Source organism: Elgaria multicarinata, chromosome 7 (genome assembly GCF_023053635.1).
Source record: "Elgaria multicarinata webbii isolate HBS135686 ecotype San Diego chromosome 7, rElgMul1.1.pri, whole genome shotgun sequence".
NCBI classification, from domain to species: domain Eukaryota; kingdom Metazoa; phylum Chordata; class Lepidosauria; order Squamata; family Anguidae; genus Elgaria; species Elgaria multicarinata.
Genome location: NC_086177.1, coordinates 116,367,886 through 116,487,827, shown reverse-complemented (window position 1 = coordinate 116,487,827; position 119,942 = coordinate 116,367,886). Strand labels below are relative to the sequence as shown.

At 61.1% G+C, this 119,942-nt stretch overlaps 1 protein-coding gene across 12 annotated transcripts; it reads right to left on the bottom strand.

Moving 5' to 3' along the window:
* Positions 1-13,443: 13,443 nt before the first annotated feature.
* Positions 13,444-108,356, bottom strand: PLEC (plectin). 12 transcript variants are annotated; one of them, XM_063131265.1, is made up of 35 exons: positions 108,152-108,356; positions 53,339-53,400; positions 51,376-51,465; positions 50,382-50,417; positions 49,466-49,543; positions 49,260-49,352; positions 47,088-47,254; positions 43,770-43,885; positions 43,567-43,673; positions 43,317-43,436; positions 42,258-42,353; positions 41,622-41,749; positions 41,002-41,095; positions 40,677-40,831; positions 39,901-40,210; positions 39,543-39,620; positions 38,808-38,969; positions 38,576-38,680; positions 38,135-38,230; positions 37,837-37,962; positions 37,566-37,718; positions 37,294-37,448; positions 36,925-37,051; positions 35,767-35,950; positions 34,875-35,032; positions 34,203-34,381; positions 32,743-32,881; positions 32,283-32,639; positions 31,365-31,448; positions 31,047-31,151; positions 30,360-30,458; positions 25,260-28,640; positions 15,862-22,928; positions 15,078-15,218; positions 13,444-14,537 (listed from the first exon to the last, which is right to left on the bottom strand). In XM_063131265.1, exons 1-33 carry the CDS (start codon positions 108,348-108,350, stop codon positions 16,593-16,595), a joined length of 13,875 nt encoding a protein of 4,624 aa, XP_062987335.1. In that variant the 5' UTR covers positions 108,351-108,356; the 3' UTR covers positions 13,444-14,537; positions 15,078-15,218; positions 15,862-16,592. The 12 variants fall into 12 exon arrangements, with proteins under 12 accessions (XP_062987335.1, XP_062987343.1, XP_062987333.1 ...); XM_063131273.1 differs by lacking the exon at positions 108,152-108,356 and adding an exon at positions 94,314-94,447; XM_063131263.1 differs by lacking the exon at positions 108,152-108,356 and adding an exon at positions 76,797-77,338.
* Positions 108,357-119,942: the final 11,586 nt, after the last annotated feature.

Here is a 119,942-nt window from a genome sequence, read left to right as displayed (position 1 = left end):
CGGGGGAGCCGCGCGCGCGCGCAACCCTCCCGGGCAGCTCCGTCGATGCAGGCCCAGCAGCAGCAGCAGCAGCGGCGGCGGCGGCGGCGGCGGCGGGTTGTGGCCCGGGGGGAAAGGGAGGCGGCGAGGGCCGCAGAGACCCTCCCTCGCGGCCCCGCTGACCCCCTCAGCGCACTCGGGCTAATACAATAAGCCCGGCTCACATTAACTCTTTGCTCGCTGGGGCACAATCGCCGTTACTGGGGAAACACCACGGAGCGCCCAAGCATCCCGGGAGAGGCCGGGGGAGGGGAGGCGCCTGGGCCACCAAGGCTCCATCCGGACGCCGCGGGCGCCTTCCCAGAGGCGCAGGCCCGGCCCCCTCGGGCGCCGCGCCCTGACCCAGGCCGCCCTGGCTGGGCACCTGCGCCCGCCGCGGCTCTCGGGGCTTCCCTGCGTGGCGGGGAGAGAAGGCTGGCAGGCGGCAGGCAGGCCGGCAGGCAGGAGGAAGCCGCCTGAGGAGCCTGCAGACGGCTCCGCCGCGGAAGCCGTCCCTGGCCGGGGCGCTTGTCTGGCGGCCGCCAAGCCATCGGAAGAGCAGCAGCAGGAGGAAGGAGCGCTGCTTCGGGGCGCCTTGGAGGCCCCTTCCAATTCTGCTATTCTATGATCTATGATTCTATGACTTGGCCCGCGTGGCGTTGGGCAAATGCACCCGGGTGCTGGTCAAAGCCCCTGCAGTGCTGCCCATTGGCGGGACGGGGGGGGGGCCTTCGGAGGGCGTTGCCCTCAGCCCCCTCAGCCTGGGAGCAGGCCCTGTCAGGTGCCCAGACCCAGGGGCTTCTGGGGGTGTTCTGCAAGGCCTCCTGGGACATGGGCCCATGGTGTTGCCCACATCTGCTCACACCCATGAAGAGTGGAAGCACAGGCGCTGGGAATGAAGCGGATCCGTGTGCAAACACCCTGCAAAGCAGGAGCAAGGTTGGCAGGCCTTTGTGCAGGTGCTCCACCCGTGTGTGTGCATGTATGTGTGCGTGCGCATGCACACAAGTTGCCCAAATGCTCAGGTGTGTAAAGGCAGAATCCGTGTTAGAGGAACTTCATTCAACATCACTGGAAATGACCTGGGTGTTGTCGTCGTCCGTCCCCCCTCATTCCTTTCCCAGCTCAAATGACCTGACTTTTTTTCAAGGCGTATCTTGCGGACATGCATAGGAGCTCAGTCCTCCTGGGGGAGCTGCAAAGCTCTGTTAGCTTATTGCAACCAGCAGCATAACCTCACCCAAGAGACAAGCCTCATGCTGCTAGTCCTTCAGGTGAAACTGTACAGTCTCCTAACAGAAAATGGCACGCTGGTGCTCCTGCTGAGAGAACAGAGTGTGCCGAGCCCTGGGCGGTGCCTGCAGGAGGGGCGGGCAGGATCTCTTTGTGTGGGTGTGCATGTGCAGGCCCTGGTGTGGCTGCCACCCTGGCCGTGCAGAGCTGGTGGGGCTACGCCTGCCGCAGAGGGCAAGGAATCCTCCTGGGGCCACCAGCCTGGCAGTGCTGGGGGGCTGGAGAGTCCTGCTCCACTACGCAAGTTGGGCCAGCCCTGGGGCAAGGGGAACACAGAGCGCATGGAGCTGCCGCAACCGGAAATTCAAACGCCGAGCACTGAGGCTGGACAGTGCGGTGCCCGTGGGACGTGTCGACCCTGCAGAAGAGCCCCACACACCTTGGAAAGGGGCATCCGGATGGCTCGGTGGAGGCTGGGATGCTAGGCGTGGGCCGGCCCCATTTAAAGTGGGCCCAGGGGCCGCCCCACCGCTAGCTCTGCACTGGCACTGCTCCCTCCTGTCCGCCCGCCCGCCTGTCAGGCCGGCCCAGCCGCGCATCCTGGGAGCCGGGCGGGTTCTCTCTGAGCCTGCCCTTTGTTCAGCATGAATGGGCCTTTCAGTTTGTGCCGTCAGGGGTGCAGAGGGAGCCCATGTGCCGAGCAGGCCCAGAACAAAAGGCAGTTGGGGAGGGAATCCTTTCAGCAGCCTGGCAGGGGCTCAAGGCTGGCGGGGCGGGGGGGGGGGGCTCCTCACGGCGGAGGAGAGGGGCCCTTGGAGAGGCCAGCACTTTGTGGGATGGACGGGGTGGGGGTGGGGGGAGAAGACACCCAGATTAACCCCTTTGATGCTGCGCTGCAGCAAGGTCCATCCGCCCACGTATGGATACAGGGGGCGGGACAAGAGGAGTCCGTGAACCCCCCCCCCGTGCACAAGGCAGGCTGCCGAGGGGAAGGCGCCGATGCTCCAAGGGAACTTGTCCCTGCTTTAGAGACGATGGTTCCGTGCTCCACATGGAATCCCGGGCCAGGTCACGCCAACCGCCACGACCCGGCAATGACCGCGATGCCAGGAGGCAGAAACGTAGCGGGGGCCATCTTGTGCGGTCTCTTCAATTCACGCGTTCTGCAGGAGCTGCTGTCCTGATGGCTGGGAAAGCAGCTATTGTGATGCCTTGGCTGGAGGGGTTCTTCTCTCTCCCCTCCCCCTCCGCAATTCCCCCTCTCTCCAGAAACTCGACAGGGCCAGAGCTCAGCCCCTGCGTGATCCCTCTGGCAGGGGAAGGCGCAAGGCAGCTGCTGTCCAGCCCATTCCGGGTGAAATGGACCTAAGCAGGTGCTGCTGCTTCTGGCCAAGGGCGGGGTGCAAGGGGGGCACACCTGTGGGTCGAGAGAGGTCATGCAAGAGGTTCACCAGGAAGCAGGGATGCCATTGAATGGAAGACCCCCGAGGGAGACGGGGTAGAGCCAAAGAGCCTCAGGTGTTCTCCGGCAATGGTGGACTTGTGAACCTTCTCCCTGGAGTGCCCTCAGGAAGGGGTATCGAGGGCCACCTCGTCCAGCTGAGCAGTGCTCGGGCAGCAGGGCCTTTCTACTCATGGCTCCCCGGTGCTCCATTGGTAACACCTCCAGGGCTCTGGTTCTGCCTGACGCTTCTGCTCTCCTGGGAGTCCAGGAGCAGCCAGGTGTGCAGGCCAGCCATGGGGCAGTGGGCCAGGGCAGCTGCCTTGTGCCTCTCGCCATGTCTTCAGGAGAGCGTAGAAGCGGCCATTGCAGGTTCACGTGGCTGTTGCACCCTGAGCCTCTCCAGCCGTGCCACTTCTCTCGAGTCCATTGCCACACAGCTGGGGTGCAAGTGCTGCTCCTGCTCTGCTGTGGGGTGGGAGCCTCCGGACGGTCTCGTGTCCCCTGAGGTGCCATTCCATTCCTATGTCTTCCCATGCCTCTGGAAGGGCTTGGGGTGGGGTGAGTGAGCACTGCGGTGGCCTCACAATTACGGAGTCCAGCCAGGCGGTTAGAGGAGTTGTCGAGGCCAAGGGGGTAGCGTGGGGGCAGTTGGGCAGATGAACACGCGCGTGGCAAGGTGAGGAATGCTTGAACCTTGTGCTGCTGCTGAGCTGGGGGTGCCAAGTGCTCCCTCGTTCCAGGCGAGCGCACTCTTTCGCTCAGGGGACAGGAAAGCCAGGCCCATTTGCAAAGGGCTTCGCCATGCTCTAGCAAGCTCAGCTCTCGGGAAGCTTCATGGATCCCAGTGAGGGGCTCCCAAGAAAGAGGGGACTCCGCAACCGGGCAGATGAGTCCCAGAACCAGGCTGCCCCTGCTCAAAACAGGAGAACAGGCAGGGCCCGGCCATGTGCCCCCAGCCACCCCCTTACCGTTGTGGTGGCAGCGTCTTGCTCGCACAGGCCGCCGGGGAGCCTCTTCTCCAGGGTGTCCAGCCAGTGGCGCAGGGAGAGCAGCCGCTCGCGCACCTCCGGGCTGCGCCCCTTCCCCCTGAGAGCAAAAGCAGCGTCAGGGCCCAAGGTGCGTCTCCTGCCTTGCCCAGAATGGCCACTGGGGGGCGGAAGCCTTCCCCAGCCCAGCCCTCCCCAGGGGGACGCTCCCAGCCTGCGCCTGTCAGCAGTGGTGCCCCAGGGCCTCTGCCTTTCCTCTGTGAAGGAGGAGAGCTGGCCGCCCCACCCTCCCTCCCTCCTGCAGTGGGTGGGTGCTCGGCTTGGCCTGCACCCTAACCCCCACAACTGCCCAGGAAGTGCATCAGGGCTCCTAGGAGTTCGGAAGGCAACTAGCGGCCCGGGATCCAAGCCCTTAGGAAGACCAGAGGCAGATGCTGCAATGTGCTGGCTTGGGGTGCAAGCTGACGCGCATGCTTGGAACTCAGATGTGTAGCGGTCCTGTGTGGACCCCAGCTCCCCCCGCCCCTCCCTGCCCTACCCTGTCTGCCTCGGAGGATGCTGCCTGGAGCCCAGGTCCTCCAGCCCTCCACCATGCCCCTGGGCTCCCTAGAATCATAGAACAGTAGATTTGGAAGGCCATCGAGTCCAACCCCTGGCTGGGCCAGGGCTGGTCGCCTTCTTCTGCTGGGTGCCCTGGCAAGAACAGTTTTGGGTTGGATCTCCTGCCCTGCAGAGGCAAGCCAGGCAGCAAGTCCAAATCAGAGGCAGCTTCTGCAGGCCCTGGCTTTGACTGCAGAACTGCCAAGGCAGCAGGAGGGGTGTGTGGGTGTGTGTGTGCAGCTTTGGTGGCCTCGAACCCCTTTCAATGGAGCAATTGGACAAATTGTTCAATTGTTCTGTTCCAAAAGCCACTTTCCCCTTCCTGCCATTAACCTGAGCAGAGACTCTTTAACGCCTGACCTATTGCACCCGTCCCTTCCCTGGCCTTTGGCCTCTGGCCTTTTGTGTATGAAAGACCAGAGGACAGGCCATGTGTAGCGATGCAGGTGTGCTGAATGTAAGTGAACAGGAGCAGGGGTGGGTGGGTGTCTGTGTGTGTGTTAGAACTGTGAGTAACGGTGGACTGTGGGCTTGGAAATGGAGCCAGGTGGTCAAGTACTGGAAGCAGAAAGCTGCTTCGCTTAGCAGATCTGCCTTCCTCTCAGTGCTACTGGTGGCAAAGCTGGCTGCATTGAGAGAAATAGGGAGGACTGTCTAACTCTGACACTTCCGTCAACCCCAGAGTTATCAAAGCAAGCGATTGATCTGCTTGCCGGAGAGTTCCTGGGAGAAGGAGACGCCCTACCCAGCAGGCTTCCCTGAGCTCTGTCCATCCTGCTCGCTGTCCCAGGCCCTCCCCTGCTAACGCTGCAGTGATGCTTTCAGATCTCCTGCAAATGACCCAGAACTCTACCACAGGACCTGAGCTGCTTTCCGCTCACTCCTGCTCCAGGGTACATCCAAATGTACCCCCACCCACCCCCGGGATGCTGGAATAAAAATCCAAATAAAAAAGGGCAGTAAATAACGAACCTGAGTGCTTTTCTCAGGGACTTTGCTACAGCAGGGAGACGTGGTTCTCCCTCTCCTCTCTGTGCACAAGGAGGCCCACCCCCCGAATCAGAGTCCTTGTGACGTTGAGCCAGAAATGCTCAAAAGACAGCTGTCCAGTGAACACTACAGAGCAGGGTCCCCACGCTGGCGACGTTCCACAGGTTTATGCACCCGAGGGCCTGAAACGTCCACGCAGGCTGCTGGGCTCTGATAACGTCGCAGCTGAGGGAGCAGGAGAGCGGCTCCGACACTACCAGGGCAGGGAGAAGGCGGGGGGGGGGGCTTTGTGTGTTAATTTGCCCAGCTGCTCCCCTCCTGGAGCGGGCGGGTCTGGCTTGCTCCCATTCCCTCCCCAACCCCCGTCTTTCCCAAGAAGCCTTTGGCACAACAAGACGAGCTTAAGTACGTGCGTCTGGAACAGCCGCGCCTTGTTCCCGTTTCCTCCTGCCTGTCCCCACCTGCCTCCCCTTCCGCTGTTGCTCCCCTGCGTCTCCTTTTAGACTGTAATCTCCTGGGGGCGGAGACCTGTCCTCTTGGACTCCGCGAAGTCCCATGCACACCCAAGGGCCGTTCTTTCTGAGCTCCGCCCAGCCTGCCTACAACGAGATCTCAAGCGGCCTGGGCTCTGCTAGCTCGATCTGGCCCCGTCTCTAAGCCGGTCTCAGGCAGGGCCTTGTGGATCCCTTCGTACCTCGGCGATCCCTGTTCTGTGTCTGGAGTTGAGGTATCCAAGCTCTTTCCTGGGTGATCAGCAGGATCCACGATGAAAAGCTTCTGCAGGGGAAAGCAAACACCACAGGGAGAGGGACGTTGATAGTTGCAGGTGAATGAACCTGGAGCCAAGAAGGATCTGAAGCAGAGATCAAGCCAGCCAGACACCCGGGGTGGGGTGTGCGGGTGGGCCTGAGCCCCGGAGAAGGATCCAGCTGGGCTTGAGTCTGAGATCTCGGGGGTCGCTGGTATTTCCCCCTGTCTTGCTGCGCTGGCACATTTCGTACCCTGGACAACACCTTTAGACCTCCCCCACAGTTAACTGTTTTAACTGCTTTTACTGCTTTTAAATTATATATTGTTTTAACTTGGATCATGGTTTAATTTGTTTTTAACTGTGCATATTTCTTGTTCCATACTGTATGTTTTTATCTGTACGCCGCTCTGATATCTTAATGATATAGGGTGGGATACAAATGTTTTAAATAAATAAATAAATAAATAAATAACATAAGGGTGGCTCATAGAATCATAGAATCATAGAATAGCAGAGTTGGAAGGGGCCTACAAGGCCATCGAGTCCAACCCCCTGCTCAATGCAGGAATCCACCCTACAGCATCCCTGACAGAGGGTTGTCCAGCTGCCTCTTGAAGGTCTCCAGTGTGGGAGAGCCCACAACCTCCCTAGGTAACTGATTCCACCGTCGCACTGCTCTAACAGTCAGGAAGTTTTTCCTGATGTCCAGCTGGAATCTGGCTTCCTTTAACTTGAGTCCATTAGTTAACTTCCTTTAACTTGAATCCATCATGAACCACAGTGCCTTGTTAACCCCCCACCCCCGCCCACCCCGCACATGCCAGTGTCATGCTGGCCCGAGCTACGCAATCGCCCTCGCTGGGCACAGCGCCTCATATCCTCTGAACCCAGGGAAGGTGGCTTGCTGGCCTGCTGTAGGGTTGCGAAGTAGTTTGTTAACCTCCCCAACAAGCCATCCTCACCCAGTTCGGACAATGCAAGAAGCCGTGGTGTGGCCCGTGAGGAGCTGCGCTGGTCATGCAAACTAGGTCAGAGAATGTTTCTCAAGTCATGAAAGAATGGACAAGGGAAGACCATTAGGAAGCAACTGGAACATGCCAGTCATCACAATATTAAAACCCTTTTATATTCTATCCAGGGCTGGTGCCAGACAATTTTGCGCCCTAGGCAAGGTGAGCTACTTTCACACACACACACACACACACACACACACACACCAAAAATGCCAACTTTTATTTTTAAGAACATATGTTTCCTGGAAAAAAATAAGCACAAAACTTGAAACTCCTAAATTTATTTTAAAGTGCAAGAAATACGTCATGCCAACTATAGCAAACAAATTGGAAAGGAACGTCTATGGGTCTAAAATGCATTACTTAATAGGAATATCACCTCCAAACCATCCCCCAACTAACACACGCATGCACACACACACACTCAGCATCACTCACTCCAAACAAACACACACATGAACACATGCATTCACTCAAAGACCCCATTCACCCATACATTCTCTCTCTCTTCCAGGCGCATTCTGGAAGTCCAAACATGGAGCCGTCCCACCCCCACCCCAGCGTCCCTGGCTTTGCTCTGGCTGGGCAGGCGCTGGGCGCCAACTTGCCCGCCCAAGTCCAGGTGAATCCTCCAGCCGGGCCGGCTCACAGCCAATGCGCTTGAGTGCTGCACTGTGCCCGGCGCCCCTCTTAGTTTGGCGCTCAAGGCGGCCGCCTGAGTGGCCTCTATGGTAGCACCAGCCCTGATTCTATCTTTTCTTTTTTTAAAAATCTTATAGAATCATAGAATAGCAGAGTTGGAAGGGGCCCACAAGGCCATCGAGTCCAACCCCCTGCTCAGTGCAGGAATCCACCCTAAAGCATCCCTGACAGAGGGTTGTCCAGCTGCCTCTTGAAGGCCTCTAAGGTGGGAGAGCCCACAATCTCAACTGGTTCCATTGTTGTACTGCTCTAACAGTAAGTTTTCCTGATGTCCAGACGGAATCTGGCTTTTTTCTTCTTCTTCTTATACATTCACATTCATAAAGATTCCCAATGAATTTCGGGTCTTGTGAATAAACAACTTTAGAAAATTCTGAACACTGAACTTACACAAATCCATCAGTATTTTTGGGAGGATTGAAGATAGAGCAAGTATTGAATGAAGACACGGCATGCTATGGCTGGTGTATCCCAAGCATTTTCTATACACACAAACACACACACACACACACACACACACACACGGGTTGAGGTACAGTGGAGGACAGTCCAGACGCCCCAGTAGAGGCACAGCCAGGGAGGCCCCGATGTTCGTGCTTTCACGCTCCGGAAGTGCTGAGGTTGTCTATCAGGCCCTGCGCTCAGCCCCAGCATCTCAATTCTCTCTTGCTGTAGCACTAACAAGCGTTTGGATTATTTTGTCCTCTAGGAAAGAACATCCAGAGGTGAGTTCTCCTTCCTCCGGCCTTTCGGCTGGGTCTTCAGTCAGCTGGATGAAGCTATTGGCCTATCGGATCCCTTGGTGATCCGCTCTCTCACCTAGCAAGCTCAAACCCAGCTTCCCTTCCTAAAGTACAGAGTATGCACACGTGTATTTAGATATAAACTGACCTGCATCAGAAGATAACAGGGTGGTGAACAATAAATATAACAAAAATAGCCATAACATGCAATCACAGCAATAGGCAGTGCTCCCAGACACAACAGGATGCCCTTTTCGCCGGTGCGCAGTGAGCCGCCCTATTTGAGATCAGCCTCACATCCAGACGGCCTTGGGGAACCTCAGCCAAATGTCCCCCAATGCTCCTTCACTCACTTGTTCCCTGCAGCTTCTTAACTCTATTCCTGCAACGTTATTATCTTCTGATCCTCACAGTCTCTTCGCACTTGACAATGGGATGGGAAAATTCTCCCCTTCAGCCCGTTTATCAAAGTCTCAGGCAACCATCTGTCAGGGATGCTTTAGGGTGGATTCCTGCCTTGAGCAGGGGGTTGGACTCGATGGCCTTGGAGGCCCTTTCCAATTCTGCTATTCTATGATCTATGATTCTATGACTTGGCCCGCGTGGCGTTGGGCAAATGCACCCGGGTGTGAACCGGGGGGGGGCACTAAATCCCCCCTGCTCTCCCTTCCAGCTGACGCAGGGGCATGGCCACGGCCACGGCCTCACAGCATTGCCACTTTGCTTATGAGTAGGCTTTGAAGGGATCACTCCTCCTTGAGCACCACCATATTAAGGCGTAAGCAGCCCCGGCTAGGTGATCTCCAGCATGGCTAGCTTGATGGGGTTGAGGCTAGTGAGGGTAGAGCCTCCCCCAGCCCTTCCTGGAGAGGGTGGCACTTTGGGTGCAGGAAATGTCAGGTCAGAAGAGCCATGGGACTTGGGGGCAGGGAACAGGGCCATTCCCAAGCTCCCCTCGCTCTGCTCACTCGCCTGCCAGCAAAATGTGAGCGTCCCTTTTGCAGCACCCCACTGAACAGCCACAGTTGATGGGCTGCATTGCCCCAGACTGCGGCAAGGGATCCTGAGGCGCCCCCCCTCTCGTTCCATCTCAGGGGGCTGCCTGGCTGCCTACTCAGGCCGTCCGGCCACACCGGCTTCTGCCCTTGTGCTTCCAAGCACAACAGAGTGTCAGTGCCAGAGCACTCCCCACCCCCCGGCCTGCTCTCACCGGGCCTGGTGAAGCACAGAGGCCACAGTGACCCTGCTGGGTTAGTGGAACGTGGTGACACAACCATCTGACCGCCCTTCCTGCCCCCAGGCCAAATGAGCCAGGATGCAGCCCTGGGAATAGTCTGGTGCACTCTGTGTGTGTGTGTGTGTTTGGTCCCAGAGTATCTTGAATTGCCAGGGTAGTGCAGTGGCTAGAGCATTGGACTGGGAGTCAGGAGATCCGGGTTCTAGTCCCTACTCAGCCATGGAAGCCCACTGGGTGACTTTGAGCCAATCAAAGACTCTCAGCCCAACCTACCTCACAGGGTTGTTGTTGTGAGGATAAAATGGAGAGGAGGAGGATTATGTGCGCCGCCTTGAGTTCCTTGGAGGAAAAAAGGTGGGGTATAAATGCAATAAAACAAATAAAGCTCATTGGCAGAGGCCACCTTCTTTCAGGCCTCCGAGAAAGCTCCTTAGCTACAAGGAAAGATGGAAGGAAGGGGGCAGCGGGTGGGTGTGCGGAGGAGGGGGCAGGCTTGAGGCGATGGAGGCGGGAGAAAAAGGCAACGGCGGCCCCAGGGGCTTAAACATGTGAGGAGTAGGGGGAAATGGCAGGTGTTGTGTCCGGGAAGCATGGCTTTGAGGAACAGCAGTTTGGCTGAGGGTGCGAGGGTGCGAGGAGCGGAGCCATTTGAATAGCTCGACCCTGAAGGCTTCACAGTGGGGAGGAAATTAAGGAGAGTTATAGCCACTGGGGGCTCAAAAGAAGGCTTACAGGGCGGGGGTGACAGGAAGACAGCGCCCTTGAGGGCATGCAGAGGGCCTTCCCGTCAGCACTGCATCTACCACATAGAAGTTGGAAGGGACCTATAAGGCCATCAAGTCCAACCCCCTGCTCAATGCAGGAATCCACCCTAAAGCATCCCTGACAGATGGTTGTCCAGCTGCCTCTTGAAGGCCTCCAGTGTGGGAGAGCCCACAACCTCACCAGGCAACTGGTTCCGCTGTCGTACTGCTCTAACAGTCAGGAAGTTTTTCCTGACATCCAGCTGGAATCTGGCTTCCTTTCAACGGCCCATTATTCCGTGTCCTGCACTCTGGGAGGATCGAGAAGAGATCCTGGCCCTCCTCTGTGTGACAACCTTTTAAGTATTTGAAGAGGGCTATCATGTCTCCCCGTTGTCCTGGTACTATGAGGGAGAAAAATGTCCATCCGTTCCCCAACCCACTTTCTCCACACCTCCATCATGTCTCCACTCACTTGTTTCTTTCTAAGTTAAAAAGCCCCCAATCGAAGCCTTTCCTTGCTCATTTTGCCCCCTTGATCACTTTGGTCCCATGATAGGGTGGCCCTTCGGGAACCGTGTGGAAGGGAAACGACCCATGGGGTGGGGGCCCCCAGAGAGGGACAATGGTAAAGCTGGCTGTACATCAGACCCCTTAAAAAATGAAAAAGGGGAAAGGAGGGGTAGATTAAGTTTGGGAAGAGGAGCACCCCTATATTCCGTGCAAGTGTGAATCTCTGGAATCAGAGGCTGCCTTTCAATTTGGGGACCCCTGAGAAATTGGAGGAAGAGCTGGGGTGCGCCGACCAGCCGTGGGTCTCCTGCGGAGAATCCCTCTCTCTGCTCCCTCCGCAGCAGAGGGCAAGAGGGGCGTCTCCACTCTCTGCCTTGGCACCATTTAGGGAGGATGACGCTCCGTGGGCAGAGCCCCCAGGAGGGCCTGCCCCGTGCCCCACGTTGCTTCGCCCCCTCCTGCCGCCCAGCCACTAGCAGGGGTCCGGTGGGAGCCCCACACTCTCTGCCTGAAGGGCAGTGCAGGGATGCCATTGGCTTTCGTTCCATGCATAACCCATGCGAAGCCATTTCTCAAACGGTGAACGGAAACGAAGTCACCTTTCCCCAAAAGGCTGCATTTCTTGGCCATGGCGGAGGAAGCAGAAAATGGAACAGTGGGGTGAGGAAATCACAGAATCCTAGAATAGTAGAGTTGGAAGGGGCCTATAAGGCCATCGAGTCCAACCCCCTGCTCAGTGCAGGAATCCACCCTAATCGATGGCACTTTTAGGGTTGGCTGGAAGGTGGTGCACATCCTGGGCTCTAGCGCTGCTCACTGCAAGGGACGTGGAGCATAGGGCGGAGGCCACGGGCTCGTGAATCCTGGGCAGCCAGCCTACTTTTCTGAGAGTGTATTAGCGGGGCCAGGATGTGCCCTTCAGCCTTTGCTGACTTGGGACACACACACACACACACCGCCACACGGGCCCCTTTCAAACTAAGCACCGGAGGCCAACACCCTCCTTTCTCCCACCTTTCTCTTAAAAGTGGCTGTGGCACCCATGATAGAAAAAAAAAAACCCTGAAGAACCGCAATGGCCTCCTCGAACAGAAACGTTTGCACGAGCCGTGAGCAGGCCACCCGCCTGGCAAAGCAGGCAACCTTCCAGCACACACACACACACACACACACACACCCTGGTCCAGGGCTTGCTGCCAGCCCAAGTGCCCAAGGCTCGCTGCCAGCGGCACTGAGAGCCCCCCTTCCCGGAGGCCAGGACTCCTCTTCCTGTTGAATAGGCGAGGCAGAGCTTCAAAGTGGCGGCAGCCGTGTCCTTGGCTTGTGGGAAGGGAGAAGGCGGCTTCCTCTGTGGCCAGGGGTCGTGCCATCAGCATGTGCTTGGGCTGCTGCCACCTGCCCAGGTCCCAGCTCAAGAGAGGATCTCGCTTCTTCACAGGGACGGAGCGCAAGGCAAGGAGAGACGCAGGGTGCAGGCCAGCTGGCCGGCGGGGTGCCAGGACGTGCAGCTACAGAAAAGCCCCCGGAATTCTTGCAAGAAAACCCCAACACTATCCTGGGCTCTCAAAATGTCACTGAGACCAAACAGCTGCTACCAGCTGGGGTGGGGGGGAACCCACTTCTGAATTGGACAGTGTGTGTTGCAGAACTTCAGCCTTTTTAATGCAGGGGGGGGGTATTCATTGTTCATGAGCTTATCCTCATTCCAGGTGTGTGCGTGCGGAATCCAGCTCTCCCGGCAGGCGTTAACTAGAGGTGCTGGCCAGTTCCAGCCTTGTGCGCTCCAGGCACGGCGCAGGCCTCCGGCAAACGCATTGGGGCCTTCGTGGCCAAGGTCCATTTTCTTCATCTGTGCTACACCAACCCTGGCAGTACTTTGACAAGGAAAGGGCTTTACTCCAACATAACTCATGGGCTTTATCAGAGCATCCTCCACTCACCACGCTCAGCCTGCCTAGAGGTGCAGTCATGCCAGGAATTGCTGCGGGAATTGTTGCAGAATGATTGCCCTGGCTTCAGTTCCATTCAGATGTCCTGTGGTCAATTACTCACTAGAAGTCTCAAACCAGGAGCCTTTTCAGCCCGGGGCCACCTTTCTTCGTGGGAAGCCGCCCAGGAGACACACGCAGAGGGTGGGCATGGCCAGGGCCAGCCCCGGCCCTCTCTCTCTGCCCCCCTCCTCCATTGATCCATGCAATCCCCTCCCTCCCTCCCCGTCCCCAGGGGTCACGGGTTCTCCAGCCCTGCTTAAAGTCCTCACGCCGCTTCAAAACGCTCCCTCCGTGAGAACACACCCACCAGCCGAGGTGGTGACACAGGGAAGCCGTCTTTCTACCACTTTGGCTGCTGCCACATTCAGTGCCATTGGCACAAAACACGGGATGATGGGGACGAGGGGCAGGTGGAAAGGGAGAGCCGGCCGGCCGGATGCTCCAGAAAAGTTTGTTTGGAACAAATCACACGAAAGCCATTTCATAGAATCTCCTTTACTGCCCCCTCCTGGCGGAGAGGCCACGGTTCCATACGGCACGTTTTTACAAACACTTCGTGGTATTTACAAATCATGGTTTAGTGTTTTGCCTCCCAAAAAACAAGAGATGAGTCTGGACAGTTTAGTCGGAACACAATCCAAGCAGCCTCTACTGCTCTGAGCGGAAGCAGGCGGAAGGAAGGGAGCCACGTGAGCTCCGGGCACCTGAGAGACGGGGAAGGACGCCCAGCAGCGGGCTGTGCCAGTTCACACAGAACGGGGATACGGGGCTTGCTTGTGTTAATACGTCATGCAAAAGCAAAACAACAACTGAATAATGAGAGAATAAGATAACGACAAATGCCGGGGAGGGATGAGATGGCTGGATTCGAATGGAGCAAAGAAGAGGGCGACATAGAAGGGGCTGGAGGAGAAAGGCCCTGCGAAGCCTTGGGGGCGGGGAGAAGGCTTGTGCTGCGGGGGCGTCTTCTTTGCTTACGCAGGGTGGGAGAGGGAGGGGGAGACGGGAAGGGCCCACTGAGCATGCAGAGCACAAGGCCCCCGTGGAGGCTGCCCTGAGGCCCGGCCCAGCGCCCCCTCGAGGCTGGTGGGGGCCTTCTGCGGTGCTCCAGTGCTGCCTTCAGGCCTCTTATTGCTATTGCTTCGAAACGGAGAGGGAGGCACCTGCACCCCTGAGGCAGGGCCCAGGCAGCGGAGGGCTGGTGCCTACTGAGGGAGGAGAGGTGGGACGCAGGAGCCACGCCTGAGCTGGGGCAGCCAGGCTGCACAGGGGCCCTGCTCCCCCCTCTGGAACATCCGAACGGCTATGCCTGGAGCTGCCTTGGGAATTCGGCCTCCAAGGGACAGAGGACGTGCTAATCGGGTCTGAGCAGGAGACCCCCCCGGCGGCTCCCGCCCCGGCATCATTGGCCCAGCCCAGGCCGCCTGCCACGGCCACTGCTAACTGCTCCAGGGTGGCTGCAAAGGGAGGGGGAGGGTCTGCCTGGGTCCTCAGTGCTGTCCCACTGGCCCCAACAGTGGGGTTCGAACTCCACGACAACTGGGAAGGAAGTTGAAATGGACATCCAGCAACGCTAAAATAAAGTGAAGAAAAAAAAAACACAGGATGGGATGAGACAGAAGAATTGACACATGAAAGGATGCCACCAATTCAAGCCAATGATGCCACAGCCATCCTCAGCCCAGCGGGCTCCTCTGATGCCTGCCTGCCTGCCTGCCTGCCCCTGCCCCTGCCCCACCCAACAGACCCAGGCCCTTGGGACACCTCCTAGCCAGGAGGAAAGGGGACGGAAACTGCAAGCCAAAGGCCAGTGGAGGAGGCCACAACAGGCAGCCACTGAGACCGGTAAAGGTCGGGGAGGGGCCCTTTGCCGTTGGAAAGCGGCTTGCCCTTACCCCCGCCGAAGAGTGTGGCCCTGTCCTTGTTCTGAGCTCCGTGGCAGCAGCGTGGCCACGACCCTCCCCACACTCCCACCAGCCATGTCCCCAGCCCCTCTTTGCAGCACCTGGAGAATCCCACCCCCACGTTACATCCCAGCACCCCCTCCGCAATCAGAAGCAAACGCAAGAAGCTAAAAGCCCAAAGAGGAGCTTGAAAGCCCTGGAGTTGTTACCTTTGTGGGCGACTGCAGGTGAGGGGACGCTGCCTCTCGGCCTCCTCTCGAATCGATCCAAGTCTTGCTCACTTCAGAAAACCAGCTAAGGAGTTCTCCCAGCGACAAGGGGGCGTCTTTGGTGGGACTAGGGGAAAACGTCTGAGAGAAAAAGCACACGTCATTACAAAGGAACACAACCCAGAGGGAAAGTAAAGGCGTAAGAGAGGCCAGGCTCAGGTCGCAGTTGCTTTCCATGAGACGGCATTAGTCTGCAAGCTGCCCTCAGAGGTGGCACCTGATAGAAACACCGTCTGTGAGCCTCCCCTTCCCAAGGAGAGAGGTCCGTGTCCCCTAGACCTCTGGCGCTCTTAGGCCAGGTGCCTGTGAACAGAACACTCCTTGCTGCGACACCAAGAGACGAAGGCCGGTTCTGACATTTGCCTCCATCGCGACACCCGGCAATGCCAGCCTGGCACAGGGCACTTCCCAGATACACATAAAGGGATAGGCAGGCAGAGCTGCGCCACGCACTGCCAGCTAACAGGAGCCCACAGCAGCGCAAAGCTCCCCAGCGAGCTGAGCAAGAAAAGCTGAGCACCATGGGAAGTGCCGGAAGGCATGTGCAAGTCGGAGGAACCGGCCGAGCCAAACACCGTGGGAGTGACAGGCAGGTGGGGGAGCCGTGGCACAAAGTCATGAAGAGAGCAGGCAGGCAGGCAGGTAGGCAGGCAGGCAGGCCCATTCACAAGGCCGCGGCGTCCACGCCAGCAGGGAGGCGGCAGCGCCCCCACGGTGCACTTACGGTCTGAGCACAGCAGCTCCACGCAGCTATGGGGAGGCCGGCCAAGGAGCAGCAGTGGTGGAGCAGAGAGCAGTTTTCCTGGGTCGTCCTGCTGAGAACCAGTGAGAAAAAAGTGGTCCAGGCAACGGCGTGGGGAGCTCGATGGCAGCAGCGAAGGGGGCCCGGGGCGTCCGAGAGCACAGATCCGTCCGAGCATCTTCCTCCCTCGCTGGAGGTGGCGGAGGGCACAGCTGGCATAGGCAGGAGGTCTCGAGGCTTGGCACGGGGGTGTGTGTGTGGAGCTGACAGAGCTCACGGAGAAGAGTCACTAGAGCCGGGCAGGAGGAGGAACGGCTAAAAGGGGGCAGGCAGGGCTCCGCCTGAGCGGTGGCATCGCCCCGTGGCTGCTGGGCTTATTCTACTCTGCAGATGGTGCAAACAAAACAGGCTCCTGGGATGGCTACACCGAGGGGGGGGGGAGTGGATGCGTGCGCTCTCTCGCTCTCTTGCTCTCTCAATATACAAATACTGTCAGAAGAATCATATATATTAATATATTAGTCTAGTTTTTTTGGTTAAACTTTAGGCACTGCTTTGGAAGGAAACTGTGTTTTAAACTTTATAAAATAATAATAATAACAACAACGATAATGATAATGATGATGATAGGGTTAGCCAGCAGCTTTACCACATGCAGAGCAGGATAAATGCAAAGGTTATCTCAGGCGCATGGGGGCGGGGGGCGGGGCGCTTTAGGCCACGGACAGCGGTTCCCCACGCAGTTCAAGGGGCTTCCGGCTCTCCGCCTGTGCAAAAGCCCCACTCGGAGAGGTCAAGGTGCAACCGAGGCTGCCCGCATCCGCGCTGCTGCTTGGACCAGACGTGTATCTGCGGCCATAATTTGAAGAACTGTAGGAGGAGGAAGAGAAGGACATGGAGAAGCCAGATCCTGTTGCATCGAAACTCCCTCGTCTCGAGCTTGGTCTCGAGCCTGTTCGTGAGCCGGACCGAGAGCCGGAGGTGGAGCCAGAGCCGCTGACATTATACGGGCTGTAATAGCCCTTGCTGGATTGCGAGGATGCTTCCAGGAGACGCAGGCCGGTCCCTTCCTCCGTCATACTCCTGTCCATCGCATCCTTGTAGGAGATCTTGAGCTTGGTTTTGGGGCAGGTCAAGTACTTGGAATAGGTGCTGACATCCCGGAGCTTCTGTGCCGTGCGGGCGTCAATCGATCCCTTCTGCAGGGCGTCATCCAGCAAGACCCGGCCTGTCACATCCGGCTCTATCAGCCCGCCGGTCAGGTACTGCACTTCCAGGAAACGCTGACCGGCCTCGTAGTACAGCCAGCCCTTCTTTAAGGCTTGTGCAGCAGACATCTTGGTCTTGGTTCGGGGATCCTCAAAGCCATTGAAAGCCTTCTGTGCCAGGTTGATCCTATCCACCATGATCTTGTCAACCAGGCCCTTGTTCACGGCATCAGCAACCGAGAACTTCTCCCCAGTGCTCGGGTCAATGATGCCACCGGTGCAGGCCTGGGCCTCCAGCAGTCTCTGGCCTGTGATGTTATCTACTAGGTTGCGATGCATGGCCTCCGTAATGGATACCTTTTCTAGGGTGTCTGTGTCCAGGATGCCGGCGACTGGACCAGTCTCTTCGGTGGGATCGCTCCAAGACGTCAGCTGAGCTCGTACGTGGGCTGGACTTACAGGATAGGAAGAGGAGGATCCAACAGAGGAAGACCTGGATCGGAACCCACTCACATTGCCAGACAACATGTCGGCAAACTCTGTAATGGACAAGGTGCCTGAGCGGTACTGGTCCAGGGCAGACTGGTCTATCAGCCCCTTGGCAATAGCATCGTCAATGTCATACTGCCTCCCGGACCTCCGGTCAATGATCATGGACTTGACTACCCCATCTGAGGAGGAGATGGTAATCTCTTCCCATTCACACTCCTGCTCAGAGAGCTCTAAGTAGGTCTGGTGGTCAATGAGGCCTTTGCGGTAAGCTTCATACACAGACATCTCCTTCCCGGTCTCTGGGTCGACGATCACTACCCTGCGCTTGCGGACAGAGGACTTGGAAGAGGTCTTCCTCTCCCGCTTCTTCTCTTTCAACGGCAGGAGACAAAGCCCTGTCTCTGGGTCCGTGATGCACCTCTCCATCAGCTGCAGGTAGGTCAGGTTCTCCTCTGTGTTTGGGTCAAAGAACCCCTTGGTGTCATCGCTGGGATCCAGGAGTATCTCATTCATTTCCTCATCAAACAGGCCTCTCTTGTACGCCGTTTCGACGGGCAGGCGATGGCTCTCCTCTGGGTCGATGATGCCTCCTGTGGCAATCTGAGCTTCCAGCAAGCGAATCCCGTGATCTTTCAAGATCAGGCCTTTCTTCATGGCTTGGAAGAGGGAGATCAGCTTGCCTGAGTAGGGGTCCTTGTAGCCTGTCACTGCCCTCTCCGCTGAAAGCAGCTTGTCCTTGAACTCGGGGCCCACGATGCCCATGCGCACGGCCTCCTCCACAGTCAACTTGAGGCCCTTGATGGGGTCAACGACATACCCCGTGGCCGCCTGGGCTTCCAGCAGCTCAAAGGCCGTGCCAGGGCGAATGATGCCTTTCTTCATGGCCTGGTACACGGACAGCCTCTCCTTGCTGGAGTCCACGTACACCCCGGCGATGCAGCTGGTGCCCTCCAAGAACTTCTGCAAGTGTTTGGTGACTTCCTCAACCGAGGTTAAGCCCTCCTGGAGGCGCTGGGCAGTGGCTTCGTCCATGACCTTGGACCGGACCAATTCCTCCACAGAGATCTGCTTCCTCAGTCCCCTGAAGGTCAGCTTCCGAGTGTCCAAGAGGGGCAGCAGGAGGCAGGCCGTGTTCTCGTCCTTCTTGCATCGCTTGAGGATCTGTGCATAGCTGAGCTTCTCATCCGTCGATGGATCAATGTAGCTGCGGACTTCGCTGGGCTCAGACAGCCGGTCGTACGTCTCCCTGTTGAAGTAGCCACGCTGACAGGCAATATCTAAGGGAAGGTGGAAGCCCAGGTGTGGGTCTATGATGCCTCCAGTGGCCAGCTGGGCATCCAGCAGTCGGAGGGCTTCTTCCGGAGGGATGAGATCCTTCTTCATGGCCTGGAAGAGAGAGATTTTCTGTTCGCTGTAAGGATCACGGTAGCCAGTCACCGCTCTCTCGGCAGACAGGAGTCGGTCATGCATTTCCGGGCCCACAACCCCTTTCCTGACGGCTTCGTCCACCGTCAGCATTTCATTCTTGGTCGGGTCAACAAGGAAGCCAGTGGCAGCCTGGGCTTCCAGCAAGGGCCGGGCCACTTCAGGACTGATCAGCCCCTTTTTCAGGGCCTGGTAGACGCTGAGCTTCTGTTTGCTGGATGGGAGGCAGATGCCAGCAACGCAGCCAGAGCCATAGAGGCACTTCCAAACGGCCTCCACCTCTAGAAGCTCGCGGATGGTCTTGGTGCCCTGTTTCAGCGCATTGTATATCTCCAGGGAGATGATCCTGGCCTCATAGAGGTCGTCAGCAGTGATGCGCCGCCGGACATAATCGTAGGAGGTGAGGTCTTGCTGCCGGATGATCTCGGTTTTCTCTATGATCTCAATGATGATGATGATCATGCGCTCCTTGGTCACGTTGCCCGAGCGGAACTCGTCCATCAGTCTCTTGCGCTGCTCCTCGGGGATGAGGTCGGACTGCATGATCTCCCACAGGGTCATGGAGGAGCCGGCCAAGTCTCCTGCTGGAATGTCAATCTGGGTCTCCTCAAACACCTTCTTGGTCTCTGCCTCTGTGTACACCTGGGTTGTCTCCACCACGGTGGGTCTCTCAGCCTGCTTCAAGGGCAGGAGATAGAGGCCGGTCTCAGGGTCCTCAATACACCTCTCCTTCAGCTGCAGGTAGGTGAGATTCTCCTTGGTATTGGGGTCAAAGAAGCCCTTGGTGTCATCGGTGGGGTCCGAGAGGGTTCGGTTCATCTCTTTGTCAAAGTAGCCACGCTTGTAGGCCACCTCCACGGGCACGCGGTGGCTGTGCACAGGATCAATCAGGCCTCCCGTGGCGATCTGGGCCTCCAGCAGGCGGGTGGCATGCTCCCTGAGGACGAGGCCCTTCTTCATCGCCTCAAAGAGGGAGATGGTGTCCCCAGAGTAAGGGTCTTTGTACCCAGTGACGGCCTTCTCGGCAGAGAGCAGTTTCTCGTGCAGCTCTGGTCCCACAAGGCCGGCCTTCACGGCTTCGTTGACGTACAGCTTCTGGTTCCTCACCGGGTCCACCAGGAACCCGGTGGCCGCCTGAGCCTCCAGGAGGACGGTGGCTGTGCTGGACAGGAGCAGGCCACGCTTCATGGCCTCGTAGAGGTTCAGCTTCTCCTTGGTCTCTTCGACGTACACCCCAGCGATGCAGTCGCTCCCTTGCAGGTACCTCTTCACGGCTCCCACCTCGGAGAGGTCTTTCACGGACTTCTTGCCCTCCGTGAGCTGTTCGTACTGCGCCTTGCTAAGGATCTTGGACGCCAGCAGCTCGCTGGCAGGCACAGGGGCTCGCAGGCCGCTGAAGGCCAGCTTCTCTTGCTTCTTGGTCTCCGTCTCTTCAATGATGGTGATGATGATTTTGATGACCCTCTCGATGGTGACCTTGCCGGATTTGTACTGCCGGATCAGCTCTCGCCTCTGCTCTTCGGTCAAATATTCCGAGTGAATCAGCTCCCACACCGTGACCGTCCTGCCCTTTAAGCTGCCAGCGGTGACTTCTAGGGTCGCTTTGTCAAAGGATTCCTTGGCCTGGCTATCCGAGTAGATCTCCTCCTGCTGAAGCTGGATGGCCTGGTCGGAGAGGGGGAGCAAGTGGAGGCCCGTCTGCTGGTCTACTTGGCATCTCCTCTGCAGCTGAGCATAGGTGAGCCTTTCTTGGGCGTTGGGGTCGTAGTACAGCTTGACATCGTCTGCCGGAAGAGACAAGGCCTTGTTCATCTCCTCGCTGAAGTAGCCCCGCTTGCAGGCCACGTCAAGGGGCAGGCGGTGGCTGTGCACAGGGTCAATGATGCCCCCAGTGGCAAGCTGAGCGTCCAGCAAGCGGATGCCGGCGTCCTTCGGGATGAGGCCCTTTTGCAGGGCTTGGAAGAGGGACACCACCTGCCCTGTGTAGGGATCCCGGTAGCCAGTCACCGCCTTCTCTGCAGACAGCAGCTTCTCGTGCAGCTCCGGCCCCACAATTCCAGCTCTGACGGCTTCATCCACAGGGAGCGTCTCGTTCCTCAATGGGTCCACGATGTAGCCTGACCCGGCCTGGGCCTCCAGCAGGGCCAGGGCAATCTCTGGCTTCAGGAGGTTCTTCTTCAAGGCCTCATCGAGCAACACTTTCTGGCCAGTGGACTCTACCACGACGCCTGCAATGGCGCTGGTGCCTTTCAAGTACCTCTTAATGGGATCCATGCGGGCGACGTCCTTCACTGCCTTCTTCCCCTGGTGCAGCTGGTTGAAGAGGTCCTGGTCCAGGACTTTGCTCTCCAGCAGCTCAGCGGCTGCAACGGGAGCCCGGAGCCCATCAAAGCAGAGCTGGTTCTTCTTCTCGCTCTCCTCCACCACGGTGATGATGACCCGGATGATCTTCTCCACCGTTATCTTCCCTGTCTTGTACTGGCGCAGAAGGTCCCGCCTCTGCTCCTCAGTGAAGTACTCAGAGTTGATTATTTCCCAGATGGTCACGGTCTTGCCCTTAAATTTGCCGAAGGGGGAGGACACGGTGGCTTTCTTGAAGACGTCCCTGGCCTCCTGGTCGGTGTAGACCAGCTCCCTCCCTTTCGCTGCTTTGTCCGCCAGCGGCAGGAGGAAGAGACCAGTCTCGGGGTCCGTCACACACCTCTCCATCAGCTGCAGGTACGTCAGGTTCTCGTGTGTGTTGGGGTCAAAGAAGCCCTTGGTGTCATCGGTGGGGTCAGAGAGGACCTCTTGCATCGCTTCGTCGAAGTAGCCGCGCTTGAAGGCCACCTCCACAGGCAGGCGGTGGCTGTTGACAGGATCGATGACGCCCCCGGTGGCGATCTGGGCCTCCAGGAGCCGAATGCCGTGGTCTTTCACAATGAGGTCTTTGCTCATGGCTTGGAACAGGGAGATCTTTTCCTCGGTGTAGGGGTCTTTATACCCCGTCACCGCCCGCTCAGCAGACAGCAGCTTGTTGTGCAGCTCAGGTCCCACCACGCCCTCTTTCACGGCCTCACTGACGGAGAGGGCCTTGTTTCTCACGGGGTCGATGACGAAGCCAGAGGCAGCCTGGGCCTCCAGCAGGATGAGTGCCGTGCCCGGGCTGAGCAGCTGCTGCTTCATGGCCTGGTAGATGCTCATTTTCTCGTTGGCCGGCTGAATCAGCAGGCCGGCGATGCTGCTGGTGCCTCGCAGGTACCGCCTGACGTCCGCCCGCTGGGAGAGCTCTTGGACGGTCAGCGTGCCTTTGGTCAGCTTCTCCCAGTGCTCCCGGCTCAAGATGCCGGCCTCGGCCAGCTTCCGGGCGGGCACTTTCTGCCGGATGCCGTCAAACGCCAGCTCCGGCTCGCCGTTCTGAGCAATGCCGTCCACGGCGTCTCGGCCGTTGGGCACAGCTTTCGACAGCGGCGCTCGGGCGGAGGGAACGGCCTCCTCCTGAGGAAGGTCGTCGGTTTGGATCATGATTTCCCTGGTCTGCGCCAGGGCGGCCCTCTGCTCCTCCTGCAGCCGGCCCAGCTTCTCCCGGAGCTTCTGGTTTTCCTCGGCGAGAAGCTTCTCCTGCAGTTGCCGCTGCTGCTCCAGCTGCCCCAGCTCCTCCTGCTTCCGGCGGACGCTCGCCTCGGCTTCGGCCTGCTTCTTCTTGGCCTCTTCCAGGACGGCCTTCAGCCGCTGCTTCTCCTGCTCCATCTGCTCCTGCTGGCGCTCCTGCTCCGCCTTCAGGCCTTGCGCCTTCTCCACCTCGTCCTGGAAGAGCTTCTCCAGCTTGGCCTTCTCTTCCTCCACAAACCGCTCCTTCTGCAGGAGGGTGTCCTTCTCCGACAGGAACGTCTGCTGGAGCACCCGGGTCTCCTGGCGCAGCTGCTCCTTCTGCGCCGTCTGCATCTGGAGGAGGAGAACAAAAGGGGCGCCAGTCAGAGGGGGCCCAACGGAGCGGGGGCGGGGGGGAGGCCCAACGGGAGGAGGGGCGGAGCGATTCGGCACAAGGGGGGGATGCGGCAGGTCGCATTGACAGGTTAAGGGGTCATCCTGGCAGGCCGCCACAAAAGGGAAGGCGTGGCTAGGGCGGTACTACGGATTGCACGTGAATAAAATAAGTAGCGGGGACGGGACGGGGCAGAGGGCTTCTGTTTGGCTCAGTCCAAAGGCACCAGATCCCTTGCTGAGGAGTGAGAGGAGCAGCTGCTGGAGTCAGGGGGGGAGGGGCGCAATCTAGGTGGACCCGGTCAAGGTCGATTTCATAGAACCATAGAATAGCGGAGCTGGAAGGGGCCTACAAGGCCATCAAGTCCAACCCCCTGCTCAAGGCAGGAATCCACCCTAAAGCATCCCTGACAGATGCTTGTCCAGCTGCCTCTTGAAGGCCTCTAGTGTGGGAGAGCCCACCACCTCCCTAGGTCACTGGTTCCATTGTCGTATTGCTCTAATAGTCAGGAAGTTTTTCCTGATGTCCAGCCGGAATCTGGCTTCCTTTAACTTGAGCCCGTTCTTCCGTGTCCTGCACTCTGGGAGGATCGAGAAGAGATCCTGGCCCTCCAAGAGGAGGGGTGAACTGCCTCTTTCCTGAGCCTCCCTCCCTTCTCCACGAGTCCGAGGGAAAGCCATCTCTCCTCACACCACCCCTAGTTTGGCCGACGTCTATCCCCACCCGCAACCCCCAGGTGCACACAGTTATTCATCTCTTCTCTAAACTACGGAGGCTCGACCCTCCGGCCCCAGTCGTGGCCACGTAACTGCCTGGGCCACGTCAGGTGGCAGGTGGAGGAGCCACGTCTTGGAAGACTCCCTGAGAGCCAAAGCAAACGCAAACTAGCCAGCAGGGAGGGAGGAAGGCTCCAGCCCTGCCCACGCCCTGCTGCGCTGGTGGCCTACTGGCAGGGCGCGTTTTCACGGGGAGCATTCAAACACGTGGTCTCACCTGCTGTCCGAAGGGGCGCAGCCCAGCCTGCGTTCCGCTGCAGGCGTAGACCCAGGCTCCTCAAGGGCCTCTCTTCCCCAGGAAATGGCTCCAGCCCCTGGCAGCTCGTAGGCAACTGGCTTGCTCGTGGCTCGTGGGCTTTGGCCAAGAGCTCTGACTGGACTGGGGGGCCGGGGAGGGCGTCACCAGCCCCTGCCCAAGGCAACCTTCTGTGGCATTCCACGGCTTGGGCCCAGAAGGGGCGGGCTGTGAGCCTTGGGAAGCGTGAGCTGGCTCCTTCATGATCCCAGGAAGCCAACGAGGGCCCTAGCCCCGTGGCAAGCCTTGGGAGCTGCCCCTGTGGGCTAGCAACCTCAGTCTCATGCTCAGGGTTGCTCACCTTGCACCATTCCACAGGCACAAAATTGTGTGTGGCATCCCAGCCCCACTGGCTTCCCCCCTCCCTGCTCGCCAGCCGAGAAAAGGAGGCTTGGATGCAAAGACCCCAGGGACGTGGGAGCAGACCCCCTGGAGCTCCGGTGGCTCGTGGTTTCTGGCACTGTCTCCCTCCCCTCCCCTCCCCTCGCCCCCTCCCTTTCTCTTCCCTGGCTCCTCCTGCCCCCCTTGTCCTCTGACACGACGTCATCCGTGGACATTTCCCGCTCTGCAGAAGTCCAAGCGCGGCACCAGGGCCACCCTTACCCCCGAGAGAAGCGGAACCGTGGATTTGGGCAGCAGATTCACGAGGGTCTCTGCCTCTGTGCGGACACAGCTGCGTCTCAGTCGTTTGGACTGTCAGTTATAGCTTCGGGTGTGAACGTGGCCCAGGGCCGCCGCCCCCTTCATGTTTACGCAACATTCCCACACGCTTCCTGGCGTGCCACGCGTTGGGCAAGTGTTGCGTTGGAAGTCCTTGGTTCAAATGCCAAGTAGCCCCAAGTCATAACTCGCCACGGCACGCCGGTCACGACCTCTTGGCAAGCTGGTCGGCTGTATGGGCCTGCCGGGGCCCCAGGAGGATCCTTTTGCCCGCCTGCACCTGACCAGGGATCCAGGGGAGCGGCCAGGCTCCCTTTGTTGGCCGGCAGGGCGATGCCGATGGGCTTCATGCAGGGGACGCACAGGCTGGAGAACGGCCGCTGGCAGCGACCCCCGCGCTTCGCTTGCCCCTGCCCCTCCACCCCCCACATGCCCTCCTGTCTTACACCACCACCGCCCTAAGAGGCTGGGGGGAGGGGCAAGGAGCACACTGGCTGGACGAGCCCCGAAGCCCCGAGGAGGCCACGGGTGGGCTGGGCGCCCCCCCTTCAAGCGGGTACCTCTTCTGCCTTCTGCTGCAGCAGCAAGGCCTCCTGCTTCAGCTTCTCCTTCTCCCGCTCCAGCTCCGCGATCGCTTTCCTCAGGTTCCCGGCATCCTGGTCGCTCTGCTGCCTCTGGATCTCCAGCGTCTGCACCAGCGTGACCTTCTCCTGGGTGGAGAGTTCCGTCTGGTGCAGCTTCCGGCTGATCTCCTCAGCCTGCTTCTTGAACCGCCGGGCCTCCTCTTCGGCCTTGGCCTGGGCCAGGCTCAGCTCGGTCACTTGCAGCTTGAGGCGCTCGGCGTCAGCGCTGATCTCCAGCTGCCGCTTGCGTTCCTGCTCCAGGGTCTTCTGGAAGCCCTCGGCCTCCTCCACCAGCCGCAGCGCCATCTGCTCCTTGTCCTCCTGGAGCCTCTTGGCCTGCTCTTGGGCCAGGTCCTTCTGCTTCTGCAGCATCTCCGCCTCGGCCTTCAGCCTGGTGGCCTCCTGGACGGCTTGCATCTTCTCCTTCAGGATCTTCTCCGCCAGGGCCCGCTGCTGAGCCAGGTCCTCCTCGGCCAGCTTCCGCATGCGGGCGGCCTCCTGGGCCTCCACGCTCAGCCGAGCGGCCTCCTCCGCCACCTGCTTCATCTTCTCGGCCTCCTCGACCAGGAACTTCTGCATGTTGTCCTTGTCCTTCAGGATCAGCATCTTGTTCTCCTCCTCGATGCGGGTCTTCAGCTTGATCAGCTCCTCCATCTGGATCTTCACCTTGAAGAGCTCCTCCTCCACCTGGGCCTTCTGTTTCATGGCTTCGGTCACCTCCTCCTTCAGCCGCTGCTGCTCCTCCTCCAAGATGCTCTTCTGGTGGTCGGTTTGCTCCAGCTGCAGCTTGACTTTGGTCAGCTCCTGCTCCACTTGGGCCTTCTGCCGCAGAGTCTGCTCGGCAAACTTCTTGTGCTTCTCCATCTCGGCATCCGCCAGCTGCTTCTGCTTGAGGGCGGCCTGCTCCGCCTGGGCCCGCTTGGCCGCCTCCAGCTCGGCCTCCTTCCGGAGCTTCTCTGCGTCTTCTTGCGCCTTGGCTTTGGCGTGAGCCTCCTCCTCTGCTCGCTGCTTCATGCGCTCGGCTTCCTCCACCAGCTGCCGGGACAAGGCGGCGTCCTGCTCCGCCTTGGCCCGGGCAAACTCGGCGTCCTCAGCCGCCTTCTTGGCCTTCTCGGCCTCCCCGCGCAGTTTGTCCAGGATGCTCTGCTCCTGCTGCCGGGTCTGCAGCAGCTCCTGCTCCTTCTGCTGCACGGCAGCGAAGTGCGCCTTCTCTTCCGCGGCGAGCCGCTTCTGGGCCGCCTCCTGGGCCAGCTGGATCTGCCTCTCGGACTCGCTCTCGGCCAGCTCCTTCTGCTTCTTGGCCTCCTCCACCTTGGCCTTCAAGCGCTCCACCTCCTCCAGGGCCGCCTTGCGCTGCCGGGCAGCTTCCTGCTCGGCGGCCAGGATCTTCTTGACCTTGGCTTCGGCCTCCTTGCGGCGGCTTTCCTCCTCCAGGGCCACCTGCCGCAGCTTCTCCGCCTCGCGCTCCGCCTGCTCCTTGCTGTGCTGGGTCTCCTCGGCGTCCCGCTTGATCTTGCTGAGCTCCAGCTCCAGGTCCGTCTTGCCGACGGAGGCCGTCTCAAACTTGACCTTGAGGATGCGGATCTCCTCCTCGATGAGGCGCCGCTGCTTCAGCGTGTCGTCCACGATGCCCTTCTGCCTCTCCAGCTCCTTTTCCGACGACGTCCGGAGCAGCGCGATCTTCTCCTCGATGTCCTGCTTGTGCTGAGCGGCCTGCTCCTCCAGCTGCCGCCGCTGGTAGGCCTCGTCCTCGGCCAGCCGCCGCAGCCGCTCGTTCTCGGCCTCCTTCTCCTTCAGGGCGATCTCGGCCTCCGCCTTGAGCCGCGAGGCTTCGTTGATGGCGGCCAGCTTCTCCTTGAGGATGCGCTCCGCCTCCGCCCGCTGCCGGACGGCCTCTTCCTCGGCCAGCTGCCGCTGCCGCTTGGCCTCCTCCGAGAGGGCCCTCAGCCGAGCCGCCTCCTCGGCCAGCTCCCGCAGCTTGCTGGCCTCGGCCTCCAGGATCTGCTTCGACTTCTCGCTGGTGGAGCGGGACTCCTCCTCCGTCCTGGCCTTGCTGCGCAGCAGCAGCTCCATCTCGGCCCGCAGCTTGGCCAACTCCTCCTCCAGCTCCTTCCGCTTCTGGATGGCTTCGCTCACCTCGTTCTTGAGGCGGAAGAGCTCCTCCTCCAGCAGCAGCCGCTGCTGCTCCCCGTTCTCCGTCTCGGCCTTCAGGCGGATCAGCTCCTGCTCGGCCAGGAACTTCTGCTGGGCCGTCCCCTCGGCCAGCTTCCGCTGCTTCTCCAGCTCCTCCTCGGCCAGCTGCTTGTGGCGCAGGGCGGCCTCCTCGGCCTTGCTCCGCTTCCGGGCCTCCCGCTCGGCGTCCTCCTTCTGCTTCTCGGCCTCCTCTTGCGCCAGGCTCTTCTTGTGGGCCACCTCCTCGGCCTGCAGGCGCAGGCGCAAGGCCTCGTTGGCCTTCTGCCGCCACTTCTCCACCTCCTTCTCGGCCTCCTCCCGGGACTGGTCGGCCTCCAGCTGCTGCTTCCTCAGGCGCTCGGCCTCCTCCTGGAGGTGGGTGACGGTGATGTGCTCCTGCTGCAGTGACATCTCCAGCTGGGCCGTCTTCTCGGCGAAGGACAGGCGCCGGCTCTGCAGGTCCGCCGCAGCGCTCTTCTGGGCCACCTCCTGGGCCACTTGCAGCTGCCGCTCTTTCTCCAGCTCGGCCTGCTTCATCCTGCGCTCGGCTTCCTCCGCCTGCAGGCGCAGGTCCTGCAGGTCCTGCAGGGCCTTCTGCTTCTCCCGCGCCGCCTGCTGCTCCGCCTGCACCTTGCGCTGCAGCTCCTCCTCCGCCTGCCGCTTCTTCTGCGTCTCGTCCTTGACCTGCTTGCGCAGGCGCTCCGCCTCCTCCTGGGCCAGCCGCTTCTGGCACTCCGCCTCCTCGGCCCGCGCCCGCAGGGCCTGCAGCTCGTCCTCGGCGCCGGCCTTCTGCTTCTGCGTGGCGTCCAGCTGCAGGCGGATGATGTGAATCTCTTCCTCCACTTTCCTGCGGCTGAACTCGGCCTCTTCGATGAGCTTGAGCTTGGACTGGATCTGCACGTCCGAGTTGAGCTTCATTTGCGTCAGCTCCTGCTGGATGTTCTGCTTCTGCTGCTCGGCGTCCACGGCCACCAGCTGCCGCTTGCTGACCTCCTCCTGCATGCGCTGCTGCAGCTCCAGGGCCTCCTGCTCTGCCTGGGCCTTGGCCCTGGCGTGGGCCTCGGCCAGCTGCCTCTGCTTCTCCAGCTGTGCCTCCACCTCAGCCAGGCGCTTCTGCTCCTCCGCCTTCAGTTTCTCAGCTGCTTTCTACGGGGGTGGGGAGTGGGGGGAGCACAGAAGAGAGAAGAAAGGGAGAGAAAGAAAGATCACAAGAGAGAGATTGGAGCAAGTGGGGCGGGCAGAGGGCCTGGGGGCGTGGCGTGGCGTGGCGGGGCACGGCCGTGGCTCTTCCCAGGAGGCTCCAGGGAGATGTGTGGCAATCTGAGAAGGAACACAGCACGCATGTCTCTCACGGAGTACGACAGGCAAGGAAGCAGGAAGACCCACAAACCGAGAATGGAGGACGGACGGACGGACGGATGGAAGGACAGAGACGGATGGACGGATGGACGCAAGACGGCGACAAGCAGAACCCAAGACAAAAAGGGCCACAGGACGGCAGCAGCCGGCACACCTCCACCGAGCAGAACCATCACCAGATCAACTGCCGGAACAATCACCAGATCAACTGCCGTGGCAGTGGCAGCAGCGGTGGCGGCAGCAGCAGCAGCAGCAAAGACCCGTCCTCTCGGAACAGCGAGGGAAGGGTCCCGCCCGACGGGGATGCGAAGAGAGGGAAAGGAAGTGGCAACAGGGAAGGACAGGTGGAAAGGGTCTCGAGGGCAGCGCCAAGGCCGCAGGCCATGCCCCGGGCTGCCTCCGCTGGCTCACAAACGCTCCGGGTTTCGCCCTCAACGTTCAGCCGCTCAGCTTCCCTTTGGCGGGAGGGCCGAGTCGTAGAGTCATAGAATGGTAGAGTTGGAAGGGGCCTATAAGGCCATCAAGTGCAGCCCCGGAGCGCCCCTCTGAGCAGGGGAGGCAGGGCGTGAGAGAGGGAGGTGCCGTGGGGAGAGGAGGCATGCAGGGAGCACACCGCACACCGACGGAAGACAGGAAGCTGGCCTGGGAAAGCGGCACGGGGCCGGGGGTTCCAGACCAGGCGACACGGGCGGCAGAAACGGTGGATGCTCGTGACCGGGAAGGCTGGACTCCCACCACCACCACCACCACCACCACTTCCTGTGGGCTGCCTCCAGCTGGGGGCTCAAATAGGGCCCGCCTCCCTCCAAAGGCCTCCGTTGCATCCAGTTTGTGGCTTCCCCCCTTTAATCTTCTGGGCGTTATAAGCGGCCATTCCCTTGGCCTGGAGGAAAGTGCACAGGGGATGGGGGGGAAGGAAGCAGGCTATGGTGAGGAGAGATGGAAGGGGTGGGTGGAGCATGCGCAGAGTGGAGAGTACCTGGTGCAGAAACGCCCGAGTCCTGGTTTTAACCCTCCATTAGATCCCCACCAACACAAACATTCCCCAAGAGAAAAGCGCTGGCAAAAGCGGCTGGACTTCCAAGGGCAGAGACCAAGAGTTAGAACGGTTAGAACCAGAGCAGAGCATTCAGGAGGACAGGGAAAAACAGAGCAAAGGCAGAGTCAGTGCGCCTGCGCCCACCCCTGCCCCCGGGGGGGGGGGGGAGAGACCCCAGCTGAAGCAGACGCAGCGGGACCAAGCGTGTATCTGGGAAGTGCCTCTTCCTGCCAGCCCGAAGGGAGCCCTCGATGGCCCCAGGGGCCCAAGCCCCAGAGAACACCTCCCGGGGGAGGCTTGCAGGGTCAGGGAGCTTCAGGGGCAGCGTTAGTAGTGGGGGTGGGGGCACAGGCAGTCTGAGGGGGGCAAGGTGCTGAACGGTATTGGGCCAAGGAAGGGGAGAGGGATGCAGCCAGGGCATGCAGGGCCCCCGGGGGGGGCACTCCTCCGAAGGGTCGCCGGCTCACCTCCTCCTCCTCCAGCCGCCGAAGGGTCTCCGTAATGAACTTGATGTATTGGCTGGTCAGGGTGGTCAGCTCACTGTACTGAGTCCGCAGGTCCACATACTGCAAGAGCAAAGCGGGCGCGTGAGTCCCCGGGCCTTCCGGGGGAGGGGAGGGGGGGGAGAGGACGGGCCCAGAGGCACAGCTTTTGGCCCACCAGACACAGCAGCTGACCCAGAGCCCGGGAACCAGCCAGCCCACCCCTCCCCAGAAGTGGGATCAGACCCGAGAGCCCCTCCCCCCTCCCAGCCTTCGGCAGCCTCATCCATCCGCCTTCATGGGTGGGTCCAATCCCCTGAGAAAGACCTCCAGGTTGGGGTCATAGCTACACCGCGTGGGGGTCATGGATTCCATCGCTTAACTAAACTACGCGGTGTGTGAAGAAGGATTCGGCTTTCGTCTGTCCAGAATCCCCTGTGCCCAAGTTCTAAAATTACAAGCAAGCAAAACGTTTTCTGATAATAAATAAATAAATAAATAAATAAAAGTAATTCATCCTTCCTCTCTGGTCATGGTCAGAACTGAGATGCCAGCAAACTGCTTTCTGCCTGGTATGATGAACTCCCTGCCAGAAGCCCGGGACCCCTAGCCTCACCCCCCATGGAACACGCTGCCCCCCCCCCCCCCCGCCCAGGACGCCACCCCCCTCACCTCCTGGATGATGCTGTCGGAGACAGACTGAACCTTCGGCTTCTTGGCAGGAGACGCCACCGGCTCCACCTGGGCCTTGTAGGTCACCAGCTGCAGCTCATAATCCTTGAGAAGAAAAGGGGGTTGGGGGCTGGATTTGGAAGCCCCTCAGCGCAGGAGGCGGCATCCTGCCTGGCCAGCGCTCCCCCACCCGCCTTCAGAAGCAGCTTCAGCCATCCCGCTGCTTAGGAGCACCACCTCCTCTTGCCCCTGCCCCCCTCCTCTTCCTCCTCGCAGCCCCCAAGGCCCCAGCACAGCCCCCACGCCCAGGCACCGCACCTTGATGGCATCGATGTACTGCTTGGCAAAGCGCTGGCACTCCTCCACCTTCTCCCGATTCCGGTCACACTCCTCCAGGAGTTTCTGGGGAAGCAAAACACCCCTCAGAATGACACAGCAGGGCTGGGAAATTGCCCCCACCCCCTGCCCCCGCCCACTACCACTATGATGATCTGTAGGCATTGAGGAAGAGTGAAAAACAGCATCTGGGCTGACTGCCCTTCTTCAGGCCCCAACCCGGCTCCCCCATGTCTATAACAACAGCGAAAACTTCCTGCTCATAGAAACAGAAGAGTTGGAAGGGGCCTACAAGGCCATCGAGTCCAACCCCCTGCTCAATGCAGGAACCCACCCTAAAGCATCCCTAACAGGTGGTTGCCCAGCTGCCTCTTGAAGGCCTCTAGTGTGGGAAAAGAGCCCACCACCTCCCTAAGGTCGCTGGTTCCATTGTCGTACTGCTCTAACAGTCAGGAAGTTTTTTCCTGATGGCCAGCCAGAATCTGGCTTCCTGTAACTTGAGCCCATTAATCCGGGTCTCAAGTTACAGGAAGCCAGATTCCAGCTGGACATCAGGAAAACCTCTCCAATGTTATGGAGCCAGGACCGTTTGAAAGATAGTTGGGTCCGTTTCAATCAAAGACAGATCTGCCTTTTGAAAAGTAACGCAGAGGAGTCCTTGTATGTGTAAACAGGCCCTTGCAACAATGTGCGAAGTGGAAGATTTGTATTCCTATTTGCCAGGTGGAGGGTGGAGTTCACGAGCGAACCTGAGGCCGCCTGAGGAAACCCAGGCTGGCGTAACGCCCACCCGCGGCCGTGGCAGACGAAGCGCCTCCTGCCCGTGCCTGGAGCCGTGCAGGCTGGGCGGCCGCCTGCCCTTGCTCCACTGCGCTGCTCCAGCCCCAGGCCTGGCATTACCTTCTCTTGCAGCAGCTGCTCCCGCACGCCCTTGCTGCTGGTGATGGGCACGGCCTGGAGGCTCTCCTGGCGCCGCCGGGCGTCCCGGATCCACTGGATGAGCCAGTCGTAGCTCTCGCGGTAGTAGCGCAGCTGCCGGCCCAGCTGGTCCAGCTCCCGCTGGCGCAGGTCGATCTGGGCCAGGATGGCCTGCCAGCGCTCCAGGAGGTGCTGCACGCGCTCGCGGTACCGGTCCAAGTCCAGGTCCCTCTCGCTGTGACCCCTCACCATCCGCTCGTTCACCTCGCTGGCCTTGCCCAGGTCCGCCTCCAGGGTCCTGAAGAGGGGCTGGTGCCCTTCCACCTGCCCACGCAGCCTCTGCGGCACACAGGGAGCCGGGTCAGGGGAGGAAGCCCACGCCCTGGCCACATACCCCCTCGGAAGCCGCCACGGGCCGGCTCCTCGCCACCCCCCCAGTCACCTTCAGCTCTGCCTTGGTCGCCTCGAGGGCCTGCAGGTCGGCGGGCACCGCCTGCACGTCCTTCAGCTGCTCCTCGTAGTTCCGGACCAGCTCCTCCGCGCCTTGCGTGCTGCGGATGACCAGGCTGACGGTCTTCAGCCTGCAATGGAAGACACCAGGCGTGGCTTAGCCCCACGGCCGCCCCAGGAGGCCTCTCTCGTCCAGCACCGCTGTTTCCCGGAGTGGCCAGTCAGATGCCCCCACGAGATGCCCACGCGCAGGAGGCACGGGCAACAAGCGCCCCGCCAGCGGCAGCCCCGCTCCCGCGCCACGGCTGCAGAGAGGCGCGGTGCCTCCAATGCTGCTGGAGGCCATCGGTAGCCATCTGGACTAGTGGCCATCGGTAGCCACCTCCTCCCTGAATTAGCAGGTTGGACCACGTTTAATTGATTTATTTAAGATATTTTTAGGTCCACCTAAAACAGAGGTGCTCTAAGCAGCTTATAACGCTGAGCAAAAATTAAAAAACACAATTACAAGGCAAGGCAACAAATAGCACAGAGCATTATATCAAAATGCATCACATAAAATCAGAGAGGAGCAGAAGAAAAACCACAATTTATTTATTGTGTTATGATCTGCCCAGAGGTCTCTGGCTACTTGGTCGTATAGAAATGTAATAAATAGGGAGCAGAGCTAAAACAGTGAAGGAACCAAGACATAATTTAGAGGGTCTGGGAAAGCAAAAAGTGTCGTTAAGCCAGGTGCCAGGTGGGCCTCGTGGAAGAGGGCACTTGCACAACTGGGAGCCACTACAGAGAAGGCCCTTCCCTGCCTTTGTTTCCCCTTAGAATAGCAGAGTTGGAAGGGGCCTCCAAGGCCATCGAGTCCAACCCCCTGCTCAAGGCAGGAATCCACCCTAAAGCACCCCTGAAAGATGGTTGTCCAGCTGCCTCTTGAATGACTCTAGTGTGCCTCTAGTGGCAGCACACTAGAGGCACACACTAGACCCTTCTATGGGTCCCTTGGTGGCGGCACCCATAGAAGGGCTGCAGCTGACAATTCCAGGGTTCAGGCCAAGGCCCACGTGGGCAGAGGAGAGCCCAGAAGAGGAGCAGCAGGTCTCTCCCTAATCCACACCACAATGGTTCTTGCCCTGGCCTGGGTCCCTCTCCTCAAAGGGTGAACCATTATTATTATTATTATTATTATTATTTATTTATATAGCACCATCAATGTACATGGTGCTGTACAGAGTAACCACCCACCAAATTCCTGTTCTTCCCTAAATAGTTTAGAAGCGTGGTGGAACTGGAGCAAGGGCACCGAACCGTCGATGAGGCAGATAGGAAGTTGCAAGGAGGCCCACCGGGGGCAAAGGGAACGGGCCCGGGGAGGCCCCAGGAAGGAGAGGCAAGCAGCCCCCTGGTCCCCAGCTCCGCAGCCCAAGGCCACCCGCTCCTCCCAGGAGGGGGACGTACTTCTCCAGGTAGATGCTGGAGAGGCTGTACACCTGGTCCATCTTCTGCAGCGTGATGTCCAGCTCCGAGTGCAGCGTGGGGGCCGAGCCGGCCTGGTCCGGCTGAGCCAGCACTTGCTCCGTCTTCGTGCTCACTTTGCCCAGGCTCTTCTTGATGCCTTCCAGCTCCAGGTGGATTTGCTAGAGGCAGACAGAGGCGTGAGGGCCAGGAAGGAGTCCAGCTCCCATCTGCTGAGCGCAGGGAGTCCGTGCCAGCGGCAGGGCAGAACCCTTGCGCTGGGAGGTAGGGGAGCAGCCCTGGCTCGGGGCAGAGGCCCTGCTCGGCATGCAGACGCTCCCCGCCTCCAGGCGGGGCTGGGAAAGAATCCGGCCGGAAACCTCAGAGTGCCGTGGCTGCGGCCAGCCAGTGAGGGCAATGCTGGCCTAGATGGACCGACGGCCTGGCTCGGAAGAAGGCTGATGCCAAGTCAGACCCTTGGCCCCTCTGGCTCAGCAGGGCTCTCCAGGCAGGATTGAACCCCGCCTTCAGCCGGCAAAGCAGGGGCTTCTCCCTCCGAGCACCGCCCCCCCCAACCCACCCCCGCCACCTGCCCCCCTCTCTCTCTCCAAGAGCTCCCTGGTGGAAGTGTGCCAGGGCTGCCTTCCTGCCCAGGCTGGGGGCGGGGAGCAGTACCTGCTGGTCACTGATCCGCTGGGCACACTCCCTGGCAGGGTCTTTGTCCAGCGGAGAACGGATCTTGTGGATGGTGCGGGACTCACAGCCCTCCAGCTGCAGGCGGATGTCCTTCAGCTGCGATATGAAGTTCCTGCACAGCGACTCCTCCTGCTCCCCTGGAGCCAAACACACACCAAGCCCAGGATCAGTGCACAGGGCAGGTGACAACATCCCTTGGGGGAACCGGGGGGGGGGGCTGGGGAGTGAGGCCTCCAGCCAGCCTGGGTGAGTACAGGGGGAAGCGGGGGCTGGCTGACGATCCTCAGTGGAGAAGCGGTGGCGGGAGAGCTCGGCCACTGGGGGCAGCAGAGGCCCCAGACTTGGCGCTGAGCAGAGCGGAACACGGTGTCCCAGCGTCGTCTTAGGAAGTCAAGCAGGGAGCAGGTGGGGCCCTAGCAGGGGAGGCCTTGGGCTGGGTTGGTGTCAGGCTCCCGTCTGCCCTGCATGACGGAGGCCTCTTCTGGGGAAGGGGGCTGGGAGCTGGTCAAAGGCAGTCTGAGGACGCCCCTCCTATTCTATCCCCATTTGCCCCTCCTCCCTTACCCCCGGGACTCCAGAGCAAAAGTGGCAGCGGCGGACCCAATGGGACACTCAGACCCGCCATTGGGGCACCCATCCAGCTGCAGAAGGCTGTTGTCACCGTGTGCGTGTTCTACTCAGGAGGAGGGAAAGGGCGCAGCCACTCCTTCTGAGCCACCCCGCTCAGCCTCCACACCAGGGGCAGGTCAAGGGCAGTAGAGCAGCAGCCCAGCCCTGCTCCCCGCGTCTCCTCTTCCTTGGGGGATGCAGGGCACCAAAGCAGGGCGTCTCGCAGGAGGCGTCCCTCCCAGGCTGGCCGGCCGGCCCGTACCTTTCTCCAGGCCACGCAGCAGGAGCTCATACTTCTGGGTGCAGGTGGTGTACTCGCGCTCCACGTGCAGCCGGTCGTCCGGCTGGAAGTTCTGGGAGTCCTGGCTGTTGCGCAGGAACTCCTGGTAGTGGGTCTCCAGGCTGCGCAGGGCCTGCCGGTGGTCCTCCGGAGGCATGGTCCGGAACTGGGGAGAAAGGCCGCCCGGTCAGAGGCTCCCCTCCCAAATCCAAAGCCCAAAGCGAGGAGGGGGGAAGCAGGCGAGCTCAAGCGTAAAACGCGAGGAAGGCGGGGGCGATCCAAAGAGCCGAGCAGGCCCCCAGGGGCCCAGAGGGTCCCCTAAAGAACGCGAGGAAGGCGGGGGTGATCCAAAGAGCCGAGCAAGCCCCCAAGGGTCCAGAGGGCCCGCCCAAAGCCTGCCTCTCCCAACCCAGGACTAGGGCAGGGGCCACCCTCTCTCTCCGCAGCCCCGGCAGGACGACGGCCTCCCGCAACGGATCCGGGACCATCCGGCTCAGCCCCCGTGCTGCCCCAAGAGGGTCCCCTAAAGAAACCGGCCTTCGCAGTTTCCGTGCATCTGCAGAATTTGCAGTTATGCTCACCAGGAATCTCAGCTTTGCTGGATAAATAAAGCAAGTCCCCAGCACTCAAGGCTGGAGTAAAAAGAACCGAAAGCCCTGCTTGGTGGCCCCTCGGAAGCCCAAAGGGGCGAGAGCAGGACTTCCAGGGGGGGGAGGGTTTTCAGAGGGAGGGGGCGCTCCGGGTGCTACCAATCATGAGCCCCCCACTCTGTGCACCTGTCCCGTCTTTTCCTTCTTAACGGATGTTTCAGGGAAAGGAAAAAGACGGAGCCAACGGCGGGAAATCACCGGAAGGTTTCAGGTGTCCTCCGGACCCTCCGTAGGACTCCGTGACTGAGGCGGGGCGACTGAATGGCAAAAGCGCCCCAGGCCTGCTTCCCCTCTGGCTGCTCCAGGCTCACGTCCCGTCCCCAGAGCCCTTCCGGTTCATCCTGGCCTGTGGCTGGCCTCAAAATGCCACGTCCGCCACCCCAGCGCTGGGGAGCACTTCTTTGGAGGGGCTGTTGGCTCACTTGGCGTTGGGGGGGGGGTGGCATTGAAGGAAGGGGGCAAGGGAAGGGAAGGGGGCTCTGAGGCTCACCATGAGGAGAGACCATGCCTGGATCAGCTGGATGTCTCGCTGCAGGTACTGCCAGGAGAGGAGGCTCTTCATGTCGACGTGCAGCTGGTGCCAGGAGGACCTCAGGGTCTGCTGGGTGGCCTCCAGCCTGGGGAGAGGAGCACAGCGTCAGCCTGGGGCCAGGGAGCACGTGCGGGGAGGGGGAGGCCCCGCATTTGCAGCGCCATCCGTGCCCGCGGAGACCCGCCAAAGCCCACACACAACCCTCCGCTTCCAGGTGCTGCTCCCTGGCCTGGCCCGGGAGTCGGGCTCAGCGTGTGGGAGCAGGACCGGGGTGCGTGTGTCTCCATCGCCCACCCCAAGGCAGGCAGACAGGCAGGCGCTGCAGACCTGCTGACGGCTTCCAGGGCGTCCTTGTTGGGTGGGGGCACCAGGAAGCAGATGGACGGCACGACGGACTCGCTGCCCGCAGCATTCAGCACCTTCCACTTGTAGGGTTGGGCGTTGCTGAGGAGGGTGCAAGAATCGCCCTTGTGCACCGTGATCTGGAGGGCGGGTGGGAGGAGGAGGAGAGAAGGGAACAGGCCGGCTTAGATGTTCGCAGCGAGGCCCAGCGCCGCCCCTCCCCACGCCAAGTTCTGGGCCCTCCTCGCGCCCCTCACCTCCACCTGCTTGTAGTCACAGACTGCCTGGACGGGCAGCCGGCCCTTGACCGGGGCGCTCGGGCTCCGTGGCTTCAGCTGGACGATGGCCTTGGCGCGCTTGGCCAGCCCCGCCAGGTGCCCCTGGTACTCAGCAAGGCGCTCCTTCTCCTCCTGAAGGTTGTTGGGGGGGGGGGGAGAGAGAGAAAGGTGAGGAGAGCACGCTCAGAGCAGGGCCTGGTAGGGGGTGAGGCGAGGTGGGGCGGGGAGGCAGGTCCTGCCCCGGACTTACAAGGGAGTCTTTCAGCAAGTCCTCCAGCCGGGTCACCGTGATGGACCGGTCGCAGACAAACTTTTTCCTCATCGTCTCCTGGGTCTTGTGCAGGAACTCCTCGGCTTCCTTCACGTCAGAGAAGAACTGGGGCGGGGCGGGGGGGGGGGGAGAAGAGGCCGGTGAGGCGCTCCGTGGCAGCTCCTGCCATGGCAGATTTGCCCGGGCGGGGAGTTGCCCAGACTGGCCAGCCGAGGCCCCGGGTGAACCAGCCCAGGGGGGCAGCATCCCCAGAGGCCCTCCCCTCCAGAGGTGGTACCTGGAAGTAGGCGGTGTTCTCCTTCAGGTGGGCCTCGATGCAGCAACACAGCTGGAGCATCCAGCTCCACTGGGTCTGCAGGGCAGCCTGGAAGGCCTTCAAAGGGTGAGGGGGGGAGAGAGAGAGAGGGAGGTGGGGAGAGAGGGAGGCTCAGAAGGATGGCCATGGAAACATCCCCCGTCCTGGGCAGAAAGCCCCCCACCCGCCCGGGAGACCTGAAGAGCCCTGGCCCCGCTGAAGAGCGTGGGGGGTGGGGAGCGTCCCTGGGCCCCCTCGCCCTTCTGTAGCGATTAGGCCAGCCAGATGTGGCTTCTGACAAGGCCTCGTGACACACCCGTGACTGCTGGGCCCTGAGCAGCGCCAGAGTCATGAGACCCACTGGCACACCACACCCTGGCCGGGCCCCAATCCCGACGGCAGGGAGCGCTTCTCGGGCCCCACCTCCACCGTCTGCTTGCCCGGGTGCTCCTCTCGCAGCAGCCGGTCACCCGTGTTCTGGATTTCTTTGATCTTCCGCTCCCGCTGCTCCAGCTCCCTCATCAGGCCCTGGAGGAGGAGGAGGAGGAGAAACGGACGGGGGGGGGGGAGAGGGGGGCGCCTGCGCGTCAGTGAGGGGGCGCAGCAGCAGCCCTCTCCTGCCCCGTCCCCGCAGGACGGGCCTCGGGCCCCTTACCGAGTAGCTTTCCTTCTTGGCGGCCATGTTGCTGTTGCGCTCGCTCCAGTCGTAGTTCACCTCCTCCTCCTCCTTCTCGTTCAGCCACATCAGCTCCTTGGTGGCCGCCGCCACAAACGCCTGAAGGCTTTCCAGCTGCCGGAGCCGGCCCTTGGACGAATGCTGCAACGACACAGGTGCCGTGACGGGCCGGCCTCCCTGCCTGCAGACGGCTCATCCGGGCGGAAGGGGTTTGGCTCTAGCTTTAACACCGGGACGTTTCTAGGCCTCATGCTCAGAGAGGAGCCTGGAGGGGAGCTGGGCCGAGGAAGGACGGACGGCCTCCTGGCAAAGCCCTCTTCCCGTCATAGAATCATAGAATAGTAGAGCTGGAAGGGGCCTACAAGGCCATCGAGTCCAACCCCCTGCTCAAGGCAGGAATCCACCCTAAAGCATCCCTGACAGAGGGTTGTCCAGCTGCCTCTGGAAGGCCTCTAGTGTGGGAGAGGCCACAACCTCCCTAGGTCACTGATTCCATTGTCGTACTGCTCTAACAGTCAGGAAGTTTTTCCTGATGTCCAGCTGGAATCTGGTTTCCTTTAACTTGAGCCCATTATGCCGTGTTCCTGCCAGGGCTGCCCGCCTCACCCCCGACCGCCTGCCCATTCCGCTTCCCCTCCTAGCTCCAGGCCAGATCCACACAGGAGAGCCATCCAGCCCCCGGGAAGAGCCCACATCCAGCCCCCGACTGCTCACCAGCAGCTTGGCGTACTGCAAGTCCAGCTTGCCCAGGCAGTCCCGGTAGGCGCTCCGCGGGCCAGGAGAGAGCTGGGCCTGCGGGGGACACACAAAGAGAAGAAGCCGTGAGCCTCCGGGCAAGCAGGGAGCGGATGACACGGCACCCTCGTCCCCACCCCCCGCTCCATTCCGCACCATGTGTGGAAACGAAACGGGGGGCACTTCGGGTGGGGGGAGAGGGGGCCTCCTCCCAAGGGTGCCTCCGCCACCCCTGGCGCTCCATGCCTGGGCAGCGCTGGAGTATCCGGGCTGGGGCGGGGCCCGGCCGCCGCAGAGGCAGCGGAGTGCCAGGCAGGGCCCGGCAGGGCCGGCTCACCTCGTCGGCCCGGGCCCTCTCGATCTTGGCCCGGAACTCCTCGACGGACTGGTGCAGGCCCCGGTGGCTGCCCAGCTGCGACTCGACGGTCGGGAGGTCGACGCCCCACTCAGCCGCACTGATCCGGCGCTGGTTCTCTTCCACCCAGGCGAGTAGGTCCTGCAGGTAGCGCAGCGTGACGTCGTCCAGCTCCTGCCGCGGGCGCTGGGTGACGGGCAGGGAGACCTGGGCGATGTGGGCTGAGCCCGACTTCAGGCGCAGGTTGAACTCCGTGCGGATGGCCACGAGGCGCTCGTGCAGGCGGTACACCCTGCGGGAGGGGAGAGGCCGGGCGGTGAGGGGGGGCGGCATCCACCTGGGCTCGGGAAGGCGGAGGAGCCCTGGCAGAGAGCAGCCAAGGCCACGGAATGTGGGGTGGGGGGGGGTGGGCGAGAACGGCGGGAAAGCCAAGCAGTCACCAGGAGGAGGAGGAGGAGGAGGAGGAGGGGGGAGGGCCCCCCGGGGGGGCCTGTGCTGCCTCCTGGGGGCTGAAGGGGACTGGCTGAAACTAGGGCTGCACAGAGCCCCATCTGGGGTGGGGGAAGGAGCCCCAGGCCCGGCTCGCGCCGGCTGCTTCTTCCCAGGGGAGCGTTTGCCCTGCAGTACTCTCTGCCGCCATCGGGCCAGGGGGGCGCTGCTGGCTCGTGGGAAGAGCAGCCCCGGCCGGCACGTGGGGAGAGCAGCCAAGCCACGTGGAGGAGCAGCAGCAGCAGCAGCAGCAGGGGAGGACGGCTGACCTGCGGTACATCTGCTCGCCTTGCGGGTGGCGCCCGTCCTTGAGGGCCTGGACGTCATTGAAGAGTGCGCGGATCATGCCGTCGGCCTTGTCCAGGTCCCGCTCGATCTCCGCCGACTTCTGAGGGGCCTTGCCCGCGTTGATCAGCCGGATGTCCTGGAGGGAAGCGGGAAAGGAGGCTCAGGGCCCACCCGAGAGCCGGCCAGCACGGCACAGCAGCCACACACACACACACACACACACACACACATACGGGCTCCAGGCCCTGGGGCCAAGAGGGTGCCCAGCACAGGCCAAGGAGGGAGGGAGGGAGGGGGGGAACTCACCGACTGGAGGAGGGTGTCGGCCTGGTTGAGCTGCTCCTCACAGAGCCCCGACTCCATCTGGAGCTTGCTGACAATGCGCTGCAGCCGCTCCAACCTGGGGGTGGGGGTGAGGATGAAGGGTCAGCGCAGGCGCCTCTGCCCTGCTCTGCCGGGGGCCCTCGCCCAGCCCCACTGTCATGCCAGCCTCTGCATCTCTCGCCCCCCCGCAGCCAGCCAGCCAGCCTGTCCTCCTGGCTGGCCCCAGCTAAGACAGCAGTGCCCCGGGCTCAGCAGCTGCTCCAAGGCTGCCTCGGCCTCGTTCTGCGGTCCGGGCTGTGCCGTTTCCTGGTGAGCCCGGGCCAGCGGGGAGCGAGTGGTGGTGAGTCACCAACCGTGTGTTTCCCATTAGAGCTGGGCTGGGCCAGCAGCCGGGAGGGAGCAGGGGGGAGGGAGGGGCCTGCCGGACGCCGGCGCTCCCTCCCCAGAAGAAAGGCCCAGCCGGCACGGCTGCGGAGGACAGAAGCCCGTTCGGCCTCCGCCTAGCCGGGAGAGGCCCATGCTGCCAAGGGCCCCTGGCCCCACGACGGCTCCTGCCGGTGGCCAGCCCCGGCCCCAGGCCCAGCGCCACCCGTTTCACCCACCTCTCGAACTCAGAGCGCAGAAGTTTCTCGCGCTCCAAGATGGCGACGTGCAGCTTGCCCCACTCCTTCTCCACGTCCAGGGGGTGGCAGCCGGGGGGCACCTTCAGCTGCCCCGATTGCACTGCAGCCTGCGCCAGCCAGCCACAGAGAGGGCGAGAACAAGGGAAACCAGCAGCACCATCAGACACGAGGACACGGATGTGCCAAGGCAGCCCGGCGGGCCGGGGGGAGACAGGCGGGGGGGGAGGGTCAGCCTCTGTGGCTCAGATTGCTGCCCAAGGGTAGCCAAAGGCTCCGGGCTAAAAGGCCCAGGCCTTGGGCTCCCGTTTCACGCCTGTTCGGGCGTCTCCAGAGCCAGACCACGGGTCCATCGCGCGTGGAAGCAGCTCCTCTCCCCCAATGAAACGGTCTTTCCCCGGCCGGCCGGCCAGAGACTGCCTGGGGCTCTGCACAGAGTGACGCCCCCCCACCCCACCCCACCCCAAGGCCAATACAACTCAGGCCCCGATGGTGGGGAGGAGGGCGAGGAGGGGCCTCTGGCGCCCCCCCCCACCTGCCTTATAAGAGACAGCCCCTCGGAGGGCGGAAGGGCCGTCACGGCTGCGGTGCCAGCCCACGTGCCCCCGGCATGCTCACCTCGAGGGACTGATAGATGGCCTTGGAGCGGTTCTTGTCGGCCTCCTTGGCAGGCAGCTCCGTCTCCTTGAATTTCAGGAACTGATGCCACAAGATCTGAGGGCGGCACATGGGGGAGGGGGGCACAGGGAGGGCCTGAGACCAGGAGGGGGCAGGGCAGGGCAGGGAGGGAGGGAGGGGCGAGAGCAGGGCTGGACCCTGCCGGCCCCTGACACCGCCCACGGGATGAGGGTGGGGCCGGGCCCACAGGCATTTCGGAGCCAGGGGACCCCAGGCGCAAAGAAGGCCCTGCTGGCGCAAGTCCACCCCCCCCGCCCCCGCCGGCTTCCAAGCGCCCTATTCTCCCTCCCGCAAACAAGCCAGGAGCTGTGCAAAGCACCAGGGCCAGGCGGGCGGCCCGATGCCACCATGAGCCACTTTGCCTGCCCCCCTGGAGGCCTGCCAGAGCAGCTGGAATAATTGCCAGCCTCAGGCCTCTCCCGGGCACCCTGCCTGGGCACGCCGTCTCCAGGCCTGCCAACGATGCCACAGCAGGGCGATCCTGGCCCTGTTTTGGTAGGGAGGGAGGGGCCCTTTCATTCACAGCCAGCAGAGAGGGAGTTCCTCCCCCCACCCCCACCCCCACCCCCACCCCCACCCCCACCCCCACCCTAAGGATGGAACATGCTGGTGTGAACCCAGCGCTCCTGGCTCGGAAGGAGGCAGCGGGTGGAGGGAGCCCCAGTCTGGGCTGCTCCCCACCCTGCCTCCAGAGACACCCTCCCCCCTGGGCCCAGCCCTCCCTCCCTCCCTCCGCTTAAGGAAGATGGGAGAAGGAGGGGGAGGGCTCTCCTGGGCAGGGGAGGGGGTAGGCTGGCCCAATGGGGGTCACCAGCTGCCCGTGACCCCAAGCCCCAGCAAGAGGTGCCCCAAGGTGGCAGAGGCGGCGTGAGGATACCTGCCAGAGCGCATCCCTCAGCCCCCACGTGGGGCAGGCCGTGGGGAGAAAGTGGGGCAAGCTGGATGGGGAGCCCAGAGGGCCACGATCCTGGCCAGGAAGCAGCCCCGGCAGGCTCTCACCTCAATCTCCTCGTAGCTGGCCGGGACCCTCCGCTCCTCAAAAACCATGGTGTGGTGCCGGATCCATTGCAGGAGCAGCGTCACCAGCTCGTAGTACTCCTGCCAGCGCAGCTGCAACTCCTGAGGTGGAGGGGAGGATGGGACATGTGGGTCCAGTGGGGGGCCCCTCGCACCCTGCCTAGCACCACCACCCCTGCAGCTCTACCTGGCAGAGGCCAGGCTCCGCCACGCCACCCGCGCCTGCACTCACGTTGGCCTTGACCCCGTCCTGCACGTCCGGCACCCGCGGCATCGCGTCGTAGAGGGAGGAGACGTAGGTGATGATGGACTTCTCGTCCGGCTGGGGCACGTCCACGTCTGCCGAGGGAGGGAGGGAGGCAAGTGGAGGTCAGCCCCTACCTCCTCTGAGGCAGCAGCCCCCACCCCGGGACCCTCCCCAGGGGACAGAGGTACCTTCGGGGTCCAGCAGCCGCGTCACTCCCAGGTCATGGTCAGCCACGGAGAAGGCCTGCTCCAGGTTCTCCACGTTGGTCTGGCGATAGACCTTGTTCATGTCTATCAGCATGGGCCTAGAGAGGGAGGGCAGAGGCAAAGTGAGGAGGCGAGGGGGCGAGGAGGACGACGCCCAGCGGCAGATGGCCCCCCCCACCCCCCCTGTGCCATCAGAGGAGCGCCTCAGGAAGAGCAGGGCGTGTGCCCACCCCTTGCGCGTGCCCACCCCCCATCGCACGGCCTTGGCCCAGCGGCCCATCAGGGCGTCTCACATGGGATCCCCAGCATCAGCTGCGTGGCACAAGGGTGGACAGGAGTCACCCACCCCCCTGACTTCCTCGACCCCCTCAGCATGTGAGGAAGTCCTCGGATGGGAGGGGAATTTCTGGTGGCAGCAAACGAGGCCGCCCCCGTGGCCCACCTCAGGGCATAATATCCGCCGGCAGCATTCAGCAGCAGCCTGGCAGAAGGCAGAGGAGCCAAGAGACCGGCTGCCCCTGATCCACCAGGTGCAGCTGGCTTTCCCCCCTGCTCAGCAGGCCCTTCCTCCCGAGAAAGCCCCGGTGACAGAGTCTTCGGGCCACCAGGGGGCTTTTCAACGATGGTCTGAGCGCGCCCCCTGGCCTGTTGCTACCAGTGCTCCGGAAAGCCGTGGGACGATGGGGTGTGTGTGTGTGGCAGGAGTCAGCGGCGCTGGCTGGGCTCGGGGTGGGGCTGGAGGAGCTCTTGGGGAGGTCAGGGGCCCCTTCTGGCTGCCCCATGCCTTCTATGGGAGTGGAGTCATAGAATCATAGAATCATAGAACAGCAGAGTTGGAAGGGACCTATAAGGCCATCGAGTCCAACCCCCTGCTCAATGCAGGAATCCACCCTAAAGCATCCCTGACAGATGCTTGTCCAGCTGCCTCCTGAATGCCTCTAGTGTGGGAGAGCCCACAACCTCCCTAGATAACTGATTCCATTGTCGTACTGCTCTAATAGTCAAGAAGTTTTTCCTGATGTCCAGCTGGAATCTGGCTTCCTTTAACTTGAGCCCGTTATTCCGTGTCCTGCACCCTGGGAGGATCGAGAAGAGATCCTGGCCCTCCTCTGTGTGACAACCTTTGAAGTATTTGAAGAGTGCTCTCATGTCTCCCCTCCATCTTCTCTTCTCCAGGCTAAACATGCCCAGTCCTTTCAGTCTCTCTTCATAGGGCTTTGTTTGCAGCGTGGAGTTTGTGGGGGAAACCCGCTCCTCCACCGCCAAAGCGGCTGTGGCCGGCTGTGCCACAGCAGTGTAGCCCCCGCTTCACAGGGAGAAGGGCCCGGGCTGCAACTCAAGGGAGGGCTGGGAAGGGATCCCGCCTGAAACCCCCGAGAGCCGCAGCTGCCAGTCAGTGCCAGCACTACTGGGCAAGGTGGACCAAGGGACGCTTCCTTGGCACCCGCATTCGGAAGCTGCTTGATCCCAAGTCAGGGCCTGGTCTGCCTAGCTGGCAGCCTCAGAGGATGAGGCACTCAGGGGCTCCCTTTTCGGGGACACAGCTGTAGCCCCCTCGCTCAGGAGCAAGGGCTGGAAGGCAGAAGCTGGGAAGAATGGCAGACTGAGCACACACACCCCGGCCCAAGACAGGGTCCTGGCCTCCTCCCTCGGGCCAGGCCACCCCCCGCCCCTGTGATGCCCCCCAGACCACAGGGAGCAAAACGGCTGCAGAGCTCAGCAAGGAGCTCACCGTAAGTTGAGTAAGTGAGCCAAGCCACGGGCAGGGGAAGGGAGACTCCCCACAGGGAGCAACCCGAATACGAGCATCTTACGACCGAGCTGCCAAGTCCCGCATGAAGCGATGCCCCCCCCCCCAGTTCTGATGATCCGAGGGAAGGGCGCGGGGGCCGCAGCCAGAAGACGGACGAGCGTAGACTTGCAACGCCCCCTCCGCCCACGCCTTAAGCAGCACGACACTCACACCCAGACCCTTTCCCTAGCAGGAATCGCAAGAAGCCCCAACCAGCAAAGCGAGAGGAGGGGGTTGCCTACATTTCACGGAGGCGCAGCGTGGAGTGGATCGAGTACAGGGCCCCGCTGACGTCCTGGCCTTCTGCCGGGGCCGCCCAGCCATCCCGCCTGTTGGGCTGCAGCGCCCCGGGGACCCCAGCGCCCGCCACATCCTCACACAGCATCACGACCCGCGCAGAGTCAGACGGCTGCAGGGGTCTGCCCGGCTGCCCCGTGCCGTGCCGCCGTGCCTTCCGCCTGCCCCGCGGACGCCCACTCATGCCCACGCCGGACCGGGCTCACAGCAGGCCACGAGAAGCAGGAAGCGGTCCCCGAGGCTCCAGCTCCGCCGCGCTCCCTGCGCCAAGTGGCGCGCGCCAGGAGGGAACATCAGAGCCCTGCCCTCGCCCTGGCCACGTGTGAGGTGGGGAAGGGTGTGGTGGCGCAGGCTGGCTCCTGCTCCAGCCTGCGTTGAGGATTTACAGTGCCAAGGGGGGACGGGGGAGGGAGGGAGGGAAACGGCACCCCCCTCCTCCTCGCCTGCCCACCCCCAACCCCCCGAACAGGCACAGCACCCTCTTCCTTTCCCACATGGGGTGGGGGGAGCAGAGGTGGGACCCCGCCAATTAAGGAGCCCAAGAGGACGTGGGGGAGGGGGTGCGCGGAGGGGGCTGGGCCCTCCGTGTGGGGTGAGGCAGAGTGGCGCCCACATGATGGACGGGCGCCGGCAGGCCTGACTCGCTCTTGGCTCCCTGCGCAGAGACAGGCCCAGCCATGCACGGCACGAGAGACCCAGGCGGAGGAAGGGGGGGAGCAGGAAGGGGGGGAGCAGGAGCAGGAGCAGGAGGGGGGTTTCCAAAGCAAAGGGGGTGATAGCAGCAGGGCTCCCGCCCACCCTATACCGAGGATCTGAGGCACCCCCCGCCCCCGTCCCCACCGCTCAGGCTGCATGAGACAAGCAAGCTGCTCCAGGCCCCGCCGAAGCCGCAAGTGAGACTAGTGGCGAAAGGAGCCGGAATCAATGGGTCGAGCCTGGCAGGGGGCTGGGCCTGCTGCAAGCACGGCAGGGGGCTCTGCGGCTGCCCTTGAGGGGAGAAGTCCCGGCTGCAGCACTGCCTCCAGTGGAGGAAGGAGCGCCTTCCCGGGCTCTCCAGCAAGAGCCCCCCCCTCAGCCAGGATTGGCCTCGTGCCAGTGCCCCCCCTGCTTGGTGCCTCCCCCTCCCCACAAGGGGGCACCCTTCCCTCTCCTTCTTCCCCTCCGAGCCCCCCACCTGCCACTCCCCCCCACCTCTCCCTGCCCCCCCTTACTTGTGCCGGTGGATGATGGCGTTGAAGAGGCGCCCGTCCCGCCAGCTGGTGGTGAAGTTGTCGCAGCGCAGGCCCTGGTAGCCCTCCACCATGCGCTGGGACCACAGCAGCAACTTCTCCTTGGCCGTCATGTCCTCCGACTGTCCGCTCACCTGGATGTCGGAGATCTTGGGGCGAACAAGAGAAAGGGGGGCGTGTGAGGAGGGCAGCCCAGAGCCAAAGCCAGCCACGCCAGCCGGCTGCACTCAGCGGCGAAGCCCCTCTGATGCCCCCTGCCCCACGGCCCGGTCCTCCGTCACAGGGCTGACGAGGCCGGACTGCAAAGTGCGCAGCCCCTGGCGGGTGGGGCGGGGTGCAGGTGTGATGCCCAAGTGGCCGCCAGGCCCTCATCGGCCCAGAGGACCTTCTCTTCGGCCGCCCCCAGGCGGTGGCTGCCCTGCCGGGAGAGATTCATCTCCGTGTTTAAGGCAGCTATGAGGACGGCTCTCTTCCGGCAGGCCTGCCTGGACGGGTTTCAAGACGTCCTATTATTATATTGTATTGGTTTTATATGTTTTTAATCAGCTTTATGCATTTGATTTACATGGCATTTCTGTATTAAACGTCATTCCCTGCCTCGATCCAGAGGGAGAGGCGGGTAAGGAATACATTTGTTGTTGTTGTCATCATCCCTGCCAGCCTCTGAGCAAGACCCATGATGATCCAGGGGGCAGGCCCCACTGGGCCATAACAGGGCACATGCCCCCCCCTCTCTCGGGCATGAGCCAAAGGAGTGGCAGCAGCGTCTGGCCGTGGAAAACCTCGGTGTCTTGGAGCACGGGGTGAGTCAGCTCCAGGAAGCCACAGAATCATGTTCTGCTCTCAGTACACAGCCCACATGCCTCCCCCCCACCCGTCCACTCCCCCCCCCCCCCCCGGGCCTGCTCTGTGCTGCACGAACCACACCCAGAATCCTCACTAACAGCGCAAGCATTTATGCCTCAGGCTGTGCCTGCCGCCCTCCCCAATGCTCCTCCGCTGGTGGGGGTGGGGTGGGGGGACCTTTAGGTGGGTGTAACAAAGAAGCATGCCGGCTTATTTCTCATGGAATATGGGGGGTCTCTCTCTCCCCCCCCCCCCATAGCAGCCACCTTTGTGCTCTGAGAAGGGCCCTTGCGGGGAGGAAGCAGCAGCTGGACGGGGGAAGACGAAAGGGGGAGGGGTTTCTCTGGCTTCCCCCTCCCCTCAAACTCCCCCAGACATGTGGAAACCCCACCGCCCCTGTAATCTGCGTGCCCCTGAAAGTCAGAGGGGATGAAGGGAGCCCTGTGCACCCCGCCCCCACCATGGAGCCCCGTGGGGAGGGGGGAGATTGGAAACACCCAGAGTCCCCTGAGCAGGAACACCCACCCTGCCCACCACGGCAGGTGGCCCCACCATCCTCAGTGGGCCCTGGAGCCGGGCAGATGGGGCAGCCTTGGCACCCCCACCCCGCCTCTAAGGCCTGGGCTCAGCTCCGGAAGCAGAGGCACCTGACGCCCCAGCAGAAGGACCACAGAAGAGACGTGCCGGATCAGGCCCACAGGGGCCTCGCTAGGCCAGCATCACCCCTTTCCGCACGGGGCCAAGCAGGGGCCCCACGGGGGAGCCCCCGAGCAGGACAGGAGCCCACAGGCCCCCCGCCCCCTCCCATGCTGCCCAGCAACGGGCATCTGCAGCCCTCCCGCCTCTGGCCCTGGCGGGGGCTCACAGCCTTCTGCACCGGGAGCTGCTGATGCCGTTTGGCCACTGAGCCACGGGCCCAGCCCTGATCCACGTGAGTTCTCACAGGGATGCTTTAGGGAGGATTCCTGCACTGAGCAGGGGGTTGGACTCAATGGCCTTGAAGGCCCTTCCAACTCTGCTATTCTATGGTTCTATGAGGGCAGGTGACGCCAGTCGGGCAGGTGCTGCCTCCTGGCCACTAGCCCCCGCCACCCCCAACGTAAGATCAGAAGAGCGACAGAAAGGCCTGCTGCGTCAGACCCAGGGTCCGTCCAGTCCAGCACGCTGATCGCACAGGGGCCGACCAGCTGTCGAGCAGAGACCCACGAGCAGAACACGGGGGCAGCAGCACCCTCCCACCCATGTTCCCCGGCACCTGGTGCCCACAGACTTACTGCCTCTGCTGCTGGAGGCAGCACCGTCTCTCACCTGGAAGTGCAGGATGATGGTCCAAATGAGGCCCAGCGTGAGCTTGGGGTTGCCGTCGGCGATGTCATCGTTCCGGATATTGACCAGCTTCACCTGGCAACGTCAAGCCCCAAGGGGGGTTACTGGGAGGGCAGGGCTCCTCTCCCACACCCCGCGGCCCAGAAGAGACCTTGCCCCTCTTGCCCCCCGCCCTCTGGTCCGCTCACCTGCCGGTGCTTCAGGTAATCCAAGGCAATCTGCACATTCTGCAGTTTGTGGAAGCGCATCCGTCCCTTCTCGCGGGGCTGCAGCAGGGGAGGACAGGGTGGCTCAGCGCCCAGCGCCACATCCGGATGCCTCCCTCCCCACCCCCACCCCCAAGACAAGCCTCCACAGGACAGGATCCAAGCAGAGCAGAAGGAAAAGGCCCCGGCCCAGAAATCCTCCCCACCAGGCATGAGACAGAGAACAATGGCCAGGAAACATCCCCCCCCTCCTGCCCCCACCAAATGTTTCCTCCCTGCGTAGGCAGCTGGGCTCAAGACACCCCCCCCCAGCCTCCGCTGCTTCCGTCCGCTGCTCTCCCTCTGCCATGGGGTGATCAGATGCAGAGCAAGCCGGGAGGGCTCCCTCCCAAGCCCAGCACTTCTGGGACCGCCCCTCGAGGGGCAGAATCAAAGCCCAAACAGCCCCAGGGCAGCACTGCGGGGAAGGGGCAGGTGCCCACGTCCCAAAGAGGAGCCGCTTTCTCGCTGCTCGCAGGCCCGCAACGGCCCACCCAAGTAAGGGCAAGAGCAGCGGACGGAAGCGTGGTGCGTGCGCCCAGCATGTGACAGGTTCCCCCCACAGGATAAGCGGGGCGAGCAAGGAGACCCGCAGGGCGGTGGCCTTCGGAGTCCCGGGGGCCAGGTAGGCGTGGGCAGCCCCGGGGGCAGGGGGCTGCCCGCGGCACGCTTGGTCCTGGGGTTCGCCGGCCCGGCCAGCTGCAGTGGGTCAAGCCGGGGCTTCAGCCAGAGCCCTCGTTGGCAGAGGTGGGCGTGGTGTCACTGCGGCACGAGTGCGCCTCATTGGCTGTCCTCCTCCCGCAGCAAGAGCAGAGGGTGCAGCCAGCCATGCGGGAAGCCAACGGGCAGAACCACTCACCAACCGCAAATTCCGGATCACGTCGCGCTCTCTGGGCTACACGGCAGGCCAGAGCCGAGCAAAGAGGGAAGCAGAGGTCAAAGGGCAGAGGTCAGAAGGCAGAGTCCAGCAAACAGGAGAGACAGACAGAGCGAGCAGCGGGCGGACGGACGGACGGACGGACAGAGTGTGAGAGAGGAAAAGAAAGTCCAGGGTGGCACAGAAGAGTTATTGTGTTAGAGCACACGGTGCCAAGTGAGCCCAAAGGCGGCTGCGGGGAAGGAGCAGAGGGCGGGGGGGGGGGCGGGGGGGGGAGACCCAAGATCAGCGCGGGAGCAGCTGTTCTAGCCTAGACCGTGCAGACCCGGCGTGTTGCGCTGTGGAATTGGGGGGTGGGGGACAGAGCAGGATTAGGCCCCCTGATTTCACAGCCTCTCCCAGAGCCCATTCTCTGGTCCTCAGTGTCGCTGAGCAATGTTGCTGAACCGGACTTTCCCCATGACCCCCCCCCTCCGGCCTCATGGGGGCTCAACTGATCTCGCTCGCCTCCTGGGCACTGGGGCTAGGACGTGGCACAAGCAAGCACAACGCGCCCGTCTGGGGTCGCGGGCAGCAGGTGGCACTGCAGCTGAGGACCGCCCTGCTATTTCTCCGGCAGGGCCACATGGGGTTATGCATGGGGGGGGGAGGACAGGAGCCGGGCCTCTCCTCAGCGATGGCCCCGGGGATCACGGCCGAAGGCAGGCTGGCCACTCCAGGGGAAGGGCAGAAGGGAGCAGGCAGTGAAGGAGGAGGCGTTTTTCTCGAGGCAAAGGGCACGGGGCAAAGGGCAGGAGAGGCCGGGGGTGGAGGAGCAAGCAGGGGCTGGGACGTCCTCCGGGAGGAGGCAGCAGGGCAGCGTCGGAAGGGTGGGGAGCAGAGGGTCAGCGGCTGAAACCTGGCCTGGCCAAGGAGGCCTCATGCGGGCCGTGGAGCTGCCCAGCGGACAGAGCCGGGGCGAGAGGAGCAGACGTACCAGGGTGTCTCCCGAGAGCACCTCCAGGAGAGAGATGAGGTTGTGGCCATCGCGCAGGTCCTCGTAGAGGTCGTTCACGTGGCGCTGAGCCTGCCGGAAGCACGGAGCGCGTCAGGGCTGGGCAAGAGGGGTGAGGGCGCGGGCCCGGCCCAGCCTCCCCCCTCACCATTCCCCTGGCATGTCAGGGGGGGCGGGGAAGTGCCCCAACCAACCATCACCCCCCTCCCAGGACGCACCGAGTCCCACAGCCCCCCTCCCCCACCGGGCTACCCTGCAGAGAGCCCCTCTGGGCCGGCCAGAGACTGCTGCTCCCTGGAGCTCAGCCGGTGGCCGTCCACCCTCTCTGCGTGGCCCCCGCTCGGAGGAATGGCCTCGGTCCGGATCGCCCGTCCACAGCCCCCCTCCCCCCCACCAGCAGTAGCAGCTCAGGGGTGGAGGAGCCCCCGCTCGGCATGCGAAAGGCCCCGGGGCAGGGGGTGCGCACGTGTGGGCAACGGGGGAGGCCTGGGGAGCCGCCCAGCCCCCTGCCAGGCGGATCGTGGTATGTCTGTCTGAAGCCCAGAGCAGAAGGAGCAGTGAGAGAAGAATAGGGAGGCGGGAGCTCTGAACGCCGCGGCACCTACCTCTGCGCGCCAGTGCTGTGGCCGGGCAGGAGAGCAGAGAGGCAGAGAGAGAGACGAAGGAAGGAAGGAAGGAAGGAAGGAAGGAAGGAAGGAAGGAAGGAAGGAAGAGAAGGAGACAGGGAGAGGTTAGGAAGAGAGAACAGGCACCCCCCCCCCCAAAGACTGCCCTGGGCACAGAGGGGCAAAGGGCGTGGCCGGCTCCACTCAGGCCTTTGGGGCACTGTGGCGGCCAGAGCACAGCATTCCTGAGCCCTGGGGCGGGCCCTCTGGGACCAGGGTTCCACCCACTCCAGCGCCACGGGCAAAAGACGGTCCGCTTGAGGAATTTGCAGGAGCGCAGCCCCCCCCCCCCCGCCCCCCTGGTGGGCCTCCAAGCCAGAGGCACCCAAAGCTACCAGACAGACGGATGCCCCATGGGCAGGGTCACCAGCTGAAGGCCAGGCAGGTTCCTGGCTCTCAGGGAGGCCATGGTGGCAGAGGGCAGAGGGGGGTTGGACTCAGTGGGGCCAGCCCCACATCGGGGGTGGGCCAAGGGCTACTGAGAACAAGAGGGGAGCAGGTGCCGCGCCCTGCCCCTCCTGCAACCTGCTGTCACACACACACACCTCAGCGTACAATTCCGCTGGAGTTTACGGCGTGGTTTCCACAAAGCAGCTGAGCGTCCGAGACTCAAGCCCAACAGCCCCCCAAATCAAGCCTGCTCTTGACCAGTGCCCCCGGCAGGGCAAGAATCGGGCGCTGCAGGCGGAGGCTTCCTCGCCTGGGGGCTTGCAGCGGGGCACAAGTGGGAGGGAAGCCCCCAAGGGGAGGCCCGGCAGGGGCGGTGGTGACAGCCGGGCAGGCCCAGGAGAGCCTAGCGGCACGGCTCTGGGCGCCCGGGAAGGCTGTGCCCATGTCAGGGGGCAAGGTGGGGGCGGGGGGGAGGTTCCAGGAGGCCTGCAGCCCCAGGGGTGGGGGCTTTTTCCACGCGGCTGCAGGGGCCTCCCACAGCAGGCATCACAAGGCAGAGATGGGGGGGGGAGTGTCCCATGTGCAAGAGCCCTGCCCATGGCCAGCTGCTGATGCTGCTGCCCCCCCAAGGGCTGGGCATAATAGGACCATTGAGAACAGCGGGGTGGGGTGGGGGCTCTTTCCACAGCAGAGGAAGGAAGCGAGGTGTGTCAGATCTGAGCTGGGAGGATGGTTCGCCACAGGAAAGCAGGGGGGGAGGGGGCAGGCGTCCACCAGCCCCTCCCATCCCAGTCCTTGGACAAGCACGGAAGGCCATGTGGACAAGCTGGGCCTGTCTTTGCCCACGAAGGCCACCCCTCCCTCCCTCCCTCCCTCCCTCTGGGGCTCACCTTGATGAGGTGCTTGTTGACCCATTTGGTGAAGGTTTTCTTCTGGACCCGGTCTCGTTCGTCTGCAAGAGAGGAGAGGAGAGGCACGCGTGAGCAGGGGTGGTGGAGGAAGGGGCTCTGGGGCAAGGAGGTGGGCATGGATCTCCCACACCAGGAGGGCGGGAGGGGAGGAGGCAGGAGAAGCCAGGCCCCGGGGAAGCCTCTGGTGACTCATCTGGTGGCGAAGGACGGAAGGAAGGAAGGAAAGAAGGAAGGGGAGACGTGACTCAGAAGCCGCTGCCAGCCTCTTGCACCACCGCGCAGCCCGTTAGGAGGCCCGGCCCAAGCCAGAGCAGGGGAATCCCAAATGGGGGATAGCAGTGGCTGGAGCACACGCCCCAAAGGGCACCGCCTTCCCCACACCGCCCCAGCCAGCTTGGCTGCCCCACATGCGCGACAGCCCCACAACCATCAATGCCTCACAACATCAATGCCACGCCCAAACAACAAAGTGGGCTCACAGACACAGACACACACACACACACACACACACACGCCATTTTTCCTGGTTTTATTCCAAGGACCAAAAAGGTCCTTGGGTAAAAAAGGGGTGCACCCCCTCCCCCACCTGGCTACCTTTTCTGATTTCCGCCAGGCCTTCTCACCTCCAGCCAGGCCTACGCCCTCTAAGCTGGGGCCGGGACCCCCTGTGAGGCCTGAGGAGAGCAAAGCAGTCAGAACGGCCAGCACCGCCCTGCTGCAAGCCCCCAACAGACGCCGTGGGGCCCCCAAGCAACCACAGGGCCCCCCGAGGGCAAGGCGGCTGCCAGGGCAGATGAGTCTAAAAGCCACAGCCCACATGCCACGGCTGCTCAGCACCGGCGACTTTCAGAAGCCTGGCCTCGCCCTCCAGGGCAGGAGCCCAGCAACTCCCATCTCCCCAGAGCTCCTGGTCGGAGCCATTTGTGGGGCAGCCAGAGAGAGCCAGAGGAAGCCCCCACCCCACCCCCAGCAGCCAGAAAGGATGCCACGCCCCCTGCCCTAAACGGCGATCGGCCACGCCGGCCTGGATGAGTTCCACCGAGCAGTGGTTTTACGGTGCCATGATCTCCCAGGCCGCCCTGTCATCATCTTTGGATAGAGGGTGGGTTAAGGACACTGTAAACAACTCAGTAAGAGCTAAAGATCTGTGGGAAGGCAGGCTGAGGGACACGCTTGAGCCAAACGCCTACGATCAGGAGCTGGAAGGGAGTGGGGCACTCCGACCCAGCCTGGCCTGGCTTCTGGGCCCACGCCTGCCCGCCCATCAGCACAGCGGCCCATCTGTGGGGTGGGGGGTGACCCAGGGCGGTTCTTGCATGTGTTTGAGGAGGGGGGGCTCCGCAAGGGAACAGGCAGCCGCACAGGCTGTGGGCCTGGCTGGCGGGTCAGGCATGGCTGTGGCAGGGACAACGGCTCAGTGGCCGGAACCCCTTTGCAGGAACAAGGCCCCAGGTTTAAGCCCCAAGGATCTGGCCCGGAGCCCCAGAGGGAGAGGGGGAGACCCACGGCTGCCAGCCAGTGTTGGCAGTACTGGGCAGATGGGCCAAGGAGGGCCTGGCTCTGCTTCCTAGGCTCCCCAGATCCCCCCCCCCCCGAAGGCCATGGTCCACCCTGAGGTCACACTGTGAGGCAGGGGCCCCTTCTCCAGGCCTGCTGCAACGGCCCGGTCCCAGGTGGCTGGTTGCCACAGCTAAACGGGACGGGACGGGCGTGTGGGGGAGGGGCTGGGCTCGCTCCGTCTGGCTGCTGCTGCTCCGTCTGCACGCTGGGATTTGCCCAGGAGCAGCCAAGGCCCCGCATGCCGACCTGCCCCTCCCCACCCGGGAATGTTCAGGGAGCGCCCACCCAAGCCTGGCCACTGGGGCGTGGGGGGAGGGCGTGAAGCCAGCAGGGGGGCCCTCGCCTCCCTTTCCCGAGAGCCTTTGCCCCACAGCTCTGCCTGGAGCCCAGACAAGGAAGTGCCCTGCAGGGGGAGGGGGAGGGGAGAGGGAGCTCTTCCACACACTCTCAGGTGAGGAGTGAGAGGATGTTGCAGCCTGGAGAAAAGGAGGCTGAGGAGAGACATGAGAACAGCGTGCAGGTGCATGAAACAATGCCACAGGGAGGAAGATGGTCAAGAACTGTTTTCCACGGGCGCCCCGTGGGCAGGGGCACCAGCTGAAGGCCAGGCAGTTTCCTGGCTCTCGGGAAGGCCATGGTTGCAAAGAGACCGAGGTGGGGGGGGGGGGAGAAGGCGGGTTGGACTCAGAAATTAGGAGCCGAAATAGCGGGCACAAGTTACAGCTGCCTAGATTCTGATTAAATATAAGGAAAAACTTCCTGACAGGGAGAACCGTACAACAGTGGGAGAGTCTCCCTATGGAGGTTGTGGGTCCTCCATCTCTGGAGCTTTCTAAGAAGAGGCTGGACAGGATGGCTTAATTGGTTTTCCTGCACATTGCAGAGCGTTGGACTAGATCAGTGGTTCTCAACCTGGGGCGCTCCAGATGTGTTGGACTACAACTCCCAGAATGCCCCAGCCAGCTCTGCTGGCTGGGGCATTCTGGGAGATGCAGTCCAACACATCTGGAGTGCCCCAGGTTGAGAACCACTGGACTAGATGATCCTCGTGGCCCCCTTCCATCTCCACAGTTCTATGATTCTATGCTCAGCCACACCTGCCTGGACTAGCAGTCCAAAGAGTTACCGTGCTAACAGACAGAAATCCAACCGGTGCAGCAACGTAGAGGAGCAAAGCACAACAGAGACAGGAGCCAAGTCTCCAACAGCAAGGAAGCAGACCCAGCTCTCTCCAGCGCTCATCTCAGTAGCGTTGTGCTTGGGGGCCGTACGAGACCTGCCTGGGGGTGGGCAGGCTGAACAGCCCCTCCACTGAGGTCTGGGGCGAGCAGCTGGAGGGGAGACGTTGCAGCCGAAAGCCCCCTGCCACCCCCCACCCCAGGCGCCTCCTCCCTGGGAGTAGAGCGCAGAGCCACGCGCGCCGCAGAGTCCCCGCCCCAAGCAGCACTCCCCGTCCCACAAGCCGGCCCCAAATCCCAGCCTCGGAAGACCTCAAGGCACCATGCCTGCCCTCGCCCCGCGTTCACGCAGGCGGGCACACGACATACCCCCTGCAGAGGGGCATCGCCCGCCTTTCCACCAGGCGGGAGCTCAGGAGGCCTCCCTCTCCCCCCCCCCCACCCCCACCGCAGGCGGACACTGGCTGCAACCTCCCTCCCTCCCTCCGCGAAGTACCTTTCTTGCCCTCGGAAGCGCGCAGGACAGCCTTGTACATGTGGTCTTCCGGGCTGCTCCTCTCCTCCCCCATCCCCACCGAGGGGGGGGCTCCGGCCACCTCCCGGCTGCGCAGCCTCTGCCGGGACATTGTGTCTGGGGGGGGGGCGCTGTCCTCCCTGGCACAGGCTCTGACCGGGCGCAAAGCTCTCTGGGCTGCTGGACGGGCGCTTGCTTGGCCAACCCAACACTCCCTGCTGCCGCCGCCGCTGCTGCTCTCGCACACCGGATGCCGCCAGGCGCTGCCTGAGTGAGCCCTGCCCTCTCCGGGCCTGGCTTTCGCCTCCCTCCTGGGGCTGGGCTGGGCTGGGCTGGGCTGGGCTGGGCAGGCAACGGGGAGGGACCTGGGTTTCCCCCGTGCCTTGTTGCCTGCCTCCCTCCAGCCCAGACAGGAAACCTCAGCTCCGCCCGGAAGGCTTCCTGGCCACTTAACCTCTTCTCTGCCCGTGGCGCCCCGAGCCCTGACGCAGGCAGCAGCCTCAGGTGTGCTCAGCCTCTGCGGGGGCCCCAGCCAAGGCCGCCCAGGGCAGAGGCCGGGCTCTGCCACTCGGCTTGCACCCAGGCAGGAGGCAGGCCCAGCGATCGCCCCCCACTGCCAGTTTTGCACTGCCAACGGGGTGAGGAGCCTGGCCCTTCCATCCCGCAGCCGAGAGTGTGGACAAAGCCCCCCTGCCCCCGCCCCCCTTTAGTCCTTGCCATTTAACAATGCTCTCCCTGACGCGAAGTGGGCAGCCCGTCAGAACCCCTCCCTGAACTGGTCTGCGACCCCCTTCCTGGTGAGGAAGAAGGGCAGCCCCCACCCCTGCTGCACAGGGAGGGTGATAGTGGAGGAGGTGGGTGGTGGGCACTGTTGCCCTTGGGCCAAGGAGTCCTGCATTCGAACCTCCACTGAGATCCCCAGGTAGCCTTGGTGAAGCAACTCTCTCTGGGCTTGGCCTACCTCGCAGGGTTGCTGTGAAGGTAACATGGGACAGACACCCCACCTCCCAGTGCCTTGCAGGAAGGGCAGCATGTGGGCAGGACAAGAGCCTGGGGTGCAGCTATGGCCTCCCAGCACCCACCAAACCAGGTTGCTGCCAGCAGCCCCTCCGTGGCAGCAGCCCAGGGGAAGCACACTCAGCACGGCAGGTCCTGCCCAGCCTCCTTTCCCAGGTTCAACAGCGTCCTGAGGAGAGCTGGTGGGTGCCACTGGGACAGGCACCACGGCCGCCTCTCATCCACGCCAGGGAGCAGGCTGGACCTTGCATGGGTGGAGAGTGCTGCAGCGGTGCTGCAAGGCAGACCTGTGACTCATGCGCTCTGCGGACACACCCAACCCATGGCCATGAGCAGGTGGGAGAGTTTGTGCACCAGCCCTCCAGTCCCCTCCCACCTTGGGCTGGAGGTACATGGCCAGGTGTGGACACAGAGCGGGGGGGGGGGGCATGGCTAATCTCACAGCAGACACCGAAGAGGAGGGGCAGAACCGGGCCTGGACACAAGCCCACTCCTCTGATTTGCCCATGTGCCCCCCAGCTCCCACCCCCACAGGGCAGAAGCTGGGAAGGCCAAAGGATGCGGGGGGGGGGAATAGAGCACTTGGCTGCCCCTCCCCCACCGCATGTAGCGCACCTGGGAGGGAGGGGAGCGCCGCAGGGCAAAGGCTGCTGTGCCGCTGCTCCTCCCCCAGCTGTGCATTCCAGGGCGGCCAGGCCCAGCCCCGCCTGGCTGCCCAGAAGCAGAACTGGGCTGGGTCCCAGCACACCAAAGGAATGCGCAGCACAACAGTTTCAAAACCACAGAGCCGTTTCTGCTACCGACACATCTGGGCCAAGGAACAGCAGGCTGACGCCAGCACACGTCAGTGGGGTGGGGTAGCGCTCATATCCTGCCAGGCAGCCCTGGCTGGGGCCAAAGCCCACGCTGAGTCACATCCCCACCAGGGGGCAGCGGCTGTGGGGCAGTTTCCTTGATTCACGAAGCGGGGAGGGGGAGGAAAAATCCCTTCATTGGGCCAGAGGGGAAGCCTTTGGCCAAATCCTCAGGGAGGCGGCTTTTGCCATGACGGTGGACACACAGCTGTTTGCACTCACAGTGGTTTCCGTTTGCTCCACCCCACAGGCCGGCTGGCCCTCCTTGGGCAAACTCCAGACTCCCCAACAAAGAGCAGAACAAACAAGACCACAAGCGGAGGCGGAGGGGGAGGGGGGCCAAGGCAATGCAGGGCCCCACTGCGGCCCCAGCTCTTCCCCAGAGAAAGCCACTTTCAGCCCCCTTTCCTTCACATGCCATACAACGCAGCAGCCCCCCCTCCATGCTCTGGGGCCCCACAGGGCTCAGAGCCCTGTTGGCTCAAAGTCTTTGCATTTTGGCCCAGCACTGGGAAAAGGAAGGGGCTTTCCAGAAAAACTTCTACAGAAGCACCTACTCATAAGAAGAGCCCTGCGGTTGGATCAGGCCCAAGTAGGGATGTCAGAGGAATCCACCAGTTTCACAGGCGTTTAGATTTCTATAAAGCTGCAGATTCTACACTGACCGGCTTTTTCCAAGTCACAATTCCAATTCGTAATTGTGTTTTTAACCTGTTGGGTGTTTTATTGTGGTTTTAATTTTTGTGAACCGCCCAGAGAGCTTCAGCTATTGGGTGGTATAAAAATGTAATAAATAAATAAATGTGGCATCCACACGCCAGGTTTTCACGTGTGTGTGTGTGTGTGTGTGTCACACATTTGCCATTAGTGCAAGTAGAACAAAATGGGCATCCTGTGTGGCCTCCCATGTGCTAAAGTCTGCAGTGTAAGCTCCTCGGGGCGGAGTCCTATCTTCCTGGTCTTTGTAAAGCAGCATGCTCACCAACTGTCCTCCAAGTGGCTGGAAGGGGCCACAGGGTTGGGAGGGCCTTGGGCCCTTTCCCAGCTTGTAGCACAGGCCTGACGCCTCCGCCCTCCCTTGCTTGCACTGCCAGGTGAGGTCAGGGCAGCCCTACACCTGCCGAGCTCCCCTCCCGGAGGCTTGCCAAAGGCGGAGCAGGAGCAGCTCCCGGACGCCAGGCAAGCGGGGCCTCCTCTTCCTTTGGGCGTTCTGCCAACCAGAGGCAGGGAAAGGCTGTACTGCTGCAGCGTCTCTCTACAACCGCCTGTACTTAAAGAAGCGGCGGGGAAGGGGGGTCCACCCGCGCTACCCCCCCCCCCCCAGAATGTGCGCGCAGCTCCTCTCTCCCTGCTCCTCCCCCCGCTCAACCGTCTGGGCAAGGGAGCCCGGGCAGCGCCGGCGAATGCGGGGGCTCCGGCGTGGCTCGGGCCCTTGGCACGGGAGGCGCTCCGGGGGGCGCGGCTCCTGGCCCCCAAGCCCGCCTTGCGGCGCTCGGAGAGCTGTTCTCCTTCCCGGCCGGCTCGACTGCCGCCCAGGGGTCGCCTCAGGCCGCCTTCCGGGCGCGGAGACAGCGAGAGCGCACCGGGCAGGCGGGTTGGCCGGCCCCTCGGGGCGGAGGCTCCCTAGCCTGAGGACGGGAGTGCGCACGCGCGGCTGTCAAGCCCTCGGGGGCGGTCGCGACCGAGGCGCGGTTGCCCCGGAGACGGCGCAGGCCCCGCCCCCTTTAACCCCTGGCTGCCCTCGGCCGACCAGACGAGCCTGGCGTCGGGAGGGGCGCGCCAGGTGGGCGGCTGCGCCCCGTCCGCCCGCCCGGCTCCCTCCGTACCTACACAGCAGAGCCGGTCATAGAGGAGGCGCTGGCGCTGGCCCTCGGGCGCGCTCAGCCACGCCGCGCCGTCCAGCAGCACCGCCCGCTTGTAGGCGAAGTAGGCGGCCACCGGGGAGGGCTCCGCCATCGCCGCGCCGCCGCCGCCGCCGCCGCCACCGGCCATGGCAACCCCGGTTCTCGCCGCCGCCGCTGCTGCCGTCTGCGCGGCGCGAACGCAGGCCGCTCCAGTCGCAGGAGGCAGCCCGGCGCCCGCCCCGCCCCGCGCCCGCCCCTCGCCGCCGGCCGGGCTGCCAGAACTGCGCGCCGGGCAGGGCGCCCACGCCGCGGAGACGCGCCCCCAGCCCGGCCTCCCAGCCCGCCTGGCGTCCACGCGCGACCCGAGCAGGGCAGCCCCTGCGCCAGGAGTCCAAAGCATCCGCAGGGGCGGCAGGGGAGGGGGGCACGGAACCGAGGGGGACGCCCAGGGGTCGCCTAGCCCGCCCACCCCCCGCCCTCGACCCGAGGAGCTGCTGCGCGCGTGGACAAAGCCGCTTCGCTGCAGGGCGCGCAGGGGGGGGGGGGAGGCGGCGCTCGGCCCCCTCCGGCAGCCGGACGCCTGAGACGCTCTCCCCGCCCGGACAGGAAATTCCAGAAAGGCGCGCGTCCAGGCCGCCTTCCACACCACCCACTCGGGGGGGGGGGGAGGGTGCGTGTGCCAGCAGGCGCGTCCGCCCACCCGTGGCGGGGCAGGGAAGGAGGCTGGCGGAGCCGCCGCGCGGGCCGCCCGCCTCAGCTGGCCGCCTTCCCCCCGCCGGGCCTGGGAGCCTCCTCTCCACTGCCCCGTGCCAGGGGGGAATCCCGGGGAGGGAGACACCGGCCGGGGTGCTGCGGGAAGCGAGCCAGGGAAGCCCTGGGCGGGCGGGCAGGCCGGCCGGCCCTCGCGTCGCGCCAGCAGCGCCTCGCGGCTCCGGAGAAGAGCCCCCCTGGCCCGGCGCCCCGGCGGGGATCCCCGCGCTCCGACACGCGCAGGCCTTGGCCGCGTCGCAGCCCCGCCGGCAGGGAGCCCTCTCGGCCTCCCGAGCAGCTCGCAGGCCCTGGGCGAAAGGAGAGCAGAAGCCCCGGGCCCCAGTCCCTGCGAGGCGGCAGCCGCCTGCGCCCCCGCCGAAGCTCAGCTGCAGGGGGGCTTTCCCCGCCTCTCCTCCTGAAACGCTGCGCAGCTCAGGCGCCGAGGCACGCGCACTTGATCGTACCCAGGGCAGCATGCAGGGGGGCACACGGGCTCCGGACCGGGAGCGGGGCTCCGCCAGCAGCTGAAGGGCAGCCTCTGGGGGGGACCCAGAACTGAGCCTGCCAGCTGCTGGGAGCCCTGGCCTACCCAGAGGCAGCGAGGCAGCCGGTCCAGGGGGAGGCAGCTGCCTGAACGACCTCCGGCCGTTCGGAAAACACTCCAGAACCCTGCTAAACACAGCTCCAACAATCACTCCCCAGACACCCATCCTTCGCCCCCCCTCCCCCGCCCGCGTTGGTTGAAAGGCAGCTTGAACATGGTTAATTTGAACTGAATAAACAACAAGAGTCTAGAAGCGTAACGTGGTTTTGCTTGCATGGAACGTTTCCCTTCTCCTGGGTATTTAGCAATATGTGATGAGCCTGGGTCTGTTTTTTAGGCTCAAAGTTTCTTTTTTAAGTTGTTATAGTGGTTTTAAATGTATGTGTATATTGTATGTTTTTGTGGTTTTTAATTTTTGTATGTTGTTTTTAAATGTTTTAATCTTATGTAAAAAGATAAGAGAGAGCTTCAGCTATGGGGCGATATCGAAATGCGATAAATAAACCCATACACACAACGGCTAGGCCCCCTCCCTCCGCCTGAGCCCACCTGTTGCTTTGGGGCCCTGGCTCCAGGAAGAAGCAAGCTGGGGAACGCACGGGGCAGAAACCAGGATCGTCCTGCTGCAGCCCCCTCTTGCTCTGGCTGCTTTGTTAGGGAGCCACCGACCCACCAACCGACAGGGCGGAGAATGCCCCAAGGCAATGATCAAGGAGGCCAAAGGCCACTGGTGGGGCGGCTGCCATGAGCGCACAAGCAGCCTGGCTGGCTAGCAAGCAAGGGCCTCTGAGGAGCCACCCAGCATCCAGGGCTGCCGAAGGGCAGAAGAGGCCCAGGCGCAGGGAGGGGGAGGGAGGCCCCCCTCTGCGGCAGGCAGATCCACGTCCCTGGGGAGCCCTCGCTTGCTTCGGCACGGGGCTCTGGTGGCCGGGGAGGCCTTTGGTTCCAGCCCCCAGCGACTGAGGCCAGGAAGGATCCAGCAGGCTGTGAGGTATCTGGACACCCTCCCAACCTGCTGGGCCCCATGTGACCCTGGGCTCCCCTGGGCTGCCTGCACTGCGCAGATAAGACCATGGCCGGGAGGGGCGGGATGTGATGGCAGAGGCGGCGGCAGCTCCAAAGCTGCCCAGGGGTTTCTGGGCTGGCAGGAGGCCTCCAATGCTGGCATCCCAGAAGCGCCGGCTACATCCCACCGGAGGCTCACTCCTGGGCCTTCTTTCCCAGCTGAGTCAGGCGCCTAGGAAGCTCAGGGGTCCAGCCTGGTTCCCAGGACCTAGAGCAGCAGCAGCAGCAGCAGCAGGATCCAGCCTGGCCTTTTCTGAGCTCTTGCCTCTCACAGATGGGCGGGGGGGGGGCTAGTAGTCACAAACCGCAGCCCCAGACATTTCCTCCCATCCCCAGGAGGGACAAGTGAGTCACTTGGCACAATCAGAACAGGCTTCCTGCAACAGTACAGCTCCCCCCCCCAGCTGGCCCTCATCTGGCAGCATGGTGGGAGGGAAGCCGGAAGAACTGAGCGGGGCTTGTGCCAGGAGTCTCGTGCAGGCCGTGGGGGCTGCAGGGCGCGGACTCCGCTGCCCGTCCTTCCCTCCCAGCCCGCCTTCCCATGCTCTGCAAGCAGCACCCTCGTCTCTCACATGCTGCCCAGCCAGCTCAACCGTCTGCCAAACACGAGGGGTCCTGGGACAAAAGCCACTCAGTCAGATGCCCCTGATTGTGGGGTGGTAGCAATGATGTTCTCTGCACATACTCTGATTTTGCACGTGTTCTGGCCCTGAAGACCAAGTGGCCTGGGGGAAGGGGCGATGGATGCTGCCCCACTGAAATGGGTGGGGAAGATGGAACCACCTCACTGCAAGCGAGAGGCAGAAGGCCCCTACCCACGGGATGCCCTGCGTGGGCGGCCCCCACTCAGGGCTGGGGCTTGGGAAAGGAAGTTCTCTAGGCAAGTCTCAGCCAGGCATTGGGGCAGGCCATCCCCGAAGTGGCCACTAGGGGGGGCCTGCATCCCTTCCAGGAAAGCCACCAGGACCAGGCGTCTGTGGTCATCACTTCGCCAAAGGGGAGTCCGAGAGGATGGAGATCTCTGGCAAGTGGCAACAGCTAAAAAGCCCCTCCTCGATTTTCTCCCCCCACACACACACACCAACCGGACCACCACCACAGGGGAAGCTACAAGCCCTCTGGATGTGACCTATGTCTCTTCCAACCAGTCCTGTTCACACCGACCCACAGGGAGCGAGGGGTCTCCCCATCGAGGGATGGCGGAGCAGAGGCTGGCCAAGCACCAAGCTTAGCCCCAGCACCTCTGTGCAGATGTCAGGATTTTATTCATTTATTTATTTTATTATATATTATATTTGCCAATTGTTCTCCGGCTGAAGTACAAAAGTCCATCAAGGCAAATTAAAAACCATAAAATCCACATTAATAAAATTCTATACAGCATCACCAACACTAAAAGATAATGTTAAATCAGAGAGGTAGTGTAAAAGTCGTGACAAGCAGCAATTAATACAAGGCCTAGCAAGTTCCCCATTCAAACCCAACATAGTACCAAAGCATGAAGTTTAAAAGGCCTGTGGAAATGAGACGTTGTGCCAGGCAGACCTCTCTTATTCGTTAGCACATCCGTGAGCAAAGGGGCCACTGCAGAGAAAGCCCCGTCCCCCTGTATCTCGGTTTCCCAGGCACTTCCCCGGAGAAGAGCCCTTGTTGATGATCTCAGGGCTTGAGTACGTACATATGGGAAGAGACCAAGGATCAAAACCAGCACTTTGAATTGGGCCTGGAAACAGACTAGCAGCTGGTGGAGTACAGACTGTCCTGGCATGTACAGAGTCCGTGCAGTCCTGGCATGAGAGGACTGGGACGTCCGGTCCCTTGCAGTCAGGTTCTGTACTAGCTGCAGGTTCCAGGCAGACTATAAAGTCAGACCCTCACATAGCGCATTGCAGTGAACTTTGTACCCCACATAAAGTAGTGCCCCCCTAAGTGGAAAGCCCCCTCCCCCAGAGGGTTCAAAGCTGAACTGCCGCCTGGCATAATACATACACGGGAGGGGGAGGGGGAAGCTGTCCTTCTCCCCCCCCCACCCCCACCCCCACCCCCACCCCCTTCACCACAAGCAAAGGAGAGCAGGCTGTGGTGGCACCAACAGCCGCCGCCACCATCCCAGTAACTAGGCCTGTTATTTGGTATCCAGGATAAACAGCCTCCTGCTGCCCGCCCGCCCGCCCACACCGCCTGCCTCCACCAGCAGAGGCTAAAAATATACCAAACCAGAACTGGGTGGGGCTGCCCCTCCCACACCCCTTCCCCCAGCCCCCCTGCAGGCAGAACTGTAACAGAGCCCCCACCACCACCAGGAGACCAGCAGCATGAGGCCAGGCACCCAGCAGAGCTTGGGCAGGGAGGCCAGACGCTTGGTCCTGAGCACAGAGGTGACCTCCACGCTGGCCAAGAATCTGGACACACCCGGGGAGCTGATGAATCCTGGCAGGTGTGACCTTGGTGCAGCAGCAGCAGCAGCAGCAGCCTGTCTCCACCCCACCCCCCTCCAGCCAACCTGGCAAGGAGCCAGGGACAGGCAAGACAGGCACAGTAGCATTCTGCCCGGGAACAGGCAGCAGACCAACGGGGATGAGCGGTTGCGGGGGAGGGGCTCAGCTGGCACCCCCAGCTGACAATGGGTGGCAGCAGCTAAAGGCATTCTGACCTCTGCCTTCCTCTTCCCAGCCCCCGTCAGGGAATCCACAGACCCCCTGGGCCTGAGCTGCGTCCTCTCCTCACAGTCCTGGATCAGGCCAAAGGCCTCTGGCTTCCTGCAGTGGGCAGCCAAATCCTCTGGGAAGCCCACGGAACAGGCATGAGGGCAATTGTGGTATAGCCATACCTGGTTGAGTTCCCCAACAACTGGCACTGAAGCGCACGCGGCCTCCGATATTACAACCGGCACTGAAGCACACATGGCCTCATGAGCACCCATCAAAAGGAAGGAGGCTGTCCCCCCACTACCCCTGTCACAAAGTGGGGGGTTCCTCCTCAGAGCTACCCCTCCCTGTCCCACCCCACCGTGGCAGTCTTAAAGCATCACCAGCCGCCCTGCTGTACAGCACCAGACTGTGATCCTTTTGCGATCCTTTTGCTGGGGAAGGGGGAAAACCCAGCTGCTGCCATGGCAACCAGGGGCAGCCCATCCACCGATTCTGGGAAGGAGTGGCAGCACAGATTCCGAGAAAACCCGCAGGACCAACATCTGTGTGGAACGTTGCGCCTCAAGCGCGTCACCACAGAGGATGCCACCGGCAAGGGAACCCGCCTCACGGCACCTCGGGAAAGGAGCGGAGAGGGCTCAGGTCTGCTGGATGCTCCTTGCAGCTGGGGCTGGGGGGAGGTGGGAGAGGCTGCACTCAGCTCTCCAGAACCAAGCCCGCCCCCCCGCAAGCAAAGGGTGGGGCCAAGAGGCCAGGCGCAGCCAAGTCCTCCGTCTCTGGGGCAGCCTGTTTAGACCCGGTATCCACTGGCTGTTCTGGACTACAACTGCCACCATCCTTGGCCATTGCCCCGCCCCGCCCCGTGGTTTCTGCACGCAAAGCCGCTCCTTGCCAACGCCGCTCCCCCTGTAAGAGGCAACGGTCTGCAGGGGTTAATCGCACTCCTGCACACCGTGATGCACAGTGCAGCCTCTGGGGCTCCAGCGATGCCCGATTTGCCGCGTGGGACCAGCAGAGAACTGCAAAAGGCCACATTCTCTAGGGAACGTCACAGGCAATCCGAGTAGGGCGGGTGGGCAGCGGCGCCCCCCACCCCCGTCCTGGAAATCTGGCAAGGCCCAACGCTGCCAAAATCAGGGATGCCGCTGAAATCCATGCTCAGCGCCCCCAAGCCGAGAAGGGGGTTGCTGAAGACTCCACCCAAGGGGTGCGTGCTTGTGCGTACGGGAGGCGGGGGGGGGCGCACAGATAAGGGAGAGCGAGTTCCCGGCAGGGCAGAAGCTCGAGCAGCGTTACCAATGGAACAAGCCAGCAGGCACATTGCGCCCAACGGGGCTTCGCCTTCCAAATGCCCCACACCAAGGTCCTGCTTGGAGGTTGAAGGGCAGGTGGCTGCAGCAGCAGCAGCAGCAGCAGCAGCAGCAGCTGGGGGAGGTAAACACTCCAGGGCGGGACAACCGGGTCGCCAAAAAGGGAGAGACGTCAACCGGGCTCGGCTCCCCCCCTCGCCCTCCTCCGCTTTCAGTATCGAGCGATTAAGCTCCGCCTGCGTCCCCTCCCTCCCTCCCCCCCCCCGCAGAAACTCGATCCCGCTGATCTTGAGGCCCAACTTTGCTGCTGCTCGTCAAAGGCCAGGGAGGCGGCAGCGGGCCGCCAGCCCGGCCCTCCCGTGGGCCCCGGCGGAGAAAAGGGCACGAAGGCCGGGCGGGGAGTGGGGGAGACCGAGGCATAAGCAAGCTGCGGCCGGCTCCACGGCCAGGCCCGCTGGGATGGAGGCGCTCCAGGGACGGGCGCCGAAGGCTGCCAAAGCCCGGCAGCATCCGGACTCGGCCGCGTCCGCGCACCGCCCCCCCCCCGCCCTCACAGCAGCCCTGCGGGGCGGACTGCGGGCGCGGGGACGGAGACCGGCCCTTGGAGGGGCCGCAGCCAGGGCAGAAGGCACGCACACTTGCCCGGGCCCAATGTGGAGGGAGGACAACTTGGGCCAGCCCCACCCCGTGAACGGCGAATTGGTCGGAGGGGCTTGGTCGGACCGAGCCACGCGGGGGGGGGGCGGGGGCTGTGCTTGCCGGGAAGCCCCTCCCCCTCCGTTTCGGCAGCAAAAGACCGGCCGGCACGCACAGCCCCCTGCCGCCCCCGCGCCTCTTTGCCGCCGGCTCGCAGTCCTGCCCGGCGCGGCGCGCAACGGGTTAATCCCCGCGGCGGGCACGTGTCACTGTTTGGCTGGGGGAGGAAAGCCCGCCCCCGCCGCCCGCCCCGCCCCCTGCCCGCCCCCGGGGCCCTAGCGCCGCCGGCTCCCCGCTCACCGTCCTGGCCGGGGCTCCCCGCGCGGCGCCAGTACCACACGAGCGCCAAGGTGAGCGCGTGGCCGGCCACCACCAGCGACGGGAAGAGGCCGCCGCCGCCCGCGGGATCCATGGCGGCCGCAGCGGGCAAGGCAGGCCGAGGCACGGCGAGGCGCTCCGACGGCACCGGCAGCCGCTACGCCGAGTGAGCGAGCGAGCGAGCGAGCCACGGCCCCTCCCGCGGCGCCCGCACAAGATCCTCCTCCGGGGCAGCCCGCAGGCCCGGCCCCTTCGGCTCGCCGCCCGCAATGCAGAGCCGGCCTGGCCTGGCCCGCCCCAGCCCAAGCGAGCGGCGCACCCTCGAGCGGGCCAGGCGGACGCGGCTCCAGCGCGCAGCGCGCCCAAGGTTATCGGCCGCGCTCCCTGGCCGCCTCCTTCTTCTTTGCCGCCGCCGCCCGCCCCGCCATCGCGCGCGCGCACACAGCACACGGGCCTGCCCCTGCTCTCTGACCGTTAAGCAGCCCTGTCCCACAAGGGCCTTACGGGGCCCCAGGCCTCCCATACCGGGGGGGGGGGAGAAGCTGCTTCCCTCCCCCCAGTACCCAACCCGTCAGTGGGGGCTGGGGAGAGGCCCCCTCCTCATGCCTTCGAGCCAAGGCGGCGAGCGATCTCGGCTCTGCCCACTTGGCGCTGCCCCGGGGTGGGGGCTGCCCAGAAGCGCAGAGCTGACAGCCCCCCTCCCCCATCACTCAGTCGCCAGCGGATCGGCTTTTTATAGCCGCCGGGCACTCGCCAGGCCGGCGCCGGGGCCCCCCGCCCCGAGCCCGTGGAGCAGGGTGTCTCACCTACCCGGCACGATCTTCATGAAGCGGCCGTGTCTGCGCGGGCAGCCCCCGGCCCGCAGCACCAGCACCACGCAGCGAAGACAGCCCCCGATTGAGGGTCAGGAGCGGCTGTCTCCACAACAGCGCCAGCCCCCGCGGGTCCCCCGTGGCCATTGGGGAGGGGGCAGGGGAGCAGGCCGGCCTATAAATAGCTCGCCCCGCCGGGCCCCGGCCCAACCTGGTCACGGCGCTAGAGTTAGAACATTACGAGGCACAGGAGGAGGGCGAGGAGGGGCCTGGCGAAGCCCCCTCCCCGGCAGGGCCCCCAGGAGCAGGAGCCGCCGCCGCCACCCCCTCCCCTCCCGCGTGCCCCGTCGAACAGCGCCTCGGGCAGCCGCTCTCGGTCGGGCAGCCAGAGACAGAGGCCCCGCGACATCGCTTACCCTGGCCGCTTGAGAGGTGCCCGCGTCCAAAGGGCCTGCCCAACCCACTCCCAAGGACCGGCCCTTTCCTGGGGCAAGCAACCAAAAGCGACCTCGCATGGAGCCAGAATGGCCTGCAAAGGGGCCAACGCCACCACCGCTCAGGGAACCAGGTGGGGACCTGGAGGAGGAAAATCAAGAGGGGAAGGGACCCTGCAGCTGGCCAGAGGCGATTATTGCCTCCTTGCCAGTGCGAAAGGCTCCAACCTGCCTGAAAGAGGCGGTGCTGAGGCCACTCCTGAAGAAATCCTCTTTGGATCGGGCCAATCAGAAAAACTTTAGGGTGGTGGCAAATGTCCCTTTCCTGGGAGCGGAACCCGCTCCACGCACTTTTGCATGAGAACCTGGATCCATTTCACTCGGGCTTCAGGCCAGGGTTTATTTATTATTTGTATATACCGCCTCATGCCGAAGCTCTCTGGGCAGTTTACAAAAGTTAAAAACAATGATTTGGCATGGAAACAGCTTTGGCCACCCTGTATGATGACCTATGTTGGGAGAGAGACATGGGGAGTGTGACCCTGCAGATATTGATAGAATCACAGAACAGTAGAATTGGAAGGGGCCTATAAGGCCATCAAGTCCAACCCCCTGCTCAATGCAGGAATCCACCTCAAAGCATCCCAGATAGATGGCTGTCCAGCTGCCTCCATCTCTCAAACATGGTATCTTCCTGCTGTGACTGTGTGATCCGGGAGTACTGCTTTGCAGTGGTTCTGCTCCTACACGAATGGGCACCTCCAGAAGACGGTGCTTGGCAGGTCTGTGCACTGCTTCGTCTCTGGATCTGAGCCGAAGCAGGCCGGTTCGGCCAAATCGATCCAAATGCTGACGCGGGCCAGCACCAGGCCAATTTAGGCTGGATCAGGTCTGAAGTGCTTCACCTGATCCAGACCCTCCACTACGCAGGACTTCTGCTGCTTATCTGAACCCATCATGAGCGCCTGCAGCTGTCTGAGCCTCTTCAAGGAAGTCATCATTTGACTCCCCTGAAGAGCACTCACGGTGGATCAAGGCAGGGGGCTTGCATGGCGGGGGCTCGGTGGGCGCCTGGGAAAGCCAGGAGCTGTCCATCTGGCTGGCCGGCTCATTGGATGTCCAGGCCAAGGAGGGTTGGGGCCAGTTTGGAAGCTCGAATCAGCCTCCAAAGCAGGCCGGGGAGAGAAACCGCTTTAGTGCTTGGGAGATACTGTTCAGCCCTGTGGATTCTCCAACCCGGGATTCCTCAAGCGTCCGTTTTGTCCCTGTGCTGTTTAACATCTACATGAAACCATGGAGTGGGGTTATCTGGAGTGCATTGTCATCAGCATGCTGATGACAAGTAGCTCGATTTCTCCTTTTCATCTTCACCGTGAGGCTGTGGATGTGCTAAATCAGAACCTGGCTGAGACAATGGACTGGATGAGGGCTAATAAACGGAAGCTCAATCCAGACAGGACGGAGATGCTGTTGGTGGGTGGTTCTGCTGACCGGATGGAGGGTGCTCAGCCTGTTCTGGATGGGGTTGCACTCCCTCAGAAGGCACAGGTTCGTAGCTTGGGGGTTCTCCTAGAACCACCTCTGTCCCTTGAGGCTCAGGTGGCCCCATCTGCACAGAGTGCTGTCTACCAGCTTCGGCTGGTGGCCCAGTTGCGTTCTTCCCTAGATAACTTGTTTTCAGTAATCTGTGTTCTGGTAATCTCCAAGTTAGATTACTGCAATGCAGTCTATGTGGGGCTGCCCTTGAAGACTGTTTAGAAAATGAGGGTTGTGCAAAATGCAGCAACCACAATAACAACTACGACCAGATCTGAGCATATAAGACCGACGCTGGCTTGCTCACATTGGCTGCCTGTATGCTTCTGAGCCCGATTCAAGATGCTGGTTTTAACCTATAAAGCCTTACCTGGCTCAGTACTGCAAGACCTGACAGAGCACCTCTGCTAATCTGACCCTATCAATACCTGGGGGCCTCCGTCAGAGCGCCATCTCCAAAGGAGGCTTGGAGGGTGCCCAAAAGAGAGAGGGCCTTCTCAGTGTTGCACCCCCCCCACCCCCAGCAACTAAGGAATCTTTTCGGTGCCAGGTTAAGACCGCCTATGGCATTTCATAGAATCATAGAATAGCAGAGTTGGAAGGAGCCCACAAGGCCATCGAGTCCAACCCCCTGCTCAAGGCAGGAATCCACCCCTTTGAAGGGGCCTCTATGGCTGCTGTTTTTGAACAGGTCTGTTAGGGAATATATTGTTTTCTTAAATTGTTCTTGGCTGTTTACATTGTTTTAATCTTCCTATGTCTATTTTTTCCAGACTGTTTCCTTGCCAGCAGTGGTGCAGACCTGCCTCTCCTCCTCTTAGCTTCTGCCATGTCTCTAATCATGCCCCTGCCTCCGCCCCCTCCTTGCTGGCTGTCCTGCTACCTCTGTCCTATTGATGGATGTCTTGATTTTTGTAGGCAGTTAAGGCTGTAATCCTAGGAACACTTACTTGGGCGCAAGTCTCACAGATTTCAGTGGGCCTTAGTTCAAAGTAAGCGTGAATGGGATCCGGCTGTAGCTCATGAAACAAGGACTGGGATTGGCCGGGCACCCTGCCACCCTGTCCTGCATGCTAGCCTTTGCGTATCGGATTCAAAGGCAGCACAGAGACTAGGCCCGAGTCCGTGCTGATGCCTGATTGGCTGAAGAGCTCTTGCATCCACAATGCAAACGGAAACTACAGGGAGCCCTATTTTAAGAAGGACACTAACAAATGCGAGGGTGCCCAGAGGATGGGGGCCAGGATAGTGGAGGGCCTGGAAACCAGGTCCCCTGAGGCACAGTTGAAAGAGCCAGCTAGGCTGAGCCTGCGGAGGAGAAGTTTAAGGAGAGGCATGCGAGTGGCCTTCACGTACCTGAAAGGCTGCCATGTGGAATGTGGAGCAGAGCAGAGCTGTCTTGCCCCTGAGGGCAGAACTACAGCCAAGGGGGGGTGGAAAGGGCAGGGAAGTGGAGCTGGGCTAACCGTGGGAGTGGCTCATCAGTGGAACAGCCAGCCTAGGGGAGTGGTGGGTCCTCCTTTGCTGGAGGTCTTTAAGCAGAGCCAGGAGGGGCACCTGTCAGGGAGGCTGTCATGGCAAGATCCCTGCGCTGACCAGGGAGTTGGGCTAGAGGACCTCCATGATACAGCAGTCAGGATTTCTGGACACTGGATATGTAAACCTCCAGCTTGCTTATAATGCCTTAATTCTTACTTTACTTAAAAGTGTCTGTGCCCACTTCCTGGCGTAAAGCAAGACCTCAGCCATCGCTCAGGAGCCAAGCACCTGTTTGCCTACAGCTCCGGCTAAGATCAGCAGAGCCCAGAACCCGGATTAGGCCCAAGGGGGCCTCTCTAAACCAGCATGCTGTGCCACAGGGGTCCACCTGATGCCCCAATGCCACGGCACCCTCCCGTGGTTGATGGATCAGGGAGCAAGCAGGACATGGGAAGCACTGGATAAAACCTTCAACAGTAATAATGGCAAGAATCCCACTGCGGTGAGTTCCTCAGGCCAAAGTATCCAAATGTTCACAACATCCTCCTGGCCAAGACATGTTGTACCAACAAAATCTGACCCGCATGCATTGCACTGCTACCGAGCTGCCCCCCGCCAGCCAACCCCCCTCATTCTCCCCTCACTGCCTTGTTACAGTCTCTCTCTGCAGAGGCATTCGGCGGGGGGGGGGGGGCTCCAACCATCACTCCAGGCAGCTGGCACAGGGGCTCACAGACTCATCGCCCAGCCCCACAGGGGCCCTTCCCTCCCCGCACCCCACAAACATTAACAGACCAACTTTCTTATTAACCGCCAGGATGCCAGTCACCATCCTGAGCCTGGGGGAATGTGCCTCTCTGGCCCTACAGAAGTAAGGAGACCAAACAGGGGAGCAGCAACTGGCCCTGAGCTTTGCCATGCCTTGGATCTCCGCCTCTGTAGCCCTAATACACGCATGCGCGCACCCACCCACACACTCTTGGCATGAAAGAGCCAAAGCCAGCTGCATAGGGGGAAGCGGGCTGGGGAGGAATTCCTCAAGGGGGCGGGTCTCCACCTTGAAAAGACGCGGCTCTGGTGGAGAGGGCGCCATCATAGTACAATGCCCTGCGCGCGCACCCGGCACTCCAGAGAGGCAGCGGCACCTCCGTCCCATCCCAGAGCGTCAGCAGGGCTGCTGTGTGTTTGGTATCGGACCTCTCAAAGTCGCACCGGGTGGGTGAAAGGTCCGTATAGGTTCAATGTTCATCCCTGGTCCATCGGGTTCCAGGCCAGCCTGCCCCAACATGCCAGCTGAAGATGATGGGAATTGCCGTCCAATACATCTGGAGGGCACGAAATGGGGAAGCTGTTCTCCGCCTTCTCTGGCCTCCCGTGAGCATGAATGGACTCCAGAAGGGAAGAGGAGAGGGAAGGAGCCATAGGGCCTGGAATGCCCTGGGGCCAAGGTCTGGTTCTTGCGGGAGGTCCCTGCTCTCGCATCCAGGAGCGCAGGCCTGAAACCCATCTCCACAAGATGAATGGCAGGCAGGGAGCTGGCGCATCCGCTCACCCTCCAGCGCCTGGGGAGGGAGGGAAAGCAGCGGGACCTGAACCACCCACCCACCCAGGCCCCCTTGGAAGCAGCTGCAGAGGAAAGCTGGGCTGGGGGAGGGGCGGCCGGCTCCAAGGGCTGCAGAGACACCAGCCAAAGTGCAGCATTTGAGAGGAGGAGAAGTTCTCCCCACCCACCCAGCCATCCTACGCCTTTGCTGGACGGCATCGCCCCTCTGGTGCAGCTGGGCAACCCCCTAGCCTGCCCAAGCAGGGCCAGCCAGGTAAGGGTGGAGCTTCACCCCTTCCCTAGACCACCATCAGCTGCAGCCCCACCTGATCCACTTCCATGCAGGCATCCTCCCCCCCCCCCACCCGCTTTGGTGCCTACACTGCACTCAGTGTCCCCCACAGCCCTGTTCCCAGCTCCAGGCAGCTGCTAGCAGCCACTGCAGAACAAATCAGCCTGCAAGATAAATCAATTATAACCACAGATAGGCCGGAAATCCTGGCTCTTCCAGGGAGCAGATGGATCTCGTCAGCAGGCAGCCCGTGGGCTGGCCCTGGGGCACGAGGGGCTAGCAAGGGAGAATGGCTCCAGCAGGCACCCCTGATCCACCAGCCAAGCAGTCCTGCCCGGAGCTTCCATGCAGCCCCCCCTTTCCCAAGGCGGCAGAGCAAATTCTAGAGCCCCAGAGATCCCATCCTGAGTGCCCACCTGAGCACTCCCACCTGTCCTAGGCCAGGGAGATGCCCCTGGGCACGCCCAGCGAGCCAGGCCGGTGCCCTGGAACAAAAAGGGGCTGGTCAGGGAGGGGGGCATGCCAAGCCTTCAGACACCCGCAGGAGGCAAGCGGGCCTCTAAGCCACTCTGGGTGGGCCTCTTAGTGGTCCCCAGCGCAGGGCAAACCCAGTTCCGCGGTGCTCCCTCTGTCCCTCCCTCTCTCCCTGCTGGCCTTTCCCAGGCTGCTGCCTGATGCCTCAGCCCTGCGCAGCCGTGGGACTGCCAATGCTCAAACCAAAGGCTCCTGGCCCCCCAAGGAAGGCAGCTGTCTAGGTCAGCCTTCCCTGGGATTCCCCACCCCCCTACCTTGCCCCTGCTGGATCAGGTCTTCCATAAAGTAGCGGCCGTCCTCCCAGTCCAAGGCTGGAGCTGCCATTCTCGTCTCCCACTGCAACCAGAGCGCACGCCTTCCCGCCAGAACTCGCACGCACGCCTCAGCCTGGGCAAGTCCATGCAGCTCACAGGAGCCCTGCATACCCCTCTTCTCCCACCCCCCACCAGCCGCCACACCCCAGAGGCCTCGCTCCCTCCCTTCCTCCCGCTCCAGCAGCCCCAAATTCGCTCCAGCTGCCATCCAGGAGCAGCCAGGATTCCTGTGGGATCCGCTGCGAAAGAGCCTCTCTCCAGCTGCCTTTGCCTGGAAAACGGAGCGCAGGAGCCAGATGCTGGCGGGAGGGGGGCAGAAATCCCCCCCCCGCAGGGCCCTCCACAGCCCAAACCCGGAGCCCTCCAGAAGTTTTGGACTTCAACTCCCAGCAGCCCCAGCCAGCAGGGACAACGGGCAGCAGAGCTGGGAGCCCAAAGCATCCGGAGCGCAACAGGATGAGAAAGGCGGAGCTGGACGGTGTCTCGCAAGACAGCCGTGGGGCCCGGGGGAGCCAAGGACCCTGGGGAGCTTCAGGGCCCCAGTCTGGACGCGCCCCCCGCGGACACCCCCCCCCCCCCGAGAAAGAGCTATTGCCAGGCACGGCTGCATGTGTGCGGGGGGGACGGGACGACTTCAACCATTTCTCGGCCGTTCTCAGAGCCCAGGCGGCCCTTGGAGGCAGCCTTGCGTGACCAGCAGCGCCTCCCCTCCCCGCCCCCTCGGGGAAAGAGCCGCTCAGGCGGAACAGGGTGGGGCAGCGCCGAAGCCCTCTCCAAGAGCCCGGCAGCTCTCCCTCCTTCCCTCCCCGCCTCGGTGGGGGTTCCGCGAGGCAGGAGGCGGAGCCGCTGCCGGTTGCTGACTCACGCTCGGGGAATACGCGGCCGGCCCGGCCCAGCCCAGCCCCGCGGCCGGCGCGCTTCCTTTCCCCTCGGAACCTTGGAGGGCCACGTGAGCGGCCCGCGCAGCTGCCGCCCGGCCAGAAAGGGCCAGGAGGCCGCGGCCCAGCGCGAAGGACGCCGCCCGCCGCGGCTGAGCGGAGCGCGGCCGCGCCCGAGGCCTCCTGCCAGGGCCGGCGCCTCGCCCTCGCCGGAAAGCAGGGGCCGCGTGGCTGGCGGAGGGGCTCCGGGTCGGCCTTCCCTGGGGGGCCCTCGCCCCCCCGCCGCGGGCGCGCCCGGGTGTCCGGATCGAGCAAGCGGCAGCCGCCCCCATCCAATGAACACCCCGGATCCCGAGCCTGGAACGGGAGGCCCCGGCAGGGCAGGTCCCGGCCCCGCAGGCGCGCCCTCGGCATCCAGCCTGCCCCGCACAACGGAGCCAGACGGTCACTGGGGCAAGCGCAGGACAGGCCGGCCGGCCGGCCCCCTCCCAGCAGCGAAGAAGATACCTTCGTCGGCCCGGGCCCCCTTCCGCCTGCGCCCCCTGCGCCGCCTCTTCCGGGGCTCTCCCCCAGGGCCGTCGCCCGCTCCAGCGGGCTCCATGTGGCAGCCCAGCGGCCGCTGACCTTGGCAGGCAGAAAGACGAGGCGAGGTGGGCAGTGGCCGGGAAGGGGCCGCTAAGGATAGCACTGCAGCAGCTGCCGCCCACCTGTCAGCGAAGCGCGCCCCCTCTCCCCGGGCCTCGCCCTGGCCTGCCAAGGCACACCGGATCTTTGGGCCTCCTTCAGGGGCGCCCTCAGCGGCAAGCCACGTGGCATAGCGAAAGGTCTGCCCAGGGCCCCACTTGGCATGGGTCACGCACCCCTTTATTGCCCCACTGACACCTCTGCCAGCTCCTTGCCTGAACCTGGAAGGACGGGGTGGGGGGGCACGAGGCAGGCAGGAGGTGTGGGGCCACTAGCCAGGAACGAATGAATGAATGAATGAGAAAAGAGCCCCCGTTGCCCCAGGCTGAGATGGAGGCAGGGCGACACACACCAAGGCCCGCCAGCTCCATGCTGGCAATTAAGCTGGAACAATTACTGCCCCCTTATGAATATACAATCTTAGAGGAGGCGTGAAAGAAGCGAAGCAGGCGTGGAAACCCTCGGAGACACCCGGAGTGGCAAATCCCACGAAGTGCCGTGCAGGAGCATACCGCTGCCATCGCTGGCAGGCAATCCTGACCTGGCGCCCAAAAATGGTTCCACGCCTCCCTCTCCCCCCACCCCACCCCCGGTGCCACTTCCCTCTGCCCAGTGGTTCCCAGGTCTGACCTTCGGCAGGCGTGCGATCAGATGCCACCTGGGGCCCCGCCCTCCGAGGGACGGGCTCCACGTGCCCAGCTGCGGTGAGGGCGGCAGAATCCTCCTTCCGGCGATACACCTGCCGCGAATCTTCCTGCGGCTTGGCGGGGCAGACCAGCCCCCCCGGCACCGTTTGCACGCGAGGCGGGCGTGAGGCTGGCCGGGGCAGGGCCACAGGGCGGCGGACGCGCTGCAGGGTGGCGGGCACAATCTCAGGCGGCAAGTGCAGGTACTCGCGCAGGTGGGCAATTCCCTCATCCGTCAGGTACCAGTAGCAGTGGCGCCAGGCGAAGTTCTCCCGGACCAGGCCCCGGGAGCGCAGGGACCCCAGGGCCCGCTGCACTTGCAGGTGGGTCACCCCGGGCAGCTGTGGGTGGTAGCTGTGGGGGCGCCGGTCCTTCTCTGCCACCAGGACGCCGTCTCGGAAGAGCAGCTCGTAGATGGAGCGCAGCTGCCCCAGGGGCATCAGCATGCCAGCCACCATGGCTCCCGGCTGAGAAGGTGCGGGACTCGCCTGCTTCTGAACAGGCCGGAGAGGCAGCCGGCCGGTCGCACCAGGAAGGAAGGGTCGGATCTGTCCGCCCGCCCCAAGGAGCCTCCGCCTGGCTGGCTCACAGAACGCAGCAGTGGCTGCAACCACTCCAACTCCTCCCCCAGCGGCCGGCAGGACGGGATGGGAGGTGGGTGCGCGCAGGGCTGCCCCCCTCCCTCCCTCCTTCCTTCCCTCCCTCCCTCCCTCCCTCCCTCTCCACAACTCCCGCGACTTCTGCTCAGCCTTGCGCTCCCCCCTCTCCAACCACTGGGGCAGGGCACTGCCAGACCTGACTCAGCGAGGGAGGGAGGGAGGGGGCCCACAGCCCCAGCAGGAGGCGCCTCTGTGCACATGCTGGAGTTCTCAAAGTTTCCTTCAACTTGGTGGCGGGGGGTGGGGGTGGGAAGAGCCATGCTCTGCCCACGGGTCTTGGCAGCTCCATCCCACTGAGGAAGCAAAAACTGCTCCCACTGGATTGGGCCCGGGGAGCCAGGGGTGGGGGTGAACAGCTGGCAAGGCAGGCCAGCAGCTCAGGGCTGCAGGAGGCGCCCGCCCCACTTCCTTGCTGTCTGTGGCACTGTGCCCAGAGAAAGAGAGAACGGGCCATGGTTAACCCTCGGCACACCAGAGTGGGCACCTGGGCCTGCTGCCTCCTGCTTGGCCAGCATGCGCCCAACTGCCAGGAGGGAATACTGAGGCACAGGAAAGCCAGAGGGACCTGCACCCTAGCTGAACAAAGGCAGGAGACCACACCCAAGTATGCCCCCTCCCCACCACACACAGCAAAGATCCGCCCCCAGACCCACAAAGCGAAGCCATCCTGGAAGTGCCCTTCCCCCTCCTGGCACAGCTCCTGCCCTCCGCTGCACCACAAGGCTCAACACCACAGCCCTGCTGGAGCTGGGCAGAATGCCCCTGCCCCCACCTCCAGAGCCGCCTTGCCCTGCCCCCCCCCGCCCTGTCAGCTGACCACTCTGCCGTCTCTTCCAGAGCTATTCCTGGTAGGGGACGTGCAAGTTATTTCGGTGGCTGGGCAGGGGCTGCAGTGCCCCCCACGAGTGTCTCCAATTATAGCCTCAGGCCCCGGATGCATCTAGCGCCACCGCACCTCCCCTCCCCCACAACCCCCATGCACTCATTAGGGGAATGCCCGGTCCGCAGAGGGGCAGCCGGGAGCTCTGCCTGTGCTCCAGAGGCCGGAGATCAAAAGAACTCAGCCTGTGCCCCCCCCAAAAGAGTGATACAGGCAGGTGGCACGCTCTGTCCCCCAGCCTCCCCTCCCCCAGAGCACCAAGGGTCTTTCTAGGAACTTGAGAGTGAAGAGAACCACCTAGAAACGCCCAGCACGGACCCCCGCCTGATCTTCAGTGCAGCTCCATCTGGAATGTGCTTCCCCATTGCCAGGCAGGCTCTTCTCATCCCCATTTTACATACAGGAAACTCAGGCTGAGCACAACTTGGTGAGAGCCACAAGTAGAACACGTTGCTGAAGTGGGACTCGAACACAGGCCCTGACCTGCCACAGCTTTGAAACTAGTTTCCATGTACACACAGAGATATGCTGCCCCCTTTTCATGAATCCAAAGTCTTTTTCATGAATCCAAAGCCCCCCCCCCCGACACCCACGTCCCACCAGCCAGCTAACACATCCTCCCCTTCACCTAGAGGGCGTGGAGCAGGGCAGGGGGGCAGGGTGGGGGATGGGAAGGAAAGGCCCCTCTCCTTTCCCAGGCTCTCCTGCTCCCACGGAAAAAGGGCAGGTTCCTGAGCTGACGGCCAATGTCAATATTTGTCCAGGATTTGCCTCTGGCGGCTGCTCCTGGATCCCCCTACACACACGCACACACACACTGCCCCACCCAGACACACCAGAACAGACGGCGACTGCCCCCTTCAGCTCACAGATGCTTGGTTTCGAAAACCAGAGAAGGGGCCCAGGCAAAAGCCTACAGCAGTCAGCCTGGCCCTTAAATCCCAGTACATAAGGACTAGTGGTAAAGGCACTCTGCACATGTTCTGGCACTCTTCTATGTCATTAATGAAAATCTTGCAGGGCTGTCCTTTTGCGCTGGGAACGGGACGTGGGGCTAGCTTAAGAGGATTGTTTAGGATTGTTTAGCTTGGAGAAGAAGAGGCTGAAGGGGAGACATGAGAGAGGTGTACAAAATTATGCAAGGTATGGAGAATGTGGACAGGGAGACATTTTTCTCCCTCTCTCAAAATACTAGAACCCAGTGGGGTCATCCCATGAAGCTGAATGGTGGGGGATTCAGGACAGAGAAAAGGAAGCCCTCCTTCACACAGCGCAGAGTTAAATTATGGAATTAACTACCACAAGATGGTAGATTAGCCTGGAGAAGAGAAGACTGAGGGGAGACATGATAAGCACTCTTCAGATACTTCAAAGGTTGTCACACAGAGGAGGGCCAGGATCTCTTCTTGATCCTCCCAGAGTGCAGGACACGGAATAACGGGCTCAAGTTAAAGGAAGCCAGATTCTGGCTGGACATCAGGAAAAACTTCCTGACTGTTAGAGCAGTGCGACAGTGGAATCAGTTACCTAGGGAGGTTGTGGGCTCTCCCACACTAGAGGCATTCAAGAGGCAGCTGGACAACCATCTGTCAGGGATGCTTTAGGGTGGATTCCTGCATTGAGCAGGGGGTTGGACTCGATGGCCTTGTAGGCCCCTTCCAACTCTGCTATTCTATGATTCTAAGATGTAGTGATGGCCACCAATCTGGATGGAAGTCGTGCTTGGGGCTGATTGGATCCTGTCCCTGGGCGAAGAACGTTTATCTAACGGGGTTGGATAAATTCCTGGTGGCAATCAATGGCTACTAGCCCTGATGGTTGTGTGCTATCTCCAGTATCCAAGGCAATAAGCCTGTGTGCACCAGTTGCTGGGGAACTGGTTTTTAAATTTTGTATACTTTTAATGTTTACCATTTTTAATTGTTGTAAACCGCCCAGAGAGCTTCGGCTGTGGGGCAGTATATAGATTGTAAGCCTATGCGGCAGTCTTGCTATTTACTGTTTTACTCTGTACAGCACCATGTACATTGATGGTGCTATATAAATAAATAAATTAATAATAATAATAATAATAATAATAATAATAATAATAATAATAAATGTAATAAAATAAATAAGTGAAATAAACATGGGTGGGAGAGTGCTACTGCACCATGTCCTGCTTGTTCATCCCTGGTCGATGGCTGCCTGGCCACTGTGTGAACAGAGTGCTGGACTAGATGGACCCTTGGTCTGATCCAGCCTCAGGGCACTTCCTATGTTCTTAAGAGCTCTCTTGCAGCTCAGCGCCACAAGCACAGCGGGTGAGGGAGAGAAAGAGACCACCTTTCAGGATCTGTGGCCACAGCCACTCCCCTGAGCACATGCAAAGCAGCAATAGGTTAAAGTGAGAAGCTCATTCCGCTTACAAAGAGACCTGTGCTTCTGCAAAGTTGGCAGATTGTAAAGCTCCCATTGGGGAGGGGTGCCACTCGTTCCCCCCCCCGTGCCCCCAGAAGAACATGCCTGCTACTTGGAGCCCCCTACCCCAAACTGTCCTATATTCTGGGGGTTGCTTCCAGGTAGCTTCTGTGGGCAAGGGACCCCTGGCAGCTGGGGCCCTGCACTGGCAGCAGCACTCTCCATTGCCCGCCCCCCAGGAGTTCAGGCTGGGATGCCAAAAAGGATCCTGCCTCCCTTCCCTCCCTCTTGCAAACCCCCCCCCCCCGTGGCCCTGTGCCCAGTGGCGTGCAAGAAACAGCATTGTTCAGATGAGCTAATCATTAGCCAGAAACTGCTCAGACTGGCCTGAACGCAGACATGGTGGACACAGAAACCCCACCCCAGCCACAACAGCCTGGGAAAGGACATGGCGAAGCCAGAACCCCCGGGCAAGAAAAGCATCTCAAGGTCCAAGGGTCCAGAGACAGGCGCTAAGGAACCAGGATCAGTCCAGTCCAGCAGGAGGTGGAGGCGAAAGAAACACCTCGAAGATGCAGGGCTGACCAAACACGAGAACAGTCGAAAATGCCCTCACACGTATAGGCTGTGCAATAGTCACAAATGCAGGTTTCAAAATCAGGGCTGCAGAAGTAAATTACTGGTAAAATCAATTTACCAGTAACTGGTATGTATGTTTATGTATGTATGTGTATGTGTGTGTGTATGCAACAATTATTGATAAATACAGTCTAATAATATGTGTGTGAGAGCGTGCAACAATTACTGCTAAATATAGTCTAATAAAAATCAGTTTATCCAATTATCTGGGCATGGCAGATGTCTCTACGTCTGTGTATTTTGCTTCAAACATCACGTTAATTTGGTTCAGGCTGTCATGATTGTGCATGTTTTCTCCCGCTGAGGAGGGCCGGATTGGTCAAAATGCATTTGGGGTTTTGGCACTGTGTACGTAGACAGCCTTGATTTTGAAATCAGTATTGGGACTATGTACAGCCTATATGTGTCAGGCATTGATGGGTTTTTTTTGACGGCTAATCATTTGTTTTAATTTTGTGTGCAAAACTAGCATTTACTGTATTTCTTCTATTCTAAGACGCACTTTTTTCCCCATACGAACATCTCTAAAAACGGGGCACGTCTTAGAATCGCGGGTGCCTTTATTATTTCTTAGAATCAAAGCTTTTTTTCTGTTGATGGTACTGAAATTAGTGTGCGCCTTACAATCGATGGCGTCTTAGAATCGAAGAAATACGGTACATTAAAACATTGTCACGTTTTGGGATATACATCATTGTCATTCAGCCCCTTCCATTTTGGTGATTGTAAGCGCTTAACCACAGCATCAGATTACACAGTGCCTGGACTAACCCCTGCCCCCCCCCCACATGTGTGTAATCCAGACCACACAAACCAGGGCGCCGTGTGCCAAAACAGAGCCATGCATGATCCAGACGGTGCTTGCAATGCAATCGGCTTCAGATGGCTCCAGCAAGTGAGCCAAGCTGTTTGTTGCAGCAGAAGGCGGAGTGTAGTATTATTGAATATTCCTTTACGACTCCAAGATCGCAATCAGGCAGGCAATGAATCCTTCCAACCTATCCCAGACAGTGGCCGGGGGGGGGGGGGGCGCTCAGGGCTCTGGCTCCCTGTGGACAGAGCGGGGGGGGGCTTGCTTCTGGGCAAGGGGCAGACCCTGCGGGAGAGAGGGAGGGGGCTCAGCAGCTGCCCCTGGGGCCCTGCCCTGACTTTGCTGACAGCCAGCGCCCTCCCTCCGAGGCGCTGTCTCCAGCAGAGAGAAGCCCCAGGCGCTCCCGATTCCTTTCTGAGGAGAGCAACAGCACTCAGGTCCTTCTCGGTGCCTTCTCCATTCCGCCTTCTCCTCACGAGTCAGGGCCTCCTTGATGGCCGACTCACCCCATTTCCCGTGGGCTCACAAGGATATTCGTCGGAGTAGCTTCGGCAGAGTAGCTTCGCGGATTCCCTAATCTGCCTGTACAACAAGGGAGCTGGGCAAAGGAAGGAACAGGTCTGAAGCGGCAACACTCCACCTTCTGACTCCCGCCCCAAGCCCACCCCCCCAAGCCCCATCAGACAGAGCGGGGACACCCCAGCAGTGTCTCAGTACAAAAAAAAAAGCGTCAGGCTCTCAGGAGCGCGCAAGCGGGTCCACTCAGCACAGGAGCCCAAAGAAATCACAGCGGTGGCTGCATTCCCCCCTCAACTCCTCATCCTCCCCTCCGGGAGGGGCTGCTTCACTCTGCTTCACTCGCTGCCCTGGTTCTCCCAGGAGAGGGTGCCGCCCTCCCTCCCGCAGCAAGGAACTGTCCCCTACCTCCAGCAAGTGGGGGTAGGGGAGAGAACGCCCCACAGGCAACAGGCTCTGTTCGGAGAGGCAGTGGGGTTCACTCGTAGCAGCCCCCCTTCCACTGCTCCTCCCCCAAATAAGTCTGACCAGCCCCCTCCCACCGGCACGCATCAGCGCATTTCTACACACACGCCAAAATATGTCACTGCAGCAGCCACAGAAAAGCGCAGAGTCAGCCTGGCTGGGCAGTGGAGGCCACGTCAAGCAGTGCCAGGCAGGCGGCCCAGATCTGCCTCCACGCCAGCCAGCCAGGGACCCTGGCACACCCCGCAAAGCCAGCACCATCACCACCCCAAACTAGGAGGCAGCACCCCGAGGGCTTCTGACCTTGCAAGGCCCCGGAAGAGTGTCTGCCCCTGCCCAGCTGAACCCTCTCCCCCAAACACGGCAGGTCTGCCCCTCCTCACCACTCCCCCCCCCATCAGTTCTTTCTCAGGGCTAGGAAATTATGCTCTTAGAACCTGGGGAAATTACTCTCTGCTGTTGACCCACGCAAAGGTCTCCTGCTACATCAGCCACCCACCCACAGGCAGACAGACAGACAGACAGACGCGCGCCTTCCTCTCCTCCTGGCCTGCATGGAGCCACCTGCACCCTGTTGCCCTGAACCTCAGCTGCTGCTTCCACCGGGCACAGTTCGCACACAGACCCAGGAGCCAACTGCACAAATATGAGCATTTGAACTCTAAGCAGCTTTGCAAGAGGGCAAATGAAAGCAGGGAAGCCAGGGGGTGCCCCAAGCCATGTCCCTGGGGAGAAGACAGTGGGGGAATGCCTGGCAGTGAAAGGGTTAAATGCCCCTCATTTCTCTCCTCTCAATAGCTTTCCACCCCCTCCCATAGCTACTTTCTTGAAAACTAAGGTGGTCGTGGGGGCAGAGGCGGGTTGGGCTGTAGCCAGCCAGGGAAGTCAGGGGGCCAAATCAACACCCCCTCCCCTGCCATGCATGGGGCCTTTGCCTGGCAGTTTAATAGGGGGAGAGAGGAAGAACCTTCTGCCCTCCTCCCCTCCCCCCCGGAACAAGCCCCTGCAGAAGATGTACAGGACAGGGGCTCTGCCCCCCCCCATCACTGTGTCCAAAGGGGGCTGCCCAGGATTTCCACCCTGAGCCGGGAACAAAGACAAGGCTGTTGGCGAGGGGGAGCCTGGCAGCCAGCGAGGGCCTGGAGGGGGCAGAGGACGGATTACGAATCAGGCCACAGAGCGGGGGAGGGGGACGGGACTTGTTCTCACAGTAAATCAGCCCGGCTGGCGCAAAAGCCCCTCTGCAGCGCCTGGCGGGCCAAGTGGCACTGCACCACCCACAGCCCGGCCCACCCTGCCAAGCGTGGAGGGCCTGCCAAACTGGGCCTCTCCACCGAAGGTGCTCTGCATGACCCACACACATGGGGCAGCATCCAGGCACGCCGGGCGGGCCCTCCATCTCAGGGCTGGCTGGGGAGACGGAATGGGCCTCCAGCAAGGTCTGACGGGGCTGGTACTTCACACACCCACACACCCACACCCCTCCAGCCTCCACATCCTCACAGAGCAACCCACACTGGCGCAGGACCCCAGATGCTGCACGCCCCACGGGCAACCTGGATGCGCCCCCCCCCCTCCACCAGCCCCTGCAGATGAAGCATCGCGCTCCAGAGCCCCACAAGCGAGCCCACGGCCAGCACCCAGAGCAGCAGGACAACACACCACCAGGCCCTGTAGCTTGGAAGGCGCTCACGACAATGGGCAAGAAGGAAGAGCCACACACACACACACACCACGCACACACGAGCCCCGGGGGAAACGCAAGGAGCAGCCTGCCTAGCGCTTGCAAGAGACACCCCACACACACACACACGGAAGCATCTCACAGGCAGGGCAGGAAGGCCACGGACACCCCCCCATCCCTCCGAACGCGGTGCCCCTCAACATGGAAGTTCTACAGGCAACCCGGCTGGCTCCTTTTGTCAGGCTTCTCCTCCTTGCGATTGGCAACTGGTCGCCCAAGGACCAGCCCCATCCCGACCAGAGGCCACAGGTGGGATCAAGCCCGGCCTTTGACCTGCTCCCATCCCCAGCGCAAACGGCTCACTCAGCTCAGCCTCACCCGCCAGGCTTTCCACCCCTCCCTAGCCACATGGACCCCCCTCCCACGACCTTTGCCCCTGCAGCTGCCCAAAGGCCTCTGCTCCTGCAGACAGCTGCCCCCCTGCGCCTCGCCCCTGAAGGGCTCATGAGCCCCCTCCGCCTGCGGGGCCTCGGGCCAAGCCCTGCACCCGCCCCATCCCCGCAGAAGTATGAGTCCCTGAACGGAGCGGGGCCTGCCGCTCTCCTGCCCCAGGGCTCCCTGCGGTACGTTAGACTGCAGGCTCCTCGGGGCAGGGGCTGGTCTTCGAGGAGATTCTCCATAATGCCAATTGTGCCAGGGACGCGGAGTGGGCGGGGGGGACCCGCACGGCAGCACGCTCTCCTACCCGCTGGCCGGGGGCTCAAGCGAGAGTTTCTAGGCGCTGCCGGAGGTGCATGGAGAGTGGCGGCCGCGCACCCCCGCCCCCGCCCCGAGCTCCGCCGCTGGAAGGGGCAAGACGCCTCCCCCTTAGCCCTTACCGCCCCGAATACCACTGCCCCCAGCACCAGGGCCACACAAGCCGAGGCGCGCCGCTGCTCCAGAGCCCGCGGGAGTGGGGGGCACGGAGTGGGGGGGAAGGGGCGCGAGGGAGACCCGGACCCTGGGAGCGCGATCGGACCCACTGCGGCGCCGGTGGGGCGGGCGGAGCCGGGCGGCTGTGCCGCGGCGCCCCCGCCCTGGGCGAGCGCCTCCCTCTGCACCGGCCCTGCTCTGCCGGGTACCTTTGAGCGAGCTGATCTCGTGCTGGATGGAGCGCGCCGAGTCCATGGTGGGCGGCTCGGGGCGCGGCGCGGCGCAGCGTCCTCCCACCGCCGCCGGGATGCGAACGGCCGCTCCGCTCCGCTCGCGGGCCGGGCTGGGCTGGGCCCGACTCCGCCCCCTCCCGCCCCCCGGCAGCGGCGCAGCCAATCCGCGCGCGGGGCTCCGGCCGGTCCCAGCCATCGAGCGCAAGCGGCTCGGCCCCGCGCGTGGCCACTGCGGCACTTCGGCGGGAGGCAGGCAGGGAGGCGCGTCGCATCTCCCCCCCCCCGCGCCCGCCCTCCGGCCAGCGAGGTCCCCCGCGCCGCCCCGACTAACAGCCTGCTCACCTGGCGCCAGAGCCGGTCGTGGCCGCCCCCACCCCACAAAGGCCAGGTCCCAAGGGACACCCCGGCGGGGCGCTGCAAAGGCGTCCGCGCACCCCTCGGGGGTGGCCCGCTACCGCGCGGACCCAGGAATTGCCTGGCAAGGCCCAGCTCTGGAAGAGGGGCGGCCGGACAGCAGCCCTTCGGCACGCAAGGAAGAAGCGCGCAGCACAGCAGCTCAGGAACGGGGCGGGGGGCGGGGGGGGGAGCCCCGGCACCCTGATTTCATGTACGCGGGGGCGGGCGCCAGGTTCCCCGACTGCGAAGAGCTCCCCACTGGGCAGCTGATTCTACATGCAAGGGATGAGCTAGCGCTGGAAATCCCTGCTGCTGCAGCAGCAGCATGGTTTATTCCTGTGAAATATTTCTAGGCCGCTGCTCAGAGCAGGAGTCCTCCCAACGTGGGCCTTGCCAGGCAGGGCGCAGTACTGACCTTTTATACAAGGTCACAGTTTTATACAAATTAGCTGTTTTAAGGGGGAAAAACATAATAAGTTCAAGTTTTGGCTTTTTATTTTTCTCTACAAAAATCTGTTCTTAAAAATCAAAGTTGGCAATTTGGGGGGGGGTGCAAGTAGCTCGCCTTGCCTAGGGCGCAAAATAGTCTGGCACCGGCCCTGCTCCCCAGGTGCCTCGCAATAACATCCATACAATAAAAACCGATACAGCAATAAAAGAGGAGACAGTCATGAAATCAACAGACACCAAGACAATGCACAAAGCGACGACACCAATTGCAGCCACAAGCCAACAGCCAATAATACATATTCAAGGGAAGGCCAAAGTAAGCAAATCTCCCGGGCCTTAAAAGCCTGCAGTGATGGGGCCTGGCCACCCATTCCAAAAGTGTGGGGCCACTGCAGAAAAGGCCCTGCAGTGAGAAGGGCCTCTGTGGCTGATCTCGAAGTGTGGGCAGGTTGGTCTGGGTGGAAGCAGTCCTGCAAGTAATTTGGTCAAACTCAGCACCAGAAATTATGCACAAGCTCGTCTGCAGAACAGGGGCTGGCTGGCGGGCGGTGGGGGCAGGAGTGCGTTCCAGCCGGCTCCGGGCTGAAGAGAGCATGGGAGGGTCAAGCAACCAGGGGTGACCACACTGCCTGCCGCCCTTGTGCCCACCCATCGGCCCCACTGTGCCTGGCGCCAGACACTGCCCAGTGCGCACAAGCAGCTTGGCTGCAGCAGGCGGCAGCTGCCCCGGGGCACTCTGCAGCCGGGCCCTTCACAGTCCAGGCCAGATCCCAACTACAACTCCCAGAACACCCCCAGCAGAGAACCCATGTCGACGCTCACGCCCTCCACCCCGTATCAACTCCTCTTGGGGCTGGGCTGGGCCCGGGGAGGAAGTGATGCAGATGCCGCGGCGGTTCCCAGCCCCCCACCCACCCGCCACCAGACCTTAGCAGCCAGTGCAGGGTCCTAGTGCTTGTCAGGCCACCAGCAGAGGAGTTCTCTGCAGTGGATCTGCAAGGACAGTTCCGCCACGCTCTCCCGGGAAGGCCCCGTGCAAGGCAGGCCACGGATCAGCAAACACCCACAAGCCTGGGGACGAGTTCAGCGGCTGGCGAGCGATTCAGCAGCAGAGGCAGAACTGGGCAGGCGCAAAGGCGGGCAGAGCGAGCCATGCTCACTCCCCAGACGCAGCAGACCTTGTGCAGAGAGTGGGGGACGGGACAGAGTGAGGAAGCAAGGCAAAGAGAGAGCGGGACGCAAGGAGGACAGATGCGGGCTCAGCATGATGTGGAAGACCTCCCGTCCCGTTAGGCTGGAGGGTTCCTGAGCTCTGCCATGTCGATTCCAGGCAGACGAGGCAGGACTGCAGCTCCATCCCTCAAGGCCAATCAGCCTTTTCCCTTACCAGGTCCTGGGCAACTCCTCAACTGACCACTGGCAACACAAGCTGGGCCTGATGGGACTTGAAGTCCAAAACATCTGGAGGGCCCCAGGGGTGGGGATCATGGGAGTTGCAGTCCTACACACACAGAAGGTACCTGACTGCCTACCCAGTAGGGTCTGGGTTCAACTCTCTCGACCGATGCTTAAGCTGGCCCAGGCGACCACGAGGGGAGGCAGAGAGACCCGTTCACCACAGGGGCATCGCTAAGCCTGGTGCATGGGGTCCTGGCCCAGAATCTACTCCACACAGCCCAGGATGTTCATGGGTGCCAATGGAAAGGATTTTTTTCTCAGCTTAATTGCCACGCAGGGGGCAATTTTCTGAAGGAATTGCAGCTGGGGAGGGAAGGGTTAACTCTCCCCTTTCCCACATGCTGCAGTACGTCCCCACCCCACCCACCCCAAAAAATCACACCCTGAACATAGGCAGCCCACCCATCACACCCTTCACAAGAATGCCCTCTCTGAGAAAAAGCAAAAAATGGTGACTCCGCGGGAGGCAGATTTTGGATTCCCAAAAATCACAGCAGCTGCTGCCGCTGCTGCTTTTTTTACAAAGACAAGTGGTTTCTAGTCCTCATGGGCTTTAAATGTGTGGGAAACAGTTGCTGGTGTCCCAGAAGACAGATGAGTGGGGAGAGGAAGCTGGCGGTGCTTTCCAGAGCACACGGAAGCTGCCGCAGACTGGCTCAGGCGCTTGGCCCATCTAGCCCAGCATGGTCTCCCCGGGGGCTGAGGCAGAGAGAGGCTTCTCTTTCCCATGACGTCTTTTTAAAGCCGGAGGAGACGCTGGCGGCCAGAGCAGAGGCCTTCTGCGAGCAATGCCTGGGACAGGCCTCCAGGACCGCCCGCTGGGCTCCCTCCCCAGGGCCAGCCAAGCCAAGATGATGCAAAAGGGCAGGATGAATTAGGTCCCCCCACAGCTACTCCCCTCCCCCCCACAACCTATTTGGGGACTTTTCATGGAGAACTATGGAAGGAAGGAATAATAAATACAGTCAGAGCAGCTTTGTTTGGATGATTGATAAAACAGCGCACAGAATTTGGTGCATCAGTTTGGATATTTATTCCACGCAGTGCCCATTTCCTCCCATCCTGTTTCTTGCCCCCTACAAAACACACGTGCGCACAGAGGTGTTCCTTGGCCACTGGGGGGTGGGGGGTGTCCTTGCCTGCAAGACTCCTCTGACAGCAAGGCAGCGTGGGCTTCCGTTGGCCCTTGGGAGCTCTTGGGCCACGCGGGTTAAGAACATTATTATTATTTATTATTATTTATTTATATAGCACCATCAATGAACATGGTGCTGTACAGATAACACAGTAAATAGCAAGACCCTGCCGCATAGGCTTACAATCTAATAGTAAGTGTTACATAAGTAAGAGCCCTGAGGCTGGGCCAGACCCAGGGTCCATCTAGTCCAGCACTCTGTTCACATAAGGGCCAACCAGCTGTCGATCAAGGACCCACAAGGCAGGACATAGAATCATAGAATAGCACAGTTGGAAGGGGCCTACAAGGCCATCGAGTCCAACCCCCTGCTCAATGCAGGAATCCACCCTAAAGCGTCCCTGACAGATGGTTGTCCAGCTGCCTCTTGAAGGCCTCTAGTGCGGGAGAGCCCACAACCTCCCTAGGTCATTGGTTCCATTGTCGTACTGCTCTAACAGTCAGGAAGTTTTTCCTGATGTCCAGCTGGAATCTGGCTTCCTTTCACTTGAGCCCGTTATTCCGTGTCCTGCACTCCGGGAGGATCGAGGAGAGATCCTGGCCCTCTTCTGTGTGCAACAGCACCCTCCACCCACGTTCCCCAGCAACTGGCGCACACAGGCTTACTGCCTTGAATGCTGGAGGTAGCACATAGCCATCAGGACTAGTAGCCATGGATATCCAAACCCCCTTTTAAAGCCATCCAAATTGGTGGCCATCACTACATCTTGTGGTAGTGAATTCCATAGTTTAACTGTGTACTGTGTGAAGACATCCCTGCTTTTATTGTTCCTGAATGTCTCACCAACCTGCTTCATGGGATATGACCCCTTTGGGTTCTAGTATTTTGAGAGAGGAAAATGTCTCCCTGCCCATTTTCTCCACACCATGGATAGTTTTGTACATCAGCTTCATGCCTTGTACCCCCACCAGCCTTCGTTCCACAGGGTCATGCGCCAGGCCACTTCCTGGAATCACCGGCAGCCACTGCTGCAGTGCAGCCATGCGGGGCCATCAATCACAGCACACCAGAACACTGGGCAGCTCTCACCTGCCTGCCTGCCTGCCTGCCTGCATTCCCTCCCAGCTTCCCAGGGTCTAGTGGCTCAGTGTTCCACAACCGCCCCAGACAGTCTCCTGGCACACGTCTCACCCTCTTGGGAGCACAGTCAACAGCCAGCTCCCCCAGCCCCAGGCCACAGGAGCACAGAAACCCAGAATCAGGGCAGGGACGGGGGGGGGGGGGGGCAAAGGCCTATTATTATTATTATTATTATTATTATTATTATTATTATTATTATTACCCAGATGAATTTTAAACCTAAGAATTTTAAGATGCTGTGATTGTTATTTTAATATTGTATTGGTTTTATATGCTCTTTTAACTACTTTTATGTATTGTACTGTGTTTGGTGTTGTTCCCCGCCTCAATCCAGAGGGAGAGGCAGGTAATAAATAAATAAATAAATAAATAAATAAATAAATAAATTATTATTAGTAGTAGTAGTAGTAGTAATTGTTATTATTAAAGGGTCTCAAAACCCAGGAGGGCTGCAGCCTGGCAGCGCAAGTGAACAGGATTCGCCCAAGAAAAGCCAAACTCTCTGACATGGAGATGTTTTGCCAGATGCGCCAGCGCTCGCTTCGGGGGCACCAGTCACCCCCCTCCGCTGTGCTGGACACCAAGCGAGCCCTTCCCCCAGCTCTAGTGCCCCCTGCCAATGGAAGAGCTTTCTGCCGGTTGGGTGGGGGCTTTTCTCAAGAGGCAAGAGACACATTGCCCCCCACCTCCGCTGCACCCTGGCAAGGGGGGCTCTAGTGGCACTACCTGCAGAGAAAGGCTCCCTCTCCAGAGCCACCTGGCAGCCAGGCTCTCCCTATGGCGTGCCAAGCCCCCAGCGCCCCCAATTGCAGCACTGCCCCATGGTCAAGGCCACTGCCAGACACGGGGGTGGGGGGGAGGCTGAGCTCTGCCTGCCATTTCCCTCAAGCCCTCCCCCATCCACTTAAAGAGAGCTTCCATGCTAGAAATACAACTGGCAGAGAAAAGCAGTCAGCGGGGGGTGGGGGGGAGACACGACGACACCATGGGGGTGAGGAAGGGTTCTGAATCCCTATCCCACCTACCCATTTGCAACTGCTGCTCCCCCCTCCCCCCACAAAGAACGCCCTGCCCTCAGCCAGGCCCCAGGGCAAGAAGGGTTAAGTATGGGGGGGGGGCTTCTCCAGAATAGCAAGTGCTGATGGGTAAGAGGTGCTCAGGATTTGCACTCCCCACCCACCCCGCCATGACATCTATTTATTTATTTATTTATTTATTTATTGCATTTCTCTACTGCCCAATAGCTGAAGCTCTCTGAGTGGTTCACAGAAGTTAAAAGGGGGAAAGGCCTGTAACACGCGCCACACACACGTAGAGGTGCCTCCTGGATGCCCCCCTCCCCAGCCTTCAGAACCCTGCCTCTGGAGAGCCGGGGCCAAGCAGACCACCCCTCGGCAATCCCCAGGAGTTCAGGTGCCTCATCCCCCTGCAAGGAAGGGCTGCACTCTGGAGAAAGGGGCAGGATTAAGCAGAAGGGGGGGGCAAGGCTCAGCCCCATAGCCTGTTTCATTGCTGGGCTCACATCTAGAATATCTGGGCACGAATGCCCCCAAAAGGGCGTGCCCCTGGAGAAAGCTGTAAGGAACCCGCCAGCCATACGCCCACAGTGCCCACCCCCCACTTGAAACATGGGCTTCTGGGTGAGCGCACTGCCACGTCCTTCCTCCTCCTCCTCCTCTTCAGGCAGAACCTCATGCCACAGAAGTGGGATCCAGGCCCTTTCCAAGCCCCCCACCCAACTATCAACCATGTCCCCCAGCCCACCCCACCCCTTTGCTCTGGAGCCAATCCAAACCGTGACTAATGCCCGCTCCCACAGACCTACCCCCTTATAGAGCCAGGTTGCCCAAAGGTGCTGGGATCGCCCAAAGAGCCCTGCAGCAATCACCCTCAGGCCTGAAGTGGGCACTCCCCACCCACTGCTCACTCCCTGTCAGTCAGGAAAGGGGACCGCCCCCTGCCTGTCCTTCTAAGGGCCGATCTGGAACGAGGACGGAGGAGGCAGTGCCAGGGGACCCACATGGGTGGACAGCTTGCACCCCTCTTGGGCTCTGAGCAAAAGCAAGCAGGACTCAGGTGACAGGGCGGGGAGAGAAGAGAAGGTGCCATCGGAAGCCCCCGGCTTTCAAAGGCCTGCAGGCATCCCTTTCCCAGCGAGGGGGGAACCAGTGCCTCCAACCCTCTGGCTCCCAGCGTGGTCACCCTGTCAGTCGGCCAGCCACCACCCAGCAGCATGTCCGGAGGATCCAGGCCCTACCGGAGTGTTCAGGGGACAGGTGGGGATACCAGAGCTTGAATGGGAAAAGCTGCTCTCAGGGGCAATGAATAAATAAAGAGGGCTGAGACTTTAAGCATGCGCAGAGTGCCTTTCCCTAAGTGGCCACAATCATCCTCCCCCACACCGGTAAATTGAGTTGGGGGTGGGGGGAGGTCAGAGGGCAAAAGCGTCTTAGGCAGTGAGAGGTTATTTAAAGCAAAGCCGGTCTGACTGGGGCACTTAGGATAAAAGGCTTTCTGCTATCAAAACCCTCAGGAGGCCAAAAATGTGGGCTGGCCACTTTGAAGCGTTACCCCTGCCTTGGCCTGCCTGGGAGGTGGAGGCTGGTGCTCCTTCCGCCCACCACCCCTCAGAGGCATGTCCCCTAGGATGTATCCCAGCAGGGGGGCTGGTCCCAAACTGCAGTGGGGCAACAAAGAAAGAAGGGGCAGCGGATGGAGCCGGTGCAGACCCAGGCGGGACCCCAAATCATCCATAGGCACAAAGAGGCAGCCCAGAAGGCCACTGGGATCCCCCTGGCACCTCACGCCACCCACGCCCGTGCCAAACGCAAGTTCCACCCTTTGCCCATCCCTGGGGGCTTCTGCACAGCCTCAAAAAGCCCCGCCTCTAACACTTAGCCCCGCCCCTTAGTCCCCAAGATCCACGGAGTAAAACCCTGAAGCTTGCAGCCCCCATTTAACGCCATCTGCCTGCCACCAATCCCTTAATATGGGGTCCCTAACGGGCAACTTACAGACAAAAAGCAGCCCCTCTTTTTTAAAGACGGCTTTTCCTTCCACTAGTTTCCTTTTTTATTCCCTGTTTGTCTCCTCACAGACAAAAAAAGTCCCCAATTGGAGACAAGCACATCATGTTCTTTCTTTTAAAAAAGCAAAAGCAACAGCAACGCGTTTTACGGTTTCGTCTGAGTGCCTTTCTGATTGAAAAGGAGAGAGGGGTACGGTTCATCCCAAGGGAATCACAGCGCCGGTAGAAAAGCCCTGCCACTTAAATCCACTAACGCTCTTGTTGATTAATCTTCCAAGTGAGCCAATCAACAGCCCAGCGCCCCCTTTTCTTCGCGCAAAGGGGCAAAGCGCCGAAGGCCCCTCCCTCACAGGCCGCCGCCGCCGCCGCCGCCGCCCCCCTCGCCGGATGGCCGGCCAAGGCGGGCAGCAGCGCCCGTCGCCGCCCGGGGCTCCCCGCTTTCCGCTGCTCGCGCTGGGGCGGCGCCGGCCTCCCGCCGAGCCACGGCCCTGCCGGCTCCTTCCCGGGCGCGGAGCTCGGCAACAGGCAGCGCCTGACATGCCCTATTAAGGGAAGGCGCAGCACGGGCGCTCCGGGGCCCGGCCGGCGTCCGACCCGCGAGGCGGGCTGCCTGCAGGCGCCCCCGAGCCCGAGCCGCCACGTGCGCCCGCCCACCTTTGTACTTCTCGCGCACATCCTCGTACGCTTGGATGAAGTCCTTCTCCTCGGGGTTGGGGGGCAGCAGGCTGAGGTTGAAGGTGGCCATGGCGCGGCCGCGGGCAGACTGCGCTGGGGAGGGGGCCGCGCCCGGCGTGGCGCTCAGGGGGGCGAGGCTGCGGCTCGCAGGGAGGGACGGAGAGAGGGGTGGGTGGGCAGGCAGGCAGGCGGGCGGAGGCAGGCCAGGCCAGGCGAGGCGAGGCGGCCGCGCGGGCCGGGCCAAACCCTGGAATGACATTCCAGCTGCTGCCTTGCCCTACCCCTTAAAGGCGCCGCCGCCCACGGCTCCGGGCCGAGGCCTCCCCGCGGAGGAGGAGGAGGAGGGCCGCCCGGCAGGCGGACAAGCCGCCCGCCCCGCGCTCTCCGCCTTTGACCCCGGGGCTCCGTCCTCTGGAGCTTGGCATGGCGAGAAGGGCAGCGCGCGCGCGCGCCGGCCCAGAAGCAAGCGCGTTCCAGCAGGCTTCCTCCCAGGTAAGAGCGCACAGGCTGGCCGCCTGAACGGCCCCAGGCTCCCGGAGGCTGAAGCTCAGCCGTCTCGGGGCTCTGCGCCGGCGCCAAGACCCAGCCGTCGAGCCGCCTGCTGCTGCGTGGCCTAGTGACGAGGCTCCAGCCACACGGCCCCAGCTAGCCCAGGGCCACCGGCGCAGGAGGACGCTCCGCTGGCCTGGGCTGGGCCGCAGGCCTCGCCCGGCCCTCTTGGGTGCCTTCTGGGCAGCGCCGCGGCTCGCCCAGGGCGCGGCTCTGTCCTCTCAGAAGGGAGTCAGAGGTTGAGCCGCTGCGCCGCTCCCACCACGGAGTCGACCCAGGAGGAGCGGGAGCGGCAGCGACCCCCGTTCGTCCTCCTCGTCTGCCAGGCGGGCCTTCGTAGCTCTTGGCGCCAGGAGTAGGCCTGCGTGCCTGCCGGCCGCCCAACCTGCCCAAGGACCCATGGGCAGCGCCTCGGGGTGCCCACGTGCGCCAAGCCGGCCTTCCTTCCATCCTTCCTTTTCCGGGGGAAATGGCTGGGCCTTCGAGGGCCGCATCCACGCAGCTAGAGGCCCCTTCACATGCTTCCTTGAGGTTCTCTCGACTGGTCCTGCACCTTGACGCTGAGGACGGGGCCTGGGCCTCAGACCTGCCGTCAGAGGGAGCGCTTTAGCGCACCCACCGACCCACCCACCCAAATCCAGAAGGAGCACAGGCCCCAGGCCACCGTCAGGCCGGCAGGGCCTGGACCACTTCTGGCACAGAAGAAGAGCCCTAATGCCGGATCACACCCAGGGGCCATATAGTCCAGAACTTGGTTCACACAGCGGGCGACCGAGGACCCACAGGCAGCACACGTTGCAACAGCACCCTCCCGCCCATGTTCCCCAGCAATTGGTGTGAACAGGCTTACTGCCTCTGAACCAGAGTTAGCACATAGCCATCAGGACTAGTAGCCGTGGACAGCCTCCTCCTCCTCCTCCTCCGGATGCATGAGTGATGGTCGTCCCCTGGTCGTCCCCTGCCACGAGGGTGGGGGGCGCCTCTGAATAGCAATGAAGTCACTGCTGCTGCCAGACTGGGCGGCGCACACGATGCTTACTGAGAGGGTGGGGGGCTGTCCTTCCCCAGCTTGGAGCAGCAGCCTGTTCCTGGGGATCTTGACGCCCTGCCAGACAGGTGCCATGAGGAGCCCCAAGGACTCGCTCCCTGGCTGGACAGACAAGGACGTCCTCTGTCGTGCTTTCCAGGCCAAGAGCCCCAGGTGGTCCTGCCCTTCCAACCCCACAGAAACGCCCTCTTCTCCCCATGGTTCAGCCTGAGCCTCCACCCCAACAACCATCTGCTCCTGTAGTCTGTAATTTGAGAGGGTGGCCGACTTGGGGGGCGGGGGGGGGCTGAGGCCTCACTGCCCCTCCTGCAAAGATGACATGAGCCACTCCCTGCAGGCCGGAGAGAGATGGGGACATGTGGGGTTTTACTGCGCCAAGTCGCTTTCTCCCCCCTCCCCCCCCCCCCGCAATATCCTGCAAGCAGTGAGACCAACAGGTATTTATAAAGCCATCTCTCTTCTCTCAAACAGTTTCCAGCAGAATTCCTCCCCCCACCCACGTTCTCCCTCCTCCCCCAGTTGGCATGGCTGCCCCAGTTCTGACGCAAGCGGCAACAAAATAGCCCCATTGGTGCACCATGGGTCTGGGCGTCCTGGGAAGAATCCTGCAGGCACACGTGGGCCGGGGGTGGGGGGGAGGCAGGAGCAAGGGGCCCAGAGGGATTATTTGTGCTGCCACACCAGGCTGCAAAAAGCAAATGACCCCCCACCCCACCCCCACCCTGATTGCCCAGGGATGTGCTGCCAAGTCAAGGGGCGCTGCCTGGCAGGTCACCCTCCACTCCGGTTATGACAACCCCATAAAGTTCCCAGGCCTTGGGCACAGCCACGGCTGCGGCAGCCCAGAACACAGCCAGGGAGCAAAGCAGCAGGCATGGCGGAGGAAGGTGCGCTAACTGGGGGACTGCAAGCGGTGTGGGGGTGGGGGAGAAGGGCAGGCCCAGCACGGCTCCCCAGCCTTCTGCAAGCACCTGGCCCTGCAATTGGAGGTGCTCACTGTGCTCCATCTGCCACTGTTCTGCCTGCAAGGGGGAGGGGGGGCAAGGAGCTGCCTTGCCCCGGTGGGCATCGAGAGCCGGGCATCTAAGGGCAGTGCGCAGGCCGCAGGCTCACGTTCTAGTTCCCAAGTGCCCCACAGGGCGAAGGCACAGGAGAGGCTGACAGGCCTGCCACATTCCAGGACCTTCAGTGACTCACTCCTGCGGCAGCAGGGGATGGTACCAGGTGGCCTCTGGGGAAGCTGTGGCCACACCAGGCGGATTGCCGGCCTTTTATGGGAGCAGCAAGCCTGCCGGAGTTCCCAGCGGCAGGCTTCTGTTTCACCCTTCACCTGGGCAAGTCCCCCAGGGTGCTTCCGTCAGGTCACCCAGCATGGCACGGTTCACCTGCCTGCCCATGCTTGGCTCCCCAAAGGCAGGCAGGCACTTCCTGGCCGGCCGGCCGGCACCACCTCCAACAGCCTGCAGCTTATTCCCCCAACAACCCCTGAAGGCAGCACCTCCAAGGCAAAGGGGACGCAAAGGCCACCCAGCCCAGCCCCTGGTCCCAAGACAGTGTTGTGGGGTTTGTGCATTCCTTCACTCAGACCCGGTGCTTTTTATACATAAGGACAAGAGCCGGCCTGCTGGTGCTTAGGTGCCACCAGGAAACGCTGTTTGGCTGCCTGGTCCTGCCAAAAAGTCATTATGCGGCAGCCCCGTCCTTCAGCAGCAGTCCGGCTTCAGGATTTGGAGCACCACCTTCAGGGGACTCCTGAGGCCTCTGCACAGGTGGCTCATGCAAGTAAGCCAGGCCTTGTCCCACTGGGTTTGGAGGTGCTGCTGTTTGAAAAAGGAATTTGGCAGCTCTAAGGGACAGGCTGACAGGACACGCAACACAGTAGTCAGCCGTACACACTGTCGTCCCCCCGATCTCTGGGGCTACTTACACAAGATACACCTCTACATTCTGTATTAATCCAGAGCAGAAATCATGTATGGAGACTGGGGAGTCCAATGTGCACCCAAGGATGCATTGAAAGCATGTCAAGGTTGGGGCAGGGTGTGTGCGTGTGCGGAACCCACTTCGTGTTACCCTAATTACAGGCACAAGAGGAGTTCACAGCAAACGTAGTTAAGCCTAATAACAGGGGAGCAGAGACCCATGTGGCGCCATGGTCCGGCCAGACCACCACCACCACTTGGCCATGATCAAAGGCGGCCCAGCTACCCAGTCCCTCTCTGCAGACTATCCCATCGAGGGGGACATGACCAAGCAATGTGGTCACCTGCCAGGTATGCTGAATTTCCAAGAATAGGGTTAAACAATACGGCTATTAGGGGAAACAGAATGCCACGCATAAGGCATACGAGGAGATGAACCATGTGTCTAGATGGTGGGTTTGTGGGCACAATCCTGTGGATCTTAATCCATGGAGAATCCCTTGCAGATTTTAGGTGCTTCTATAAATAATAAGCAGTGGGGATGAGGCCAATCAGTGCAAAATAGCCTGGCTAGTCGCAGTCCTTTCTTAGTGGTTAAAAGTAGGTTTGCCAAGTCCATCCAGGCCATGAGTGCTCCCGTGCCTGCAGGAAATGCACAGAAGGCAGAACTGCGTAACGGGGGAACTTTTCCCATCACGTTGTTGCAGTGCTGGGGAGAAGCTCCACCCGGCACTAGGTTCAGTCTCTCCCACTAGATCGACTGAGGCTTAAGAGTCCTGTGTTCCATTTTTATGCCCAAGCTGGACACAGGACAGGAAGAGAAGAAAGGAGTGCTGTTCGGTTGCCATGGCCTCCCAAACCGAAGGGCCTCCTGACATCACAAGCCCCTGGGGTTTCCAGAGCCCAATTGCAAAGCATTTCAGCTACGGGTCACGTTGGGCGCACACTTAATTTGCCACGCGGAGCTGGATCCCAGCCAGGGCTGAGAAACAAGAGAAAGAGACTTGCGTCCGCCTCACGCTGCGCTCTGTGTGCCAGGAAACTCTGAACTGAACAGACCAGCGATCAAAGCCCCTAGGTATGAATGGCGCCCCATGTGCATTCCAGAGCGATGATCGTCTCTGAGCCGTTGGTGCAGGGAACGGTGTAAACAGGCCAGGCAGGATGGAGGCCACGCCGTCCACGGGGGACAAAACTAGGCCATTCCTCCCTTAGGCACGGCATATTTCTCTACCTGCACCACATGGAGCGATTCCACAGCCCTCCCAGCTGATCCACTTAACTCCACTGCCGATCCGCTCTTAAGGAAGTCGTTGCTCAAGTTCACCCTTGCCGATCAGCTCATTTCCTACGCCTGGTGGGGCTGCTGGAGTGCCCGAATGCCTCCTCTCTCCTTCCCGACGTCCTCCTACTTCTCAGCATGTCTCCTCACCCAACTCTCCCTCATGCCAATATTTCACCACAACACTGTCCGTTTCAGCGCTGAGTAAATCTGGGCTGGTCAAAGATCACTTTTAATTTCCCTGGTAACAGGGCTGCTCCTGCCAGCCTTCGTCCGCACCTCCTGGGGAAAGGCGGCCACGGATACCAGGAACACCTGGACGGAGGCCTCCGTGCTAGCTTAAGCTGCGTGCAGCTTCCAGCACTTGACCGACCCATCCATGGCCGCCTCTCTCCATTCCCAAGAACGTGTTCCATTGCTCATAGTTATCTCACGACACACAGAGACAGCACTAATCACACGAGATGCAATAAATTATGATCAATTTCTACCCACTACACTGCATATTCCACTACAGTAGCCCAGTCCCCTTTTACAGCTATGCAAGTCAGTGAGCATCGCTACATCCTGCAGTTGCAAATTCTGTGATTCATGCGCTGTGTGAAGGAGACGTCCCTTTGGCTATCAGGAATGTCCCACCATTCAGCCTCACTGATTTTCCCATTAGTTTCTAGTATTATGAGAGGGGAAGGAAACTTTCTCCAGGGCCGCTTTGTGCATATTTTTGCCTTTCATTCTTGTACCTAAATGCAAGTCCTTTTGGTTTTTATCTTTGAATTTCACCTTGTTCCTTTTAGCCTGGCGTTCCAGCCTGTCAAGATCGTTTTGAGTCTTGATTCTGCCTCTCCTGGTTCCATCTCACCTGCAGATCCAATGAGCGTTCCCATCCTTTGTCCGAGTCATTTACAAATATTGAGCGGCACCAGGCCAAGGGCAGAGCCCTGTGGCACTCCAGGTGTGGCCTCCCTCCTGGACGGATAAGCTACCTTTCTGGACCAAGTCCACGCCAAAGTCCCCGGCTCCCATATCAACTCTCCAGGGTGACAACCAGCACCCCGAGACCAGGTAGAACAGATCCTGGCTGACTCTGAGGCTGCTGGGAATCTACTAGACCAGCAACAGCCTCTGCCTGTGAGCTGAGCACCATTGCGAGAGGCCGAGGGCTCACCCAGCAGAACAGCCCCTGCCGGGGAAGGGAGTGAGCCTGGAGCAGGCCTGCCTGGGCAGGTGTGTGCACTGCAGAGCGGATGCGGCCTTGGTCCTCCCCTGTGATGGAGATGCCGCTTGCCCCGTTTTGCTCTCAGCGGAGGGAGCCCCGCGTCCTCCGGGGCGTTTCCAGAGGGAGGGGTGGCCGTGGGGGCAAAGAGAACGCTGTAGCTGGGAGGCATCAGTGGCTCAGCTCCCTGCCAAGGCGCTCCAAGAGGAGCCCCTCACTCAAGCGCTCACCCTTTCCAGGGGAAACTCCACAGGGAGTGGAGCGGAGCAGTGCGCCAGTCGCCTCAGCCCACCCATCCACCCTTGCCCCAGGTCCTGCCAGCCAAGGAAGAAAGAACAGGGGCGGGGGTGAGGGGCAAGCAGTTTCCCTGGGCTATTAAACCCTGCAGAACTTTGTATTTTATGTCACACACACGGAAAGGAATGGGTGGAAATTGGGCCCATCTCAGAGGAACAGGGCAGCTTTGGGTCTAGCAGATGGAAAGCTGGCTCCTTCCCAGCCCTGGAACACCCCGTTCCTGGGCTTCATGCTCACAACGGCCGGCGCAGCGGTCTCCCAACCGAGCTCTGGGCAGGCACCTCCACAACACTGGAGCAGGCCATGTCTGGATTGCCCTGTAAGGCTTTAATAGCTAAATAACGTCGTCCTCCAGTTATTTTATTGCAGTAAGTAAGGTAGGTGGCTGTGTCCATGAGCCTCAGTCCAGGGAGCAGGAAGGGGGGAAGGGACCTGGCCAGGAGTGGGGCTGGCTTATGGGGAGGGAGAGAAGCCTGGCCCTATACTGTGCAGCTGGGTCTTGGAGGTAGGTCTGTCCCCGCCCCCCACACACACACCTTTCTCTGTAATTGCCAGAAGGCAGCGCAGGAGACCTGACCTGAACTGCCCTCCTGGGCCACCTGCTGGAGGATGCTAGCACTGCAGAGAGGTGCCCCAGGACAGGGGCAGGGCCTGATCCGCCCCTGCAATCCCCTCTCCCCCCCCACACACACTCTCTAGCAGCCCCACGGTGTCTAGTGCCCCAGTGATGCTGGCCTTCATTGCTCCGTTGGCCACAGAGTGTGCCTGAAGGGAGCCCAGCAGCTCCCAGGGCTGTTGGAGGGCAGGGTGGAAAAGGAGACGATCCCGGACCGCCAGCAACACGCACAGGCTGTGAGGCCAGAAGCCCCCTCTGCGCGTCGCAGGAAGAGCACTCCGCACCAGGCGCTAGGAAGACGGCAGCGCTTGACCCTGCCCGGGTCTCCCTTCCATCAGCTTCCCCCTACCCAGCAGCTCACTCTGTGCAGGCAGAGGCACAACCGGTAGAGCAGCTGCTGAACCTGGGGGCATCCCCAGCAGACACGCACGTGCGCACGCACGCCCTTCCCAACAGCAAAGAGCTGAGCACACCCAAGACCTTAACACACCCCTCTGACCCCAGCGACGGGGAAAGCCCACCCACACATGGGTGTGGACAGAAGAATTCTGGCAGCTGGCCTGGGACACGCTCCGCCTGCCCTCCCAACCTGCTCTCTCCTTTTTACCCCAAGGAGCAATCAGCAGGCAGACACGAGTCAGCAAATCCCCAAGGGGACATGGGAGCCCAGCCGGTGGCTGCTCCTGTTCCTGGGCGCCTCCCTCGGCTGTTGCCTCCCCAAGAGATTCCCTGGGGACAGACACAGCAGGTGCCCAAACCAAGCTGGCTGCTCGCAAGGGCCGGCGGGGCTCTCCGCCACCCCCACCCCCACCCCCACGAGAGGCAGGGGGGCCTCCCAGCGAGAGCGCCACTCAAGCCTGGCGCCACGGCCTTGGCACCCTCAACCTCGCTGCCGTGCGTTTTAGGCCCCCAGTAAAGAGCCCTTATTCATCTGCCAGTTTTCTGCTTTTCAGCCTTTCAGTCCGCATGCTAATTGCTTTTCGTTTGCAAGTTGTTCTGCTGTTTCTTGGTTGTTTCTCTCTCAGATTCTCTTTCAATATTGCTTTTCATACTTGTTTCATTGTCAGCCGCCTTGAAGAGTTATGCAACTGAAAGGTGGGACAGAGGTGCTATTTTGGGTTTCTTTCTTTTTTAAAAAAGTGTACAAAATAAACCGAGTGCAGATGCTCTGCAGGAAGCCACCAGCTAAAAACACGTGACTGGAATATCCTGCAAGATGCCACATTGCATTCCACAAGCCACGGCACGGCACACCACGTTACAAGCCACCACCCCTGCCACGTCCTGCGAGATGCCACATCGCATTCCACAAGCCACGGCATGCCAAACCTGCCACTAGAGGCAACACTGGAGGTCAACTGCCAGGGAGCAGCAGACAAAGGGCATTAAATGCGACAGATGGATGCTTGTGCCTTTGGCCGGTGGGAGCAGCACTGCCTGCAGGTGGCCGCCACATCCACCCAATTCTGCTACTAGGGGACATCTGGGGCAGGGAGGAGTAGGCCTGGTGAAGGCAGACCCCCAGTAGCCTGCCTGCCTTCCTCTTCCTCCTCCTCCTCCTCCTCCTCCTTGCTGCTGCTGCTGCTGCATGGCCAAGAGAGAGACCTCTGCCCCTCTTTCAGAAGGGCTTTGGAATCCAAAAATGTGCTGGTAACGCTATAACTACGTATACATCCAAACATCTGCTCTGATCTTGGCTTTTTTCATCTCTAAAGCTAAATCAGCTGAAGAGAAACTAGCATGCATTCTTGGATGTCTCAGTTCTTTCCCTACTGAGCTGAGGTTGGGGTCTATTTGTTCCTGACTGATTAAACTTCTTCTTGAAAGATTTTTTTTCCTATTTGAATTGGAGATTTCAGAGACCTGGCCAGACCCCCACATACATTTCAACTTGCCTGGGCCTACATGATTTGCATAACTGCGCTTTAGGTGGAGAGACGGTGAGGTTGGGAAACCCCTGCCTTAATCATGAACCTCCAGCGCGCAGACAGGGCTCCAGCTTGGCCACCTGTTTATGGCTCTGCTGGATTAGTCCTGCCTCTGGGGCAGGCTGGGAGAAAAACTGGTTTGAGAATGTTTACAGCATTGTAGCTAAGTCCTTCTTTTAAAAGCTTATTGCCTCTCAGAAGGACATCTGGGGCTGTGGAGTGCCAGGTTAGGAGGACAGACAGACACCAATTAAAATGCAAACAGGAACTGTTGTCCTGTTCTTAATTGCCAATCCAAGAACAACAGGTAAGATAAGACAGGGTCTGGAAGTATCTGGAGACAAGCACCTGCTTAAAGCCCTGGTTGAGGCAGAGGTGCACATCAGACAATAGACCCTAAATCAGGACAAGGCTTTGTGAGTGGGACAGTCATGGGGATAAGTCCTGCTCCCGCACCCCCATTCCACCCCACCCACCACCCACCCTCTGGCTCACAAACAGAGTAGTACATCTGGATCCATCACTGTGGTTCACATTTCAGATTGTGGCATCTTCCACCTCATGTAGATGTGCCCTTTACCATCAAGCGTGGGGCCAGGGACCATTGTCGTGCCCTCATCACCTCAAGGTTAGGCTACTGTTGCAGCCTTTGATCTGGTGCTTCCCTTGATGACTGCCCAGAAGCTTCAGCCAAACCCCTAATCCTTAAAAATAGGAGCACGTAGTGATCACTGTAGGTGACAATACCAGGCCCCTAAAGTAATTCAGTAGTTTGGAGGTGCTATCATTCCCCCTGGCCAGGACTCTCAGGGTGATCCTGAGAGGGAGAATGAAATCCAAAGGAGAAAAGGTTGTAGTAAAGGATAACTACCCTCAATTACCCTCACGTAGGCTGGATAAATGCACGTCCCGTCATAGATCCCCTACGCCACGGTGCCCTAAAACCCTCCTTGCAGGAGTCAGCATGCAAAGCAGGTCGGACGGTGCGTGAAGGAGCCCAAACCATGTCAGACAATCAAGGACGGAACCGGGCATCGCATGTTGGAGTGGCAAAGGCACCCTCCCTCCCCCCCAGACAGCCACGCTTCACAGCTGCTTCGCATCCACCCCACAGCAGCTGCAGCTACCCAGTGGGCCTGACCACCAATCTCTGACCAGCCCACGAACAAGGGACTCCTCCCACCCTCCACACAACCACTCAAGACAATGTGGAAATTCAACAACTGCACCGGACAAAGCAGCTGGCACCATGATGGGAAAAGACAAGTTGGATAGAAATGACCCAATTCTGGTCCCACACAACCGAAGCGAAACGCAGAGGCTGCCTGTGTGGTTCCCAAGCAGAATCCAGGAAGGCAGGAGAGGCGGAAGGCCCTTCAGGGAAATGAAAGGCTTCCGCTTCCTTTATTACATTTCTATAATGCCCAATTCCTGAAGCTCTCCAAGATTAAAAACCTTAAAAATACGATATTATACTATGGCCCCTGTTCAGAAGACACCTTAAACCACCGTGGTTAAGGCTTCTTTGCTAACAAAAAGGCCTTAACTACGGTGGTTTAAGGTGTCTTCTGAACAGGGACATAGTATAAAAACCGCTTACATGCAAACAACAAAATACAGAGAGAGAGAGAAGAATTTGAGGAGCATATTGCTGAAAAGAACTATACAGGCAACAACAATAAATACAGGAAATAGGCCACTAGAGAAGTTGTTGGATGACAAGGAAGTTAAAGGTGTTCTCAATGAGGATAAGGAAATTGCAGAGAAGCTGAACGAATTCTTTGAGTCTGTCTTCACTGAGGAAGACGTTGAACATACCAGTACCTGAACTAATATTTTCAAGGCATCTGAAGAACTGAGGCAGGCCACACTGACAAGAGATTAGGTTCTAAACCAGTCTTCTTCAACCTAGTGCCCTTCAGATGTATGAACTACAACTCCTATCATCCCTGACCACTGACTAGGCTGGCTGGGCCTGACAGGAGCTGTAGTCCAAAACATCTGGAGGCATCACATTGGGGAGACTGAGACCTCATTATCAACAGAGTGAAAGTAAGCAAATGGCCAGAGCCCAATTGACCTACGCTGGAGAGTTCTTAAGAACTCAAAAAAGAAAACTGCTGATCTTCTAATAAAAATATTTAATGTGTCACAAAGATCAGCCCCTGAATCAGAGGCCTGGAAAAGCAGCCAATGTAGCACTATTATTTTTTTAAGGTATCCAGAGAAGTGCTCAACATTTATCCTGGGTTGATTGGTGGAAAGATAAAACAAAAGATAACATTATCAAGCAAACAGAAAAATGCGTCTTGCTAAAGAAAAATTCTGCAAAGGTGTTTGAGGACGTCAACAGGCATGTGGGGGAGGGGTATTTGGGTAGACATTGTTCACTTGGGACGTTCAAATGGCTTTCTGCCAAAGTCCCTCAGCAAAGGACCCTGAACCGCCACGGCGTGAGAGGAGAGGTCCGCTGATGGATCAGTGACTGCTTAATCATCAGACAGCAGAGAGCAGGGATAAATGGAGCATTCTCGTAATGAAGGGAAGTAAACTCTGGGGTCCCACGGGGTTCTGTACTGGGACCAATGCTTTTCAACGTGTTCTTAAATTATCTGGAATCAGGACTGAGTAAAGAGGTGGCCAAGTTTCCTGACGACACCAATTTATCAGATGACGTCAAAAGGGGATTGGACACATTCGTGGAGGAGAGAGCTGGTCGTGTTTACTCGTCCTCATGGTTCTATATCCTCCCCACTCTCAGAGGCAGGGAGGCCAGGTGCAGGGGGACACGAGCAACAGGGTGCTGTTGTGCTCCCATCCCGCTGGTGGGGCTTTCCATCGGGGGCCCTGGTCAGCCACCGCGGGGACAGAATGCTGGCCGAGAGAGGCCCGCTCCGGTCAGACCCAGCGCCTGGGCTCTTCTGATGCCTTTAGGTCCTTCTAAAGGCATCAGCTGGCTGGGGCATTCTAGAAGTTGTAGTCCAACACATCCGGAGCACCCCAGGTTGAGGAAGGCTGTTCTAGGAGGAAACTGGACTTCTGGGGACAGGCTTACGGTGGCTCTTCTGCCCTTCCTAGAACTGAAACGGTGACACATGGAACCACCTGCCAGGAAGCCTGGGCCCGGGGTCAGCAGGCAAGTGGAAAGTGAAGGCAAAGGGCGGTGGTACTATTCGTAATAGGAGCAGGGCCTTCTCCACTGTGGCACCCCGGCTGTGGAACGAGCTCCCCAGAGAGGTCCGCCTGGCGCCTGCACTGTACTCTTTTCGTCGCCAGCTGAAGACTTTTTAACACTTAATTTTAACTTAAATTTAAATTTTACTGTTCTAACTCTGTATTTTAATCTTATATCAATTTTGCTGTGTGGTTTCTATTCTGGTTGTGCTTTTTATACTGTATTTTGTATTTGTGCTTTTAATCTGTTGGTTGTTTTATGATGGTTTTAATTTTTGTGAACCGCCCAGAGAGCTTCGGCTATTGGGCGGTATAAAAATGTAATCAATAAATCAATCAATAAATAAAATAGTAGTAGTAGTACCTCACACTTTTCCCCAGTACTGGGCCTCAAGGCGGCTTTTACAAAATTAAAACATATACTATTAAAACATAAAAATAGAAATATGCAAAAGTTAAAAATATAATTAAATGTGGTTCAATATTAAAACATTTAAAATACAAATGACAATTTTGAAGTAGCCCGATGCATGAACAAGAGGTCCAGACTATTCGCCAAAGGCCTGCCGGAACAAAAAGTTTTTTGCCTGCCTCCGGAAGCACACCAAGGAAGGAGCCAGTCTATCTTTCCTGAGAAGGAGTTCCAGAGCACTGAAGCAGCCACCGAGAAGGCCCTCTCCCCCATTCCCACCAGGCATGCCTGCAATGGTGGTGGGACCGAGAGAAGGGCCTCCCCTGAAGATGTCAGGGCACGGGCAGGCTCATACGGGAGAACGCCATCTTTCAGATAACCTGGACCTGAGCCGTACAGGGCTTATAGGCCACAGCCGGCACTTTGAATTGCGCCCGGAAACAGAACGGAAGCCAGGGGAGCTGTCTGCTCCTTGTAACCAGCAATCTGGCTGCAGCTCTTTGCAGCAGCTGAAGTTTCCGAACAGTCTTCAAAGGCAGCCCCATGCAGAGCACATTGCAGTAATCCAATCGGGATGTAACTAAGGCATGTACAAAGCCGCAGCCTGAAAGCATGCATGTGCGCATGCGCACCCCAGTCCCAGCTAAGATCCACAACACCTTCAGGCAGCAGAGCAGCCCCAGTCCAGCTCCACAGACTCTCCGGTTCCAGGCAGCTGATGCAGGCGGTGCTGCCTGAGTACCGCTGCCATCACGGCACAAGACCACCACCACCACCTCCATGCTGGAGGGCATCAAAGGGCCCTGGCAGCCCCCAGCCCTCCAGCCCCATCACAGCCAAGCAGCCCGGACAGAGCAGTCCGCGGTGACTCCGGGGGCCAGCCACGCTTCCCTGGGGCACGCAGGCACCCGTCCTCTGCCAATGGGAGGCAGTGGCTTGAAACATCTGCTCAGGCAGAGCGCGCGTGAGCTGCTGTTAGCACGGCCGGCTCCTCAGGCGCCAACGTTTTACAGGGAGCGTCCTGGGACACGTGGCCACTGGCTCACGGAAGCATCTCAGCACGCCAACCTTCTTGGGATGCTGCTGCCGCTCCGCACAAGGCACAGCCTGCTCTCAGTCCACGACAAAGGGCCCAACGCCGCTCCCCCCACACGGGCCGCCCGGGTGCTCTCTGCCAATGGGCTGCAGCTGCCCAGTCAGGAGCCCCCTCCCCCCACGTGACACAGAGTGGCCCACAAAGGGTCCTGGTGACCTTTGCCCTGGACCGTCACTGGCCCTCCTGCCCAACCCTGCCCTGCAAACTTCGCCACTCCACGTATCGGCATGGTCACCCACAGTTCGCCGGCCCCGGGACGCCACCAGCCCCTCCCTACCTGCAATGCGGATGACGGCCCTCTCCGCGGGGTCCAGCACCGTGCCGTTGCCGGCGGCAGCTTTGGTGCGCTTGGTGCGCTGGTGCTTGGGGAGGTTCCACGGCAGGGTGTCCCCGGGGCTGGGGGAGCCGCTGCTGCCGCCGCCGCCGCTGGAATCCTCCTCAGCCATCCGCGGCTTCTCCTTCCGCCGGGCAGACATCACCTGCTGCAAAGGGAAGCGAAGGGCAGCGTCAAGGCGAGGGGGGCCTGGCAGCTCCCGCCACAGACAGGCCTGGCCCCGGGGGAGCGGCCAGCTTTGCCTAAGCCCTGCAGCCGCCACTCCCACGGTCCCACCCCTGGCACCAGCCGCTTGCTCTACCCGGGCAGGGCAGGGCAGGGCAGGGCAGGGCAGGGCCGGGCAGTCTCTCGAGCCCAGGAGCCGGGCAGCTGTTGCCAGAGTCACCAGGGGACGAAGGGCATCTCCTCCAGCACTCTGCCATGAGGCAGGGCCAGGGCTCAGCCCCCCCGCCCCCCGCCCAAAAGACAGCCCAGACTGTGGCATGCCACAAACAGGGAGAACAGCTGCCTACAGAGCCAGCTGCATTTAGACTGGCCCAAACAGAGAAGATGGAGGGGAGACAGGATAGCGCTCTTCAAGGACTTGAAAGGTTGTCACACAGAGGAGGGCCAGGATCTCTTCTCGATCCTCCCAGAGTGCAGGACACGGAATAACGGGCTCAAGTGAAAGGAAGCCAGATTCCAGCTGGACATCAGGAAAAACTTCCTGACTGTTAGAGCAGTACGACAATGGAACCAGTGACCTAGGGAGGTTGTGGGCTCTCCCACACTAGAGGCCTTCAAGAGGCAGCTGGACAACCATCTGTCAGGGATGCTTTAGGGTGGATTCCTGCATTGAGCAGAGGGTTGGACTTGATGGCCTCAAAGACCCCTTCCAACTCTACTATTCTATGATTCTACTATTCTATTCTATGGTTGCTCATCCTCCAGGCTGGGCTGAGACAGGCTTTCTGCCAGGATCAAAGCAAAGGGCCAGCCCAGAGCAAGCTAACAACCTTTGGCCCAGAGAGCCGGGTCCGCCACCTCTGAGTCCAACACTGAGCCGCCAGCAGGGGACCCTTGGGCAGGTTTGGCAGTTTCTGCACCACTGGTTAGGGTGGCCACATGGAAAGGAGGACAGGGCTCCTGTATCTTTAACAGTTGCATAGAAAAAGAGAGCTTCGGCTATTGGGCGGAATAAAAATGTAATAAATAAATAAATAAAATTTCAGCAGGTGTCATTTGTAAGCATGCAGCGTGTGGTGAAATTTGCAGCTGCAGGAGCCCTGCCCTTTTTGGTATCTGGTCTAGAGGGCAGGGCTGCTGCAGCTTTAACTGTTGTGATGAAGATGGAATTTCACCAGGTGCTGCATGCCTACAAAGGACACCTGCTGAAATTCCTTTTTCTATGCAACTGTTAAAGATACAGAAGCCCTGTCCTCTTTTCTACAGGGTCACCCTCCGCACCACACAAGGCCCAGCTTGGCTCCCTGAAAGAGTCCATCCTGGGAAGCTGTCCAGATGCTTCCTTGTGCTGAGCAGAGGTGGTGGCCAGGAGCAGGCAGGGAGGCCAGGCTTGCACAGAGGCCTGCTCCCAGCCCAGCCTAGCCCATCGGCATTGTGTTTCAAATGTGTGTTTGCTTCCCTCCAAATGGACTGAAAGTTGCTCCGGGAGAAGGAATAAGTGTCCCCAAAGAGTCCCAAGGGGCTCGTGCAAGCAAGCCAAGCCGCACATTTCAGAAATGTGACACTGAGGCCAAACCTGAGCATGTAAGAAGCCCCCTCCCCACTCTCTGATCTGCCTTAGTCCATCAGCCCACCTCCAGTGGGGGAGGGGGGAACGCCCTTTCTCTTTCTCGGCCAAAGGAGTCACAGGGCCAGTTAGAGCGCCTCAAACAAGGCAGGCGGCAGATGCCACTGCGGAGGCACAGCCCTTCAGCGAGGAGCCTCCATCCTGCACCCGCCCACGAGCGCGTTGCACCTGGGTGCGCCTCTGCCGACACCTGCTTTCCCCCTCCTGGGCGCTCCTGCACCCCTCCTTGCCCTGTGCACCCCCATCCCTCTCTGGGCACACGGTTTTCAGCCGCACATCCGAGGGCTCGACTAGATGGCCTTTGGGGAACCCAAACTCTGGCAGCGCAGGGATGAGGAGCTGGGGTATCACGGCAGAGGGCTCCATGCGGCTTCCCATACATCCCGGGAGGGTGGGGGTGGGGTCTTAGACCCTGACCTTCCTTCAACCCCTCTCTCTAGCACGGGGCTGCTGAAGCAAGCCCAGCACAATCAGGACACAGGCGGGGGGCGGGGCAGGGGGCTGCTCACCTTACAGTCTCAGCAGGATCACACCCCAGGGGTCCAGGCCCACCCAGCACCCCTAGGAGCCCTCATCGTTCAAGGGGGCTGCACCAGCCCCCCCACCCCACCCAAGGGCTCCTCCCCACACAAGGCCCACCCCTGAATGCCTCCCTCCGGCACTGGAGAGAGCCGGCCATCAGGCAGCCTGTCCCAGGAAGTGTGTGTGCGTTTGTGTGTGTGTGTGGGGGGTCAACATCCCCACTGCAGAAGCGCCCGGGGGGGGGGCAGGGGGGAAGCTTTGACAGCTCCTGCTCTGTCTGCTGCTTGGCACTTTGCAGTTGCCATGGACACAGCTTCAGGGGCACCAAGCGGCAGCAGAGAGGGGGAGGAGAGCACAGGTGTCGTCAGCAGACCCCCCCCCTTACAGCTGATGGGAAGGGGAGGGCGGCACCTGTCCCCTCGGAAAGGCCCAGCCGACGGACCGCACCTTACTGGCCCAGCTCTGGCAGTCACCCTCATGCCCCGGCTGCCCCAGGCTTGGCTCACTCACCCCATGCTGGGCTGCAAGGGGGCCCTGCCCTGCCCCGCTGAAGGAAAGAACCAATGGGAGAGCTCTGGGCCCCACCTGCACTGGCCTGCCGTGGGCAGGGGTGCAGGAACCAGCCCGGCAGGCCGGAGCACATGCCTGGCTCCTCGCGCCAGCCCTGCCTCGGGGCAGGGGGCAGCCTCTCCTCCTCCCCCCCCCTTTGCACCTGCACGGCCCACGGGGCCTGGGATGATCCAGACGGAGACGCCCAAGAGCAGTGCCCTGCTCAGTCCCCCCCCCCCCCAGAGCCCGCAGCCTGCCCTCTCCGCTGCCACTGCTGCCGTGTGGTGCCATTCTGCAGAATTCCCAGAGCAGAATGCCTCCTGCCAGGTTGTCCAGGCCGGCAGGGCCTTGATGAGCCAGCCCCGGTTGCTCCCCCAGCAGGCACCTGCTTCCGCCTCCGCTACTGCTGCTGCAGGCCAGAGCAGACCAGCAGAGAGCACAAAGCGCCCCCCCCCCCCTCCTGTCACGGCCACTGCCACAGCAGGGAAAGCCGAGCAGAGGCCGGCTGCATCCCAGGCCCTGATCCCAGCACCCTCCTGCCCTGACAGCCACACGCAGGTTACCCTCCTCCCCGCCCCCCGCGGATGGCAGCTGGGCATCTCCCGGGGGCCACTCACCGTCTCCGGGGGCCTGGGCGCGCTGTGCCGCTCTCCTTCCCGGGAAGCATGACTGCCTACCTCGCAGAAGCGGTGGCGTCAGGAAGCCCTGCCAGGGCAAGCCCCACACGGCAGGCAGAGAGCAGCAGCTGGCTACCGGCGGCCAGCATGGGGAGGGGACAACCCTGCCGGGTGGCACAGCACCTGGCAGACGTCACAAGGTGCCCAGGAGCAGCGCGGAGAGCTGGGCTTGTGTTGGCAACCTGCAGCGGATCCTTTGCAGCCGAGGCTCCTCCTCCTCCGATGAGCACTGCAGCTCCTGCAGGGCGTGTGCATGTGTGTGCGTGTGTGAGTGTGCGACAGAGCGAGCATGTGTCTATCTCGCCTCCCCACCCGCCCAGCACTGAACGGCCTGATGAATTATTAACCAGGGCGCAGGCTGGCAGCAAAATAGCTCCCATTCAGCTGCACACAATGGAGGGAGCCCATCCAGCCACCACAACGTTACACACACACACACACACACACACACCCTTGGCAGCCTTCCCCGGGAAATGGAGGTCTCTCCCTCCCTCCCTCCCTCCCCCCCCCTTCTCTCTCTCTCTGTCATATGGCTGAAGAGGGAGCCCTCCTGGCCCAAGCCCTGCACAGGCCCAGGATCATGCCCAGAGCCTCCCGTTTCTGCTTCAGCCAGCAGGCCAGGAAATGAGCCCTCCATGCTGCCGGGCATCGCCCAGCGGGCCTTAGCCCTGTGGCAGTGCCAACATGTTGTGCTATCACCACACCCAGGGATCGACACTGCATCACAGTGGCATCAGAGAGTTGCGCCTCTCCTCACCCAGGGCACCACGGGAGGGCTCCCTTGGGGCCTCCCTCAAACTATGGCTGCACCCCAGGAAAGCAAGCATCGCCTGCAATTGGGCGGGCCTGATCCAGATTGGGAGTTGACTGATTACCCTAAGGGGAGGAGGACAGTGCGTCCGCTCTGCCCACCCTGCTGTGCACTTCTGGAGGCACCAGGCCTCTCCGCAGTAGAATCATAGAATCATAGAACAGCAGAGCTGGAAGGGGCCTACAAGGCCATCGAGTCCAACCCCCTGCTCAGTGCAGGAATCCACCCTAAAGCATCCCTGACAGATGCTTGTCCAGCTGCCTCTTGAAGGCCTCGAGTGTGGGAGAGCCCACAACCTCCCTAGGTAACTGGTTCCATTGTCATACCGCTCTAACAGTCAGGAAGTATTTCCTGATGTCCAGCTGGAATCTGGCTTCCTTTAACTTGAGCCCGTTATTCCGTGTCCTGCACCCTGGGAGGATCAAGAAGAGATCCCGGCCCTCCTCTGTGTGACCACCTTTCAAGTCTTTGAAGAGTGCGATCATGTCTCCCCTCAAGCCTTCTCTTCTCCAGGCTAAACATGCCCGGTTCTTTCAGGCTCTCTTCATAGGGCTTTGTTTCCAGACCCCTGATCATCCTGGTTGCCCTCCTCTGAACACGCCTTCCTCTGTACTCGCTACATAGGCTTGGGCTGCTGAACGGGAAGGCAGAAGCCACTCCAGGCCTCAGCCCGCTCCACAGCCAATCTGAAGCCGGTCCGAAACCAAGGCTGCAGCTGCCTGCAAGCCCCGCGCTCCTTCTCCTCCCAGCTAAAGGGAACTGGCAGTCCTTGAGACTGGGGGCCAAGACGGCCTCCACACAGGGAGATCCGCCAGCAGCAGAGCTCCGGAGAAAAGGCCCAGCTGGCCCCTCCCGGCTCACTGTTGCTCTCACTCTGGGGCCTGCCTGCGAAATGGGGCCACGAGCCTTGCCAAACAGAAGGGCGTGTGGCTGTGCCAGGGGCAGTGGAGTCTTTTCAGAAAGGCCTAGGTGGGGACAGTCCCAAGGGCAACTCTGCAAGGCAGTCCATGGCCTAAGCCTGCCAGGCTCAATCAGAGGGCAAATCTCCAGGCACGGTCGAGTCCAAACACAGCGGTTCAAGGCAGCCAATGCCCAACACAAGGGGGTCCAGTGGGGCAAGGGCTAGACAGTCAGCACGCATGCAAGCAGAGGCCGGAGCTGTGCACAAGCGTTGTTCCAGCAGCTGTCCCTGCTGAAGACTGAGGCTCATCGGCCCAAGCTCCCGTAGCCCCACCCAAGACTCAGCTGCAGGTCATTATAGGCCTTCTGCAGAAGTCTTACTCATGAAGACTGCACATGAGAAGGCCTTTACGCCTGAGGACTCTTTCTCTGCAAGCAGGGACACCTTTTCCTGGCCACCATCCTATCCCAGAACATTAGGTGCCAGTGTTCTCGGGGGCCAGGTAGTAGCTGAGCCTCCCCCTCCCCCTCCCCCTCAGAAACCAAGCTCCACAGCTTCCACAGATGAGGAAGGCAAAGGACCCAAAGCGAGGCCCTGGTCTGCTTCAGCCCTTGCTCCGCATTAGGCCACAGAGGCGTCCTGCAAAGGGGCTCCTTCCTCCCCTTCCTTTCCTGGGCATGGGGGACAGAGCGTGGCAGGAAGCGCAGCAAGGGGAGCAAGCTGGGCCCAATTCTCCAGGTGCACAGCTTAGCAGAGGGGTGCACCTAGCAGCCCCATTGTAGCCAGCTTGTCCTTTGAGGCTCTGGAGGCCTCACGGGGCGGATGGGGCTCTTCCAAGGGCCCTACTTCAAGGGCCCTCCTGCTCCGGCTGCCTGAGTGGGCCCCCGCTCTGTCTGGCCCCACTGCCCTGGCCAGGCTTTTAACAACCACACCACAGTCAGGTATTCCACTGGTGCGGCCTTGCCTGCCAGGTAACGCAGTGAAGGGGAACGGCTTGCTTGTTAAATGTCTCAAAGGTCAGTGGCCAAAAAATAAAGGTGGCAAAGAAGTATGACTTATGGCCACTCCCCAGGAGGGCTGCGGAGGATAGCAGCCCCACCCACCCCCTCGCCACTTCCTACTAACACACACACACACGTGCCAGCACAGCACGGTCACCGTGACCTGCGCAGCTGAGGGGAGCACGTGGCATTCACGTGACACCCCTCCCACGTTAGCTGAGCTGCCCCCAGAAATCCACGCTGCTCCTGGTCCCCTTAATCTGTCCATTGCCTCATAGCGCCCCCGCACTCCCTCTGTGATCCCCCACCTCACATAGAGGGTCTCACAGCCCAGGGACGGGGCTGGCCTTTGGATGCCAAGGGCCACTAGCCACCTCCCGGCAGCCAGAGGGAAGGCACACGTTCACCCAGAGGATCACACACAGTCGCCCGGCGGCGCTTTTCAGACGCTCATCAGAGCCCATGTCCGGATGCTGCCCCCCCTCCCCACCTGCCTCCCCCCCCCTTGAGCTCACACACACACACACACACACACACACACACACACACACTGCTTTACTCAGGGAGTGAAGGCTGCCCTTCGGTTTACCCAGGCAGGGTGCTGAGCTTGTCAGGAGTCCGTGTCTTTCAACCTGCCCTGAGCCTCTGTGTTAGGAAGGACACCCCTCAAGTGCAAAGGTTGCCCCAACCTTCCTTTGCAGTGCGTCTGCGGCTGGGGGGCAGGCCTTATTTTCTGCCCTTTCGCGGACCCCATTACACCTGTCGTTCCCTCCCAGTGACCTGCAGCAGCCCCTCCCCTGGGACCGGGCAGGGGGAGCGTGGGCTGGGTCTCAGCCGTGCAAGACGCAGATGGGCAGGACTCCGTGGGAAGCAGCAGTGGAACGGAGGCAGAAGCGCCTTCAGCTCGGAGCACAACACTGTCCCTTCTCGTGACGAGCTGTGCCAGGAGAAAACCCCCCCCAGCCCCCAGCCCCCCCCCCTTTGGAAGCAGATGCCAAGGCGATCCCTGTCTCTGCTTGGGATCTGTTTGATCCAACCTGGCCAGAGGGGGCTGCCTCTTCTAGTGCCCCAAGCAGACGGGACGCAGCAACCCAATCCTGCCCTCAGAGGGGCCCACGTGTCGCTGCCTTCAGGTGCTGTAAAAAACCCAGGCCTTTCATACGGCATCACCCCAGCCTCCCAGCCCCCCTGAAGCCCAGAGGGGGGGGCAGAGGCCCCTGCCAATCCCACCACGGACAGCAGCAGCAGTGGCATGTGCCCCCCCCACAGGAAAGGCTGCCCCAGAGCGAAGCCCCCAGACTCCTTGTTCCTTTTGCGCTGGCGCCTCTGCCTTGTGCAGCCCTTCTGCTGGGCAGAAATACAACCCGCCGCTCTGGGAGGCAAAGGAGCGCATCCGTTCAGAGACCATGTGGCCGGAAGCCCCCTCCCCAGCCCCAGGGTGTTACCTACAGGCCTCCTGAAGCAGCAGCAGCAGAGGCAGGCCAAGAGCGGCTGCATCCAAGCCCCCAGGGGAGTTCAGAGTGTCCGAAGGCAGACCACCGGCGCTGCAGCTCTCGCCAAGGCAGAGAAAACAGGCATGGCGGAAATGGCCAGGGTCCGGCCCCCCTGAAATAGTGGGGTGGGGGAGAATCGGAACAGGGAGTGGCGCGTCTGGCACCGAGAACAAGGGCCATGCTGTCCGGAGCCAACCTCCGCCCGGCAGCCCCACCCATGGCCCCGGGGCGAGGCAGCCTGGCTGTGCCCACCCTGGCACTCTGCCCCTCACAGCCAGTGCCCACTGGGGGCTGCGCACGGCAGCGAATGCCAGCAGAGGGAATTAGCAAGAGAGCCAGGATGGCGGCGGGGAAGGGGAGGGAAAGAGAGCACGGGGGTCGGAAGGGAAATGACCCTCCAGTTCTCCTTTCCTCCAGCTCCCACAGAGCAGCACAAAACAGAGCCGACCCGGGAGTCTGTGGGACTCTCTGCCACAAGGTGACAACTGTCCTGTGAGCTCTGCAGCTGGCCCAAGAGCAAGAGCTAGCCCAGGACTGCGAGTGAGCGAGCCAGGTGGGCGGGCTCTGCGGCCGACACCGCCTGGTTGCCCCAGGATCATGCCTCTCAGCTAGCCACCAACTAGAAGCCACTCAGGGTGGTGAGAAGCTAGACTCTTTGAGGGAGGGGCCCATTGAGGGTGCCTGGGCCAACCAACCCCCCAACCCCCCCAACCTGGATCTGCCCCCTGCCTCTGCCTCAAAGGGCACCTTTGCAGTCCCATTTGCACAATCGTTAGCCCCGTTTCAACCAGAAGTTCCCGTGGGCTCAGCCATCCACCCTGCTCTCTCCCAAGGTGAGTCGTTCTTCTTACACACAACAACAACGCCTTGCATCATGGGACTGGTGGTACCACAACCTCTAGCAGGGCTCTGATTGCAAGCTCTGCACCGACCCGCACACAACAGGCAGCTAATTCTGCAATCCCAGAACAGAGACAAACTGCGGAGGGAGTTGGCAGGATCAGGCCTTCTCTCTTTCCTAAGTGAGACAAGAGACGTGACAGGCAAAAAGTTCAGCCACAGGGCTGGGGTGAGGGGTGGGGGGGCAGAGGCGGGGTGTGTGTGGACTATGCCGTTGCGTGGCTGCCTTTGCTCACATCCACCCCTTGCTCTGCTGCCTCTTCCACGCCTGTCCCTTGCCCGACTTTGGACTGTATGCTTCCTGGGGCAGGGATCTCCCATCTGGCCGTGCGCAGTATTGATTCACTGCAACATCCGTGAACTGACAGCTGGACAACCACCTGTCAGGGATGCTTTCAGGTGGATCCCTGCCTTGAGCAGGGGGTTGGACTCGATGCCCTTATAGGCCCCTTCCAACTCTAGTATTCTATGATTCTATGACTTTCAACCCAAAGTTTCAAAGCAGGTGGCAGATAACACTGGACAATTACTGAGATGCCCCTGAACATCTGAAGCCGCACATCAGATCAGCCTCCTTGCGCTCCACGCCCTCCCTCCAGGCGGAGCTGGGCCTGAGCATCTGCGGCAGGAGACCACCATCAACTGCCGTGGAGCTGAGCTCCCAGCTGGCCTCAGCCCCCGCTCCAGCCAGAGCCCCGCCCCCCACACGCCCTGCCTCCCTTTGTACCTGTTGCTTCGTTGCTGTGAGGGGGGCTGAGAGCAGCGCCTGGTCCCTCCGGCTTTGAGGCGGCTTTGCTTTGGCAGTCTTCTTGCGTCGCTTCTGGGAGGGGGGGCAAAAAAAGGGCAGGCTTGTGGGTGGCAAGCATCACGGGACAACGTGGCTACACTGCCCCCCCCTGCTCCTTTGCCCTCCATCGTGGGGACTTCCCCTCCCCTCCCCCGCCCTGTCCCACCCTGGGAGAGACTGGAAGTGCACTGGGGGTGGGGGCAGGATGCCAGTCTCTGGTGGACCCCCCCCTCTCCCCAACTGAGAGCCTTCCTTCCGTGGGAAGACTCGGCTGCCCTCGTCAAGCGTCCAGACAATGAGTGCCTTGATGGCTCCCTTTCTGGGCTGGGCAGGAGGGCCACACCGTCTGCAAAGGCCCCCATGGGCGAAGGCCCAGGCTCTAGGGGGCCGCGGGCAGAGGAGCAGCGCTGCCAGCGTTGTGGCGAGTGGAGGGGGGACACTGGGCGGACAGGCAAAGGAAGAGCTGCAGGGTGGGACCAGGGGCCACTCAGGGCGCAGGGCGCAGTGCAGGCAGGCCAGCTTACCTCCGAGGGGCCCTGGGACTTGGATGCTCCCAGCTGCTCTCCTGGAAAAGGGAAACACAAAGAGGCCGAGTGGAGGCGGGCAGAGGGGAAACCTCCGGCATCCGAAGCACTGAGCCTAGGCACACCCATTGCTGGGGAACATGGGTGGGAGGGTGCTGTTGCAGCTGGGCCCTGCTTGTGGGTCCCTGGCCGACAGCTGATCCAGCATTAGGGCTCTTCTGAGGTTCTGAGGTTCAAAGTAGCTGGGCAGGCCGGAAGCCCCTCTGCGGGTGGGGGGGAAGGGAAGGGGAGGGAGACCTCAGCCCTGACGGTCCTTTCAGGTATGGCCTCCCCACCCCACCAGGAGGCTTGTGCACATGTGTGCATGCATGTCAGCACGACTTGCACGGCAGCTGGGCGGCCTCCAGGTGGGGCCTCTTGGCTTTGCCCTCATTATTTCTGCTCGGTGGCCCATTCAGCTCAGGCACTCAGGAGAGAGCAGCACTCAGAAGAGCCCCAATGACGCTGAGGCACCTCGGAGCGCTCAGGCTGAACCCCGGAGTTCAGACTGAAACTGGATTCTCTGCCCCACTGACATTGGGGCCACCAGCCCCCCTGGCTCCAGGGGGATCCATCTCTCCATCTCTCCATCTCGGGGAGCCAGAGGAAGGGCACTGGGCCGGGGCAGCCGCAGGTCCGGGCACCTGGCAGCCCCAGAGCACACATGCTGCTCCCTGCCTTGCGTGTTATTTATTGGTCCAAGCACACCCTCGCCTGCAGTTGGGGGTGGGTGGGGGGCTTCCATCAGCACAGCTGGGGAGGGGGTCTGTCCTGGAGGTCTGCCAGTCTGTCTGAGGAACCAGACGAGCCCCCCCCCTGTTTTGAGTCACTTCCTGTTCTGGGGGTGGGCAGGCTTGGCTTTCGAGGCCCCCAGCCCAGCCAGGCCAGGTGAGGTAGAAGGAAGGCCGGGAACAAGAGAGTTAATTGGCCAAGCATGCGACACCCCCCCACCCCCAGCATTTCAGGGCTGCCTCTTCACCTGGCTGTTCTGTGTTTGTGTCTCTCCCCCCCCCCACTGCCTGCCTTTGCTGAGGTTGGGGGCCTCTCTGGTCGTTGATGAGCCACCTTGGTCTGAGTCAAAAGGAGCTGGGGAAGAAGAAGGAGATCACTACCTTACCCAGGATATTATGGGATGGAAGGAGGAGCAGGGAGCGTGTGGCCCAATGAATGGGAGCTCCCTCTCACTGAGAGGCCTTGGCCAAATCAGGGTCAAATAGGCCCCGTGAAGACATACATGGCTGGACGGCACAGGAAGTGGCGCGGGGGGGGGGGCAATCGTGCTTCGAACCATCCCATCCCCCGATCTGATGGGAGCTGCTCCCTCCCCCAGCCGAATCTACACAAGGAAGCCTGCCTGCAAGTGCTCAGCAGGGCAAGGTGAGCCTGTCCCAGGTAGGAGGGGGTGGGGGCTCAGTGCCCAGAAATGCCCACAACACACTGCAACTGTTTTCAACAAACACCCCCCCCTCCCACGCTGCCATCCCAGCTGAGCTGCAACACCAAGCAAAGCAAGGAAAGACCCGGGAAAGGAAGGGGGGAAGGGAGGAGGGGGCCAAGGGCCATCCTGTCCTGTGCCTGCCCCCCCTCCATGAGCAACCCTCCTCCACCCCCAGCAGGATGAGCCTGGGGAGAGGGGGCGGAAGAGGAGCCCCCCCCCACATGCTCTGCCGCCAGCCCCTTGGGCCAGGAAAGAGGCCTGGCTTGGTCCTGTGGGGGCGAGGCAGGCAGAGGGCCTCCC

Excerpts from the sequence above, each read along its gene's own strand:
- PLEC (XM_063131263.1), bottom strand. The coding sequence starts at position 77,310 with ATGGTGGCTGGCATGCTGATGCCCCTGGGGCAGCTGCGCTCCATCTAC. Across the intron at positions 35,033-35,766 it reads GCTGCGTGGCCTGGAGAAAG|GGGAGCAGGAGGAGTCGCTG; the intron begins GTACGGGCCGGC and ends GTTTGGCTCCAG. Across the intron at positions 31,152-31,364 it reads AGTACATCGATGCCATCAAG|GATTATGAGCTGCAGCTGGT; the intron begins GTGCGGTGCCTG and ends TTTCTTCTCAAG.